Source organism: Adiantum capillus-veneris, chromosome 17, assembly GCF_014529385.1.
Source record: "Adiantum capillus-veneris isolate H3 chromosome 17, ASM1452938v2, whole genome shotgun sequence".
Lineage (NCBI taxonomy): Eukaryota > Viridiplantae > Streptophyta > Polypodiopsida > Polypodiales > Pteridaceae > Adiantum > Adiantum capillus-veneris.
The window spans coordinates 26350273-26494451 of record NC_140947.1 but is presented as its reverse complement, the minus strand read 5'-3'; the positions used below and the strand labels follow the sequence as shown (position 1 = coordinate 26494451).

Sequence of the window (144179 nt, the reverse complement as noted above, 5' to 3'; positions counted from 1 at the left end):
AATGGAAAGCAGAAAAAGGCAAAGAGAAAGCTGAAGACCATGGTGAGAAGAACAAGTCCTCAGTGAAGATTCAAGAAATAAATGTGACAAAAACTATTGCAGAGGATGACAGTCTAGTGTCAGGAGACATCTACTTCTTGAAGAATACAATGGACTCAGCTCTTCTTACAGCATCTGATGGAAATGCACTGAGTGACTGGATTATAGACTCAGGAGCATCACTTCATGTGTCTCCAAACAAGGAGTGGTTTACTTCTTATGTGACCACTAAAGATCATGTTCGGCTAGGCAATGGGCAGACATGTGAGATCTTAGGTGTTGGAGATGTTCAATTGAAGTTTCAGAATGGCTCTTCTTTCACGTTGAAGAATGTGAGACATGTTCCTGCAATTACAAAGAGCTTGATCAGCACAGGTTTACTTGATGATGCTGGCTACGTCACCACTTTTGGACAGAACATGTGGAAGATATCCAAGGGTTCTATGACAGTAGCACATGGAGTAAAGTCTGGAGGACTTTACATGATTTATGTATCAAATGTCTCTAAAAATGTAATCAATGTAACCGAGCAGCCGAACGTTTCTTTGTGGCATAGCCGGTTAGGACATAGGTCCAAGAAGGGAATGGAAATCTTGTCTCGTTCTGGTTATTTGCCTAGATTTTCATTTAATGATTTTGAATTCTGTGAACATTGTCTGTATGGTAAGCAAACACAGCTGCCACATAAGCATAGAAGCAGTAGAAGAGATACACAGTTGGCACTTGTTCATAGTGTGTTGAGCCAGCACTGGATCACACCCGCATTTTTGCTCACACCCATCATTTTGTAACCATTGATTGTAATAATTGTCTTTCCGACATTAATTTTGATTTGAGCCATTCATTAAGTAACGGGACTCAATTGAGTTTCCAGCTTGTAATCCCGACGTAATTTCACCTGCTGATGTAAATAATTAGAGATGTTCTCACCTCCAAGGCTGAGGTATATAAGCCAAAGTTTTGTAACCTAAGAAAGATTCAATTATTAATCAAAGTGAGTTTTTGAGCGCCGTGACTGTGTCTGAGAGAGAGAGAGTGAGAGAGAGTCTTATCTTCTTGCTACGCGAGCTACGGGGCCGCCATTGGAGAAGCGACACCACCATTGTGTTAGCAACGGTGAGAGCTACGCACAGATACCAAGAGTGCACGCTATCGGCTTCTATGTGTGGTAAGTTCCTACGAGCTTCGGTGTGAGTTTTCTTCCAACTCGTGTGTCGGAATAGAGTGTGCAGCATATCTATAGAACCACAACGAGTAGAGCTACACATTAGTACCATCGGGGTCAAGTTTCGGTCACCTGTATTTTTCGGCCTGTCTTCATACGCGTTTACCGCACTGAGTGGTTATAGGTTGATTTTGCAGTTCAAGTCTTTAGGGTGTTGTTCTTACCTAGTGTATAGACTTCCCCTTGAGTTTGAGATCGATTCGATGATTCTAGATCCTGTTTCGTATAGCATTCGTTCGTAGTACGGATTTCAGTCACTTGCGTATTTTAGAACTTAGATTTGATTTCCTTAGTAGTGATTGTCATTAGAAGGTCGAGTAGGTGATTTGACACCCACCTAGTTGTTTCCATGCGCCTGCGGGTCAAGCTCCGTCCTCGTCTGACAATTTCTGTTGTTGGTTGAGTTCTCGCTATTTAGCTTCCGCTAGCGGCGTAACCGCCTTAACATAGTGATTTGTGTGGACCTATGCCTAACCTATCTCTAGGGGGAGCTTCTTACTTTATGACATTTATAGATGATTACTCGAGGAAAGTATGGGTTTACTTTCTCAAGCACAAGGATGCAGCGTTTAGTGTTTTCAAAACGTTTGTGACACTTGTGGAGAATCAGAGTGGCAAGAAGCTTAAATGGTTACGCACTGACAATGGTGGAGAGTATGTTTCAAAGGCCTTTCAGGACTTTTGTGAGTCAAAAGGTATAAAACGTGAACTTATTGCTCCTTACAATCCGCCTCAAAATAGTGTTGCTGAGAGGATGAATAGGACCATACAAGAGAAGGTTAGAAGTATGTTGTCTAATGCACAGTTGCCAAATGGGTTTTGGGCTGAAGCTGTATCAACAGCTGTTCATCTTGTAAATAGATCTCCTAGCAAGGTTTTGCAGAAGGATTCAGTGCCAGAGATGGTATGGTCAAGCAAAATGCCCTCATACAAGCATCTCAGAGTCTTTGGCTGTGAGGCATATACTCACGTTCCAAAGGAATTTAGGAACAAATTTGAGCCAAAGAGTAGAAAGTGCATCTTTCTAGGCTATGGTAATTCTGGTGAGATGGGGTACAGACTTTGGGATCCCGAATCCAGAAAGGTTGTCCGCAGCAATGATGTTCACTTTAATGAATCCAAATATCATTCTAAACCAGAGAGGGTTGAGGAGATTAGAAGAGTTGTCTTCCAAGAAGATGGACCTGCACGTGCAAGACAAAATGTCAGGGCTCAAGAGGAGCAAGGACAGGATAGAGTGGAACCACAGGTTTTGGCTGAGCCTGAGCCACCTATTGTGCGTAGATCTGGACGTATCATGCGACCTAATGATAGGTTTAATCCATCTATGAACTATGTCATGTTGACTGATTGCAATGAGCCTTCATGTTACAAGGAAGCAGTGCAAATGAAGGACTCCGGGAATCGGCAATTGGCCATGCAGTCAGAGATGACAGCTCTGCATAAAAACGAGACATGGAAGCTAGTTAAATTACCACAGGGCAAAAAGGCTCTACCTTGTAAATGGGTTTACAGGTATAAGATCACCGCTCATGATAGTCAGCCAAAGTACAAAGCAAGGCTTGTTGCCAAGGGCTTTAAGCAAGAACAAGGCATTGACTTTGATGAAGTCTTCTCTCCGGTGGTCAAGATGACTACATTGAGATGATTTCTTGCATTGGTTGCCATATTAGATTTGGTGTTGCACCAAATGGATGTCAAGACAGCATTCTTGTATGATGATTTAGATGTGGAAATTTACATGCAGCAGCCAAAAGGGTTTGTTGAGAAAGGCAAGGAAGATTGGGTATGCCAGTTGTTAAAGAGTCTTTATGGCTTAAAACAATCACCGAGGGCATGGTACCATAAATTCCACAAGTTTATGCTTTCTCAAGGTTACAAACGTAGTGAGTTCGATCACTGTCTATATACAAAGAAGGCTAAGGATGGTAGTTGGCTGATCCTTATTTTGTATGTGGATGACATGTTGATTGCTGGCAAGCACTTGGAAGAAATTTCAGCTTTGAAGTCAAAGATGGCAAAATCGTTTGACATGAAAGACATGGGTGAGGCAAGTCATATACTTGGTATGCGCATTGAGAGAGACACATCAAAGAAGTTGATTTGGTTATCTCAAACAGAGTATATTGACAAGGTTTTGCAACGTTTCAATATGGAGAAGGGAAAGGCACTGAGTGTTCCATTGCCACCATATGTGAAACTTAGCAAACAAGATTGTCCTTTGTCTGAGGAAGAACAGGCTGAAATGGATAAGATTCCATATGCGTCTGCAGTGGGTAGTTTGATGTATGCAATGATTGCTACTCGCCCAGACATTGCATTTGCAGTGGGAGTAGTAAGTCGATACATGTCAAACCCAGGCAAGAAACATTGGGAGGCAGTGAAAGGAATATTGAGATACCTGAAAGCTACAAAGAGTATGCGTATATGCTATGGGAGTCAGGAGCTAAGTGTAAAGGGTTTTACAGACTCAGATTATGCAGGTGACTTAGACAACCGAAGGTCTACGTCAGGGTATGTCTTTACATTGGCTGGTGGAGCAGTATCATGGCGTTCTAGATTACACGATTGTGTTACTCAGTCTACTACAGAGGCTGAATATGTTGCAGCATCAGAGGCATGCAAAGAATCAATTTGGCTTAATCGACTAGTAACAGATATGGGAATCAAAGAAGAGATGCCTGTGTTATATTGTGATAGTCAAAGTGCTATACAATTGGCTCGCAATCCAGTTTATCACTCAAAGACAAAGCATGTGGATGTGAAGTATCATTTCATCAGGGAAATGCTCGAGGATAAGCAACTTCAGCTTGTCAAAGTTCACACCACAGAAAATCCTGCTGATCTACTTACAAAAGGACTTCCCTCAGAGAGCTTTGCGCATTTTCGCAAGCAGTTAGGTGTAGGGTAGTACATCACTTCTCTACATCTCTTGTATATTAGCTTGTATAGTAGCTTCTCTCACACTTAAAGTACCACATTGGACTTTAAGTGGGAGGTTGTTGGGGTATAAAGCCCAATGTGGTCTCCCAGGTAAGTGGGCAGGCCGCCAGGTATGTACACATATTCTTTTGTAAAAACCTAATAAGAACTCACTATGCTCTACACATTACAGTAGAGCGAGTTCACCATATCGACGTGCTCTTCTTCTCGCACTCTCTCTCGCGTCGCACTTCCGCTCGTACTCCTTCAAAGGTTTCGATGGAAAGCAAAGCTCAATCTTGGAAAACCTTGCCTTCATTTATAGGTGAACATGAGGCACAATCGGTGATAAGATTAGTTCCATCCCATATGAGAGCTATTCCACAAATGATTGACTCAAAAAGTCTTTAAGAGATGTTGTCGACACCTGTAACATGAACAATCACACTGTCAGAACTCTTGAGGGTCATACCACACTTATGGGAAGATATGGGGAAACATCTGGAGAACAAAGGAATAAAGATTCCTCTTCAGACAAACCCTACGGTAGAAGAAAACAAACGGGAAGGTCAACCCAAAGCCCAAGCTGTGCCCATAAACAAGGTCGAAGATTACTGTGAAGGTGAGGAAGGTAATACAACCTTACCTGTCGAATATCAAGATATAAAGACGATAGCTATCCTAGACAGTGGAGCGGGAGTTGCGATTGCTACAAAGCAAATCTGGGAGAAATAGGGACGTCCAGCTCTCAGAAAGATGAGAATGAAACTGCAACTGGCAGATGGGTATGTAGAGAGACCATTGGGAATCCTGGACCAAATAGTTGTAACTTCATTAACTATGACCACACCTTTGCCGTGGTAGATTTCGGAAAAATGAACAACTTTGACATTATTTTGGGGCGACCTTTTATGCGTCAACTCAAAATGATACAAGATTGGGGGTACGACCGAATTTACCTGAGGCATGAGGAGCTAATAACGAAAATCAACATGAAGGATCACAGCTATAGAGACGTTGCAAAAACACCAGTGCAAGAATTTGATTCAACCACAGTGAATGGAAAAGAAATACCTACATGGTTACAAACGAAAGCACATATCTAGATCTGTGGAGCATCTGATTGAGGAGACTTAATCAAAGAGGAATGTGTGTTGGAAATGTCCATAGAAGACGAGGCTTATCTTCCTGAATATTTATTTGAGCCATTTGGGTGGACTCAAATATTGTCAATCTTAGATGTATGTGTTAACGAATGCACGCCTACGAAATTTTGTAACGATGAAGGATACGACCTAGTAACGTTGCAAATGGCTAGCGTCATCCTTGAGTCAAGATAAGACAGTGAGGAACGAGAAGAACCACTACGTGAGACTGAGTGTAAAAGAAGAGTTGATGAGATATCTGTAGTAGACGATAGGAATCAAACAGAGGAGGAATTCACAGACTCACTAAGCGATGACCTTCCATCACTGGGTGATGAAGTTCAAATGATAGACGCTGATGACGAAAGATCAAGTGGATCGGAGACGAATAGGAAGTATATGTCGAGACCAGACAGGTTTTACGAGTTTCCTAACCAAAAACCTAGTCGACAAGAGTGGTATAGATCAAAGAGAACATGGAAATCAAGAGCGAATAAGCATAAACCCATGCCTCTTGTCAATGAAAAAACGGGATATCTAAGGCTTGTAAAAGCTAGTGATTGTGTCAAAGACAAGGTCACTCGCCGGTTTATCAAAACTAAACCATGGAAAAACAACAAGAAGAACAAGCGCGAAAAGCAAACGACTGAGACACATAAGGAGGGGGAAACAGGGTCTAGAATGACCAAAACAGAGAGAAAAACAGAGTACGATAAGCTCAAACGGACCCTCAAAGACATATGTACAACTGAAATGGAAACAGATGAGGACACGTATTCTGACAAGATGGATGTGCCGTCCCATTATAAGAAGTATACCATACAAGATAGAAAAATCATAATGCAACAACCGATGAGGGAATTGAAGGAACCTGGTACATCATACGACGGTCCTGAAAACGCCAAACGAATAGATCTAGCGGAGCAAGGAGAAGATCCAAAATCTGCATATATTGCCACGGATCTTACTGAAGAAGAGGAAAAGCTTTTGATAGCTACTCTGTTTTCATGGTCATACAAAGATCTTAAGGGGGTGGATCCAAGTATCTGTCAACACACAATACCCCTTAAGAATGACGCTAAACCAAACAGACAACGTCCTTATACTTACAATGAGACGTTTGCAAGGAAGATCAAGGAGGAGATAGATAAGTTGAAAGAGGCAGAGTTTATCTACGAAATTGAGCACACTGACTGGGTTTCACTGATTGTGGTGGTCCCGAAGAAAAATGGAAAGTTGAGAGTGTGCGTCAATCTCAAGAAAGTAAACGCTGCTACAATTCGGGACAACTATCCCCTACCCATTACTGATCAGGTAATAGAAAGAGTGGCAGGAAAAAAGCTTACAGTTTCTTAGATGGCTTTTCAGGCTACAACCAACTCGCAATAAAGCCAGAGGATCAGCACAAGACGGCTTTTGCAATTCAATGGGGCATTTTTGCATTCAGGGTAATGGCTTTTGGATTAACGAATGCACTAGCCACATTTCAGAGGCTGATGGGTCATGCTTTTAAAGAATATCTAAGACAGTTCTTAGAAATTTACATGGATGACTTGTGCGTTCACTCTCTCGTAAGATTGGAGCACGTAGAGCACTTGACCAAAGTGTTCAACAAATGTAGACTGTATCGGATTTGCCTAAATCCGGAGAAATGTGTCTTCATGGTAAGACAAAGCAAAATATTGGGACATATAGTGTCCAAAAATGGTATTTCGGCAGACATGGAGAAGATCAACGTAATTGTTGATCTACCACAACCAGTAAAGGTAAAGGAGGTACAGGCATTTATGGGCCATTGTGGATATTATCGCAGATTTATCTACTCTACGCTATAATTGCAAAACCACTTTACGCATTGATAACTAAATTTGAGTGGACAGATGAGTGCGAGAAAGATTTTCAAACTTTGAAGCAAAGATTGATATCCGCTCCAATTTTGAAGGCTCCGGATTGGAAAAAGATATTCCATGTCCACGTAGATGCATCAGCATATGCTATAGGATGCATACTTGCACAACCTGGAGAAAACAACATGGATTTTCCAATCAGTTACTCCAGTAGACAACTAAACATTGCAGAGAAGAATTACACAACAACTGAAAGGGAGGGTTTGGGTATGATCTATGCTGTGAAAAAGTTTAGACTTACCTACTTTCCAACAAATTTGTATTCTTCGTCGATCACCAAGCACTGCTATACTTGGTAAACAAACCTTGCAATACGGGGCGGATTGTACAATGGTTCATCATACTGCTTGAGTTTGACTTCACGGTTGTAGTCAAAAAAAGAACTACACACCAAAGAGCGGATCATTTATCTAGAATGATGCATGGAGAAAACCCTGTAGGAGTTGATGATGATTTGCCAGATGCATATCTCTTCAACATAGAAATGGTTCCAAGATGGAGCAAGGATGTAATTCCTTTGTTGACTATTGGGTCATTGAATTTAACAAGACAACCATCTACCATTGCAGCATCCAGATCATTGATAATGCTGGCTGGAAGGCTATACAAACAGGGATCGGATCAAATCCTTAGGCTTTGTGTTGAATCAAGTGAACAGGACTTGTATCTAAACCAGTCTCATGTACAAACAACAAGGATTCACAATGGGCATGCACAGACGTATCAAAGATTGATGAGGATGGGTGTATATTGGCCAAAAATGCAACAAAGTGTTCATATGCATATCAAATCATGTGTTATCCTCACTTTTCAAAAGCCGATAGAACACGCGACTCTGTTCAAATTATCTGTAGCACCCAGATGGAGTAACTACATTGTAGAATACCTCACCACCGGAATATTGCCTAAAGGGATGAGTAGATCATGTATCAAAACGATCACGAAAAAGGCAGAAAACTATGTATTGATTGAGGACAATCTTTACAAGAGGAGAAAAGACAATCAATTGAGAATGTGTGCGACGGAAGAGGAATACATTCCTATCTTAGAGCAAGCACATGGCGGACAAGCTGGAGGACATTTCTCAGCTGACAAAACGGCCAAAGCAATTCTTAATGCTGGCATATGGTGGCCTACACTATTCATGGACGCTGAAGAGTTTGTGAAACGATGTGACGATTGCTAGAGGACAAAGATTCCTAGAACACGAGATGACATGCCCTTGAGGCCAATGATGGGGGCAAGAGCGTTTGCAAAATGGGGAATAGATTTTGTAGGACCGATTGCGCCTCCTAGATATAAAACGCATGCTCAATACATTATCATGGCAACAGATTATGTAACAAAGTGGATTGAAGCGAAAGCAACAACCAAAAATGATGCAAAAACGATAGCACGGTTTTTGTATGAGTACATTTTCACCAGGTATGGCTTACCAATAGAGATAGTGAGCGATAGAGGGACTCATTTCGTCAATGAAGTGATCGAATTCCTATTGGATGAATTCATGGTAATTCACAGGAAGTCGGCTCCCTATCACCTACAAGCTAACGTCCAAGCAAAAAGTACAAACAAGATTTTGGTGACAATTCTCTCGAAAATTGTTAGTGAATAGAGAGCTGACTGGGATCAGAAGTTGCATTCAGCTTTATGGGCATATAGAGTAGCGTACAAAACCTCAATCAGAACAACTCCGTTCAACATGGTTTATGGAATTCAAGCAATGTTGCCACTTGAATTTCTTATCCCCACACTTCTGGTAGCTAAAGAATTAGAATGGACAGGCCATGAATTATCCGATCAAATAGATAACGTGGAAAAACTGGATGAAACTAGATTGAGAGCAATTGCATCAATCTACGCACAAAAATGAAACCTGAAATCATTCTTTGACCAACATGTTATCAGCAAGGAATTTGCTACGGGGGATTACGTCTTAATGTATACCCTGAAACAACATTCCCCAAAACTCAAAAGCGAGGCAATGGACCCTATGTGATTCATGACATATCATCTAGCGGTGCCATTAAGCTTGCGACATTAGAGGGAGAGGAGATGCCTAATTGGATTAGTGGCTGCAGATTATAGAAGTACAACCTACCACTAACCTCAGAGATGCTTGCAAAAATCCATGCTGCAAAGGAGCGCAAGAACAAAGCAAATGAGACAAAAGCTCAAGTACAGGAGGAGGCCAGAATCGGGATTTTAAAGCCGAAATAGAAGTTGCAACAACAAAGACTTCCTCAACCAGTAGATACGGCTCAAATTCCTCTTTCTATAATTCACACTGATGAGCAATGGGAAATAGGAATTGGTGTTCGCATCAATGTTAGACTTCCGAATGGCAGATATCAACGAGCATTGATCGACACAGGGGCAAGAGTCAATGTGGTCAACTTCTCCACTTACAAAGATGTTTACCGATGAACCCCTAGTGCAATCCACACGAGATTTACAAGCTGCAAACGGGGCAACAATGCCAACATTGGGGATAGTAAACTTACCAATCGATATTGATGGAAATAGTTGTCCTCATCAATTTTTCGTAATGAAAGACAGAGAAATCAGAGAATCACTATGTTTGGGAGTTCCATGGATGAGAACGTACAATGCAATTACCGAATGGTCAGAACATGCGCTGATGTACACACACAACTCTAACACGTACATGACTCCATTCGCCAAAACAGATCACTCGTGGCCGATTATCCCCATCGACACAAAGCAATCAGCTCATCGGCCAGAAACACAGAAAACGGCAGTTCGAAAAGTATGGATAAAGAAAACCATCATGCAGGACAAACAAAGACAGATATGGCTACCCAAGGCACAACTCCTGACGAAAGCAACACCATATCAAAGACCTTCAGGAGCTAATCCAGAATGGAAATGGCAACCAAAGCTAGAGACAACCAAAAATTCAGGGACAAAGATCGAACGGAGACCAAAAATTCAACACAGGAAGCCTGAACTAACAAAATGGCAATGGAAACCTAAGAAAATACAGGAACCTACATCAAAATCAGCAAATATGAAAAAAATTGAATACAAATGGGTTCCAAAAATAGTTTCCATCAAAAAACCAACAATCAAGGAGAGAGTAATTGAACTGCAAGCTCTTCTGTTCCATAAACAGCTAGCCTCGCCATCCAAAGCCACTGAAAATTACATTCAGCCCCCGCATCTTGCACAGCATCTTGTTTCCCAATGCATTTTCTCAAACATGAGGATAGAGCCACATTACACGGCCGTGCATAGACACAGATTTCAAAACCCATGCACATGCACACAACCTTCGTCCGGAACGACTCAGTTTAGGAAGGGGGGAGTAACTGCTGAATCTAGCAGCAGTCATGACCATTGAGGGGTACAACGTTTATATATGTACATAATGCGTGTGTTTGTTGTTTTTTCATTTTTTAGAGTTCAATTTCGAACAAATTTGATCAAAATCTGGCATTTTTACCGTTTTTATCATCCAATCAGCATAATAATGAGCTGTAATGACAAAATTTGGAGCATTGGGATGCTTCTAGTGAAAATATATGCTTAGGAGTGAGTATAATAATTTTTGGCTAATTTTCGCAGTTAATAAGTATTTTCAAATTATTTTGTTTGATTTTCGCTAATAATCTTCCAAAAATTAAACAATATCGCCCACAATGTCGGAATCAAGTTCTGGAAGCAAATGTCGAAGTATCATGATATGGTTATCAAGCATGGAAGATATGAAGCTAATCTGAAGATATCGATTTTCAGCCTTAATGATCATGACCACATTTCGCCAGAATCGCATCAAATGGTCATACGACGCTAGAATGACGAACGGTTCGACCCACAGATGGTATGCAGATTATATCAAAATCAAAGGTAAGGAAATTCAGCCCTATGTCACGAAAACCTCAGGGAGATATAGGTCAGGTAGGCCAAATTCTAGCTCATTGTTCATTTTCACATTTTGAGAGAGAAGAAGAGAGCTTCTTGACCTAGAGCGAGCTGCCACATTTCTACCCCGTATGAACGTCGGAGCCAGCATTTCATACCAGATTTCACAGGTATCTTCCTTATCAAGTAAAGATCAAGTCTATTACGCATGCAAGCGCGAAGCATTGCACAAATGGGCGAATGGATCAAATCAAAGTCGGATTGAGTCAAATAGCTCAAGGGCCCTTAGAGGCATCATGACAAAACTTTTTTCAAGCACAGAACACATCAATGTGCTCCCCACAATGTCAGGAACCAGGCCATGTGGTCAGATATCATTTTGGTGGTGGTACAACGATTGCGATCGGTGTATCCCACTGACCAAACTTGGCACAGAAATTGCAAAAGGCCTCCTCTCAGCTTCGCCAACAATCTGCAGGTGTCAAAAATGAATTTGGTAATTATGGAACGATCGCGATCGGTGCCCCCAGATGCAGGTTTTAGAAATTTTAACTTGACCCAGGCTTAGAACTCAGTGAGGGATACACTCTCTTGAATTTTCATGAAAAATGCACAAATTTCGCTCATAGAATGGGCCAAATTTGTCAAACACACCCGAATCGGGAAAATTTGACTTACAACTATCAAAATTCGACTGAAAATTATGACGGGTGGTTTGAAAGGCATACCTGTCCAACTAGGAGTCATCACAGTAGTAGAAAACCCTGAATGGAGCTCAGAATCTCCTACAAGGATTGAGGTGACCATTTCAGTCTCAAGTGATCACACAAGGGAAGAATTTGGTCGAACTAATGTCAAAGACTAAAAGGCGACTTAGAGATGCCCAATTATCTTATTGGTATCCAAAGAATGCCTGAAAAATGCACAAGTCTGGAAAATCTCCCAAGACGGGGTAAAAAGTGCCTAATCAAGTCAGAATCAGACAGGGGAGTAGGCTGATGATAGCAACACATCATGGAAGTAGTAAAAGCTCAAAAACTAACATCAACTAACTCCAGACTTCAACCAGAATTCATCAGGAAAACCCAATATGGTTAGACTTAGTAAAATAAGATCAAACAATGAAAAATTGCTCTAATTTGTTCATTTTAAGTCCAAACTTGGAAATAAGTCATCAGTGGGCAAGGCAGGCATAGGGGACCAAAGCCATCCAGTTTTCACCCAAAAAAGCCCAAGTACTACTGAAGGGGATCGGGGAGCACCACAGAGGAAGAGTGAGAGAGAGAGAGAGAGAGAGAAGGAGACACACACGATGTGGGTGGGGAGATTCAAAAGAGTGAGCAGCCCCCTATAGACTTATGCTATGTATAAGGTATACAAGTCAGTGGGCGCCCAGACTCTAGGCGGCCGGGCAAGGCACAGACGCCTATACCCCAACAACCTCCCACTTAAAGGCGACTGTGCCTTTAAGCAAGGGAACCTAGTCTAAAGACTACAAAAGGTGAGAGAAAACCGCTCTCAACCGATGCCCACTGGCTGGTTGTGATCGTGTGCATCCGGCTGTCCTGCTCCCGTGTAAGTCCATACACCACCAGACGTACCGCACACGTACTGCAAGTATGTACGCAATACCTGCATATCTCCCTCGTGCACTATGCCATCATCAGTCAACAAACGACTGACAACCCCAACTGCAAATGCTCCCACTACACCTGCGATATCCGGTCTCAAGATCAGCATCTCATACATGAGACCACCGAATGCCGATGCAATGCTAGCGGGCCTTGCTAGCTCTACGGAGCATGCATCAACATATATATCCCTGGCAATAGGCATCTCTGACTGACAAGGCGTGTCAGCCACATGCATCTCCTGACTGTCCACAAAAGACGCATCAACCTGTCGTGCAACCTCAGAGCACACCAGCTGCTCTAGGTGTCTGCTGGAAGACATATCCTGCACAACTATATCCCCATGCTCACTATCGAGCATAGAAAGGAATGACTGCATAATCGCTGACATCTCAGTCTCCTCTGCAATCATCCACTGCAAACATGACCACTCAATCTGCTGTGACTCACTAGAGCTCTCATGCTCTAACTCCATATGCATAGACTCTTGCACAACGTCCTCCTGTCGTGACTCACTAGAGCAAGACCGCTCTACCTATCTATCCTGCATAGAAGTATCTTGCACAACTGACTCTCTGCTTTGCTCAGTCACTAGCAAAGCATGCATGTCTGACTCTGTCACCTCTCTGTGTGACTGCTCAAGTCGTGCCCCAACTGTGTGCACAACGAGCTCACTACTCTGCACTCCATGCAAAGTACCCTGCAACCCATGAGCAAAAGAGACTCGCTTGCTCTCTCACTCTCTACCTGGCTGCGTGATCACAGAGACAACACCGTCTCTCACGTGATCCACATGCAATGGGTAACATGTACCACTGCTGGCACCTCTCGCAATCACTAGCGAACCCAAATGCATCACAAAATCTCGCTCTCATAGCAAAATCTGACATCCACAATCTCTAAGCTGACCAATCGAGATCAAACTCACTGTCAAATCTGGTACATAGCGCACATGTCGTAACAAGTAAGATGCACCACTTGGTTATGACAGTCTCACATCTCCCGCACCTGCTATCGCATGCACCGATCCATCAGTCAAACGTACACTGCCAAGCATCCCGCTAGAATAGCTACAAAACCATTCACGATGCGGTGTGACATGAAACATAGCATCTGCGTCTAGCAACCACTACGAAGGGCGTGCACTATCCATATGTATAGCATCTCGTGCATAGCTCGAGGTAAAAGTGACATCCCCGTCAGTAGTATACTTCGACACTACATATGCCTCAACTGTCAAAGCAATTGAGTCCATGGCATCACTACATACATCTCTGAGACAGCCATGTCTCCTACGATGTCGCATACGACAAAAACAGCGCCATCTAACGTGTCCAGAATGACCACAATACCAACATATCACCTGTCGGCGTACTCGTGAATGTACATGTCTCACACAAGTCCTTGATGACTCAGATCTATCATACATATCATGTAATCTGCGCCAAAGTGCTCTCGAAGTAGTCTCATACATAACAAGAGCATATACAGATTCCGCAAGGTGCAAAGAGAGCGTAGATAGTGTCATCTCCTCTAGCTCGTGCCACTGATCGTCAGACATGTTTGAAGGTCTACCTGCATCACCACTCAATGGTCGATGCAACCCTCGCTATGTCAATGCATCAAGCATACACTCTCTCCATGCTGCAAAGTCTGACCCATCAAACATGCACATTTCGGAGAGATCATAATCTGAGCGATCACCTATCTCTGCCATGAGCAGAATGTAGCAAACTAGAAAGCAAAACCACCTCACCAACAACACCTGGAAACTGTCTACAAATATGGCCAGAAACACAATGTAAAACCTGTGAGACACACTCCAAAATAGAGCTCCCACAATGTCAATACAAGCCTTGCCTGCTCTAGTATCACACTGCAATCTGTGAGCTAATCACCAAGCCCACACTATGCGGTATCGATGCATACACATGCACAAATCTCCCACCTGCAGAGAACACCGCACGCAAATGCTGAGTGCAACCTGCAATCTCTACCTAGATCGCATAAATGATACGCATAAAACTCCTGGGAAAATTTCGCCAGAGTTTCGACGCACAATGGCTGTCAACACAAAATAATCATTGTCCTGCAAGCTCAATACAATGAGCAATCAATGCGCATCAAACTACACTCAACATACATACATAAGCTCTGCAAAACTATGGCAAACAATGCTCGAGATCACAAGACTCTCCCACCTGAGAGCAAACCACTGTCTCAAGCAAAGAAAGATACACAACTCCTCACTCTTGCGAGAGTGGATACAAAAACACAAAACTGTGTCCAAACTGACAAAACCTGTCAAAGTGAGAGTAAACACTCGATCACAAACTATGGCGAGAATCTGGGAAAAATCCTACAGAATTTCCCCTGAAAACTGAGCAAAAAACTCAAGTACAATCTCTACCATAAACCATAACACTACTCAATGCCAATGAGTAGAAATGCCAAAATGGCTCCACATTTTCACATACAATGGCAATCCGCACTCAACGTACATCAACGGAGTGACCGCGCATAAGCAAGCGCCAAAAGATTTGCAATCCGAAAACTTGATCAATGCGAAAACAATGCTCTCAAGAGAGCTCACCGGCACTTGAAAGTGCTCGCCAAAATGCATATATAATGGGCATCAACCATGTGCCATAACCATATGCAAACCATCCGCAAAGACCATGAAACCAAGCACAAAATCACTGCCAAAGTATTTTGTAAAAACCAGTGAAAGAAGCTCCACCTGTGTGCTCCAAAAACCTGCGTCTCTCAAGAGACTGCTTCGGTGGTGTGTAAACGCCTCCGTACTTCGTTGCCCAAGTCTACCAAAAAACCCTCAAACCACAAGCTTAACACAAGCTGCAATTGCATCTTCAGCTCAGAATTTATGCACTCAACTTCAAGCATCTCTCGTGCTTCCAAAAGTGCATCAAACTCGCACACAATGCGACAACAGAAAATCTGGAATTTCTGTATACAGTCAGTCTGAGCTGAATATCAGCAAAACGGTGAGGAATTTGCAAAAAGTTTCTTCTGCAAAGTTGTAGACCACGTCGAAACGGATGGGCTATGCAAACAGAATTCTCAGATCTGCATTCTACAAGGAGAAAAACGAATCTGAAAACTGTGCTGCTGCACACACAGTTTTAGGGCAGCACCTTACACACAATCTTCCACACTCCTTTCTGAGCTTCCACAAGAGCATATATCACTCTCAACTGAGCTCACAAGCTCCCATTGCATTCTCACAAAGCTTCCAAGCTTTCTTAATCTCTCTACCGTCGAGAGCGAGCGAGCTATCGCCTCGAAGCTCTCAAAGCCGTCGTGCTCTCCGCGGTCACCATAGCTCTGATACCAATTGAAGGGGATCGGGGAGCACCACAGACGGAGAGTGAGAGAGAGAGAGAAGGAGACACACACGATGTGGGTGGGGAGACTCAAAAGAGTGAGCAGCCCCCTATACACTTATGCTATGTATAAGGTATACAACTCAGTGGGCGCCCAGACTCTGGGCGGCCGGGCAAGGCACAGGCGCCTATACCCCAACAACTACGATCGCGATCGGTGTACCTCAGCATCAGATTTTGACCAAAACCTAACAGATCCCTTGTACACATCTTGTTCAAGTCACCCATCAAGTTTCAAGCCAATTGGACATCAAAAACCCATGAAAAATCAAAGTCTAGTCCAAAACTCCCTTGTAACCCAAAATTGGGACTTATAAACTCAAAAGTGGTTCAAATAAATGACAGAGTGAACCAAAATGACCCTCTAGCTATCAGCAAACCACTGATGTGATCAGATTGTTAAGTATGGAGCCTGATTTACCCTTGTAATTTTCTGTGGTAAAAGTGTACATTTGTAAGGCCCCCATCATGACGAGAAGCCATCGTGCGTGAAGGAAAATCACTCACCGGAAACCAAAATTTTCACGGACAAGAATCAGGGGCAACTTTCAAGGCCTCGTGGGCGGAGGCCCCTGAGACTTTTTTTTTCGTCGGAATATTCTTTTTCGCCGGAATATTATGGCCGGCCGGCGGCCGGAAAGTGGTCGGAAAACAACCGGTCGGTTGGCCGGTGGTCGGAAGTCAATGGCCGGTGGCCGAATTCAATGGCCAGTGGCCGAATTCAAAAGCGGACTTGTCTTCTCAAGGGCGGCCACACATGGGCGGATTGGAGGGTCCGATTTGGACTTATTCGCACAAGGGCGGCTACACATGGCTGTCTCTCATGAGAGAGGGCAGCCCTTTTGGCCTATAAAAGGAGGCCATTTCTACACACATTTCATAGTGTGAAGTTGATGCAACAAGGTGAGTGTGAGGTGGTGAGAGTGAAGCAAGGCGGGAGCTCCATTAAGGGTATAATCCCTTTGTAAACTACTTTTTGTTTTGAAGTACTAAAGCCATTGAGTGGCTGCTTTCCCGTGGACGTAGCCCACATTGGGTGAACCACGTATATCGTGTGTACTCTCTCTCTCTCTCTCTACTCTATAATCTCGTGTATATAAATCTCTCTCTCTCCATTAAGTAATCTACTCAATTATCTATTTAGATACGTCTTATTTCCTAACACAGATCTCATTTTGACCTATGTACTACGATCGCGATCGATGTACCTCATGCCCAGATCTGGCTCAGATTTCAATCAGTCATAGCTCTAGTCTTCCTAGTCCCACTGGTGAAATATGGACAAGAATGGATGAGATTTGTTCAAGTTATGATCAGTTTTAACTTTTGAACTGCTTTTTACTAAAAGTCTAAATGCTACTGGTTGCGAAAGAAAAATCCTAACAGCTTGTGATTCTAATGACACAGAATGTCTTGCCAAAAGCAAGCAAGGTAGTGAACAGCAGCACCATATGAAGTGGATGAGCTCTCTACAAACGAAAAATCTCACATCTCGGATGAAATACTAGCTCAGATCCGTGCTCACATTTTCATCACGAAGTTTAGGGATGCTGATGGTGATATGGTAAAGACGACTATCATGCCTCGGGAAATATGGAATCTCCACCGAAGGCCGGAGGTCACAGAAGCCATGCGGGCTGTGCATTTGGAGTAGTTTTTCAGATTGCAGCCATGGGGAACAGACTACATGAGGGCCCACGATCTCATGAGCTCGATACAGTATGATGGGCAAGCAATGCTCACTAACAAGGATGGATCAAAGGTAAAAGTAAAGATCACAAAAGAAATCATCAACGAAGCTTTGCATTTCCTTCCAGGGCAACACGACTTGCTGGCAAGACCAAGTCACTGGATAATGAGAAGGCATTTATCAAAGCAAACGGAAACAAGTACAAATATAGTGACATGATATACGGTGAACTGGAATTACCGATGAGATTGATCTCTCAGCATTTCAGAGTACAAAAGCCTCCTCGCTACACCGAGTCGATCCTGCACATCGCAGTGGTCATGCCTCTAGCAACAGCTGAAAACAAAACCATCCGCTGCGATTATGGTTCTTACATCTTGGAGAACTTGGTCGAAGCAAATTTGAAAGGCTCGGCAAAGAACAAAAGCTACATGAGTGCAGGGCCAACGCTAACAAGAATAGCATACCAAGCTTTGGGAATGATTGAAGATCTGTCGGCGGCCAATTCTCAAATGGCCCTGGTTTAGAAAGCAAAGCTGGTTGCTCATTCAGTAAGGATGACCACTAGCGCAACATCATCGAGCTCGGCCAAGGCATCCAACAAAAGCTCGAGTGATGAAGAAGCGACGTAGACTAAAGACGAGGGAAACTCTCAAGGGTCTAAAGACAAAGGACCATCGGAATTTGAAGAAAGCGAGGAGGAAGACACCAGCACACCACTTGAGAAAAGAAAGATGGAAGGAAGTATAGTGCCGTAGTCCGACCTTCAAAAAGCATATGCAGAGGCCCAACAAAGAGTTGAGGAAAGATGGACCAAGTTGCAGGTTGACAGAAAAGCGAGAGCTGCTATAACACAACAAACAGAAAAACGAAGATTCTAAAGGGAAAGACAGGCGAGAATAGAAGAGGCAGCTCGAATACAGGCTGAAAAACAAAGGATAGCCGCGGAACAAAAGGCTGCAAAAGTGGAATAAAAGATTATGCATTTTTTATTTATTTTTTAATGAGGGTGGGTCTCTCTTGTCCTTTGAGTCACATGGATGTGGGCTCAAGGGAAGAGAATTATTGAGGATGATAGGAGAGAGGATTGAGTGAATAATTTGGGAGTGCCTACTCTAGTAGAGGGTGCATTTTACAATAAGGTTAGTGGTTAGTAGTTAGTAATTATCACTACAAAATATTTACAAAATCATTCACCAAATGGTGAGATATATGATGAGAAAAGTTAGAGAAGGGATGAGTTTGTAAAGAGAGGTTGAAGCTTTGGAGAAGTTGACATTCACCTCTTTACAGCACCGGAAGAAGAAGCAGTCAGCATGGCGAAGTAGCGCGTGTCGATGAAGCTATGTTATCTTCAAACCTTGGAAAATTCATGATGAAAGCCTTCATTTGCAGAGGTTATCCTTGGATTTTTGCTGATTTTTGAAGTTCTTTACAAAGCTTAAGAGAGTATGGTAATATGGACATATATGTAGAGAGAAAGGGGGACACATAGGGTGTGGAAATGGAGGATGAAGGCTATGGAGGTGTGAGAGATGTGGAAATGGTGAAGAGGGTGAATTAGGACATGGGAGTTGCAGGTTTGGGAGTGGGAAGGAGAGGGAGGAGTGTGTGTGAAAGAGGAAAATGATAAAGTGGAAGAGGGAGTGTGGCTGCATAGCATGGGCAAACTGGGGTCCACCAATAAAATCATAGCTCACAGCTCGTAGCTCAAAAAACTATGAAAAAATTTGAGGTGAAAGTTCAGCTCACGAGCTACAACTTTTGTTTGTATCACCTTTTCAAATTTGGGGAGCATGTGATCTTTAAAAATTCAGCAAAACCGACTGTTTTTTCCACTGCACAAGGTCCTTGTGAGGTCCTTCTTTGGATGATTCTTTTGAATACCTCCAAGAGTGAGCTCCCCATGGTGCATGCATGCATTCCACATACCCTTGACCTTATTTGGTAGCTCTATAATTGAAGATATTGTTGAGATCATGATATAAATGAATATACAACTAAGAAAATCAAATATTGAGGGGTCTAAAAAATATGTACATGTCAAATATAAATAATATAGGTGAAAAAAATATAAAGGGGTCAAAATAAATCTCTCTCATTATAAGTCTACCATAAAAAGATGAATATTTTTTGTGGTCTAATTATGAGAGTAATAGAGAATAGATGTAGGAAAGAAAAAATCACAATAGTGAAAAAATATACACATAAATAGAACTAGTTTTTTTGGATTTTTGTTGGGATGGAGTTACACCAAAAATAAGAGAATCTTGCATGAAATTATTTTTATATGGAATAAAGAGTATGCAAAATGGTAAGAAAAAATATGATAATGGTGAGTCAATGTACATAGCATAAATAACACACCATAGGTAGAAATATTTAAATAAATACCAAAATAATTATGAAAAATCCTTTTATTTAGGCCCTATATACAATGAAATATTTACACACAAATGGGCCATAATATAGTTATAATTTTTTTATTTTTTATTTTTTTGGCTCAACTAGCCCAGTGACTAGCTAATTGAGGGTTTTTTAGAAGATATGGGAAAAGTCCCCTAACTCACACACGCCTATGTACAGTGAAATGGTAGGGATAACCAAAATGTTTCAGTGATTTGATAGGGTGAGGTAGCTTACTATGGCAATTATGGAAAGCCAAAAAACGGCTATCAACGGCCTCTGACGTAGTCTCCACGGCGTTTCGACTTCCAGTGATTTTCCCCAGTTTTTGCTTTGGTGACCACACATAGTGCCACATACAACTTTGACGGCCCATTCTAGAGCAGGTTTTTCCCTCAAGCACACTTGGCTCTTGGCAAGTATTTTTGATCGACGTGTTTATCAATCGATGAGATAGTGTGTGCCAGTTTCCCAGCGGTTTTACTCACAGGTTGCACATTGCATTTCAGAGAGCTTTTGCCACGATCTTGTGCAGTTTCATGCTATGTATGCATTATGCGGATACATTTTGAGCTTGGTATAGCTCACAGGTAGCAGGTTTGCAAGTTTACAGGTGTTTTTGGATAGGTATACATCCATAGAGCCACTAAATCAAGAGTGAGCTGCTTTGCCAGGGTTTTGGCAGTGCTATGTATGCCATTTGTGGATTTTTCTACTGAGACACTGAGTGTCTCTTTTCATGCGTATTTGGTGAGATTTTTGAGTTTTTACTCAGTTTTCAGAAGAAACTCTACCGAATTCTTTTCCAGATTCTCGCCATGGTTCATGCTTATTTGTAGTTTACTCTCTGATGATTTAGTGGTCGAGTTGATTTCCACTCTGGGAGTTATCTCCAATTTTTTGGCTTGCGGTTTGCTTTGAGTTTTGAGTGGCTACAGACAAACAGTCACATGTTTCACAAGTTTGTTGTAGATTTTTGCAGGCAATTTCTCTTGTGGGATGCGTTTTGAGCTAGTTTGCTCTCTACTTGCATGTATGGTCATGCACTTTACACTTGGTTGAGCAGATTGTCCCAGTTTATGCTTGCAGATAGAAGATTGTGGAGTTGTTTTATGCATACGTGAGCATTGATTTGATGCTATTGGTCATGGTTTTTGATGATTGTTTAGTGGGCAAGTGATCTCCCACTTTGTTGCCATTTTTGGCCTTCACTTATGGCAGCAGACATGTGTGACAGTGAGAGAGGACGGTATCATTCTTGCCAATACCTACGATGTTGGCATTGTGGTCACACAAGGCACATTAGGCGCCGTTGTTTCAAGCGTATGAGATAGCAATGGAGATTTATGCATGGTGCACATGAGGTTTTGACACATGCTAGAGCAATGACTTCATATGCCAGTGAGACGGAGGTGTCACATTTGCCTTTAGCATTCCTCCTGATTACATGTCTTTGAGCAGTGACACTTCTCCACGTTGGTTGCTAGATGAAGATGAAATTTTCCATGTCACCGCATCGTGACTGGTCTAGCACCTTCTCTAGTGGGAGTTTTGGTTGTCTACACTTGGCCGGTGGTTCGGTGTTTGACAGAGAGGGTGCAAGAGATGTTAGTTTGTCTTTTCCTAGTGTCTACACTTGGCTAATGGTTTGGTGTTTGACATAGAGGGTGCAGGAGATGTTAGTTTGTCTATGCCTAGTGGTGCATCATACACGCTACGACATGTGCACTACGTTTCTCAGCTGAGATAGAGCTTGATCTCAGTGAGACAATTACCAAAATTTGGTTGTCAAATATTGCTTAGAGAGCAGTTTTTCTAGATGCATTGCGGTTCACTAGTAATTGCCAAAGGAGCCTGCAGCCTGGTATACCCTATGCATGTGTCTGAGATTAGAGACGGCATAGTATCGATTTTGTTGCTGGCATGCTTTGAGCAAGAGATGAGACGTGTCTCTTTTGCAGGTGATGCTCATGAGACAGAGCATTTAGTTGTGCAGGATGTGCCACTAGACTCTATAGAGACAGAGGTAGAGTGATTGTGCTCTAGTGAGACACATCAGGTGTTGTTAGACTTTGTGCAGGAAGAGGTAGAGCAATTTTGCTCCCTATAGACACATGCAGAGATGACAGACATGTAGTTCTTTGATATGCTCATGTTAGAGGCTACTGAGTTAGTGCCAGGACGCACAGTTTTGCCTTTGGGTGAAAGGGACATAGATTCCCAGTGTTGATGTTGACACATCCATACGCGATGGGTAGTCCTAATGATGCAGTGATTATAGATAACACAGGGGAGGCGAGTACAACCAAGTTTGCATAGATTTTGTCAACGTTTGGGTGTCTCATGCTCGACTTGTTAGTATCGAGGCCCGATCTAGCATCTGCAGTGGGAGCATTTGCAGCAAGGGTTGTTAGTTTTGCGATGGCTGACACTAGCATGATGCATAGTGGAGTTTTGCAGACCATATAGAGTAGTCTATGGGATTTACATGTAGGCTGTAGCGTAGATTTTCATGCTCGCCTACCACCAAAGCCAATACAACTGCATGTAGATCGACAGAGTGAGCCAGTGGGCATAGCTTGAGAGAGTCTCTCACCTAGTTTCTTGTACATACTAGTAGTTTTGCTAGTAGGTCTCACTTATTGGTGCATCACCTTTAAGTGGGAGTTTGTTGGGGTAAAGGCGCTACACCGTTGCTGAAGCTGGACATCCGATGTCCGGCCACCTGCCCACCATGTGTACACACTTCCTTATTCTCTCTATACATAAGAATAAGGAGCTCCTCACTCTTAGTTCCAGAGGTTGCTCCACCCACACCGTCTCGTGCTCCTTCCCTTCTCCACACGTACCGCACTGCACTACGCACGCACGCATCCGTGCACGCGTGCACTCGCAAAGAGGAGTCCCTGTGGTAAGAACCATGTCATGTGCCAACATCAGCCCTTGCACCATGGGTAGAAAATAGGGATTATCTTGTGATTCATGCAATCTTTGTACTAAATACTTTATTGCACATGTTCCTTGTGTTAAAGCTTGATCTTTCTTCAATTTTATTTCATGCCAATTAATTGCATTAGGTGGATTATTCTTCATGTTATCTTTAAGCACCTTATGCTTGTTTTCTTTCTTTTAATCAAATAGCTTAGGAGCTAATGAAAAGAGTATTGCTCCCAAACAATATATGCCAAGATCATTCTCTACCTTAAGAGAGAAAACTTTGTTTCTTTGATACCAATCAAACCTTGTTTAGGCTTAGCATGATTTAAGCATAAATTTATCTTAGCATAGATTACACTTTTGGGTGCATAAGAGCATCATTTCCATATACATATTACTAGCATTCTTATAACCAGAATTAAGGAAAATATAGTTAATATGAGACAACATAAGATTGAGGGCCGGATTTCATAAGGTCAACCCCCCCTCAAAAGACTTTTCATTTCACATGCTCTTAGAGCTCTTTACAACAAAGACATGCTTGAATATACATTGGACCGTGGATGCTAAGATCTACATGATCCAAGCAACTTAGTAGCTTCCTTGATCATCATATATTAATCTCCCTTTCTTGAGAGCATCAATAAATAGTCAACATAAGTACATTGCAAAGAAAAAGGGTGGAATTCACAGGGCTTTGGCTATGAGCTTGACAAGAAGAAGCTCCATAGCATAGTAGGATATAAAATACTAGTCAAGGTTCCTAATTTTTTTTACATTCTCTATTAATCGTATCATATGACCTCTGTAATCTCCAATCTAGCTTTTGAAATCTTCTACAAAGTTATAAAGGCTAACTTTTAATAATTAAAAGTTTTAAAATTCGACCCTTTTTGAGTGAGTTATGACCTATCTAACAAAGACCACTCTTCCCCATTCTCATGAATAATAACTTTGGATTTCTAAGAGGAGGTGGAAGAGTTTAAAGTATGGGAGTGTGAACGCAGAGATTTAGCATTTTTGGAATTTTTGAAGAGGAAAATGAACCTTATAAGCCCTCACTTTACATTACGATTCCACCCATCATAAGCCATATTTTGCCCTTTTAGATCAATAGGTAAAATCAAAGCTCCCTATGATGGTTGGGTGTGGGTGAGGTGTAAGATAAGAGGGTACAAATAATCTCTCAAAAATCCTCAAGGTAGAAATGTCCCTAGACACGACTCTTAAATAATACACATGCTTCTTGCATGGATCTCTCCACAAAAATTCTCTGTGCACCATCTTTAAGATTTTTTCTTCTAGTGGGGTTAAGAAATTCTTGGATATCCTTTTTCTAGTTGTTGGAGGCACATATGATTACATGGTGTGGTCTTTCTCATTTTCACTTAACCAAGTCTCCATTATGTATGGGTGATGTATGGTACAATCTTCCACTTTATTCATGGATGAGGATTCTAAAGGTACTTAAGGACTAAATTCTATTATATGAGTGCGATGTTGATACTGCTTCTTATGCAGGGGTGTATTGAGCTTGGCAGAGAAAATGGAGACTGAGAATTCAATGGTGAAGAAGCTCCATGGATATGTTGTACCGGCCTATCTCTTGAAGAGACATTGGAAGATTTCCGAGAAGATCACTTCAATAGCAAATCATTTTGCATGGTGGAACTCAACCATACGGGCCATAAACAATGGAGAGGAGCAATGACACTTTGCATACACAGTGAAATGCTTACTGTAAAGGTATTTAACTATCAAGTTTAATGGGTAAATGTGATTTATATTGTCTGTTTTGGTCAATGGAGTCAATATTAGATATTATAGATGATGGGTGAGTGCTCTTAAGAAAAGATTGCACAATCCGTACCCAAGTATCTAGTGATGCATGGGTAGAGTCAGAGAGAGAGAGAGAGAGAGAGAGAGAGAGAGAGAGAGAGAGAGAGAGAGAGAGAAGTGGGACCTATCCCAATGAGTGGATAAACATCTGCTAGTAGTGCTTCAGAAAGGGAAGACTACTACACAAAGAAGTTCAATGGCACGAATTTTACGGTTTGGAAGCAACGTATGCTTGATGTCTTGGTCAACAAGGGCCTGGAAACACCATTGAAAGAGCGTAGAGAGAATGCTTACATTGATGATCAGTGGGAAGAGTTGGATGCCCTTGCTATGGCCAGGATTAGATTATGTCATAAAATCTAATATCTAGCTTACCCCAATGATTTTCTCATATTAAACTGATCATTCAATGTGGGAGAATAAACTGGAACAAGAGTTAGAATTGAGACATGTGCTTCTAGATCTATCTCAGCAGGGGACCAAAAGGAGAGATAGTTGCATCTCAACACGGGTCCAAAAGGAGATGGTCTACCAAAGAGCAATGTGCAATAAGTGCTTCTAGACTTATCTCAGCAAGGGACCAAGAGGAGAGATGGTTACATCTCAATACGGGTCCAAAAGGAGGTAGTCTATCAAAGAGCAACATGCCACTAATGGAGCTTAAAAGACCTTAGGGTTAGCTTCATTAAATACCTCTAATGGTTAGTGTTAAAAGCCCTTTGACCTTAGGCAAGCTAGGGTTGAGCTTAAGGTAGGAACCCGACCTAAACTTACCTTTGACCTTGGGCAAGCTAGGGTTGAGCTTGAGGTGGGAACCCGACCTAAACTTGCCTTTGACCTTAGGCAAGCTAGGGTTGAGCTTGAGGTGGGAACTCCACTTAAGGTGTTTGTCATGTTTGATGACTAAGGTACTTGAGATACTTATCATACTTAATGAGGAAGTTGCTTGATAAGCTTCCTATGCATGGGGGTAAGGTGCTTGAGTCAAAAAGAAACCCTACAAACTTAATGAGGAAGTTTCTTAAGAAGCTTCCTATGCATGGGGAGTAAGGTGCTTGAGTAAAAAAGAGACCCTACAAACTTAATGAGGAAGTTGCTTGAGAATCTTCCTATGCATGGGGGTAAGGTGCTTGAGTCAAAAAGAGACCCTACAAACTTAATGAGGAAGTTGCTTGAGAAGCTTCCTATGCATGAAAGTCCCAAAGTTAGGAGAATCTTTGACCTAGCCTTCCACTTACCCAAAGGGCACCCCTTTTTTAAAAGGGCACATGAGACACATGTCAGACTCTCACTAAGCTTAACCACATGGTGTGCTTGAATGCTATTGGTTGGGCTAAAGAGGGGTCCAATGAGCTTCTAGTTCCATCCAACAAATATCTAGATATTTTCAAGCTCTCTCTCTCTCTCTCTCTCTCTCTCTCTCTCTCTCTCTCAGGGATAAGGAGGACACTTGTCAAAAGACTACCCATGTACTTGACTGCATGTTGTATGTGATTGGCTAGGGGGAGAGGGGTCCAATGAGCTTGCAGCATGTGGAAAAGTTGCAACTCGCCCCAAGCAAGCAAGGGGGGTGCTAGGGGGATATACACTACGCACACACTCATTTTGTGGATCCATTCTCACTTGGTGAAAGTTGAGGAACTCCACCTCCTTCTCCAAGCTTGTGAGAAGTGAGAGCCTGAACTAACACTCTTGGCTATGGAATGCAAATCCAACCAAGAGCCATGCTTCAATGCTTAAGCTTGCCATCTTCTCCATCTTCATTACTATGTTATTATGTATGCTAGCAAGAAGAGTGATGATAAGTGAGGAACTATTTCTTTCTCTTATGGAATGTTTCTTCTTCCTCTTCCCTACCCTCATTCCCTGCTAGCTCTCTCCACCTTCGAAGGTGTTTGAGGCCTTGGGACTGAGGCTTGGGATAGTTAATGCTTTCTACAAAGTTTATGTTATGTTTGTGATGCATGAAGCTTTCCATCTTCATTGCATCACCTAGGTCACAAGGAACACAAAGATTGTATTGTACCAAGTCTCTTTTGATGGGAGAAACTATAATACAAATGCCTATTGGAGGGGGGACCGGCTCTGTATGAATCCGGTCCTCAATTGTTGTCATGTTCTCTAAACTCTCTCTCTTGCAAAAGTATTGTTCATGCCAAGTTAACTAAGTACCATGTTTATGTTGCTACCATCAATTAAGTTCACCCGCTATGCTCACAAAGTAATCTCACAAAAGTGCTTCATCTAATTTCCTAATACCGCTACTCTCAAAGTTCATAGGCTATTTCCATTATAGATTACATCTTGGCAAGACCATATTCTTGACAATTATGGGCAAGACTACAGCACGAGAGCTTTGGGACTCTCTATGTTGTGCAGCTTGGGATGGAAAAATTGCTTCTAACAAAGTTTTCTTGATAAAGAAACTTATGAATTTGAATATGCAAGAAGGTAGCAGTGTTAATGCACACTTGAATGATTTCAATAGCACATTTTCTCAGCTGACATCAAAAGGGTTGATAATGAAATGAAGGCCATTTTCTTGTTATGCTCTTTGCCTTCTTCTTGGGATACATTCAATACTGTGATTAGCAACTCCGCACCAGGCGTTAAATTGAAGTTTAGTGATGTTATTAGTGCTCACTGAAGAGATTAGGAGATGCATCTATGGCAAGTGGCCATAATTGCCGTAGGCAAAGAGGTGGATATAGTTGAAGCCGTGGTCGTTCACAGGATCATAAGGATCGTCACAATCGTAGCAAGAGTCGGGGTCGTGACTTGAGAAATGTAGAATGCTATCATTGCGGTAAGAAATGCCATTCAAAGAAATATTGGCATCTTTTACAACGTGAAAAGGGCAAAGATATTGTGAAGTCTGATGCTCCAAAGAGCAATGTAAGGATAGAGGAGATCAATGTTGTTGAATCTCCACCTCTAGAGATTGTTCCTGACGTGCAATAGCCGTCAAACATATGTGCTTGTTTTCACTTTCGATTTGAGTCCAGATGTGTTATGGCTCTTTATGAGTGTTATGCACAAAATTGGATCATCAATTCAGGTGTCAACTTCCATGTTACTCCCCATAGGGAATGGTTCTCCAAATATACTGTGATGCATGGTTCAGTCAAGCTTAGAGATTCCTATCAACTTAACATATGCGGTATGCGAGATGTTAAGTTATGCATGATGAATGGCACTGAATTTATGCTTTGTGGAGTCAATAGTCAAGATGACTACACTACGTCTTGTGCTTGGTTTATTAGCCATTGAGGACATGGAATTGGTCCAAATAGATGCAAAGATGGCATTTCTTCACGTGGATCTTGAAGAAGATGTCTACATAAAGCAACCATAAGGTTTTGAGATAAAGCTTGAGAAGCCAACAAGGATAGAACTGGTGTGTAGACTCAAGAAATCTTTGTATGGACTAAAGCAAGGTTCAAGGAAATGGTACATCAAGTTTGATAAGTACATTCAATCCCAAGGTTATGTAAGGAGCCAAGAGGATCACTGCTTATACACAAGAAGGTTGAATGATGGTTCTCTCATCATTCTCATCTTGAATGTGGATGACATGCTTGTAGCTGGGAAGTCTAAAGATGAGATTACACTTCTAAAGGATGCCTTAAGCAAAGCAGTTTTCCATGAAAGATTTGGGTGATGCACATCATTTTCTTGGTATGCATATCAAGAGAGATCATAAGCGTGGAATACTTGAACTATCACATGAAGAGTATGTTCACAAGGTCTTGCAACATATTAACATGCAAGGTGGGAAGCATTAAGTACCCCAATGCCTGCATATGTAAAACTTAGCAAGAATGATAGCCCCAAATCGAATGCTGAAAAGGCAGAGATGGAAAAGGTGCCATATTCTTTGATAGTTGGCAGTCTCATGTTTGCCATGGTTAGCACGCGACTAGATATTGCATTTGCAGTGGGAGTGGTCAGCAGGTACATGGAAAATCCGGGCAAAAACCATTGAGAAGCAGTGAAACATATCTTGAGATACATCAAGGGTTCAACCAGCAAGTGCTTCCGCTTTGGGAATAGTGACGCATCCATAGTTGGATACACTTATTGCGGGTTGTGACACTAGGAGATCCACATCTAGCTACGTTTTCTTGTTTGATGGAGCGGCAATCTCTTGGAGATCATGTCTCCAAAATTGCACTTCGTCTTCCACCACCGAGGCTAAGTTTGTTGTAGATTCTAGTGCTAACAAGGAAGTTGTATCGTTATCTCATCTAGTGGGAGACCTTGGTACACACCAGACTCCAGTGTTACATTGTGACAGCCAAAGTGCAATTGCATTAGCAAATAACCCCGTGTTTCATTCCAAATCAAAACACATCGAGGTCAGGTCTCATGTGACATGGGATATTTTGGCTAGCAACTCATTGAGTTAGCCAAAGTTCACAAGGATGACAACCCTGCACATACTCTTACGAAGAGCTTAGCTACAGAACGGTTCACACATTGCATTGAGATGATGGGCGTAGGGTGAAGCCTCGTGATGCTTCACATTTGTACAGGTTTGTACTAACATAGACCACTTGGGCCACTATGGCCTTCAATTGGGAGATTGTAAGGGTTCATGCCATACTGGCCAGCAGGCGTTGGGCATCACCCATCATGTACACTAACCTTATTCTTTAATACATAAAGCGATAAGTACCAGTGGTGTATTATCCACTACAACTCCACCCACACCAAGCGTACTCTCCTGCACAACACACTCCTGCACTCACACTCGCACGCATCCGCTCGCCTCACGATACCTCTCACAATAAATAACCAATTTAATTTCCTCCTGTAGCCGATCTTATATAATGCAAAGGGTTAAAAAGCCCCACTTTGTGTGTGTGTGTGTGTGTGTGTAGTTGTTCTATTATAGATAATAAGACATAATTGAACTTATCAAAAGACAGCTGGCTTTAGAACAGAGGAGATGATAAGTACAAACAATTCAGTCTTAGAATTAAATTTGTACAATGATTGTAGGAATGAATCACCATTCCAATATACAGTTTAATGAAAGAACTTCCCAAGCAGTAGGTATGTGTAATCCAGTGTTGGATAGCTTGCTAGCCAAAAGAAACTTTCCAAGATAAGATAGAGTCCTTACCTGCATCCTCCAACCAAGACAACAAATATGTTAGCTTTGGATGTGTTTTACAGGTATCAACGGACTATACCGGTTGTTATCCATGTCCATCTTACAAACCTTTTTAAAATTACTTAAAAGCTAAGTCCATATTTATGAAAAAAATGTTTTCTCTTTTTTACAACAATCCCAAAGTTTTTAGTAAAGGAGTGTCATTTTGATTAGAAGGCCATCACCCCTTCTAATCTAAGTGTCTGAATCCCTCCCTTTTTTTAAAATTATTTTTATCAGTTTTATCAATTATGACATCTCCACCAAAATAAAAAAAGTTCCATTTATATTTCTTATAAAGTATCAAGCCTGTTTAAGTTTGTTTCTAGGTCCGATATCCATCATGGTAAATGGACTCCAAATTATCCCACAATCTGTATTCAATTACCATATACTTCTCTTAAGCAATCCAATTAGCAAGGAGCTTTGATATTAGCCAAGCCTGAAGCCGAATCCATGAAGTTCTTTTAAAAAAATATACCATGCTTAACATCAACATCCAACGCTACAAAAAGGAGTAACCTCCGCCCAAGAGAATGCAGAAACTGTAATGCATATCCTAATCCAATTAATAAAGTAAAGACCAAGTACTGCAATAGTGTGCAATCGGGCCCAACATGCCTAAGAACCCATTTATTTTCTTACATAATAGTGCGCAGTTAGACAAAAAAGCACCATCACATATGTATGTATCCACAGCCTACCAAAATCAGTGCGCAGTAGGACAGAAGAACACCATCACCCATGTATGTACCCATAGCCAAGCAATATATGAGGCTTATCAAGGCTTCTTATGATAGTGCTAAAAAACCTATGTAAAAGCGATAATATCAAGTATATCACAAGGTATTTTGATGCTCAGTAAGCCCCCAAAGTATGTCCGGTTACTGCCGATAGAGTTCTTGCCATGCTGTGTAAAGTGGCAACATAATCCCCCTAAAAAATTCAATGTTGACGTAGAGCAGTCCACCAAAAGAACCCATTTTTTCAGAGATTTTAAACGGCAATAGCTGGTACCTCATATCCGAAACCTACAGTAATTACACAGTTTAACAGCAACCCAAAAAAACCAGTGGAAGGTTAAAATAGCCATGCTCAAATACCATGACCATATATATTTTCCACCCAACCATGGACCTCAACCAGGTTATGTTTATATCAATCTGAAACCTCATAAAGAACCACATTAGCTATAACATCGTTATCAAAATGAAATTAAACCAGTAGATAGCACAAGAAAAGCCAGTGTGTATACAATCAGCAACAGCATGTTGTTGTCAATCATGGCTCTATTTGTTAAGCCATGTGGTAACACCGTAACCACTATGGTCAGATTAGTCAAGCGTAGAAATGTAAACTATTCATGCCCCCAAAAAAACATCATCTCATATACTCCTAGCCTAACCAGGGTTCCCAACCAGGAGTTGTTATGTAGAGAAAAAACAATATTTCGAACAACCATACCAAAATAGGCAGCAACGTAAAGAAACATAGTGCATTAATTAGCACCCCCCTTTAAAAAAAAAAAAATCATCATTCTGCAAAATCTATATGCAAAGGCGGAGAAGCCAACTTGAGTCACCTGTGTTGCAAGCTCCATTCTTCACAGTATCAGAACAACTCAATTTGTACTTAATGTAAGCAGAATAATCGACCAAAAGCTAAGTGAGGGGCAGAGATGCACCCTCACCTCTTTAAATAGAGAAAGGAGGATTATCGTCCGGTCGGTGTGATGAGTAGAGTGCATGAATGCAGAGATCCCCACAGCTATAGTGAGGCCGCCAATAGGTAGACTGAGAGAGCCATTCCAGGCGCCTTCACGACAAGTGATATCATAGGCAGTAAAACAGCCCTACTTTGTAAGAAAACCCCTTTTCCCAGAAGGGTTAATTCCCACGGTGGCCACCTAATGTGGTGAAGCTAAAGGTATCAAACTCGGCTAATGCTAAAATGTGTGTGTGTGTGTGTGTGTGTCACACACACACACACACACACACACACACACACACACACACACACACACAGCATTTTGAGGCATTAAACTAAAACCAAAGCCAATGCTCAAAACCACATTTTTAGGTGATTGTGGCGAGTCTAATGAGCAACATCATGCATATTACATACTTAATGCTAACTATGTACTCATACAATATCAAGTTTGTCCCATCCCTAACTGTTGCTACAATGCATCACTGTGCCACAGTATAAAATGCAAGATTTCCATGAAAGGTCACATGCATTTCTAAAAAGCATCTTGGGGTTGTAACCCTCCGTTCAAACTGGTCGTTGATTCTCTCAATAGTATATGAAACTTTTGTCTAAACTTCCTCCACATCTTTGCCTCTTCCCCACGCTGGATTAGTGATTTGTACCATGACCACCTTGCCTTGCCAATCCAAAGCAAGCAGCCACAAACTATTACCTTTAAAAACATCCATGTCATCAAGCCCAAGCATGTGCATACTACATTTAATCGTAGCATGTGCAGTATTTACAGTAAAAGTCAACCATACAGACAAAGAAACAAGTTTCAGTTATACACTAGATTGGTAACAAGACACTTTTATGTCCTCTTAACTCATCGACTTCCTAGAATTATTGCTTGAGATGCAAGGAGGTTCTAACGTGCTCTATATCCAGACAGCTGGCTTATGATCTGAAAAAAACTTGAATTTTTTTTGGGCTACTAATGCCACCTTAAGATTTGGGTTTGAATAATATTTTTAAACCTAACTCAAGCAAAAAACAAATGTGTATTGTTTTTTGCCAATTTTCATGAAATTGGCATTATATCACTCTAAAACATATCTTAGTGGCCTTTAAAGTGCTATCTAGCTAGCATAGGTAGTTCTAAAGGTGTTGTGATGTTTTTAAAAATTGGAAAGCCTATGTATTGGAAGTTATGGCCCATTTATGAAATCTTCTCTGTACTAATTTGCTAGTGAAATTCACATTTTGATGAATATTTTGGAAATGTCTTTGTAATCAAAAGGAAATTTTGAGTGTGTTTATGGAGTTATTGCCATGTAACTCTTCTTCCTTGAGTTTCAGAGCACCTAATACCCTAAATAGTAAAAACCTCAAAGGCAAGAGAAATTTTCCATTTTACCAGAATCATATTTATTTTGAGTTAATACTATGTTGTCTTCAAGTTGCTAAATTTCACTAAAAAAGACATGGTACATTTCAAGTTTAGGTCTAAATATAAACAAACAATTCCAATTTGCTACCAACTTGGTAGGTTTATATGCCATAGAAAAGGCCGCATTATGGAAGCCAGCTTTTTTACCCGTGTAGTTTTTGTCATGTTCTAAATTGTCTTAGGGAGATATATTTTGATGCTTTTGATGCTTTGTGTGCTTGAATGTGAAAGTCAAGAATCAAAGTGTGTAAGTTGGAAGTTCTTTTTATAAGTAATGATAGGTGTACGCATAGAAACATTAATGATGGATTAACAGAATTTGGAAAATGCACTTTTTTGAGCTTAATTCTATATTCAATTTTTTTTTTGGGCCTACAACAACCATAGAGTTTGGTCAAGATATCATTGATGTTTAAAGGGAAAATAGGCTTGTTGTGTGGAGATTTGTGTACCTTGTGTAAAATGGGGTTCACCTAGCAGATAGATTGTTTTTGGTCAACTTGAGCACTCCTTTGGCTTTGAGAGCTCCTCATGACCATACAATCAAGAATTGTGAGTGTTTCTTATTTTTCCCACATAAAGTATGGTGTTAGCTTTGAGATGAAGTAAGGACTTCTACAAATATGTACATATGATAGCAATATTTCATTTTTTCCGAACTTTTATGTCCTATTAGGTTATCAAACTAGCAGTAATATACTGGATATAAAACCTGTTCTTAAGAGTATGATGCTTCAATAATAAAATATCAACCATGAGAGGTATTGCTAAACCAATAGAGCTAGGAGCATATGTAAAATAAAATTTTTGAAGCGAAATAGGAAAGTGATCGACATTGCTAATGGAATGTGCAACCATCAAAAGGCATGAACTGAATTTGTAGAAGAAAAATTCTCTAATATGTTTTCACTTGCATAATCTCTAAGTTGTAGAAGAAAATTCTCAATTACTTTATGAAAATGTGAACTACTTTGAGCACCTCCTTTTATAGTGCTAATTGGTTGAGCGTTAGGGCCACCTCTATGCACTTAAAGCACACGTATGTTATTTGAAAATTAAAGCCAAGACACAGGTTCCAACAAAGTAAGCAATGTAAATGCCCCATAGCATCTCATCCTTGGCCTTTTATAAGACCCAAAACAACCTTGAGCGTAAACCTAGGCATTATGTATACTCAAACAATGACCAAAGTAAACACAGACAAAAAGTCAAAAAGTTGCTAAAGGTTTAAGGATGGATGGATCCTTAATTTTCCCTTGTTATCCAAGGGGGACCTTGTCCCAATTACATAGAATCAAACAACATGAACTTTGATTAGGCCAACAAGGGAAGGTTTGGGCTATTAAAATGTCAATGCTAGGCTATTAAGATTGATATTACAATCTCAACCAGGCAGAATCAACCAGCATGAACCTAATTAGGCCAATAGGAGATATAAGAGAATAAAAATATGTCATAACATGGGAAACAGATAAACCCAGGCAAAACAACAAGAGGAAGATATTGTTTTACAAAGGTGCAATACGATGAAGTGATGCCAATACTCCATGCATGTTTTTCACGTCGTACAACTTCAAAACAAAAGAATGTTCATCATCATCATTTAGGCTACATACCATGGACTCGATGAGGCATTGATAAGCATTGGAATCAAGCACAAGGCTTGTCAAACTATCAACGATTTAAGCATCTCTTGGGCAATCGATTATGGAGTCATAGGCAAAAATGCATGGCAAGTTGGCATGTATCAACACCCTCGTCTACCAAGAGAGTCTGTGTGCAACAATGATGACAATAAACCCGCTTTTGTGTAGCAAAACCAAACTCGCTTATGATGCTTTTGATGCTTACCTCTCAAGACACCCATTTGCATGATAGGTTGTGCGGGCACCATGGTTTTGACATATACCTCTCGTGGCCTAGATTGGCCATGCCCAAGCTGAGCAGCAGTCACATGTGCTTGTACTTTTGCTACATTTCCCATCTCTGGTAAATAGATCTTTGTGACTGCTCTCTCATTAGAGAGGCCAACATATGATTCTTGCATTTGCATCACAAATGACAGGACATGCGACTCACTGTATGATGGGATACGGCTTCGATCTGTGAATGCATTGGGTTAAAACTTGAGTTGAGAATGTGGCCTATGCACGTTTGCATTTGATGTGGAATCTACATCAATAAAAGTAGTGTCAAATTGTTTAAGATCATGCTCCATGACTAGATCTCGGACCATGTCAATGATGGGTAGAATATGTGGACGATGAGGAAAGAAGTATCTTAAAATGAGTCACATTCCATACAAACGCTTGCAGTTTTTTTCTACACAATACACCGACTGTATACTAACATGGTACCATGTTTAAGGGTATGACATGCTTAGGACCTTAAATAAGAGTGTAGCTTGGCTGGTCACTTGGACCGTCAAAGTGTCATTCGCATCTCTTGAAGAATCTCTTCACCCACCCCAGACAAGTTGTGTGGTCTACATCCTATCATTTCCATAAATGATGTGCTTTCCAGAGTCAACTACATAAGACATGCAATGGTTAGTTTGAAGATGTAACCCAAACAAAGACAGGTAAACCTAGACACTCACAACAAATAAACCCAGGCACGTTGGATTGATTAAAATGGTTGTACCTATCTCTTGCTTGTGCTTAAAGAACTCGATCGCAATGCAACCCATTCGTGTCTCAATGCTAGAGTCACCCACAAGCGCATGCAACATATCCAAGGCTGATCAACGTTTTGTCCGTTTAGCAGTGTGTATTTCACATATTTCCATAGTCTCTCTACTAGATTCGTAGTGTCTGTGTGCTTGGGTGGGAATCATTGATCACTTTTGGTGCTAGATGCATGTCTTTGCAGCCCAACTATTACTGATGTACCTTACGATGTTATGATGGCCTTCATACTCCATCAACAATTGGACATACCTAGCCTCAAACACATCCTTGATACCACAATACATTATAGTTTCCATTGATGTATACACGTAATTACACATTTTCTATGGAAGGAAGTAGCACCACCTGCACACAAAAAATTATGATTAGTCCATGCGCACATATGTTCTTAGTTGCGTAAAGAGCAAAGTTAGAAGGTATACAACGACAATCATTGTCATCGCTATGAACCTCCACCTGCAAGTTGCCTCATTAGTAACATGGTGGTAACCATATATATGATCATATAGGAAATAAGATGCTTCTCACCTAACAAGCACCCAAGGAAGCTTAATGGTCTTACCAAACAATGCTCCGCTACATAAAAAAGAATTTGTGCTATGACGGGATCTCATTTAAGAGCTAAATAGGGAAGAAGGAGTAGGGAAGCTATTGAGGAAAGTAAATTAACTTAAGTGAGAATCTCCAGGAGTAGAATAGGGTTCAAATCTATAGCTTTAGGGAGAGGTGTGAAGTGAGGTTCGTGGAGCAATGGAGAGCTTCAATAAGTGGTGGCTACCATTGAGGAGAATGTAGCAAGTTTGAGAGGGAAAAGAGGTTTCAAACCTCTTTTACAAGAACCTTTTGGGAGAGAGAAGTGACATTGAAGAGGGAGATGCAATTTGCAAGGTAAAGTGGAGAGAGGATAGCGATGGTAGGTACAACAGAGAGAGAGGAGGGAATGACCAGAATGGGACCCCCTTTTAGGAGAGAGGGGTGAGAAACTGGTAGCCACTAGAGAGATAAAAGATTGGTTTTTAACCCAAATTTTTTAAAAAGGCTCAATTTGCTTATTTTATATGAGACTTTCTCATTATATTACTAAAATTTTATTTTCCACCACCTCTAAACCTACAAGTTTGACCATTCACTTTTAGGCCCTACCATACCCACCATTTCAATCCACATGGCATCTACCCATTAGCCCAATCCATAATCCCGTTTTTAATCCCATGGAAAATAAAGAGGCGCTCCTAGACACCATTCCATTCCTAATGAATCTCTAGGTCCACAAACATTATCAACTTTTGTTTTTGCCCAAAGAAAATCCTTTATCGATATGCATGTGTTGTGCCTTTGTGCAACTTGCTATAGCTATTGGTAGCATGTTTCTCGGAGCCAAGGCTTGCATAAGAGCTAGCTAGCCCAAAAAAGAGCTTTCAGGTGATGGAATGATGTGGATTGTGAATTCTATGTCATGGTTTTTTTCACCCAAGGAGCTTTTGGTCAAAACATTATCAAGGAGTGGGTATGAAGTCTTGTACATAGTCAATGTGTTCATAATGTAAGCATTATTTTTCCTCTCATTAATTGTTTGCGTTTGTTTTTGCATTCACCTGTCTTTGTGTATGTTCCCTCACCTTAAATTGGTGATGCTTGCACTCATGGGTTCAGGGGATTTTGTCTTTGCCAACAAACTTCTTTGGATGACAATGTTTTGAATCAAAATTGTATTTGTATGACATTGAAAGAGAATTGCCTTTGGGGTGAAAGCTGCTTTAGTGTGATGGTGGACCTTGCCTCATGTACTTATCAGCCTTAACATAAAATGTTTTGACTTTCTCTTATTTACTTGGGTTTTCACTCCAAGTGTTTAGTTTTTCTAGGTTTATAGTTTGCATGGTATATGTGAGTTCTAACCCAACAAGTGTAATTATTGAAACAACCTGAACATGAATTTAAGTTGTGACTTTCAAGCCTGACACTGGAAAATAAAAATAAACAAAGAGGAGATACTTACCTCTCAAAATAAATAGCCAATTTAATTTGCCCTTCCAGTCAGTTTCATGTAATGCAAAGGGTTAAAAAGGCCCACTTTGTGTGTGTGTGTGTGTGTGTGTGTGAGAGAGAGAGAGAGAGAGAGAGAGAGAGAGAGAGAGAGAGAGAGAGAGAGAGAGAGAGAGAGCAGTTTTAAGCATTAAACTAAAACGAAATCCAATGCCCCAAACCGCATTTTCATGTGATCAAACTGATTCGTCCATTTAGAAGCGTGCATTTCACATATTGCCATAGTCTCTCTACTAGATTGGTAGTGTCCGTGTGGGAATCATTGATCATATTTCAACCACTTTTGATGCTAGATGCATGTCTTTGAAGCCCCCAACCATTATTGATGTACCTAACGATATTATGGTGGCCTTCATACTCCATCAACAATTGTACCACATTACATTATATTTTTGAATAATGTATACATAGAATAACACATTAGCTTAGGAATTTGCAAGAAAAGTGGCAAAACATATCATCTAACATGCATGGGAGATAGCGTGATTTACCCATCCAAACCCAGGAAGACATGGATAACCACCCATGCATACACAAATAAACCTAAGTACACCTACATACTTTATATTACAAACCTGTGGAAGCAAATGATCCACCCATGCCTTCTAGATACGGAACCAACATAGCACACCCACCCCCCAACAAGATTGGTCAATCTTGATAACTTCATTGATGGCCAATAGAGATGTCCAATCACCAATCCTCGAGGGTGAATGTTGTTCTTTATCTAGAACACTAGCCTCAATGTCACTTGCAAAGTAATGGTTTCTTGAGTCGTTTCAACATCATGTCTGCACAACATAAACCACAAAGGCAAACCAATCCCATTTCGATTTGGCAACAAGGCTGCATAAAGTGGTCTCTCAATATATTTGTTTTGAATGTAGAGTCTAATGCCCAAACATTGTTTCTTGAGAAATGCAAGCACATGTGGAGCATGAATCATGTTGAAGAATGTGTATCATCTAAGACGTCCGGCTTGTAGGGTTGACAATACAACAATTTGTTTTGCTCTTTCAATCTCAATGCTCTCAATGCCTCCTTGTATATTGAAGACAATCATCACTTCCTAATTTGCTTTAAAAAAAGCAATGATATCAAGAAAAATCTTAGAATTGAAACCAAATACAAGTGAAACCGATCATACTCACATGTAAGCTGACAAAGAGTTTGTAGTTGTGGATACTCAAATACAGAATGCAAGTGGAAGCAATTATGGTCACATGTAAACTAAGGCATCACTATGTATGGTGAGTCCACCAACTCACACAAGTGAAGTCATTTGACAAGTAAACCGGGACAAAAATTTGACTATCCCGAGAAGGATAATGTGTGAGAAGTTCAAGAGATTACCTTTGATTCGAAGCTAATATGCCATTATTTGAATTTCCTATAGTATCATTAAGAATCTATACTACACTTTCTCTATCAATGATGTCATATTGATGTAGAATAGCTCCTTGGAGACACTCATTGTGGCAACATGGTGACATGTTCCAACGTCAAACAAATCGTTCATGCATCATTTCCTTACAACAGGATGCACCAGTAGGTGATAAAGATCCTCACGTGATCCCAATACATGGCCTTTGTGCCCAACATGAACTCTTATTCTTGCACTTTCCATAACCGTATAGGGATGTTGAATGATGCCCATGTAGGGGCATCTACACTTCTTTGATGTGCACAATCTTGAACATCATCCATTCAAACCATGTGTTCCTCAACACCACCTTCATCCTTGCAGGGGCTCTTATGTCTATCTTGTAAACCCGGGCACTGTACTGTGAAAGGAGTAGAGGAGCGTTCATAGCCCTGAAACTCCCCCAACCCAGGCAATGATGTACAAACACACGTCCATTTTTTTTTAGCAAATGGGATTCCATGTTGCCTAATATTTGTGCACCACATAGATGCAAAGGCTGCCATGGTTGCTTGCAAGCTTAAATGCTCGTTCAAGTGGCATGCCAAAACCATGCTCTCCCAATCTTCTATGCATGCAAGCATCTTCAGATTCTCAAAAGCAAGAAACATGGAGCCATCATGATCAAACACTACATGTAGCGAATCTTTGATTCTTACCCATTTTTTGAAGTATAGCAAGCCTCACTTGTCTTGCGCTTTGAGAGCACCTATGATAATTGCTTGGCCACTTTGTATGGGAGCTCTACCTATCAAACGCGAAGTACTTAGTCAATGCAAAAGTGAATGCATCCAACCACACATTTTGATGCTCCACAAAAATATCTTCCACAAAAATATCCCATGGTTGTTGCACGAGTCTCCATTGGCCTCTGAAGTGTCATTCACATCCCCCTTTGACTCGTTGCAAGCACTCTCATCTTCACCAAAGTTATCATCGTCTTGGAATTGCAAAGGCCGCTTATTCAAATCCCATGCCCAAGCCCCTCCAACCCCTACCCCTCCAAAGGTGGAAGGGTCCATCTTCGTCCGCACACCAACCTTCTACCTTGCAGCAGTGCTTAGGTTTATCCTCCAGGGAAGCCTGTTTTCCTCACAAATGACAAGTCCTCCACACACAAGGAATCTTTGTCGCTCGCATTTTTCTCATGCATACAATTTTTTTCCCAATTCGAAATTTTGAAATGCATCATGAATCCCCTTGTCCTGCTCCAATTATCAAGAGCGCACACAAAATTTGATGATGTGGCATTGCAAGCACGTGTCCTTCCTGTCGACGTCCACGTCAGCCATTTACTGACTTCGCGTCGGCCTCCCAACCCCCTTGCTTCCCACCGGAGTTTACACAACATGTAAACCAGGGCAAGTTACCCGCCTTTGCCACATGGATGCCAAAGTGTGCTGCTGCGAGAGATCACTGACCTTTACCTTTCCGGTGGAATGGCTACCACACGAACCGTGCCGAGGTCAAGTTAAACGTTTCGGTGGGTTCTAACGCCTTACACCAAAGAGTCAGAATTGGCGGAAGTATGAAGGACGGACAATAACTTGGCTACAGAAACAATGAACACACACACCGCTGACGAGTGAGGCGACCCCAGTGACGGTACGCTCAATCTCCACATGAACGAAGCAGAAGAATACAGCGGAGTAACGCCCTACTATGATACCCGCTCGTCTTCACACTCCGAGCCCCCAACTTGCCTTCAGTGTGAGTTTGCTCTCGCTCAAGGTTCTTTTCTTCAGGGATTTTGCACTTTATACTCGCCCAAGCAACCCACACACACACACACACACACACACACACACACACACGAACGAGAGAGAGAGAGAGAGAGAGAGAGAGAGAGTTTCTGTCTACAAACCGTATGGCTCTTTGTTTCTCACTTGCTTGATCAGGAAAGTGGTCTAGTTAAGTCATGGCCGGTTGCTTGGATGCGTACAAGCTGGCCCAAGAGACATCTGAGGTTGGTTGTAAGAGGCTTGCATTCAGATTACAGTGGAGCAAATGAAGACATGCAGAAGTTGGCTCAGTCATTGTTCATGGATGAGGTATGCTTTTGGGCATTATACACATGTTTGCTCAACGATACATGTGGGTCCTAGAGTTTCATGTGAGGAGACATCTTGAGTCCGAATAAGAAGTTGCTCTTGGGAATCAGAAGGTTTTAGTTGTTAATACTGCCAGCTAGGAATACGTGACATAACATGTAATATACAAGAGTTATAACTGTCAGCCCTGGAGTTTCCGTGTTAGGAGACATCTTGATTGAACAAAGGGTTGGAATCAAATGTTTTAGTAGTTATATTGCAAATCGGGTAAACAAATATACAATGTGTAAGCACATCATTTGTCCGAATTAAAAGTTGCTCTTTGGAATCAAAAGGTTTGGGTTGTTAATACTGCAAGCTAGGAATACGTGACATAACATGCAATATACAAGAGTTATAACACATAGTCTGCCCAACGACCTGTCAGTCCTAGGGTTATTGTTTGAACCTCTGAACGACGTAGGCCGATGCCTGGGGAGCGTTTCATTGTATGCTAGAAAACCTCCGAACGATGCAGGTTGATGCCTGGGGAGCGTTTGGTTGTATGCTTGTAAAATAATTGTTGTTGTGACTCCTGGTCCGGACCTGGATGATTATGTGGGAGGAGTATTAACAAGTCTGAGCAGTGGTTACGCTCAACACCTCCAAACGACGCAGGTTGCGGTCTAGGGGGACGTTTGGTTGTAACATGCCTCTATATCTCCCGGCCCGGACCTTTTTAGGTTATGCGGGAGGAGTGATGAGGGAGTCGTTGAATATCTCCCTGCCAGACCTTGTTAGGTTATGCGGGAGGAGTGTTGATTGGCAACTTTATGTTTCTATGTCTTGTAACTGTTAAGTATGGAGCCTGATTTACCCTTGTAATTTTCTGTGGTAAAAGCGCACATTTGTAAGGCTCCCATTATGAGGAGAAGCCATCGTGCGTGAAGGAAAATCACTCACCGGAAACCAAAAATTTCACGGACAAGAATCAGGGGCAACTTTAAAGGCCTCCGCCCCTGAGATTTTTTTTTCGCCGGAATATTCTTTTTCGCCGGAATATTATGGCCGGACGGCGGCTGGAAAGTGATCGAAAAACAACCGGTCGGTTGGCCGGTGGCCGGTAGTCAATGGCCGATGGCTGGTGGTCGGAAGTCAATGGCCGGTGGCCGGTGGCCGAATTCAAAAGCGGACTTGTCTTCTCAAGGGCGGCCACACATGGGCGAATTGGAGGGTCCGATTTGGACTTATTCGCACAAGGGCGGTTACACATGGCTGTCTCTCATAAGAGAGGGCAACCCTTTTGGCCTATAAAAGGAGGCCATTTCTACACACATTTCATAGTGTGAAGTTGATGCAACAAGGTGAGTGTGAGGTGGTGAGAGTGAAGCAAGGCGGGAGCTCCATTAAGGGTATAATCCCTTTGTAAACTACTTCTTGTTTTGAAGTACTAAAGCCATTGAGTGGCTGCTTTCCCGTGGACGTAGCCCACATTGGGTGAACCACGTATATCGTGTGTACTCTCTCTCTCTCTACTCTATAATCTCGTGTATATAAATCTCTCTCTCTCCATTAAGTAATCTACTCAATTATCTATTTAGCTACGTCTTATTTCCTAACAACTGGTATCAGAGCAAGGTTTGCTCGTAGCTAAATTATCTCAAGGAAAGGATTCCTTGAATTGAGTGGGAGTTATGGCGGAGGAAGGGAAGCTCAAGATTGAGAAGTTCAACGGCAAAAACTACCAACATTGGAAGATGCAGATTGAAGACTATCTCTACCAAAAGGACCTCTATTTGCCACTAAACGGTCTTGCGAAGAAGCCCGCAACAATGGCAGATGAAGCATGGATTGTCCTTGATCGAAAGGCACTGGGAACAATCCGGTTAAGCTTGGCGTCAACGGTGGCCTTTAATGTTTCGGAGATGAAGACCACGGAGGACTTGATGAAGTCACTTGACGACTTCTACGAGAAACCATCGGCATCCAATAAGGTATTTCTTATGAAGCGCTCGTTCAATCTAAAGATGACAGAGAATGGTTCAGTTGCAGAACACCTAAATGACTTTAACACAAACATAAGTCAACTTCGATGAGTGAAAATCAATTTCGATGACGAAGTGCGAGCTCTCCTTATACTATCATCTCTACCGGATAGTTGGGACAGCCTTGTGATGGCTGTAAGTAATTCTATCTCTGGCACAAATACTCTTAAGTTTGATGATGTTGTGGGTGTTCTCCTAAGCGAGGAAATGCGAAGGAGAAGCACAAGAGAATCATCAAGTGCTGCACTATCAGCGGAAACAAGAGGAAGGCCTAAGGAGAGGTTCAAAAACCAAAAGGGTCGTGATCGCTCAAGACGGAGCAAGTCACGAACAAAGTCAGTTCTTGAATGTTGGAACTGCGGCAAGAAGGGCCACGTCAAGAAGGATTGCTGGTCCAAGAAGAAGAAGGAGACAAAGTCTCAAGACAACAAGCCAACATCGGAGGCCAATGTGGCAGGTAAAGTAGAGCAAAATGCTCTAATTCTCTCATTAGACAATGTGTCTAATTCCTGGATAGTAGATTCCGGGGCTTCATTCCATGCGACACCACACAAGCAACATTTCCAAGACTACACCAAAGGTAATTTTGGGTATGTATACTTGGGAGATGATGAAGCTTGTGAGATTGTCGGCAAAGGTACAGTTTCTGTCAAAACTGCTAACGGAAATGAATGGAAGCTTAAAGATGTTAGGCATGTTCCTTCTCTTCGCAAAAATTTGATCTCTACAGGACAATTGGACGATGAAGGTCACAACATTGCATTCGGAAACAAACGGTGGAAGATCTCAAAGGGATCTTTGGTGGTTGCCAAGGGTGAAAAAGTCGGTACACTTTACTTGTGTACTGTTAGCACGCAACCTTCAGCTTGTGCAGCAACTATAGAAGTTGACAGTGCGGTGTGGCACTACCGACTTGGGCATATGAGTGCCAAAGGAATGCAAATCCTTCAAACAAAGAAGCTTCTACCAGGTTTGAAAGAAGTGGACTTAGAGTTCTGTGAAGATTGTGTTTATGGTAAACAAAAGAGGGTAAAATTTCAAAAATCAGGAAATGAAAGAAAAAATAAAAAACTTGAGTTGGTTCATTCTGATGTTTGGGGTCCTGCAAGTACACCATCACTTGGTGGCTCATTGTACTATGTAATATTCATAGACGATGCGACTAGAAAAACATGGGTTTATATCATGAAGAATAAATCCGATGTATTTTTCATATTTCAAAGGTGGAAAGCCTTTGTGGAGAATGAAACAGGTACCAAGGTTAAATGCCTCAGATCCGACAATGGAGGCGAATATTGCAGCCAAGCTTTTGAAAGCTTTTGTGCTAGCAATGGCATTCGGAGGCAAAGGACAACCCCAAGGACACCTCAACAAAATGGGATTTCGGAAAGGATGAACAGGACAATCGTGGAACGAGTACGAAGCATGCGGCTACATGCAGGCCTATCGCTTGAGCTTTGGGCGGAAGCTGTAAGTACGTCTGTGTACTTAATCAATCGGTCACCCTCAACGGCTTTGGATGGAGGAGTTCCAGAAGAGGCATGGACAAGTAAACCGGTGAATTATGCATTTCTCAAAGTGTTTGGGTGTGAGGCTTTCATGCACATAGATAGAAGCCTAAGATCAAAGCTAGATGCAAAGTCCAAAAAGTGTTTCTTCATTGGCTATGGAGAAGGAGACTTTGGGTATCGCCTATGGAATCCTGAAGATTGTAAAATCTTAAGGAGTAGGGATGTAATTTTTAACGAACAAAATATGTACAAAGATTACTTGGAAAGAAAACAAACAAAAGAAACAGGTGATGAGTACATGGAACTTGAGGACGGTGAAGACTCAAGGACTGCAAACGGTGACAATGTGCAACAACGTCAACCAAATGAGGAGCCTCAACCTATTCCTCGAAGATCTACAAGAGCAAGTAGACCTCCAGAAAGGTTTGTTCCTTCCTTCAACCATCTCTTGATCTCAGATTCTGGAGAGCCGGAATCATACGAAGAAGCTATGCAACATAAATCCAAAGAAGAATGGACGAAGAGCATGCAAGTGGAGATGGACTCACTACATCGCAACCAAACATGGGAGTTGGTTGAGTTGCCTAAAGGTAAGCGGGCACTTCAAAACAAATGGGTGTACAAGCTAACGGAAGAAGAAGGTGGGAAGAAAAGGTACAAGTCTAGGCTTGTGGTAAAAGGTTTTTCTCAAAAGAAAGGTATTGACTTCAATGAAATATTTTCTCCTGTTGTAAAAATGAACTCAATTAGGCTTGTCTTAAGCTTTGTGGCTGCTCATGATCTAAATCTCGAGCAAATGGATGTAAATACGGCATTCCCTCACGGTGACTTAGAGGAGGAAATCTATATGCTTCAACCAAAGGGGTATGAAGTAAAAGGTAAGGAGAAAATGGTTTGCAGATTAAAGAAGAGCTTGTATGGTTTAAAGCAAGCATCAAGACAATGGTACTTGAAGTTTGATCGATGGATGTTGGATCATGGATTCACAAGATGCAACTCCGATCACTGCGTCTACACGAAGAATTTGGGAGATGGGAAATTCATCATCCTAATGTTGTATGTTGATGACATGTTGATTGCAAGTGCTAACATGCAGGACATCAAAGACCTAAAAGAGGAGCTGTCCAAATCTTTTTCAATGAAAGATTTAGGTGCTTGCAAAGAGGATACTTGGTATGAAAACATCAAGGGACAGGACGAAGAAGACAATAAAGCTATCTCAAGAAGATTACATCAAGAAAGTACTAGAAAGGTTTGCAATGCAAAATGCAAAACCAGTTTCTACACCTTTGGCTGGTCATTTTAAACTAACGAAGGATATGTGTCCAAAGACACAAGAGGAGATAGCCTATATGTCTAAAGTTCCATATGCTGCAGCGGCAGGTTCTCTAATGTATGCTATGGTCTGGACAAGGCCAGACATTGCACATGCAGTGGGAGTTGTGAGTAGGTTCATGGACAACCCAGGTAAAGAGCATTGGCAAGCTGTGAAGTGGATACTTAGGTATCTAAAAGGGACAACAACAAATGCTTTGTATTTTGGAGGAACTGATATTTTTCTAGAAGGGTATGCTAATGCAGATATGGCAGGTGACAAAGATACTCGAAGGAGCACTACTGGCTATGTGTTCACGGTTGGAGGCACAGCAGTAAGCTGGGCTTCAAAGCTGCAGAAAGTGGTTTCACTTTCTACCACGGAAGCAGAGCATGTAGCAATGACAGAGGCAAGCAAAGAAATTCTGTGGCTTCACAGATTCTTAGAAGAGCTTGGATTCAAACAAAACAATTGTGTCTTGTACAGTGATAGCCAAAGCGCTATCCATCTTGCGAAGAACTCAGCCTTTCATTCAAGGACAAAGCACATTGAGGTGAGATATCACTTCATACGCACTCTTTTGGAAGAGGGACAACTAAAGCTAGGAAAGGTGCATACAAGTGAAAATCCTGCAGACATGTTTACAAAGGTGGTCAACAAGGAGAAGTTGAGTTTTTGCTCATCTTCAATCGACATTCAAGGATAAGAAGCCAGAATGGAAAGCAGTCACAGGTTTGGTTTGGAGGTCAGTCTCCAAGTGGGAGATTGTTAAGTATGGAGCCTGATTTACCCTTGTAATTTTCTGTGGTAAAAGCGTACATTTGTAAGGCTCCCATTATGAGGAGAAGCCATCGTGCGTGAAGGAAAATCACTCATCGGAAACCAAAATTTTCACGGACAAGAATCAGGGGCAACTTTAAAGGCCTCCGCCCCTGAGATTTTTTTTTCGTCGGAATATTCTTTTTTCGCCGGAATATTATGGCCGGACGGTGGCCGGAAAGTGGTCGGAAAACAACCGGTCGGTTGGCCGGTGGCCGGTAGTCAATGGCCGATGGTCGGAAGTCAATGGCCGGTGGTCGGTAGCCGAATTCAAAAGCGGACTTGTCTTCTCAAGGGCGGCCACACATGGGCGAATTGGAGGGTCCGATTTGGACTTATTCGCACAAGGGCGGCTACACATGGCTGTCTCTCATAAGAGAGGGCAACCCTTTTGGCCTATAAAAGGAGGCCATTTCTACACACATTTCATAGTGTGAAGTTGATGCAACAAGGTGAGTGTGAGGTGGTGAGAGTGAAGCAAGGCGGGAGCTCCATTAAGGGTATAATCCCTTTGTAAACTACTTCTTGTTTTGAAGTACTAAAGCCATTGAGTGGCTGCTTTCCCGTGGACGTAGCCCACATTGGGTGAACCACGTATATCGTGTGTAGTCTCTCTCTCTCTACTCTATAATCTCGTGTATATAATACTGTCTCTCTCCATTAAGTAATCTACTCAATTATCTATTTATCTACGTCTTATTTCCTAACAACTGGTATCAGAGCAAGGTTTGCTCGTAGCTAAATTATCTCAAGGAAAGGATTCCTTGAATTGAGTGGGAGTTATGGCGGAGGAAGGGAAGCTCTAGATTGAGAAGTTCAACGGCAAAAACTACCAACATTGCAAGATGCAGATTGAAGACTATCTCTACCAAAAGGACCTCTATTTGCCACTAAACGGTCTTGCGAAGAAGCCCGCAACAATGGCAGATGAAGCATGGATTGTCCTTGATCGAAAGGCACTGGGAACAATCCGGTTAAGCTTGGCGTCAACGGTGGCCTTTAATGTTTCGGAGATGAAGACCACGGAGGACTTGATGAAGTCACTTGACGACTTCTACGAGAAACCATCGGCATCCAATAAGGTATTTCTTATGAAGCGCTCGTTCAATCTAAAGATGACAGAGAATGGTTCAGTTGCAGAACACCTAAATGACTTTAACACAAACATAAGTCAACTTCGATGAGTGAAAATCAATTTCGATGACGAAGTGCGAGCTCTCCTTATACTATCATCTCTACCGGATAGTTGGGACAGCCTTGTGATGGCTGTAAGTAATTCTATCTCTGGCACAAATACTCTTAAGTTTGATGATGTTGTGGGTGTTCTCCTAAGCGAGGAAATGCGAAGGAGAAGCACAAGAGAATCATCAAGTGCTGCACTATCAGCGGAAACAAGAGGAAGGCCTAAGGAGAGGTTCAAAAACCAAAAGGGTCGTGATCGCTCAAGACGGAGCAAGTCACGAACAAAGTCAGTTCTTGAATGTTGGAACTGCGGCAAGAAGGGCCACGTCAAGAAGGATTGCTGGTCCAAGAAGAAGAAGGAGACAAAGTCTCAAGACAACAAGCCAACATCGGAGGCCAATGTGGTAGGTAAAGTAGAGCAAAATGCTCTAATTCTCTCATTAGACAATGTGTCTAATTCCTGGATAGTAGATTCCGGGGCTTCATTCCATGCGACACCACACAAGCAACATTTCCAAGACTACACCAAAGGTAATTTTGGGTATGTATACTTGGGAGATGATGAAGCTTGTGAGATTGTCGGCAAAGGTACAGTTTCTGTCAAAACTGCTAACGGAAATGAATGGAAGCTTAAAGATGTTAGGCATGTTCCTTCTCTTCGCAAAAATTTGATCTCTACAGGACAATTGGACGATGAAGGTCACAACATTGCATTCGGAAACAAACGGTGGAAGATCTCAAAGGGATCTTTGGTGGTTGCCAAGGGTGAAAAAGTCGGTACACTTTACTTGTGTACTGTTAGCACGCAACCTTCAGCTTGTGCAGCAACTATAGAAGTTGACAGTGCGGTGTGGCACTACCGACTTGGGCATATGAGTGCCAAAGGAATGCAAATCCTTCAAACAAAGAAGCTTCTACCAGGTTTGAAAGAAGTGGACTTAGAGTTCTGTGAAGATTGTGTTTATGGTAAACAAAAGAGGGTAAAATTTCAAAAATCAGGAAATGAAAGAAAAAATAAAAAACTTGAGTTGGTTCATTCTGATGTTTGGGGTCCTGCAAGTACACCATCACTTGGTGGCTCATTGTACTATGTAATATTCATAGACGATGCGACTAGAAAAACATGGGTTTATATCATGAAGAATAAATCCGATGTATTTTTCATATTTCAAAGGTGGAAAGCCTTTGTGGAGAATGAAACAGGTACCAAGGTTAAATGCCTCAGATCCGACAATGGAGGCGAATATTGCAGCCAAGCTTTTGAAAGCTTTTGTGCTAGCAATGGCATTCGGAGGCAAAGGACAACCCCAAGGACACCTCAACAAAATGGGATTTCGGAAAGGATGAACAGGACAATCGTGGAACGAGTACGAAGCATGCGGCTACATGCAGGCCTATCGCTTGAGCTTTGGGCGGAAGCTGTAAGTACGTCTGTGTACTTAATCAATCGGTCACCCTCAACGGCTTTGGATGGAGGAGTTCCAGAAGAGGCATGGACAAGTAAACCGGTGAATTATGCATTTCTCAAAGTGTTTGGGTGTGAGGCTTTCATGCACATAGATAGAAGCCTAAGATCAAAGCTAGATGCAAAGTCCAAAAAGTGTTTCTTCATTGGCTATGGAGAAGGAGACTTTGGGTATCGCCTATGGAATCCTGAAGATTGTAAAATCTTAAGGAGTAGGGATGTAATTTTTAACGAACAAAATATGTACAAAGATTACTTGGAAAGAAAACAAACAAAAGAAACAGGTGATGAGTACATGGAACTTGAGGACGGTGAAGACTCAAGGACTGCAAACGGTGACAATGTGCAACAACGTCAACCAAATGAGGAGCCTCAACCTATTCCTCGAAGATCTACAAGAGCAAGTAGACCTCCAGAAAGGTTTGTTCCTTCCTTCAACCATCTCTTGATCTCAGATTCTGGAGAGCCGGAATCATACGAAGAAGCTATGCAACATAAATCCAAAGAAGAATGGACGAAGAGCATGCAAGTGGAGATGGACTCACTACATCGCAACCAAACATGGGAGTTGGTTGAGTTGCCTAAAGGTAAGCGGGCACTTCAAAACAAATGGGTGTACAAGCTAACGGAAGAAGAAGGTGGGAAGAAAAGGTACAAGTCTAGGCTTGTGGTAAAAGGTTTTTCTCAAAAGAAAGGTATTGACTTCAATGAAATATTTTCTCCTGTTGTAAAAATGAACTCAATTAGGCTTGTCTTAAGCTTTGTGGCTGCTCATGATCTAAATCTCGAGCAAATGGATGTAAATACGGCATTCCCTCACGGTGACTTAGAGGAGGAAATCTATATGCTTCAACCAAAGGGGTATGAAGTAAAAGGTAAGGAGAAAATGGTTTGCAGATTAAAGAAGAGCTTGTATGGTTTAAAGCAAGCATCAAGACAATGGTACTTGAAGTTTGATCGATGGATGTTGGATCATGGATTCACAAGATGCAACTCCGATCACTGCGTCTACACGAAGAATTTGGGAGATGGGAAATTCATCATCCTAATGTTGTATGTTGATGACATGTTGATTGCAAGTGCTAACATGCAGGACATCAAAGACCTAAAAGAGGAGCTGTCCAAATCTTTTTCAATGAAAGATTTAGGTGCTTGCAAAGAGGATACTTGGTATGAAAACATCAAGGGACAGGACGAAGAAGACAATAAAGCTATCTCAAGAAGATTACATCAAGAAAGTACTAGAAAGGTTTGCAATGCAAAATGCAAAACCAGTTTCTACACCTTTGGCTGGTCATTTTAAACTAACGAAGGATATGTGTCCAAAGACACAAGAGGAGATAGCCTATATGTCTAAAGTTCCATATGCTGCAGCGGCAGGTTCTCTAATGTATGCTATGGTCTGGACAAGGCCAGACATTGCACATGCAGTGGGAGTTGTGAGTAGGTTCATGGACAACCCAGGTAAAGAGCATTGGCAAGCTGTGAAGTGGATACTTAGGTATCTAAAAGGGACAACAACAAATGCTTTGTATTTTGGAGGAACTGATATTTTTCTAGAAGGGTATGCTAATGCAGATATGGCAGGTGACAAAGATACTCGAAGGAGCACTACTGGCTATGTGTTCACGGTTGGAGGCACAGCAGTAAGCTGGGCTTCAAAGCTGCAGAAAGTGGTTTCACTTTCTACCACGGAAGCAGAGCATGTAGCAATGACAGAGGCAAGCAAAGAAATTCTGTGGCTTCACAGATTCTTAGAAGAGCTTGGATTCAAACAAAACAATTGTGTCTTGTACAGTGATAGCCAAAGCGCTATCCATCTTGCGAAGAACTCAGCCTTTCATTCAAGGACAAAGCACATTGAGGTGAGATATCACTTCATACGCACTCTTTTGGAAGAGGGACAACTAAAGCTAGGAAAGGTGCATACAAGTGAAAATCCTGCAGACATGTTTACAAAGGTGGTCAACAAGGAGAAGTTGAGTTTTTGCTCATCTTCAATCGACATTCAAGGATAAGAAGCCAGAATGGAAAGCAGTCACAGGTTTGGTTTGGAGGTCAGTCTCCAAGTGGGAGATTGTTAAGTATGGAGCCTGATTTACCCTTGTAATTTTCTGTGGTAAAAGCGTACATTTGTAAGGCTCCCATTATGAGGAGAAGCCATCGTGCGTGAAGGAAAATCACTCATCGGAAACCAAAATTTTCACGGACAAGAATCAGGGGCAACTTTAAAGGTCTCCGCCCCTGAGATTTTTTTTTCGTCGGAATATTCTTTTTTCGCCGGAATATTATGGCCGGACGGTGGCCGGAAAGTGGTCGGAAAACAACCGGTCGGTTGGCCGGTGGCCGGTAGTCAATGGCCGATGGTCGGAAGTCAATGGCCGGTGGTCGGTAGCCGAATTCAAAAGCGGACTTGTCTTCTCAAGGGCGGCCACACATGGGCGAATTGGAGGGTCCGATTTGGACTTATTCGCACAAGGGCGGCTACACATGGCTGTCTCTCATAAGAGAGGGCAACCCTTTTGGCCTATAAAAGGAGGCCATTTCTACACACATTTCATAGTGTGAAGTTGATGCAACAAGGTGAGTGTGAGGTGGTGAGAGTGAAGCAAGGCGGGAGCTCCATTAAGGGTATAATCCCTTTGTAAACTACTTCTTGTTTTGAAGTACTAAAGCCATTGAGTGGCTGCTTTCCCGTGGACGTAGCCCACATTGGGTGAACCACGTATATCGTGTGTACTCTCTCTCTCTCTACTCTATAATCTCGTGTATATAAATCTCTCTCTCTCCATTAAGTAATCTACTCAATTATCTATTTAGCTACGTCTTATTTCCTAACAACTGGTATCAGAGCAAGGTTTGCTCGTAGCTAAATTATCTCAAGGAAAGGATTCCTTGAATTGAGTGGGAGTTATGGCGGAGGAAGGGAAGCTCAAGATTGAGAAGTTCAACGGCAAAAACTACCAACATTGGAAGATGCAGATTGAAGACTATCTCTACCAAAAGGACCTCTATTTGCCACTAAACGGTCTTGCGAAGAAGCCCGCAACAATGGCAGATGAAGCATGGATTGTCCTTGATCGAAAGGCACTGGGAACAATCCGGTTAAGCTTGGCGTCAACGGTGGCCTTTAATGTTTCGGAGATGAAGACCACGGAGGACTTGATGAAGTCACTTGACGACTTCTACGAGAAACCATCGGCATCCAATAAGGTATTTCTTATGAAGCGCTCGTTCAATCTAAAGATGACAGAGAATGGTTCAGTTGCAGAACACCTAAATGACTTTAACACAAACATAAGTCAACTTCGATGAGTGAAAATCAATTTCGATGACGAAGTGCGAGCTCTCCTTATACTATCATCTCTACCGGATAGTTGGGACAGCCTTGTGATGGCTGTAAGTAATTCTATCTCTGGCACAAATACTCTTAAGTTTGATGATGTTGTGGGTGTTCTCCTAAGCGAGGAAATGCGAAGGAGAAGCACAAGAGAATCATCAAGTGCTGCACTATCAGCGGAAACAAGAGGAAGGCCTAAGGAGAGGTTCAAAAACCAAAAGGGTCGTGATCGCTCAAGACGGAGCAAGTCACGAACAAAGTCAGTTCTTGAATGTTGGAACTGCGGCAAGAAGGGCCACGTCAAGAAGGATTGCTGGTCCAAGAAGAAGAAGGAGACAAAGTCTCAAGACAACAAGCCAACATCGGAGGCCAATGTGGTAGGTAAAGTAGAGCAAAATGCTCTAATTCTCTCATTAGACAATGTGTCTAATTCCTGGATAGTAGATTCCGGGGCTTCATTCCATGCGACACCACACAAGCAACATTTCCAAGACTACACCAAAGGTAATTTTGGGTATGTATACTTGGGAGATGATGAAGCTTGTGAGATTGTCGGCAAAGGTACAGTTTCTGTCAAAACTGCTAACGGAAATGAATGGAAGCTTAAAGATGTTAGGCATGTTCCTTCTCTTCGCAAAAATTTGATCTCTACAGGACAATTGGACGATGAAGGTCACAACATTGCATTCGGAAACAAACGGTGGAAGATCTCAAAGGGATCTTTGGTGGTTGCCAAGGGTGAAAAAGTCGGTACACTTTACTTGTGTACTGTTAGCACGCAACCTTCAGCTTGTGCAGCAACTATAGAAGTTGACAGTGCGGTGTGGCACTACCGACTTGGGCATATGAGTGCCAAAGGAATGCAAATCCTTCAAACAAAGAAGCTTCTACCAGGTTTGAAAGAAGTGGACTTAGAGTTCTGTGAAGATTGTGTTTATGGTAAACAAAAGAGGGTAAAATTTCAAAAATCAGGAAATGAAAGAAAAAATAAAAAACTTGAGTTGGTTCATTCTGATGTTTGGGGTCCTGCAAGTACACCATCACTTGGTGGCTCATTGTACTATGTAATATTCATAGACGATGCGACTAGAAAAACATGGGTTTATATCATGAAGAATAAATCCGATGTATTTTTCATATTTCAAAGGTGGAAAGCCTTTGTGGAGAATGAAACAGGTACCAAGGTTAAATGCCTCAGATCCGACAATGGAGGCGAATATTGCAGCCAAGCTTTTGAAAGCTTTTGTGCTAGCAATGGCATTCGGAGGCAAAGGACAACCCCAAGGACACCTCAACAAAATGGGATTTCGGAAAGGATGAACAGGACAATCGTGGAACGAGTACGAAGCATGCGGCTACATGCAGGCCTATCGCTTGAGCTTTGGGCGGAAGCTGTAAGTACGTCTGTGTACTTAATCAATCGGTCACCCTCAACGGCTTTGGATGGAGGAGTTCCAGAAGAGGCATGGACAAGTAAACCGGTGAATTATGCATTTCTCAAAGTGTTTGGGTGTGAGGCTTTCATGCACATAGATAGAAGCCTAAGATCAAAGCTAGATGCAAAGTCCAAAAAGTGTTTCTTCATTGGCTATGGAGAAGGAGACTTTGGGTATCGCCTATGGAATCCTGAAGATTGTAAAATCTTAAGGAGTAGGGATGTAATTTTTAACGAACAAAATATGTACAAAGATTACTTGGAAAGAAAACAAACAAAAGAAACAGGTGATGAGTACATGGAACTTGAGGACGGTGAAGACTCAAGGACTGCAAACGGTGACAATGTGCAACAACGTCAACCAAATGAGGAGCCTCAACCTATTCCTCGAAGATCTACAAGAGCAAGTAGACCTCCAGAAAGGTTTGTTCCTTCCTTCAACCATCTCTTGATCTCAGATTCTGGAGAGCCGGAATCATACGAAGAAGCTATGCAACATAAATCCAAAGAAGAATGGACGAAGAGCATGCAAGTGGAGATGGACTCACTACATCGCAACCAAACATGGGAGTTGGTTGAGTTGCCTAAAGGTAAGCGGGCACTTCAAAACAAATGGGTGTACAAGCTAACGGAAGAAGAAGGTGGGAAGAAAAGGTACAAGTCTAGGCTTGTGGTAAAAGGTTTTTCTCAAAAGAAAGGTATTGACTTCAATGAAATATTTTCTCCTGTTGTAAAAATGAACTCAATTAGGCTTGTCTTAAGCTTTGTGGCTGCTCATGATCTAAATCTCGAGCAAATGGATGTAAATACGGCATTCCCTCACGGTGACTTAGAGGAGGAAATCTATATGCTTCAACCAAAGGGGTATGAAGTAAAAGGTAAGGAGAAAATGGTTTGCAGATTAAAGAAGAGCTTGTATGGTTTAAAGCAAGCATCAAGACAATGGTACTTGAAGTTTGATCGATGGATGTTGGATCATGGATTCACAAGATGCAACTCCGATCACTGCGTCTACACGAAGAATTTGGGAGATGGGAAATTCATCATCCTAATGTTGTATGTTGATGACATGTTGATTGCAAGTGCTAACATGCAGGACATCAAAGACCTAAAAGAGGAGCTGTCCAAATCTTTTTCAATGAAAGATTTAGGTGCTTGCAAAGAGGATACTTGGTATGAAAACATCAAGGGACAGGACGAAGAAGACAATAAAGCTATCTCAAGAAGATTACATCAAGAAAGTACTAGAAAGGTTTGCAATGCAAAATGCAAAACCAGTTTCTACACCTTTGGCTGGTCATTTTAAACTAACGAAGGATATGTGTCCAAAGACACAAGAGGAGATAGCCTATATGTCTAAAGTTCCATATGCTGCAGCGGCAGGTTCTCTAATGTATGCTATGGTCTGGACAAGGCCAGACATTGCACATGCAGTGGGAGTTGTGAGTAGGTTCATGGACAACCCAGGTAAAGAGCATTGGCAAGCTGTGAAGTGGATACTTAGGTATCTAAAAGGGACAACAACAAATGCTTTGTATTTTGGAGGAACTGATATTTTTCTAGAAGGGTATGCTAATGCAGATATGGCAGGTGACAAAGATACTCGAAGGAGCACTACTGGCTATGTGTTCACGGTTGGAGGCACAGCAGTAAGCTGGGCTTCAAAGCTGCAGAAAGTGGTTTCACTTTCTACCACGGAAGCAGAGCATGTAGCAATGACAGAGGCAAGCAAAGAAATTCTGTGGCTTCACAGATTCTTAGAAGAGCTTGGATTCAAACAAAACAATTGTGTCTTGTACAGTGATAGCCAAAGCGCTATCCATCTTGCGAAGAACTCAGCCTTTCATTCAAGGACAAAGCACATTGAGGTGAGATATCACTTCATACGCACTCTTTTGGAAGAGGGACAACTAAAGCTAGGAAAGGTGCATACAAGTGAAAATCCTGCAGACATGTTTACAAAGGTGGTCAACAAGGAGAAGTTGAGTTTTTGCTCATCTTCAATCGACATTCAAGGATAAGAAGCCAGAATGGAAAGCAGTCACAGGTTTGGTTTGGAGGTCAGTCTCCAAGTGGGAGATTGTTAAGTATGGAGCCTGATTTACCCTTGTAATTTTCTGTGGTAAAAGCGTACATTTGTAAGGCTCCCATTATGAGGAGAAGCCATCGTGCGTGAAGGAAAATCACTCATCGGAAACCAAAATTTTCACGGACAAGAATCAGGGGCAACTTTAAAGGCCTCCGCCCCTGAGATTTTTTTTTCGTCGGAATATTCTTTTTTCGCCGGAATATTATGGCCGGACGGTGGCCGGAAAGTGGTCGGAAAACAACCGGTCGGTTGGCCGGTGGCCGGTAGTCAATGGCCGATGGTCGGAAGTCAATGGCCGGTGGTCGGTAGCCGAATTCAAAAGCGGACTTGTCTTCTCAAGGGCGGCCACACATGGGCGAATTGGAGGGTCCGATTTGGACTTATTCGCACAAGGGCGGCTACACATGGCTGTCTCTCATAAGAGAGGGCAACCCTTTTGGCCTATAAAAGGAGGCCATTTCTACACACATTTCATAGTGTGAAGTTGATGCAACAAGGTGAGTGTGAGGTGGTGAGAGTGAAGCAAGGCGGGAGCTCCATTAAGGGTATAATCCCTTTGTAAACTACTTCTTGTTTTGAAGTACTAAAGCCATTGAGTGGCTGCTTTCCCGTGGACGTAGCCCACATTGGGTGAACCACGTATATCGTGTGTACTCTCTCTCTCTCTCTACTCTATAATCTCGTGTATATAAATCTCTCTCTCTCCATTAAGTAATCTACTCAATTATCTATTTAGCTACGTCTTATTTCCTAACAGTAACATGCATATGTGAGCATTTGTGTTGCATTCTGATGTGCCAACCACTGAATTTTCCTAATTGAATGAGATTGCCTGGGTATGTAATATAGTGCATCAAGACAGTTGTGGAAGATCAGTGCGGTCTGGGTGTGATGGCTAATTTTACTACGCCGGAATATCAAGAGTTTTGATTTAGACGAAAGGAGAAGCCAACTCCTTAATCAAAAGAGCCGAAAGGAGAAGCCAACTCCTTGACCAAAAGAGCCGGAAGGAGAAGCTAACTCCTTAACAAATAGAGCAAACTAATTGTCACTCGGAAATTTTTGAGCTAACTTGAGTTGTTTTGCAGATATGCTGCAATCGAGGACGGTTACTTTCTTTCAAGAAGAGGGGATGTCACAAATTGCTGACGTGTCAAAGCCCTGAAGAATGGAGCCAACTAGTAGATCCTGGCCGAGGGGCCTAAACCCCAAGAAGAACAAGAAACAACAGAAAAAAAAGTCCTAGCAACTTATGGGGACCCCGTCCGATGGGGCCCAAGTAACATAAAGACATTAAAATAAAGCAGGACTCACAAAAAGACTTGCGTCAAAAACTGATAACGTGGTAGTTGTACGAGCAGTTTCCGGAAATTACGTTGACAGTGCTAATGTGGCAGGCTGTATGTATTTTCGCGTTTTGCGCTGATTGTTGAGGTGGCAGTTGTACGGATTTCTGTGATTTACGTTGGTAGTTTTTGGGCATTGCTTTTGGACTAGATGCTTTTGAGTTTGAAGGCTTCTCACGGTAAAATGCTTTTGAGGCCTAGGGCCTTTAAATATGAGGCCATGGGCTCATTCTCGAGCATGCTTCCTGGAGAAGGTGCAGAGTCTTGAGTACCGGCTTGTATCGTGTTGATGCAATATAAAGAAATACGGGAAGGGGCGCCAAGGTTTGGGGCCAATACTCTCTGGGGTGGAATTCCGCCACTCTGTGTCGCGTGTCGTCTCTCTCTCTCTCTCTTAGTTCAGTTGTTATTGGGGTGCTAAAAGTTTGTTCAGTCTGTTCTTTTCTATTGGCACGTGGTGCCCATCTTGTGACAATCACCCACCATGTCTGGCACTAAACCTACCGTGGGTTTGGGCTACTTGCCTTTCTTGTCCTCTTTGTCCTGTGAGTAAGCTGGCCTCTTTCTCTATGGACAGTCTGTAGCAAAATGACCAGGCTGCTCGCAAATAGAGCATTTGTTCTCAACCATTAAAGCCTTCTTCTCTTCGAACAACTTGCACACAAAAGGCTTCCTTTCTGTTTCTTCGCATGTCCTCCAGACGTCTCGGCTGAGTCCTCAGCTTCCTTTGCCTTTTCTGACACCTGGGACGCTCAGGATTCGATTTAATAAAGGGCTTCTTTGCTGAATTTTTCTTGGGCTGGCCCCCTTTCACATTGCCCTTGAACCTAATGTCTTCTCCCTTCAACAAGGCGTGACTAGTGTTGGCAACTTCCATAAATTGAGTAAGGATGGCCGCTCTGTTCTTTGTACAATAGTTTTTAAGCCCTTTAGGCAGCCCACAACAATACTTCTCAGTCTGCTCTATCAGTGGCACCAACCTGTACGAAGTTAGTGAGAGCAACGCTTTGTAGAACTTCTGATTGTACTCCCCTTAGTTTTTGCAAGAAGCCGCATTGAGCTGGTGCCAATCCATCATGACATCGGTTGCAGATACAAACGTTTTGTCATGGGGACGTGTCAACTGTTAACTATGTCACGAGGACGTGGCAACTGCTAACTTTAGTTGGTGGTTTCTTTCCAAGGGGTTTTGTTTTATTTTTGAGACTCTCTTCTTGAAGTAGCAAACAGTCGGACATTGCATGGCCAATGTGAACGGCAGTTTCACCCGCAGATGGGTAGTGGTCGGCACTGGAATTCGTATGGTAAGAGGATGTCTAGCTCAGAGCAAGATCATATAGGTCCCCCCGTCGCACTTAGCAAGTTGGTGGATACTAGGAAGCGAACTCAATAAAGGCCTAAAGTCAAGGTGTGACTACCAACTGAAAGTATCCGATAGTTGGGCCACATTGCATTTTTGGATGCGGTCCCAATGAGGATAGATGGTTAGACGACCAGTGGGAGCCCAACGGAAGCATCTCCTAAAATTTAGGGAACTGCTATTTTGGGCCGAGAAACGTGTTCGTGTCATTACTTGGGTATGACTAGGGGAACATTTTACAACTCTGCCCCGCGAAGTCAATTGGGCAACCGGTTAGGATATTTTTAAGTGGCGAACCCGAAACGGGAAAATGCTTGTAAATGCGCCAAGTGGCACATTTCTGTGCACTTGCCTCACAAGGGAAAAATGGGCGCTGATTTTTAAGCTGGGAGGAGGCCTCTTTTGCATTCTGTCACATGTTAAGAGCTATGGAGTGCTTCCTTTTCCTCTTATGTACAGTACGGTGCCATGAGTGATGCCCTGCACGCTACGCATTGCTCTCTCTCTCTCCCCTACGAGCAGTATGTTATGCCCCACTAGTGGGCTTTTCATTTGACCCATGTACAATTATGTGGGTTCATGCGCGATTGCCAAGGCAAGAGCCTTTTGCACAGGTACTGGATTAGCTAGCGGCTAATCCCCGTCAGGTACAGGTGAATTCGGAGAGGTTTCACGCCAGAAATCTCGTCCGATTCAAAGGGCAAGTAGCCCTACAGGTGCGGGAGCTCGAGGTCTTGCTACAGATGCGACCGGCACGCGAAACGGAGCCCAAAACAGGGAATTACAGCCTGCTGTGTATTTTTGCAGGTTTAGGGTTTCGGCCCTAAACGGACCATAATCCCCCCAGGAGGTTTGGGGACGCGAGGGGACCGCTGTACAAGTGAACTGGCGCATTTTCGGGGCAGAAAACAGAGAATTCAGCGTGCTGCAGATTCTCGCCAAGTTTTGCAAAGTGTCCGTATGCGTCGGGAAAGTCACCTATTGCTTGGGGATACTGACTGTGAAGCGTCCTAGTACATTTATGTTGCCGAAATCGGGCCAGAACAGGTGTTTCTTAGCCTAGATTGTGCGGGGCAGCTTGTAGGAGATCACAGGTTTTATTCCCTCTCTTAAAGAATAAAGAAATACCGAAAGGGGCGCCAATTTTGGGGCCTACAGGTTGTCGGTGTCTGCTCGGAGCATTCTAGCTTCCGAGCCGTGTGTGTACTTAGGTGTTAATCCTCGTTACAGGTTACCTTTGCAAAGTGCTCTGTGTGTGTGTCTAAAGTAAAGAATTTCGGTTGAAAGCCAACGTCTACCGCCCTACGGGCCGGTTTCATGGTTCCGTTGCCGGGACATCAATCACTTTTTCCTTAAAGAGTGAGCTTGGATTGTTTTGGGTAAAGACAGAGTGCAGGAACGCGGGGATTACACTCTAGCCGACAAGGGGAAGGGAATTATGGAAGAGGGTTCCTCTTCAAAGGACAGGCAGGAGATTCCTATGGTTTTCGAGATTGGCGAGAGCTCACGGCCACGTCAGTCTGTACCTCCTGTCAATGTAATTGTCCCTCCAGTAGTACAGGGCTTTATGACTGGGCAACTTGAGGATGATGTGTTCAAGACTCAGTTAGTTGCCGCAGTGAATGTCTTTTCGCAGCAGCTGGTGCAGAATCCAAGGTTTATGGAGTTCTTGCAAGCGCCACCAGTGCAACAACAAAATAGGCAACCTACGCCGCGTACGGAGCTTGTTGATGCTCAAGCGCAGGTACTTCATGTGGTGCAGGAGGAAAGGGAACACTCGCATGTTGCGGAGTCGGGGGCTCCAAAGCAGGTTCCTCCCGTGCTTGAATAGGTCGCTAGAACGCCTATTCCACAGGTTATGCCAATTCAGCCCGCCACCTTTCAGAGCCAACATGCTGACTTGAATGGACAGGGAGCTGGATACCAGGCAATGCACTCAGTTTTTCCACCACCCACGGTACATCCTCGGTATTTTGGGGGTGGATCAGTGTTCCAAAGTATGGCTGGTTATGCGTCTGGAAGTCAGCCGTACATGCCAGGAACAATGTTCGGGGGTATGCAAGGCATGATGCCAAACCCCATGTATGGTAGTATCGGCATGCAGCAAGGTTTCCACTGCAACTAGGGCCGGTTTGGGGTGCCACAGGGTCACTTTGACATGGCTGATTTTTCTGGACAGCAGCCGGATATCGCACCTCTAGCGCAAAATGTGAATGGCCAAGATGTGCCGATCATGCCTACTACAGTGCCCATGTTGCAGACCATTCCGTATGACAACTGGAGGGCACTAGAGAAGCCGAAGGCTTACAAAGAAGGTGGTGCAGCGGTAAAGTTTAGTACCTTCAGTGGTTTCGAGGATAAGACAAAGGCCCTCACTTTCCTCCAGCAGTTTGATAGAGCTTATGCGGGAGGTAATTTTACAGAGACCTCGAAGGTCAGGAAAGCTGCCACTTTGTTAAAGGACAATGCGCTTACATGGTGTACGACATTGTTAATGCAAGGACAGGCACCCGCCACTTGGGTTTACTTCAAGAAAATATTTGCATCTGCTTGGCTGTCAAATGAATTTGAAGCCGATGTCATGATAGATTGGCACCAGCTTACTTCAGCTTCGTGCAAGAGCTTGCTGGAGTACAATAGGAGGTTTTGTAAAGCGTTACTCTCAGTGACCTCCTACAGATTTGTGCCATTGACAGAGCAGATAGAGAAGTACTGTTGTGGGCTGCCTAAAGGGCTTCGCGATTACTGTACAAAGAACAGAGTGGCTACCCTTACTGAGCTTATGGAAGTTGCGAACACTGGTCTTGCCTTGTTGAAAGGAGAGGACAGTGGATTTCCGAGCAGTGACAAAGGAGGGCAGAAAAAGAAAAATTCAGCGAAGAAGCCCTTTGTGAAAACGGCTCCTGATGCGTCACAGGGGTTAGAAAAGGCCACCAAAGACAAGGATTCAGCCGGGACTTCTGGAGCGTAGACAAAGAAACAGAAAAGGAAGCCTTTTGTGTGCAAGTCGCTTGAGAAAAAGAAGGTCCTAATGGCTGAGAACAAATGCTTTATATGCGAGCAGCCTGGTCACTTTTCTATCAATTGTTCACAAAGGAAAAGACCAGCTGACTCAGAGGATAAAGAAGACCAGAAAGGCAAGAAGCCTAAACCCACGGCAGGTTTAGTGCCAGACATGGTGGGTGACAGGCCCAACACAGATGCCAGTGAGTTATGCAGGGCATGGGGTAAAGTTAGGGATCAGACGACACTCATCTTCTTTGATCTAGGTGCCAAAGCCAACTTTATCTCACCAGAGTTAGCTATGAAGCTGGGCATCAGAGCTGAAGAGATGGAATACACAGCAGAGGGTTGGCATGTCCTGGCAACTCAGAGTGTGTTACTCCCATCATTGGAAAACCGCGTCTGCATATTCAGTCGTATGTGGACACTGAAGAGTTTTACATCATGCCGTTGGAAGGTTGTGACACCTTGTTGGGGATCCCGTGGATGTTTCGAGTGCATGGAGTCTTGGATGCCTACAACAAAAAGATCACTGTACAGCATAGGGGCAAAACTCACATCTTGGATGTAAAGCTTAAGGGAGAGTCAGTCCCTATTGTATCTACTTCTGCTATCACTTCTGTAATAAAGAGTCATCTTTCTGTGTACTTGATTTTTGCACGTGATGTCTCAGATAGTGATCAGTCAAATTTATCTGTGTTAGATAAAGAAAGGTCAGCATTTTTGCAAAAGTTTAGTGACTGTTTTTCTGATTCATTACCGTCGCAATTGCCGCCAGAGAGACCTGAGGACCATCGGATAGATTTGGTGTCAGGGTGTAGCCTACCATTAGATTTGTATAAGGCCAGAGGATGTGCACAAGACTGCGTTTAGAACGACATTTGGTCTTTATGAGTTTCTAGTGATGTCGTTTGGGCTAACAAATGCTCCTGCCACGTTCAACAGAATGATGGACCGGATTTTCCGCTCGCATGAACAGTTTGTTGGAACGTTCTTCGATGACATGATAGTGTATTCGAAGAATGAAGAGGAGCATAGGCGTCACATGACCATTGTGTTCGAAGAGCTGCGTAGTCACAGGTTACTTGTCAATCCTAAGAAAAGTGAATTCTTCCTCGAAGAGATCCACTTTCTTGGCCACATAGTCTCAAAGGATGGTGTTAGAATGGATCCCGCAAAGGTCAAAGCTATCAAGACATGGCCAGACTTGAAGACTATGCACGTCAGAAGCTTCTTGGGATTGTGTTCCTACTATAGAAGGTTTATCAGAAATTTTGCAGAGATAGCATCGCCTCTTAACGCTTTGCAAAAGAAAGAGGTCACTTTCAGATGGACCCAAAAAGAGATTTCAGCTTTTAGTCTCTTAAAGAAAAAGTTGACTTCAGATCCAGTTATTGTTTTGCCAGATCTCAGGAAGTCATTTGTGGTCCAGTGTGACGCGTGTGACAGTAGCATCGGAGCAGTGCTAATGCAAGATGGACGGGTGGTAGCTTATGAAAGCCGAATTTTGCAAGGGCCAGAGAGGACTATGCAAGTCTATGAGAAAGAGCTCTTGGCCGTGATTCATGCGCTTTCTAGCTGGAAGCACTACCTCTTAGGTGCTGATTTTGTTGTCCAAACAGATCATGAGACCTTGCGATACTTCTTGACACAGTCAAAGTTATCCGAAAAGCATATGCGATGGGCAAACATTCTTCCCATGTTCCACTTCCAGATTATGCATGTGGAAGGCAAGAAGAATGTTGTGGCTGATGCATTATCAAGAAAGCCATAAATTTCAGCTGTGTCAATTCCTTATCATCATGAGTTAGATGACATGAAGGAATAGTATACTGCTGATGAAGATTTTGCAAGGATCTTTGAACAATTACAAGAGGGGCAACATCACGAGCACTACCTCCTCAGAGATGGTTTTATGATGATGCATGGCAGACTTTGTGTCACTAGGCCATTGCGACATAAGGTCATGGAAGAGAGTCATGTCCCACCGTATGCAGGGCATCGTGGCATTGATGCAACAGTTAAAAGCGGTAGAGACATTCTTCTATTGGCCTACCTTGAGGAGAGATGTGGATGCCTTTGTGCGAGCATGCATAGTTTGCCAAAAGGTCAAGTTTGACAGGCAAAAGGCACCAGGGTTGTTACAACCACTGCCGATTCCGGATAGGCCATGGGAAAGCATTGCTATGGACTTTATCTTTGATCTTCCAAGGACGCCAACAGGGAGTGATGGTATATGGACCATTATTTGCAGGTTCAGCAAGCAGGCCCATTTTATCCCTGTCAGGAAGAAGATAAAATCTGATTAGATGGCACGCTTGTTCATGTACAATGTGTTTAAGTACCATGGTATGCCACAATGGATTATTAGTGATCGTGATCCTCGCATGACCAGTTTGTTCTGGAGAGGATTTTTTGAGAACATGGGCACTACGCTCAAGTTCTCGTCTTCGTTTCATCCACAAACTGATGGACAGTCAGAAGAGGCAAAATTCTACTGTCTTAGATCTGCTGAAATGCTATGTGTCAGATAATAAGGGCAAGTGGGAACAGTATTTGCCTATGCTTGTGTATGCGTACAATAATACGGTGCATTCGTCTACTGGCAAAGCACCTTTTGAGATTCCTCCCATTTTGCATACAAAGGACAAGATCTTTGAGGCAGATCGATATGTTGAGAACCTGGATGAGATGTATAAGAAGATTAAAGTTGCCTTGGAGAAGACTCACGCAAAGCAGAAAAAGGCTGCTGATCGTCACCGTCGTGAATTGCTGTTATCACATGGTGATTGGGTTTTGTTAAGGTTCGAAAAGGCAAGGTTAAAGAAGATGAAGGGCAAGGAACGGCTGTTTCCTAAGGTAAGCATGCGTTACTATGGGCCTTTTCAAGTGCTTGACAAGATCAACGATGTGGCTTACAGGTTGAAATTGCCTGATGCGTGGAAGATTCATAATGCGTTTCACGTGAGTCTTCTAAGATCCTTCGTGGGTGATATGCCAGAAGATATGCCAGATGAGGATCAGCCAGAAGTTGAGGAACTTGATGAGATCTTGGTACCTGAGCAAGTTTTGGCACATAAGGACAGAAAAGTTAAAGGACAAGTTGCAAGACGCTATTTGGTGAAGTTCAAGAACTATCCGCCTATGGATGCAAAGTGGATGGAAGAGCATGAACTGTCAGAGTCACCAAATGTATTGCAGCTTTACCTTGAAGCCTTTGGGTTACAGCCTACTTATGCCCCAACCCAACGTGTGCAAAGGAGGGCTAATGATAGAGCTAGTACATCAAATGTACATATGAATTCAGTGTAATAGATGGAAATGACAAAAGTATGAAGGCCTCATTAAGTCATTTGTATCTATATGTTATGACCTTTCTTGCGGATACATGCGATGATAAAAGAGTGTTAATAGCACAAGATCATCAGTGGCGTGTATTTATGGTATGCAATCGAGGACGTTTGCGATTTCAAGAGGGGCGTATGTCACGGGGACGTGGCAACTGTTAACTATGTCACGAGGACATGGCAACTGCTAACTTTAGTTGTTGGTTTCTTTCCAAGGGGTTTTGTTTTATTTTTGAGACCCTCTTCTTGAAGTAGCAAACGGTCAGACATTGCATGGCCAATGTGAACGGCAGTTTCACCCGCAGATGGGTAGTGGTCGGCACTGGAATTCGTATGGTAAGAGGATGTCTAGGCTCAGAGCAAGATCATATAGGTCCCCCCGTCGCACTTAGCAAGTTGGTGGATACTAGGAAGCGAACTCAATAAACTAAAGTCAAGGTGTGACTACCAACTGAAAGTATCCGATAGTTGGGCCACATTGCATTTTTGGATGCGGTCCCGATGAGGATAGATGGTCAGAAGACCAGTGGGAGCTCAACAGAAGCATCTCCTAAAATTTAGGGAACTGCTATTTTGGGCCGAGAAATGTGTTCGCGTCATTACCTCCGGTATGTGTAACAGACTTGGACACTCCAAGTCAAGAATCAACCGCGACAGCACCAAATAACCACTTCAAAACAATTCACAGATCACAATAGATTTGCACTGGCCCGACGGAGTTCCGTGCCTAGAGATATTGGCCCCAAAGACTGGCGCCCCTTTCGGTATTTCTTTTTGTATTAATCAATAATCAAAGTACAAGAGAGTGGTTAGGGTTTCACTCTCAGACTCTGCGTCCAGATGCTCTAAGAAGTGAAGCCCTCACCACTTATTTAAAGATACAAGGGATGCCCAAAAGCAGAGCCCCAAAAGCTTTTAAAATAAAAAGCATCAGTTCTCTCTCTCTCTTAGAGAGTCTTTTCTCTTTTTTCTTAATAAAAAAAAGCAAAATTCGCGTCGCTCATCATTTCAAAAAAAAAAAAAAAAGCCTCCGCGATTTTTGGAAATTAGGGTTTTTGGCAGAATTTGGGTTTGCAGGAATTTTAGGGTTTCTGGCAGAAATTAGGGTTTCTGCTGTCCGCCACGTCATCACTTTGTGACATACCGCCCTCTTGAAAGCATTGTAATCGACCGCGATTATGACTGCAAAACCGACAAAAGCCATAAACGTCTTAGTAGACACTGACTGTTAGTACCTACGTACTAGGAACACACATCTAGCACATGTACAAAATCGACAGTCACATCACACGACATCACAGGACATCACCAGACATCACAGGACATCACATGACATTCAACATTCATTCGGATCTTAGACCATGATTTATCGGCAATGTAGCTAGCAATCACATCTAGGTCCAATCGGGACCTCATCGATGTCCGATTGACTAACCCCTATTGGAACCATGTCTATTCGAGATCAATCAAACCAAAATGCTGCAGTCATTTCGGCTATCAGTTCCTGCACTCAAAAGAAGTCAAGAACAAATCAGTATCATTATCAAGAATTCCATTTCATAAAGTCATCTAGCAGAACATTGTCAGCTATCAGTATCCCTGAAGCTCAAAGAGACATCAGTGACTTTAGTATCAAAATCGAGGCATCTGTTGACAAAGGAGCGGAGTGACTCCCCTCTTGTGCATCCCATTGCACCAGATCTCCGGCCAAGCTGAATTTTGGGTTCCGTTTGGAGTAGACTATGCTAAACCAAAACATCGAGGTAAAGTTTCACAATCCGAGGAGTATCTGCTAGGTCCTCCTCCTCCATCCACTTTGCATCAAATGCAGGAAAGTTCTTGAACTAAACCAAGAACCGCCTTCGGACTTTACCTTTCTTCGTATCATTATGTGCCAAAATCTGTTCAGGAACAAGGATCTCCTCGTTTTCTTCCACTGCGGGTTGCTCATCAGGCTCCCCATCATCAGGCACATCACCCTTAACAGGGTTCAAGAGACTCACATGCAATGCATTGTGAATCCTCCAAGTATCTGGTAGTTTCAATCGGAAGGAGACATCATTTATCTTTTCAGTAATCTGGAAAGGTCCGTAGTATCACATACTAAGCTTTGGAAAAAGCCTCTCCTCTCCTTTTTTCTTTCTTAGGCGTGCCTTCTCAAAAGTAAGAGCACCTAATCATCCTCCTTCAGTTTCAAGTCGCGACGATGGCGATCCGCTTCCTTTTTCTGTCGTTCTTGAGACTCCTGCAAAGTCTCGCGAACCTTGGCAATAGCCATATCCAAATCTCGCGAATATTCATCCGCTTCAAATATCTAATCTTTCGTGCTCAGGAAGGATGGAACCTTCGCAGCACTTTCAACAATCTCACATGGCGTCTTCCCCGTCGAAGAGTGTATCGTGTTATTGTAGGTAAATTCCACCAAAGGTAAGTTCTTTTCCCATTGAGTCTTCTGATTCGAGATACAAGACTTCAATAAATCTAAAATCACTGAATTGGCAATCTCAAATTGCTCGTCAGTCTGCAAGTGGAACGATGACAAGAACTGCAACTGCGTGCCAATGTTCTCCCAAATTGCCTTCCAAAACAAACTCATAAATTTGGGGTCTCTGTCGGAGACAATCGTCTCAGACGTGCCATGTAATCGGAAAATCATCGTGATCATTCTGTGTTCTCGGGAGATCAAAAATGAAATCCATTGCAATACTTTCCCAGGGGTGGGTGGGTATGGGTAAAGGCTGTAACAATCCCTGTGCCTTATGCCTGTCAAACTTAACCTTCTGGCATACCAAGCAACTGCGCACAAACTCTTCCACATCCTTTTTGAGTCTCGGCCCAAAGAAGTATCTCTCTACCCCTTTCATGGTGGTAGCAATGCCGCGGTGACCCGTAAAAGGTGAACAGTGGCATTCAGTCATAACCTTTTTCCTCAACGGCTGTGTAACGCACAACATAGTCTTTTTCATCAAGTAGCCTTCCTGAAGGGAGTATCCAGCTACTGTCTCCCCATCCCGTATCCGTGTGAAAATATCTGCCCTTTTCGAAGCTTTGTTTCTTGCTTTGCTTTTTACCTTTTCTGTCTTCTTCGCTCGAATCTGAAGAGCTAGAAGAACTGTCAGAAGAAGAAGAAGAAGAAGAAGAACTGGGTACTCCTTCAAATCGAACACGCTTCTTCTGTTTCTTTGCCTTGTCAAATGTCGACCGACGACCCAAATATCCCGGGAAGTCGGTGCCTTTCTTCTGCTTTTTGCCGTGGTTTTTGCCTTTCTTTTGCACGTCGAAAAGCTGAGCAATCCATGCATCAACCACGTTCTCCAGCTCCTTCTCCGTATATTTCTTGGAGGCAGAAGGTATCTTGAGAGCGGGTTTCGGGAGTGGTGTTGTGGTTCTTTGCCACTCCATCTGTACCTCTTCCAAAGAGGTCTGGTTCATATATTTTGCCATCTTCGGGTCCTTGGCAAAATTGAGCATCATCTTTGTTGCATCGCCGATCAACTGGTGACGCTCCATCTCTCGCCGCTCCGCCTGAGTAGGCCAAGGCGGGCCATACTCTCTACCGGAATCTTCGTTGTGATCCCTGCCTGCATCTCCAGATGCAGAGGGAGTTGACTGATCCTTGCGTGAAGCCATAGGTGCCGTGGAAAAAAAATTCGGGGATCGGATTTCCCGTAGAAGAGAACTCGGCCGTGCTCTGATACCACTGTAACAGACTTGGACACTCCAAGTCAAGAATCAACCGCGACAGCACCAAATAACCACTTCAAAACAATTCACAGATCACAATAGATTTGCACTGGCCCGGCGGAGTTCCGTGCCTAGAGATATTGGCCCCAAAGACTGGCGCCCCTTTCGGTATTTCTTTTTGTATTAATCAATCATCAAAGTACAAGAGAGTGGTTAGGGTTTCACTCTCAGACTTTGCGTCCAGATGCTCTAAGAAGTGAAGCCCTCACCACTTATTTAAAGATACAAGGGATGCCCAAAAGCAGAGCCCCAAAAGCTTTTAAAATAAAAAGCATCAGTTCTCTCTCTCTCTTAGAGAGTCTTTTCTCTTTTTTTTTTAATAAAAAAAAGCAAAATTCGCGTCGCTCATCATTTCAAAAAAAAAAAAAAAAAGCCTCCACGATTTCCGGAAATTAGGGTTTATGGCAGAAATTAGGGTTTGCAAGAATTTTGGGGTTTTTGGCAGAAATTAGGGTTTCTGCTGTCCGCCACGTCATCACTTTGTGACTGTATGACTAGGGGAACATTTTACAACTCTGCCGCGAAGTCAACTGGGCAACCTGTCAGGATATTTTGAAGCGGCGAACCCGAAACGGGAAAATGCTTGTAAATGCGCTAAGTGGCACATTTCTGTGCACTTGCCTCACAAGGGAAAAATGGGCACTGATTTTTAAGCTGGGAGGAGGCCTCTTTTGCATTCTGTCACATGTTAAGAGCTATGGAGTGCTTCCTTTTCCTCTTATGTATAGTACGGTGCCATGAGTGATGCCCTGCACGCTACGCATTGCTCTCTCTCTCCCCTACGAGCAGTATGTTATGGCCCACTAGTGGGCTTTTCATTTGACCAATGTACAATTATGTGGGTTCATGCTCGATTGCCGAGGCAAGAGCCTTTTGCACAGGTACTGGATTAGCTAGCGGCTAATCCCCCGCAGGTACAGGTGAATTCGGAGAGGTTTCACGCCAGAAATCTCGTCCGATTCAAAGGGCAAGTAGCCCTACAGGTGCGGGAGCTCGAGGTCTTGCTACAGATGCGACCGGCACGCGAAACGGAGCCCAAAACAGGGAATTACAGCCTGCTGTGTATTTTTGCAGGTTTAGGGTTTCGGCCCTAAATGGACCCTAATACCCCCAGGAGGTTCGGGGACGCGAGGGGACCGCTGTACAAGTGAACTGGCGCATTTTTCGGGGCAGGAAACAGAGAATTCAGCGTGCTGCAGATTCTCGCCAGGTTTTGCAAAGTGTCCGTATGTGTCGGGAAAGTCACCTATTGAGTGGGGATACTGACTGTGAAGCGTCCTAGTACAGTTATGCTACCAAAATTGGGTCAGAACAAGTGTTTCTTAGCCTAGATTGTGCGGGGCAGCTTGTAGGAGATCACAAGTTTTATTCCCTCTGTTAAAGAATAAAGAAATACCGAAAGGGGCGCCAATTTTGGGGCCTACAGGTTGTCGGTGTCTGCTCGGAGCATTCTAGCTTCCGAGCCGTGTGTGTACTTAGGTGTTAATCCTCGTTACAGGTTACCTTTGCAAAGTGCTCTGTGTGTGTGTCTAAAGTAAAGAATTTCGGTTGAAAGCCAACGTCTACCGCCCTACGGGCCGGTTTCACGTTTGCTTGAAGTAAATTCATGTGGCGGGTGCCTGCCCTTGCATCAACAGCGTCGTCCACCATGGACGCGCATTTCCTTTTAAGAAGGTGGTAACGAAAGCGGCCTCTGTAAAATCCCCCCTTAAGTCGTATCAAACTGCTGGAACAAAGTAAGAGCCTTCGTCTTATCCTCAAATCTACTGAAGGTATCAAACTTTAGAGCTGCACCACCTTCCTTGTACGGTTTTGCCTTTTCTAGCGCTCCCAAATTATTATAGGGAATTGTCTGCAACATGGGTACAGTGGTGAGAATCATGTGTGCCCCTTGGCCATTGACATTTTGGTTCCTTGATGCCATACGTGCCTGCTGGTTGGAAAAACCAGCCATACCAAAAGCGGCCTGCGGCACCCCAAACTGGCCCTGATTGCACTGAATCCCTTGTTGGAGGCCAATGTTACCGTACGTGGGGTTTTGCATCATGCCTTGCATATCGGCATGTATTGCTGGTTTCGAGGCGCATAACCAGCCATGTTTTGAAACACTGATCCACCCCATAAATAGCCAAGATGTATCGTGGTTGGTGGAAAAACCTGATGCATAGTGTGGAAATTAACTCCGTGTCCATTTAATCCAATATTTGGGCTTCAAAAGGTGGCTGGCTGAACTGGTAAAGCCTTTGGAACTGGCGTCCTAACCACGTGTTCGTGAACATAAGGAATTTGTCTTGGAGCCCCAATTGACTCCGCAACATGCAAATGCTCCCTACCCTGCTTAGACGCATAAGGGACCTGGGCTTGAACCTCAACGGGCTCTACTGGTTGTGTAAGTTGCCTTGCCTGTTGAACTGGTAAAGCCTTTGGAACTGGCGTCCTAACCACCTGTTCGTGGACAAAAGGAATTTGTCTTGGAGCCCCAATTGACTCCGCAACATGCAAATGCTGCTTGCCCTGCTTAGAAGCATAAGGGACCTGGGCTTGAGTCTCAACGGGCTCTATTGGCTGTGTGAGGTTGCCTTGCTTGCCGTGACATTGGTGAAGCTTGCAGAAACTCCATAAACCTGGGGTTCTGCACCAATCGAGTGAACACATTTATAGATCTCCTCTGTATAAACCGAGTCAGTCTCTGGTGTAAATGTATAACGGGTATGTGAATTTTCTCGTGATGTTTGGGCTGTTCTATACTGAAATGAAACGGACAATGTCAAAAGAGCATGATCCACTGCCAAGGTTGTTCTCGTCCGTCGGACGGAACGAGGTGTACGGTGGCGTCCCATCCAATAAAGGCGTCCGTTGCGTCCGGTGGTTTTTTAGTACGTTTGACCAGTTTTTTAGTCTGTTGACTGTGCTTTTTTTGGGGAGGTTTTTGGTTACCTTTTGGCATAGGATCCTAGCCTAGGATCCCCCTCCCCCCACCTCCCACATGCCCTGAGCCTCCTCTCTCTTTTTCTCTCTCTCTCTCACACACACACACACACACACATTGCTTTGGATTCCATTAGACTCCTCTCTCTCTTCCTCTCCCTCTCCCTTTCTCTCATTGCTTTGGTCCTTCACCTTGGATTCCATTAGGCTCCTCTCTCTCTCTCTCTCTCTCTCTCATCCATCCTCTTATCTAACTCTCTCTTGTTCAAGGGCAAGTATCTACACTCTAAATCTATATATGGATGCCCTCGTTCTGTTCTTCTCCATTATGTTCCAACTCAAGGCTCCAGCTCACGAGTCATTCTCAAGCTCTCTCATGAGTCATGAGAGATTGCTCAATGGCTCAATGAATCCAGGATAAGCCCAGATTCACCCTTAAAGGAAAGTGCAAGGTATAGACCCATGGTAGTCACCTAGAAGACAATATAACCATCAGCTCCATCATGCATAGTATTGACTAAATACAACGACATTCCCACTGTGATAATCAATTGTCTAATTGTCCCAAGTGTAAAATCTAGGGTTAAGAATTGCATGTTTTTATTTTTGAACGTACGTAACCATGCCGTACGACATAAAATTTTCTAGTTCGATGAGTACCGTACGTCTTCGTACGTGGACAAAATGTACGTGACCGTACGAGACCACCCTGTGGACCACTGTTACGTCCATTGGTCTGGCTCCCACTATGAAATCCTGAATACAAGGAATAAAGCTCGGCTGTGCCATAACATAGTCCTCTCTACTAGCCCCATGTCTGTGTGGAAAGCATGTGAAACCAGTTGCTCTAGGAAATCACTGTAAGCCATTAAGTATGGCTAACCCATGTGTGGTAGTCATCTTCGTGAGGTATCTCCCATACTCCGTTTGCTCTTTGTCATGTGAGCATCTGTCAAGCCCCAAGTCACCCACATCCAGCTCTCTAAGCATCTTATCTGAAGTGTCGTAGAAGACTGTCTGAGAGTTGCCCGTTCGGGCATTAAAGTCCCCTAGGAGGATAATATCACCATCCCTAGAAAACTCCCATATATGATCATCTAGTATAGAGAAAGGCGACTGTCCTCTGGGTGCAGCATATACTGACGTACTAGGGGGGAAGTAACATATGGCAATGTATTGAAATCGGCTTTTGTCAGCTCCTAGCCTCACCCACATGTATCTAGCATGATCATCTCTTCGTAATATGTAGTAGTGGCTCTAACTCCTTCCTAAATACCACTGTTGCTACTCCTGAACCTCTACTCCCATGCTCAGACCTCGCGACCGTCCTGTGGGCTGTCTCCCATTTGTATTCCACCAAATGTGGCATAAGCTGTCCAGGGGCCTGATGAGTCTTTGAGAAGAAAACAATGTCCCTGTCTTTGAAACTGTCCTCAAAGGCACCTATGTCCAACCTCATAGATCCATTACAATTCCAAGTAGCCATCTTCAGTGTGGTCCCATAGGTCTCACACCGTCATGTAGTGTGCCGCTCTACAATCACCACCCGACCATCTCTGTAAAAGGCCGTCTTTCCCTTTTCCCTTACTGCTGTAATCTCTGGCATTACCTCTCTCATATGCGCAAGCTGTGAGAGTGAGATCATCACCAAGGAAAATACCTGTCTTCTTGAGAGTAGGCCTCTTTTTTAGGAATTTCTTCCTCTCTTCCAAGGAGGGGAAGCGTAGTATGAGAGCTCCCTCTTTTGAAGATTCTCCCGGGCCGTCACTCTTCTTGCCCACTCTCCATGCCTTTGTGTGTGAAGGCTTGTCCACCCCCATCATTGATGTGAGGATTGTGACCTCTTTTTCCACATTGTTTATGTCCTTGAGGCCGGTTACCCTCACATGTAGAGCCCGCATCCTCCTCCTTTGTTCCTCTTCGAGGGTCATGGTAATAAGAGCGGGTGTACAAGGAGCTTCCTTACCTTTCCCTTTCTTGGTGACCTCAATCCATTTTTCGGCCGCCTCTACTTTCTTTTGTGTTGCGGAGATGACCGCGGCCCATGACTTCTTCTCCTCATCTTCCTTGATAACCCGTATTTCTTCTCTCATGGTATTCAATTCTTCTATCATGGATGGCTGAATTTCGCCGCCTTCGAGCTGCCCACTTTTTGATGCCATAAGTTCACCTTGGAGAGTTCGGATTTTGGCTTCTTGTGAAGCCGCTTGCTCTTCGACGCGAGAAATCCTTTCGCATAGATTCTTCTTCTCCTCTTTCCATTCCTCCATCTTTTGAAGAAAGGTTGCCTCCATCTCTTTTTCCCACTCCTTCACTTCAACTTCAAGTGTTGATATCCGCTTGGTGGTGATCGAGAACTTCATGTTGAGAGGGAGGCGGGCTATAGTCACTGGGGATGCCACGTGAAAGGGGGTCAATGAGTAGCCCAATGGAGGGAGACCATGAGAGAGAGAGAGAGAGAGAGAGAGAGAGAGAGAGAGAGAGAGAGAGAGAGAGAGACTAAAACAACCAAAAAAATACAAGAAACTCTAAAAAACAGTAAGAAACGCTTGTGAAACCCTAAAAAACAGATAAAATCAGCTTCGAAACTTCAAAAAACATATATATTTAAAACCCTTAAAAACAGCAAAAAACAGTTTCAAAACCCTAAAAAATGGCGAGAAACAGTTTCAAAACCCTAAAAAACTGTAAAAAATCAATGACAAAACCCTAAAAACAGCAGAAAGAGGTGACGAAACACTAAAAACAGAGAGAGATCCAAACCCATGGGGGGAAGAGAGAGAGAGAGAGAGAGAGATTTGAAAAAGGCTATCCTTGCTGATAACAAATTGCTAAAGCAAGTGAACCAAGGGTGGTCCGGCATAGAACTGCAGCATAGAACTGACATGCTTGGAAGGATAGACCCAAGGTACACACAATTGCTACTGCTACTGCCATTTGCTCATGCACACGAGACCACTGACTGGGTCCCCCCCATGGGCAATAGCTCCAATATTGATCCTCCACTTGGCATCAAGGAAGAAATGTTCTGACTCCGCAGTCGATGCCTACCAAATGGGCAATGGGCTGCCCCGAGGGAGAAACTCGAAGGAGATGCACTGCAGCCCATCAGCCTAGGTGAAGGGCCAAGTGCCGAGGATCTGTCCACATGCTGTCCAATACTGCCACAAAAACGCTGAGGTCAGCCCACCAAAAACGCTAGGAGAGGGGTTTGCAAGAACGCAGATCAGCCCCCTACATGACTGGCTGCTAGTTGCCTAGGGCTGCCCACAAACTGGACTGCATACAATACATTATACATCTGATAGGTGCCCTCCCTTGCCCCATATATCCTACCTAAGGTAGTCTGCTTAACTCACATGTCAACCCTCGGGACCTAGTAATTAGGCCACGCATGGGAAAAATATAGGAAAGGGGCCATAGGGGCATCTGAGAGCACCTGTAAAAAATGGGAAAAATCCCCTGTACCTAGAGGAACATACATGGCCATAGAGAGAGCCAAAACCCTGAGCTACACATGGCTGGAAAATCTCAACATGAGAAAATTACCTCGCTCTGGCGAGGCACAGCCACAAAACAGCCCTCACTCCCTACTACCTGTCTCCGAGACCGATTGAACGAATCGAGAGAGATGCCATAACTCGTTAAGGTGATGGTGCGGCATGGGACTGCTGTGGCGGTGTTCAAATACAGCAAAACTTTGTAGGGATGGGAGATGCATTTCTTTCTTCTAAAAATCTTTGTTGCAATCTAACACTGGCGCGATGGTCTAATGCCGTACCATATTTATAATTTTGCCATATATTGGCTTGGAGGTCTATGGAAAAAATATGGCCATGGTGCGGTACGGGACCATTGTGGAGGTGTTTGAATGCAATATAAATTTGAAAGGGCGGGGTTTGGTGTACTCCTCTCCCCTACAAAGTTTTGTGTGATTCTAGATTGTTGCAACGATCCCGTGCTGCACCATAGCCATATTTTACCATATATCTGCTTGTCTATGGGAAAAATATCTCCCCCCCCCCCCCCCCCCCCCCCCCCCTCCCCCTCCTAGCGGTTTGGTTTGGGTCTAGAAGGAAATTTCCAAGTGTGGCAGAATATGTAATTGAAACTAGCTCAATCTGCGCTGGTCTGCTGACTCTAGTGCTGAGGCACTCGCTAGGGGAGTTCCTCGTCCTACACGGGCCCCTTTGGTTAATTTTTGTCTGCCATTGTGCTCCCTGGATGCTGGAGATGCAGCACAAAGTGTTTTGTAAGTTTGTAACATAAGATGCTTGTATATGCGAATGCTTATTTGCAAAATGTCAAGATTAGGGATATGTAAGACCTTGAGAGGTTTAGTCAGTTTGTAAGCTAGGCTTGAGCTTCTGCATTGCTCTCTCTTGCTTCTGATTTTCTCTGTGTATTTGCGTTTTTTATTGAGCTTACGCCATGGTCAAAAGCACAGTAATTGTGACCAGAATCAGTGAGTTTCTAGAGAATCCTTGAAAGAAATAATTTTGAACAATTTTAGTTGTAACAAGTAGTGTGGTTAACCAGATGCTTATTTAAAAGTTATTGAAGAGGCTCATCATGTACGAGCATGAAGAAATTGCTTCATTGTGGATCCTTGCCATTTTCTTATTTTTATTGGTGCTACTTTGGAGGCCACGTTTCTTTCCTTAGACTATCTTGTTAACGAATTGTCGTTCTAGAGAGTTTTGAAGGGATCTACGTTCTTAGTTTTGCATTGAGTGTGTTTTCCTTAATTGGCTGCTAGGGGATTTGTTTGGTTTCTAAAGAATGTTTCAAGTATTTGTTAAATTTCATATCACAAAAAGGAGAACCTTGTGGGGTGTTGCTTCATGGTCTAGTTTTATTGATAGTCTCTATACTCATGGACGAACTGATTTAAAAGTTTCATGGGGAGGCCCTTAATTTTTGTTTCAGTTTTATTGTAGGGGCTGAGAGTTTATGTACTATGCTTGGTCTATAGGACATTGGTGCTGAACATGGTGAGGGCTTTGAAACTTTTAGGCCTCGTGGTCCGTTGAAGGTTGACGTGGTGAGTTTCCTGTATATATTTAAGGGATTCTACACCTTGGAATTGTTTCCAGTTGTGCTCAAGGCTCTCTTTTGTGTTTGGTAGGACTATTTAAATGATAGGATGCGAGAGAAAGGCTTGCAGAGGTTTCGCTATGCTATGAAACCTGATGAAGCATTTGGTCTGATTTATTCATGGGACAATGTTTTGGTGAGCTTTCTTTTTTCCTTTCACATGGATAGCAAATTGATTTATGGAACGCTTTCTATTAGTAAGCTTATCCATGAGGTGCGCATTTGATGTTATTAGCTGAGATGATATAAAAGATGTGCAGGCTGACACCAGGGCTTTGAAGCTTGATGCTTGGAGACAGCTTGCTCTTGAAGAAGGTACTTCCGTGTGCTTGCCAAGTTGTGAATGTTTTTACTTGGGATAATGTTATTGGCTGCAAGCTTTTGGCTCTCTCTATAATTGCTAGCCTCGTAAGCAGGACCGCTTCTCTCATTTTAAGAACTCCTTTTTTTGGTTCTTATTTCTGCCTCGAGAACTATGAGCTGGCTAAAAATATATTTTCTCAGTTTGCTAAGTGACCATGCCCCTGGTCATTGTGGTAAAAACGTAAACTAAGGCTCACTATCGAGTACCTATGGGTGCATTAGTGTCAAGTAGCTGAAATTACCTTGTTTCACGTCCCAACTCGTGCTTTTTGCAAGAAGCAGCTATAAAGAGTCTGAGAACTGAAGTTTCCAGGAAAATCATGTTTCTATGTGGGACCAAAAGCTTCGCTCTACCAACCAGCTCAGAACACGGTTATCTTTAGATGACCACTTTATTAATGCAGAATAAAACCTACAAATGGTGTTATTGAAAACCCCAATAGCCGCTTTTGCTACTTCAAAATCTTTATTTGATTGACAAGTCTATGTTGCATTTCAGGCAAAATACTGGGAGATGATAAAGAGGCACTTAAACATATTTTGAGTAGGGGAACTGAAAACGTCTTGAGAAAGGTGATTATTTAAAGCAAAGCATTATTTTGGTTAATTGCTCATTGAGCTTGAATTGAACGAGGTGGATCATCCTCATGCTTTTGTTTTAGCCACTGGTGTTCTATCATATAAAGCTTAGAATAATCCTGCAAGAACAGTTCTCTTTTTATTCAATACGGACAATTTTGAAAGTGTAAAGGAATGAAAGTACCAAGCTCTTTTCATGGAAACATTAATAATTTAGCTCTTCGAAGCTTGTAGATAGTTGCATGTGTACATGCTGTTTGATTTTGTATGCTTCATGCAGGTTCTTAGGTGGGCAGATGCAAACAGTTCAGTTGATCATTTCAAAGCTCGCTTAGCTAAGATCTATTATGAAAAATTGTCTAAGGTACTGATAAATCTTATAGAGCTTAACTAATGGTGTGGCAGGGTAAAATGCTTGTTCATATGTCTTGAAAGGTCTCTTCCAGGTAAGGGCTCCGAGAGAGGGACTCAAGGAATGGCTTGAAGCACTGGCAACAGCTGGAGTTCCCTGTGCTGTTGCATCATCATTGGACAGATTTAACCTGCTGGCAGCTCTTCAAAGGATGGGCCTTTACAAATACTTTCAGGTATTTGAGTACCCAAAGCTCCTGCCCACACTTCAATAAAGGCTCTCAACTTTAGTGCATTGTGTAGGCGGTTATCACTCAAGAAGATGGAATGGACTCCATGGCTCATAGATTTCTGTCTGCTGCAGTGAAGGTGACAATTTACTGACTAGTTGATAATGGTGGATCACTCAAGGCTTGTAGCAACTTTATATCACCTCTTCAAGATTCGTCACAATCGGATTTGACAAAAGTTTCCTTTGTTTAAGTCTTGATCACTAAGTGAACTTAACTTTTGGCACCTGATCAAGAAAACCATAGCCATGTATATGGGTTCTGTTTATAGCAGAGAGTTAAAAAGTTTAAATCTAGCATTTTTGAAGGTGAGCATTATTGGAGAGTCCCTATATAGGGACCCCCAGCGCCCTTGTAATTCATCATCAGTTATCAGCAGAGCTTGCTAGCGTCTGAGGTCAGACACTCTAGCATTCTCTCTCTCTCTCTCTCTCTCTCTCTCATGCATTTTGCTTGCAATCCCCCTCTCTTTGCTAGCACTAGCCATTTCCTCTGCACCACCCCCTTTTCTGCAGGTTACTTCGCAGGTTGTGCTTTGAATGCCGGAACAGAGGGTGGTAGGCATGAGGAGGACGTGCTCGAGGAGATCGGTCGCGGTAGATCCGTGAGCCAGTGGTTGCTCGGTCCCGAGAGGAGGTTTGCTCATGGTAGCAGACTTGATTATAACCCTAATCAATAAGAGAGCTGACTAGTTTTTGATACTTCGTAGCATCAGCTACATGTGAGGTGTTACATAGGGACTACTGGTGGTTGGGGTCCATATGAGCAGATACAAGAGATAGGCTTAGAGTTGGTCATTCCAAAAGCGTCCGACAATTCTTGAACAAAGCGCCGTTGAGAGAGGAAATACCCCCTTTTGTCTGCCAAATCTCCTTAAGTTGTAAATTTTGTTGCTCGAACCTGAAACTGAGAAACTGGGAGGGTGCTCCCCAGACATCACCTCTGTTGTTGAGAAAGGCTGATTTGAGCCCATATGATACATGGGCCACAAAGTTACCCAGAACGCGGAACGGGAACGGCCAAGGATCCCCGCGGAACGGGGGGATGGTAGCGGGCTCCGGAACGGAACGGCGCGGAACAATAGGCATTAAAAACACCCAAATAATACAATTTTTAGCTCTATGTGATTGAATAGAAGTAGTATTAGAGTCCTTTTGACTAATACTCACAAAAAACTCGCCTTGAAGACCATTCAACCTTCCTATGGCAAACGCGTGTCGTGTAGACTTGACAGCTTGAGAGGGAGAGAGAGGGAGGGGGAGAGAGAGAGAGCTTGAAGTTGAGAGAGACTCGAGAGAGAGGGAGAGAGGGAGAGAGCTTGAAAGGTGAGAGAGAGAGGGCTCTAGAGAGCTTGTGAGAGAGGGGGAGAGCTTTAGCCTTGTAGAGTCTAGACAAAGCTTGAGAGTTGAGAGGGTAGAGCTTGAGAGTTGAGAGGGTAGAGCTTGAGCCTTGGCCCTTGAAAGCTTGTGTGCATTGTGAAGGTAAGGGGTGGGGGAAGGGGTATTTAACAAGGGGGAGACTCACAAGATAAAAACACCCAAATATGAAAATCCGAGCATTTCCGAGCCATTTCGGGCCGTTCTAGAACTTCTTGGAACGCCGTTCTGGTGTTTCTTGCCCATGAAATGGCGTTCCCCAGTAACACTAACGGGCCATCCATGATGGGCTGCAAGAGCAAAAACTGTCCGTATAGTAGCCATACATGCGGTTGATGCAAAGACGTTGTCATAGTCCTCTCATGGTTGTTGAGAAAATCCCTTGGCTACCGAATGAGTCTCGTGCTTATCTATTAACCATTTGATTTGTACTTGGTCTTGTAGACCCATTCGACACCAATGACCTTGCGCTTCTTGTCAAAGGTGGCAGCGGAAGATGCAATGAAGACAAGAACTGGCTCGTGATTCGGTGGGTACCTCGACTTCGATTTAGAACACGTGCAATGCCAAACACATGAACAAGGCACATCTATGGAAAAGAGAGATCATTGAGGTAGAACGAGACAAGACATCTGTGAGAGAGAGAGAGAGAGAGAGAGAGAGAGAGAGAGAGAGAGAGAGAGAGAGATCTGGGAAAGGCTCTCATGCTGATAACAATCTGCTCATACAAGTGACCAAGGGTGGTCTGGCAAGGAAAAATACCGGCAGGTGTGGGAAAAATACTCCCACCCTGCAAGAGCCTAATGGCCATAAACTGAGCGAAAACCCAAGGCTAAACATGGCTAGGCACAACCCGACATGAGAAATCCACCTCACACTGGCCGGGCACAACCACAAAACAGCCCACACTCCCTAACACTTGTCCTGGGAGAAACTGTGGAAGGTGCAGCAGAATGAATGTTGTACTTTTCTCGAGATGAGTGCTCCATAATGTTCTCAAGGTTCCTTTTATTCTTAGGGAAGGGAGAGCCTTCCGTTCTTAATGAGAGAGTGCAATGATCACTAACAAAGTGAATGGACACTGTGCATGAGAGTGTGTGAGACTGAGAGATAGAGAGAGAAGAGAATACGACACCAGAGATGTTGTAAAACCCTCCTCCGAAGGCCCCACACTCGTTGGCAAGAGTGGTCTACTATTGATTGCACAAACCGGTACAAAGTGGATGCATGTGACTTGATGCAAGTCTAGGCTAGGTCGATGTCGACGATGGGGATGACGAGATCGATTCAATGGCTAAAAACGGGTGCATTTGTTCTGCTGTCCAAAAACGCCAGGGGCTGAAATCTGCTGCTGCTGAAAAACGCTGTTTTGCTGCCCACAAAAACACTGATTTGCAGCCGTGAAAATGCTCCAAAAAAACGCTGGTTTGATGGATCCGGAATGGCTGAATTCTTGCTGCTTTGATCGCTGATTTGCTGAAGCTCTTGCACTGCTGAAAATGCCCGGGAAAAGGCTATGCGGCTGATGTGGAAAAACGCTAGGGGTTCTGGAAAACTTGTGGCGATGAAGCCTGCTGAAAACGCTAATGGTGAGGATGCTGATGGCGATGATACCTTGCTGAAAAACGCTAGGTGCTGGGAGGTCTTGGCAATGAGGACCTGCTGATGAAAACGCTAGAGGATGCTTGCTTGGAGGAAAATCGCCCAAGGGTTGGTCTTGCTGAGAAAGGGGGGGGGAACCTGTTGCCGGGGCCTGTGTTCTCCTTGCTCTTCTGCCAAATAGTGCTAGCCTTGGTTTGCTTATATATTATCTTACCCAATTTGCCCTACTCAGTTCCCAACAAAAGTCACTTAAAATAATAATAAAAAATGTCAGAAATAGGAAAAATAGGTCAAATACACTGGAAAATTCCCCTGAAGGATTCTGATGGATTCTGATGGGAATGCTTTTGATCATGCTGTGTGCAACCAGAGGATATGCATCTACACTAAGTGCCTGGGTATGCACGGTCTGCGCACAGACTCACAAAAGTGCCAGAACACTTCTAATCTAGAGTGACTGGACTGATGGAACCCTTGTTATGAATTAGCTTGTCCACGGACACATTGGGTTGGATGTGTCACATGACATCCCCTCCTTTTTAAAGTGAGGTACTGGTACCGAGCTGCATGGCTTCCTTGTAGTCTGCCAACAACTCTGGATAATCCTTGAAAAACTCTTCGTCGACCCACACCGCTTCGTGGGTTCCTCGATTCTTGAACTTCAAGAAGTATTGTCTCACTTGCTTTTTCGAACCATGTCGAAACCGATGCAACCACACTTGCTCCGGCTCCATGACTTCAGCTTCATTGATGATCTCCGGTTCTTCTTCTTTCGAAATGTCTTTTGGAGGTGTTCCCTGAAACACTTTCAACCAAGAAACATGGAAAACGTTGTGCATTGACCATGAATTAGGCAACTGCAATTTCATTGAAACCTCATTTATCTTTTTAATGTCTGGAAATGGACCATACATACGAAAAGACAACTTTGAACACTTCTTTCCAACTTGCTTAAGACGTTACTTCATGATTCTTAAATACACCCAATCCCCTTCCTTGATCGAAACATCCTGACGATGCTTGTTAGCCTGCCGTGAATAAGATTCCTGAGCCTTGCTTAGCCGAAGCTTCACTCTCTCAGAAATCTAATCCAATGACTGACTTTCAGCATTGGCATCAGGCATTTGTTTGACCGAGCAATTCAAAAGTGACTGGAACGGATGGCCAAAAGCTCCCTCATACGGAGTTCGACCAATGGCAGAAGAAAAAGAGTCATTCAAATTAGCCTGGACCAATGGGAGATAAAGCTCCCACTGAGACTGCTGATCATGCACATATGACTTTAAAACATCAAAAGCCAATTGATTGTAAATCTTTGTTTGACCATCTGACTGTGGATGAAAAGCCGATGAAAAATTCAACTTAGTGCCAAAATTGTGCGTGCCAAAAATTGGACGTGAACTTAACATCCCTATCTGAAACAATTGATTTTGGCAAACCACAGAGGGGTAACCAATGCTTAATGAACAACCGTGCTACATCTTGTGCAGTAACTGTGGCTTTACAAGGAATCAACATGCAAAACTTGCTGAAATGATCGACAATTGTCAAACATTGAGTGTTACCTTGAATGCAAACTTGGTGGAAGGTTAGTCACAAAATCCATGGAAATATCTTGAAAAGGTCCATCGGGAATAGGCAGCGGAAGCAAGAGGCCTTGCTGCTTACCCCGAGGAGCCTTTACCTTTTGACATATAGTTCAGTGTGACATAACGAAACACATCCTTTCGCATTTTAGGCCAATAAAAGAATCTTTCTATTTTTTCCAAAGTGGTGTTCATTCCCCTGTGCCCACCCGTGAGAGAATCATGTGCATCATGCAATATGGTTGTCCTGAGAGAGGGAACACACATAAACATTGACGAAAATACAACAAACCATCACGAATGAGATAGTTGCTTGGCCCTTGGGAAGCAAGAGCCTGTAACCAATGCTTACCAAACTCGGAATCCGCATACTGATTCTTCATGTTGTCGAAAGACACACCTTGAATAGAAAAAGTGGATCTTGACTCAAGAGCCAAAATCTGTCCTTTGCGACTCAACGCATCTGTAATAGGGTTAGCTTTTCCAGGCACATACTCAATTAAACCTCTAAATTGCTCAAAAAATTGTGACCACCGTGCCTGGTGACTGGAGCCACTTGAGGGCTTGATGATCTGTGCGAACTGTAAACTCTCTACCATAAAGAAAATGCTTCCGATGCTTAAGAGAGTGAATGACAGATAAAAGTTTTCTATCATAAACTGAACAATTCTTTTCCGCACTATTGAGCTTCCGGCCAAGGAAAGCTACAGGATGACCATGCTGCTGAAGCACAGCGCCTATGGCGACATTGCTCGCATCCGTCCATACCTCAAAGGGATTATCCCAAGAGGCAAGGATAAGACACGGTGCTTCTGTCACCGCAACCTTGAGAGCTGCGAAAGCCTCAATGGCTGCTTCGGGCAAGTTTGCGCGTTGACGACGAGTCTTTACCCTTTCAAAACATCAGTCATAGGTGCAGCAATGCGTGCAACAATGTGTGTGAACTATATGCTTGACATAAACCAAGAAAAGAACGCACATCATATGCAGTTTTGGGCAAATCCCAATTACGAACCTGTTCCACCTTCGCGGGATCTAGCTTGACGCCGTTTGCAGAAATGATATAACCCAGATAAGTGACTTCAGTAAGAAAAAATTCAGACTTCTTAGCTGCAATGTACAACTGACACTCATCCAAACGAGTTAGTACCCTTTTAACATCTCTTTCATGTTTCTCCCACGATGTAGAAAAAATGAGAATATCATCTAAAAAGATGAACACATACAATATCGCCGAAACGACCTACCATGAGACGATTGAACGTACCCACGGCTCCTATCGATCCAAAAGGCATAACGATATACTCCCATTGCCCTCGCTCGGTGCGAAAGGTGGTCTTGAAGATGTCGCCTTCGAATACCCGTACCTGATGGTATCCACTCTTGAGATCGACCTTGCTGAAAACCTTTGCCCCATTGAGCCTATCAAGGATATACTCAATGCGAGGCATCGGAAACTTGTTCTTGACGGTCATCTTGTTCAATGCCCTGTAATCAACACACAAACGAGACGAACCATCCTTCTTGCGAACAAACAAAATAGGAGCAGCAAAAGGACTTACACTAGGACGTATGAATCCTCTAGCCGCCAACTCCGTGAGTTGTCGCTCTAACTCTTCCTCCTGTGTCTTGTTCAAACGGTAGGGAGCGTTATTGACAGGTTGTGCCCCATCCATAAGCTCGATGTGATGGTCCTCCGGCCGCTCGGGTGGGAGACGGGGTGGAAGAAATATAGATGAATGCCGCTTGTGCTCCTTGTTGTAATTCACGCTTTACTTGCACATGAGAGATGAGAGGCAAAGAATGCAAGCCCTCCTCAACACGAATGATGAGGGGGGAGTCAATTTTGGCATTTAATGTGAGAGTGTTAGCCTCCCAATCAATGAGAAGGTTATGCTCACGAAACCATCTTATGCCCAAAAGCATATCACATCCTGAGAGAGGAGACACAAGAAATTTCCTACGGGAAGCAGCTTGTTGAACGGTAAACCTCACATCAAGGCACTCTTTCGTGATGAGAGAGTCTATACCAAGAGCGAAGCCAAAAATCTCGAGAGGAGATTTTTGACTAACCTCTAGGCGGGCTCTCTCAACAAGAGAGGCACTAATCACATCATGCATACTGCCTGGATCAAACAATATGATAAAACGCTGACCCTTTACATGACCATAACACTTCATGAGAGACTCATCAATGTGTGTTTCAGAGACATGAGAAGATTCAGCTTGGTTCATTAAAGTGCTTGTGGTTGCTGTGGGTGTCTTTGGTTCCTTAGGTGGGACTGTCTTAGGACAAGCCTTCTTAATGTGACCCTTGACGTGACATTGATAACATCTACCTTCCTTAGCATGAATCATTCGTTCTTCAGCCGTGCTGTATCCTCCTATAATTCCTTGTGCAGCTTTTTCATCCGGGGTTAGCTTAGGTTTTGCAGGTGCTTTAGCTTTACCCTTAGATTCATTGTTAGAGTTCTTTTCCGAAGAATTAGAGGAAGATGGGCTAGAAGAGTTACCATTCTTACCATTCTTACCGTTCTTACCATTCTGCGTGGTCTGAGAATTCTGAGGGGTTCCTTGAGAAGTCTTGTTTTCCTTAGGCTTTCCCTTGTTGTGCTTTATCTCTTGTGCGAGAGCAATCGCTACCACCTCCACATCATACTTGATATACTCGTCCAATCCATAAAGGAATGCCTCCTTGCGCTCCGCATCCGACTTGCATAATTGAGTGCCGAGCTGCAAAACACGATTAGAAAGACATAACCGGCATACCATTTTGCTTGAGAGCGCGCCAATTGTCCTTCAATGGTGCTAGGTACTAAGGTGGCTTAAACCACGCTTTGAGCTTGTCTTGGAAATCAACCCAACTAAAGGAAAGGGGCGTGAATTCGTCGGTCTTCTCTAGGTGCGCGGCCAATTGTGCCTCTTGCCATGCGTGGTACCAATTTATGGCATCACCGGCAAAGTATATGGCTGTCGTCAAAACTTTGCTATTTCCTGTCTGTCGCAAAATAAGCATTAAATTGATGCAACCAAGAATGAATAACCGTAGCATCCATCTTACCATTATACTTACTGAAAGTCAACTTCTTTGTGACTGGGTTGTTGGTGTCATCATCCCGGCTTGTGCCACTTGAGGAACTACCAATATCTTTGGTTGGTTCAGACTTCGAGGCAAGAACTTGTCGAACCAATTCTTAAGTGCGTAGGTTCTTTGAACCTCACGATCGGTCTCCAAGGCCGCTCGTCTTGCTTCGGCTTCCTCCTTTCTTTGTGCTTTTCTTTCTTTTCGTGCATCGCGCTCGCGTTCCAAAGCAATGCGAGTTGCTTCTTGTTGTGCCAGCGCAACGCGATTCGCTTCTTGTTGTGCCAGCGCAACGCGAGTCGCTTCTTGTTGTTGTGCCAACGCAACTTGATTCGCTTCTTGTTGTTGTGCCATCGTGTCCAACATCGTCTTGACCATCGCCTCCATAGGATTTGGTACAACTCGTGGCGTAGATGGAGAAGGGGGAGGCTCGGAAAAACTTCCTGGTTTCGTCGCCTCTCTCATGCTCATCACCTGTATGCGAAGTATCCATTCCGCTTCAGGTGATGACCATGCACTATGATCTTTGGTTCTTAAGTTCACAAGGAACTTGGGTTCTTGCGGGTCTTGGGTTCTTGCGGGTCTTGGGTTCTTGGGTTCTTGAGGGTCTTGAGGTCTTGAGGTTCTTGAGGGTCTTCTTTTGCTTGCAATCTTTGTTACAGAAGGATCTTCTCTTCACTCGAGTTCTGCTCTTTTCCGCCGGCGCACCCCTTGGCGGCCTTGCGCTCACACCAAGGTTGCTTTTTCCCACCTCACGTAGATTGGCCGGCCGCAAAGTGCACGGTCCGCTCTCAACAAGTGAAAAGAGGCACAAGGGGAGGTTGAACAAGCCCTTCTTTCCTGGGATTCCTGTCACTCTTGAAAAACACGATTAGGAATTGACACGCCCAAGCGAACTTGGGTTCGTGCGACCTCAACAAGCAAAAAAATTCTTGTGATTCTTGTGGTTCTTTCCTTGAGTGATACAGAACACTGCCAAAGCTTTGTTACCAATGTAAGGTGCTGTGGAATGAATGTTGTACTTTCCTCAAGATGAGTGCTCCATAATGTGCTCAAGTTCCTTTTATTCTTAGGGAAGAGAGAGCCTTCCGTTCTTAATGAGAGAGTGCAATGATCACTAACAAAGTGAATGGACACTGTGCATGAGGATGTGTGAGATTGAGAGAGAGAGAGAAGAGAATACGACACCAGAGATGTCGTAAAACCCTCCTCCAAAGGCCCCACTCTCGTTGGCGAGAGTGGTCTACTATTGATTGCACAAAGTGGATGCATGTGACTGATGGAAGTCTAGGCTAGGTCGATGTCGAGGACGGGGATGACGAGACCGATTCATTGGCTGGAAACGGGTGCACTTGTTGTAACATACTTGGACACTCCAAGTCAAGAATCAATCACCACAACACCAAATAACCACTTCAAAACAATTCACAGATCACAATAGATTTGCTTTGGCCCGACGGAGTTCCGTGCCTATAGATATTGGCCCCAAAGACTGGCGCCCCTTTCGGTATTTCTTTATGTATTAAATCAATGTCAAAGTACAAGAGAGCGGTTAGGGTTTCACTCTCAGACTCTGCGTCCAGATGCTCTACAGAGTGAGCCCTAAAGCACTTATTTATTTGTTTACAAGGGATGCCCAAAAGCAGAGCTCCAAAAGCTTTCAAAAATAAAAGCAAAATTTCCCTCTCTCTCTCTCAAGAGAGTAAAAGTAAAGCAGTCTCTCTCTCTCTCTCTCTCTCTCTCTCTCTCTCTCTCTCTCTCCCAAATTGCGTCGCCCATAGGGTTGCTTTTCAATTCCGCAAAATCTGGAAATCCGTAGGCGGGCCACGTGGCAGTTTCAGCCGCCAATTTTAGGGTTTCAGCCAGCAGTTAGGGTTAGGGTTTCCATAAATTAGGGTTTTTGCGAATGAGGGTTTTTGGCAGAACTTAGGGTTTCTACGAATTACGGTTTTTGGCAGAAATTAGGGTTTGCAGGAATTAGGGTTTCTGCTCTCGGTAGCCACGTCATCACTTTGTGACATACCCCCCTCTTGAAAGCATTGTAATCGCCCGTGATTACGCCTGCAAAACCGACAGAAGCCATAAACCGTCTTAGCAGACACTGACTGTTAGTACCTACGTACTAGGAACACACATCTAGCACATGTACCAATCGACAGTCACATCACACGACATCACAGGACATCACTCGACATCACAGGACATCACATGACATTCAACATTCATTTGGATCTTAGACCATGATTTATCGGCTATGTAGCTAGCAATCGCATCTAGATTCAATCGGGACCTCATCGATGTCCGATTGACTAACCCCTCTTCAACCATGTCTATTCGAGATCAATCAGACCAAAATGCTGCAGTCATTTCGTCTATCAGTTCCTGCACTTAAAAGAAGTCAAGAACAAATCAGTATCATAATCAAGAATTCCATTTCATAAAGTCATACAACAGAATACTGTCAGCTGATACTCGAAGCTCAAAGAGACATCAATGACTCTAGTATCTAACTCAAGGCATCTGTTGACAAAGGAGCGGAGTGACTCCCCTCTTGTGCATCCCACTCCACCAGATCTCTGGCCAAGCTGAATTCTGGGTTTCTTTTGGAGTAGACTATGCTAAACCAAAAGCATCGAGGTAAAGTTTCACAATCTGAGGAGTATCTGCTAGGTCCTCCTCCTCCATCCACTTCGCATCCAATGCAGGATAGTTCTTGAACTTAACCAAGAACCGCCTTCGGACTTTACCTTTATTCTTTGTATCCTTATGTACCAAAATCTGTTCAGGAACAAGGATCTCCTCGTTTTCTTTCACTTCGGGTTGCTCATCAGGCTCCCCATCATCAGGCACATCGCCCTTAAAAGGTTTCAAGAGACTCACATGGAATGCATTGTGAATCCTCCACGTATCTGGCAGTTTCAATCGGAAGGAGACATCATTTATCTTTTCAGTTATCTGGAAAGGTCCGTAGTATCGCATACTGAGCTTTGGAAAAATCCTCTTCTTTCCCTTTTTCTTTCTTAGGCGTGCCTTCTCAAAACGTAAGAGCACCCAATCATAATCCTTCAATTTCAAGTCGCGACGATGGCGATCCACTGCCTTTTTCTCTCGTTCTTGAGACTTCTGCAAAGTCTTGCGAACCTTGGCAAAAGCCGTATCCAAATCTCGCGTATATTCATCCGCTTCAAAGATCTTATCTTTTGTGCTTAGGAAGGGTGGAACCTTCGCAGCACCTTCAACAATCTCAAATGGCGCCTTCCCCGTCGAAGAGTGTATCGTGTTATTGTAGGCAAATTCCACCAAAGTTAAGTACTTTTCCCATTGAGTCTTCTGATCTGAGACATAAGACTTCAATAAATCTAGAACCACTGAATTTGCAATCTCAGATTTCCCATCAGTCTGCGGGTGGAACGATGACGGGAATTGTAACCGCGTGCCAATGTTCTCCCAAATTGCCTTCCAAAACAAACTCGTAAATCTGGGGTCTCTGTCGGAGACAATCGTCTCAGGCATGCCATGTAATCTGAAGATCTGGGCCACAAACAGTCTTGCTAAGTGATCCGGCTTGACTGTTTTCTTCACTGGAATGAAATGAGCCTGTTCGCTAAATCTGTCAATAACAGTCCAGATACCATCGTGACCACTCTGTGTTCTCGGGAGATCAAAAATGAAATCCATTGCAATACTTTCCCAGGGGCGGGTGGTTATGGGTAAAGGCTGTAACGATCCCTGTGCCTTATGCCTGTCAAACTTGACCTTCTGGCATACTAAGCAACTGCGCACAAACTCTTCCACATCCTTTTTGAGTCTCGGCCAAAAGAAGTATCTCTCTACCCCTTTCATGGTGGTAGCAATGCCGCGGTGACCCGTAAAAGGTGGATAGTGGCATTCAGTCATAACCTTTTCCCTCAACGGCTGTGTAACGCACAATATGGTTTTTCTCATCAAGTAACCTTCCCGAATGGAGTATCCTGCTATTGTCTCCCCATCCCGTATCCGTGTGAAAATATCTGCAAAAGCTGTGCCTGTGGCATACTACTCAACCATATCCTCGAAGCTTCTATGATGTATCGCGGAAATAGCCAGAACCAACGACTTCCGAGACAAAGCATATGCCACCACATTCTTTTGTCCCTGAACGTGGACAATCTGAAAGTGAAACTGTGACAAGATGTTCGCCCATCGCATTTGATTTTCCGAAAGCTGCTTCTGTGACAAGAAGTAGCACAAACTCTGATGGTCTGTAAAGACAGTAAAATCCGCTTCGAGTAGGTAATGCCGCCACTGAGTAAGAGCATGGATAACCGCCAAAAGCTCTTTCTCATAAATCTGTGCTGTTATCTCCGGCCTAGAGAACAATCGGCTCTCGTAAGCAATGACATGGCCTTCTTGCATTAAGACCGCACCCAGACTACAACCACAAGCATCACAATATACTTCAAATGACTTCTGCAAGTCTGGCAAAGTGAAAACTGGTCATGTAGTCAATTTCTCTTTCAATGTCTGAAAGGCAGTCACCTATGTGGGTCCCCACGAGAAAGGGACTCCATTCTGTGTTAAGATATGCAAAGGGGAAGCAACCTCTGCAAATTATGAACCGCCTATAGTACGAACACAATCCAAAGAAGCTTCTAACTTCATGGACATTCTTCAAATCGGACCAATCACAGATAGTCTCTATCTTGGCTGGATCCATTTGCACTCCGGCTGTTGACACAATGTGTCCCAAAAAGTGCATCTCTAGTAAGAAAAATTCACTTTTCTTTGCATTAATCACTTAACTTGTGATCTCGTAATGCCTGAAAGACCTGAAGCAGATGATCTCTGTGTTCTGCCTCATTCTTGGAGAAAACAATGATGTCGTCAATGAAAGTGCCAACAAATAGCCTGAACTTTCGAAAAATCCTGTCTATCATCCGGTTAAATGTCACAGGAGCATTGGTTAAGCCAAAAGGCATCACCAAAAACTCAAATAACCCAAAAGTAGTTCGAAAGGCTGGCTTGTAGACGTCTCCCGGCGCGATTCGGATCTGATGATATCCACTCTTCAGGTTAATCCTGCTAAAGCACGAGGATCCGTGTAACCTGTCGAGTATATCATCGATCCTAGGAATTGGAAATCTGTTCTTGATGGTGATTTTGTTGAGAGCTCTATAATCGATTCACATTCTCCAAGATCCGTCTTTCTTCAAAACCAACAACACTGGGGAACAATACGGTGAAGTACTAGGCTGGACAAGACCCTTTTCCAAGAGGTCTTTCACTTGGTTCATAATCTCTTCATTCTGTGCTCGGCTCACACGGTAAGGTGGCCGGTTCGGTGGTGTGCTTCCAGGTATCAGATCAATCGTATGATCTTCAGGACGAGTAGGTGGTAACTGGCCTGGTAGGCCCTTTGAGAAGCAATCGGCGTGAGAGTGGAGAAAATCTTGGCGTTCTTTATCAAGTTTAGACATATTTGTCCTATCCTTATCGTTCAATTCTTTCATAAAGATCGTGTAAACAAACAGACTGGACTTCATTAATTTTGAAATGGTCGAAGCCGATACAATGGGGACAGACTCGCCCTTTAGTTTAATATCAAGGACAATGGTTCTGCCCTTCTGTGTAGTCAAAGTCGCTTTTCTCTCTCGATAATCGACCACGGCGTTGTTCTTGTGGTACCAGGGAATCCCTAAGAGAACATCACAACCCTCCAAAGGCATTATGAAGAAGTCCTCATGCCCCAAATACCCCTGACAATGCAACCGAAGTTTGCCAATGACAGATGTAATGGCTATGTCCCTGCCGGGTGCCGCTAGAACTGCCTCTGCAAGTGGTTCCATCCGATTGAGAGTGATCTCGAGCCGCGCCGCCAATTCCGGTGAAATGAAGTTGGCCTTGGCTCCTCCATCAAAGAAGATCAGGGCCTCTTGATCTTTCACTTTGCCCCAAGCTCCGAAAAGTTCTGTACTCTCGTCCATGGTGTCGGGATCGGTACCCAGACAATCTGGAACCAATCCTGTTTTCATCTTGCCTTTTCGTCCACCTTCCTCAATTGCTCTCGAACTCTCAGGCCTGTCGTCGTCCTTATCATTCTGTTCTTTCTGTGCCTTCTTAGGGCACTTCGCGGAGATATGTCCATGTTTCCCGTATCCAAAGCACTTCCCCTCTTTGATGAATCGAGCTCGCTCCTGAGGAGTAAGCTTGGGTCGTGCATCCTTTTTCTCTGGGTTGCTCTTTTTCTTTCTACTTTCATTCCCAGAAGTCTGTTCGGCTCGTTGTGTCATGGCCTCATTTGTGGGGTAGGTCAGACTGCCAGAGTGAATGGCAAAACCCCGCTTCGCATGGCTCATCAACTCCTGAATAGAAGCTGACTTCTGTTCCAAGCAGTGATCTCGGATCTGTGTAGGTAGACCCAAGGTAAACCGCTCAATATGTTCTCTGAACGAGATCTTCTTGAATGAAGAGGCGGGTAGAAAAGAGCTCCAGAATCTCTCACAGTAGGCATTTATTGTATCTTTCTCGGTCATCCGAAGATGGTTCCAAGCAGCTTGTACATCTCGTTCATACTCTTGCGTCAACCAAGAAGAAATAAAAAGCTTCTTAAATTTCAGCCATTTAACTTGCGCAGTCTTGTTTAAAAGAAGCGTGGACCACCAAGTGCGAGCATTCCCCTTAAAATAAGAGGCAGCTCTCCGAATCTTGGAGTGCTCTGAGTAGTGTCCTCCCGCGAAAGCGATGTCAAACTGCTGTATAAAAGACAAAGCCTTCGAAGCATCTGAGTATCCTGAAAAAGTGTCGAATTTGATCGATTGTCTTCCTTAAACTCTCGGACTTTCTTGCTTTTATCTTCCAGAAAGTCCTACTGGTTGGCTTTATAAAAATTCTTCTTGTTCGCATAAAAGTTTCCATCATCGGAGTCTGAACTGTCTGCAGACGAGTCCTCAGTAGAACTGTCAGTCTCTGGGCGAGATTTAGACTTCCTTGCCTTTTTCTTGCCCTTTCCGAAGCGTTGTTTTTTGCTTCGCTTTTTACCTTTTTTGTCTTCTTCGCTCGAATCTGAAGAGCTAGAAGAACTGTCAAAAGAAGAAGAAGAAGAAGAACTGGGTACTCCTTCAAAGTGAACACGCTTCTTCTGTTCCTTTGCTTTGTCAAATGTCGACTGATGACCCAAATAGCCCGGGAAGTCAATGCCCTTTTTTTGCTTTTTGCCGTGCTTTTTAGCTTTCTTTTGCGTGTCAAAAAGATGAGCAATTCGTGCATCAACCTCCTCTGCTAATTCCTTCTCTGAATATTTCTTGTGAGCAGAAGGTTTCTTGAGAGCGGGTTTCGGGGGTGGTGTTGTGGTTTTTTGCCACTGCTCGTGCACTTCCTGAAAAGAAGTCTTGTAAACAAATATAAATAAGTGATTCAGGGCTCACTCTGCAGAGCATCTGGACGCAGAGTCTGAGAGTGAAACCCTAACCGCTCTCTTGTACTTTGACATTGATTTAATACATAAAGAAATACCGAAAGGGGCGCCAGTCTTTGGGGCCAATATCTCTAGGCACGGAACTCCGCCAGGCGAGTGCAAATCTATTGTGATCTGTGAATTGTTTTGAAGTGGTTATTTGGTGCTGTGGTGATTGATTCTTGACTTGGAGCGTCCAAGTCTGTTACAGTGGTATCAGAGCACGGCCGATTTCTCTTCTACGGGAAATCCGATCCCCAATTTTTTTTTCACGGCACCTATGGCTTTACGCAAGGATCAATCGACTCTCTCTGCATCTGGAGATGAGGGCAGGGATCACAACGAAGATTCCGACAGAGAGTATGGCCCGCCTCGACCTACTTAGGCGGAGCGACGAGAGATGGAGCGTCGTCAATTGATCGACGATGCAACGAAGATGATGCTCAATTTTGCGAAGGACCCAAAATTTGCAAAATATAAGAGCGAGGGATGCCCAAAAGCAGAGCCCCAAAAGCTTTCAAAAATAAAAGCAAAATTTCCCTCTCTCAAGAGAGTAAAAATAAATCAGTCAATTCTTCTCTCTCTCTTGGCCAAATTGCATCGCCCATAGGGCTACTTTTCAGTTCCGCAAAATCCGGAAATCCGTACGTTGGCCACGTGGCAGTTTCAGCCGCCAATTTTAGGGTTTCAGCAACTTTAGTGTTTCAGCCAGCAGTTAGGGTTAGGATTTCCAGAAATTAGGGCTTTTGCGAATTAGGGTTTTTGGCAGAAATTAGGGTTTCTGCTCTCGGTAGCCACTTCATCACTTTGTGACACTTGTTCTGCTGTCCAAAAACGCAAGGGGCTGAAATCTGCTGCTGCTGAAAAACGCTGTTTTACTGCCCACAAAAAGGCTGATTTGCAGCCGTGAAAATGCTCCAAAACAACGTTGGTTTGACGGATCCGGAATGGCTGAATTCGTGCTGCTTTGATCGCTGATTTGCTGAAGCTCTTGCACTGCTGAAAATGCCCGGGAAATGGCTATGCGGCTGATGTGGAAAAACGCTAGGGGTTCTGGAAAACTTGTGGCGATGAAGGTTGCTGAAAACGCTAATGGTGAGGATGCTGATGGCGATGATACCTTGCTGAAAAACACTAGGTGCTGGGAGGTCTTGGAGATGAGGACCTGCTGATGAAAACCCTAGAGCATGCTTGCTTGGAGGAAAATCGCCCTAGGGTTGGTCTTGCTGAGAGAGCGGGGGAACCTGCTGCTGGGGGCCTGTGTTCTCCTTGCTCTTCTGCCAAATAGTGCTAGCCTTGGTTTGCTTATATATTATCTTACCCAATTTGCCCTACTCAATTCCCAACAAAAGTCACTTAAAATAATAAGTGAAAAATGTCAAAAATAGGGAAAATAGGTCAAATACACTGGAAAATTCTCCTGAAGGATTCTGATGGGAATGCTTATGATCATGTTGTGTGCAACCAGAGGATATGCACCTACACTAAGTGCCTGGGCATGCACGGTCTGCGAACAGACTCACAAAAGTGCCAGAACAATTCTAATCTAGATTGACTGGACTGACGGAACCCTTGTTATGAAGTAGCTTGTCCATTGACACATAGTGTTGGATGTGTCACGTGACAAACTGGGACCGACTGGACGAATCCGGAGAGATGCCCAAACTCTTAACACTTCTGTGGCCTTAAGAACAACTGCCACATATCACCCCTTGATGAAATCAAGCTCTGCTTGTATAGCCTCCTACCTGCTTTTGTCGTGAAAGGGCCTCCTCAATTGAAAGGTATCTTTCGTCTTTGGCAATTGAGGACATCAGGGCCTAGTTCACTTGTAAAAGAATTCCATTTGTCTCAATTTTTTGCGATCCTTAAGACCCCCTCATTGTACCTGGAGTATGCGAACTGGCGGAAAATTCCGAAACAATAGCATCTTGCAAAGTTTCCAACAACCACCGGGGTAATGTGACGGTTTATCCTTACCATCGGGAGCAACATGCATCTCTATGCGTGGACGACCTCCTCTCGAAACAGTCAGTAAGGTGAACTCATACGTACCGCGATAAATCTTTTCTGAATCAGCCCTGAAATAGTAGAAAACCCTCTGCTCGTGAAGATCTCCCTTTTAAGGAAACTATACCAGCCCAAGGAGATGATAGGCGACAAGCGTACAGCAGACTGCAGTCGCTCCTCCACATGTAGCGCAAGAGGAGATAGGGGGTGATAGAGAAAGAGAGAGATCGTTGGTGATGAGAGTGAGAGAGAGAGAGAGTATAACCGGCCTGTACAACGTAGAGGGCGGTACTATTTCCATTACCTGTTAACTTTACACAGAGCACTGAGAAGGGAAGAGAACACAGTTGCTTCCAGCGACTAGAATGTCACTGCGCACACGAGACCGACACCCTGTAGGCCCCAAAGACTAGCGCCCCTTTCGGTATTTCTTTATTCAAATTAAGGTAGACGATCCGACAAGCTTTCACAAAGCTGTCCAAACCTGGCGAGGGCTGAAAACGCAGGTTTTTGACCTGATTTTGGCAGCATAACGGCGCAAAAACCCCTGTAGGTCAAAAGCACCTGTCTAGGACGGATGCCCTCTATAACCGGCCCGTTCAACGTAGAGGGCGGTACTATTTCAATTACCTGCACTGAGAAGGGAAGAGAACACAGTTGCGTCCAGCGAGTAGAATGTCACTGCGCACACGAGACCGACACCCTGTAGGCCCCAAAGATTGGCGCCCCTTTCGGTATTTCTTTATTCAAATTAAGGTAGACGATCCGATAACTTAGCACAAGCTTTCACAAAGCTGTCCAAACCTGGCGAGGGCTGAAAACGCAGGTTTTTGACCGGATTTCGACAGCATAACGGCGCAAAAACCCTTGTAGGTCAAAAACACCTGTCTAGGACGGATTCCCTCGATATCTGGAAGCTTTCTGGTGAGCTGTCACAGAAATTCAGCGGGCTGTAATTCTCTGTTTTTCACTGCCGGGAGCCCAAAAGCTTGTACACGCATCCCAAGGCTCTCACGAGGCTCCCCCGATGTTCCCTTGCAGTTTAGGTGCTAAACCCTAAACCTGCAGAAAAACACAGCAGGCTGTAATTCCCTGTTTCGGATCATTTTTAGCGGAGCGAACACGCCTACGCGTGTCCCAAGGGCTCCCGCACGCAATGGGACAGTTCCCCTGTGAATTGGACGAGTTTTCACGCGAGAAAACTCTCCAAACTCGCAATCTTTCGTGATGGAACTGTGCGTACCTGTGGGGGATTAGCAATTAGCTAATCCGGTTCCTGTTCAGAAGGCTCTTGCCTTGGCAAACGCGCATAAACCCCCAGAACTGTACATAGGTCAAATGAGAAGCCCACTAGTGGGGCATAACATACTGTACGTAGGGGAGAAAGAGAGCAGTATGTAGCGTGCGGGGTATCACTCCCGTCACCATACTGTGCATAGAGGGCAAGGTAAGCATTCCATAGCTTGTGTACCTGCTACAATCCACCTGAGGCTGAAAATGGCGCCCCCTTTGTTGATATGCAGCTCGTTTTTGTCTCCCAGAGTGGCAGAATCGCTCACAGGCTGACACGTCGCCCAGTTTCTGAGTTTGGGCTTTCCCTGCTAAAAATATCTCAACTGGTGCGTCAGTTGACTTGGCAGCAGAGCAATAAAATGTTCCCCTTGTCATTCCAGAGCTAATGACGCGAACACATTTTCCGGTCAAAAATAGCAGTTCCCTAAATTTTAGGAGATGCTTTCATGGCGTCCCTATCGGTCTCCTGACCATCATTGAAGACTACCGTTTGACCAACATCTACAATGTGGGTTAATTGTTCCCTTTCAACTTATAAAGTTGCAGTGACTTGACGAGTGGCCCAAATTCCAGTTTGGCGCACACGAGCTTCCATACTCATCAGAATTCAGTGCTAAGTGGCCCGGGCAGTCCCTGTCTGACCGACCTAAATCCCCGATGTGAGAAACCCATTTGGCTGCAGCCGTTTCACACTGGCCATGCAATGTCCACTTGCACCTTTTCAAGGGTTTTGGGACAAACAAGTAAAAATAAAATAAATTTACGGAAGGCAACAGGAAAAATACACCTCCTGGTGACACACCCCACCCTTGAAATACTGCAAGCGACCTCGCTTGCATGCCAATAATACATGCAGATATCTCCTGATATCACATATATTCTATGATGGGAATCCGAGATATACATGCTTCCGGAAATGTAGCGTTGGACGATTAAACAATCCCACCAACCTGGCTACGACACATATATCAAGCATAGAAGTCTTCTAGTGTACTCTTGAGCACAAACTTCTCTAGCTAAATTCTGTATGGAAAGAGTAGATACAATTGCTTAACTACTCTCTTGAGCATCATGAACCATGCTGTTGCCTTGCTCCAAAAAGGCTGCAACAAGTCACTGTGGGTTCCATCTAAAAGGCTTCAAGTTAGAATTGCAATAGCTGAGGTGAATCAACCAATTCAGAGTCTTCCATCCATTTGGCATCTAACGATGGATAGTTTTTGAACTTCACCAAATAGCGTCTTGCAACTTTTCCTCTAACCTTTCTTTCTTTATGTGCCAATATCTGTTCAGGAACAAGGATTTCATCCAATTCTTCCACTTCGGGTTGTTCCTCATCAAGCATATTCTCTGGCACATCACCAACAAAGAGCCTTAGAAGGCTGACATGAAAAGCATTATGTATTTTCCAGCCTTCTGGTAGCTTTAACCTGTAAGCTACATCGCTGATCTTTTCTAAAATCTGAGAAGGACCATAATATCGCATACTGAGCTTAGGAAACAAGCGTTCCTCGCCTTTCCTTTTCCTTAATCTGGCCTTTTCAAAGCGCAAAAGTACCCAATCACCAAGTGAAGATACAAGTTCACGACGGTGACGATCAGCAGCTTTCTTTTGCTTAGCCCAAGTCTTCTCAAGAGCAATCTTTATCTTCCTGTATGTTTCATCCATATCTTGCACATACTTGTCTGCCTCAAATATCTTGTCCTTAGTCTGCAAAATGGGTGGGACTTTTTTTCCTCCTTCCACTATCTCAAATGGTTCCTTACCTGTTGATGTATGCATAGTGTTATTGTAAGCATATTCAACCAATGGGAGATGGTGTTCCCAAGTTGCCTTGTGCTCTGAGACATAACATTTGAGTAGGTCCAAGACAGTAGAATTTGCCTCTTCTGATTGTCCATCAGTTTGCGGATGAAACGAAGAAGAGAACTTGAGCGTAGTGCCCATGTTCCCAAACAATGCCTTCCAGAGAAGACTCGTCATACGTGGATCCCTGTCACTGACAATTGATTGAGGCATCCCATGATATTTAAAGATATTGCTCATGAATATCTTGACCATGTGTTGTGGCTTTATCTTCTTCCTAACAGGAATGAAATGGGCCTGCTTACTGAACCTACAAATGATAGTCCAAATCCCATCATTTCTTGTTTGCGTCCTTGGAAGATCAAAGATAAAGTCCATTGCTATACTTTCCCATGGCCTATCAGGGATTGGCAATGGCTGCAACAATCCCGGTTGCTTTTGTCTTTCAAATTTGACTTTTTGGCATACTAAACATGATCTTACAAATGTGTCAACATCTTGACGCAAAGCTAGCCAACAGAAGAATGCCTCAACCCCTTTCACTGTCGCATCAATTCCACGATGCCCAGCATAAGGTGGAGCATGACTTTCCATCAAAATCTTTGGCCGTAACTGTTTAGTAACGCATAACTTTCCATGCATCATGAGAAAGTCATTCTTAAGCATATAGTGCTCATGATGTTGCCCATCAACAAGCTGGTCAGAGATCCTTGCAAAATCTGAATCTTCAGCATATTGTGTCTTCATTTCGTCTAGTTCACAATGGTAGGGAATTGGCACTGCTGAAATTTGGGGCTTTCGTGACAACGCATCAGCCACCACGTTCTTTTTCCCTTGCACATGCACAATCTGAAAATGGAACATTGACAAGATGTTTGCCCATCGCATGTGCTTCTCAGACAACTTCGTCTGTGTGAGAAAATATCTCAAGGTTTGATGATCCGTTTGGACAACAAAATCAGCCCCTAGCAGATAGTGTTTCCAACTAGTGAGAGCATGAATTACTCGGCCATTCTGCATTAGAACTGCAGCAAGACTATGGCCACACGCATCACACTGAACCACAAAAGGTTTCGAAAGATCTGGCAAAATGATTACCGGATCTGAAATCAACTTCTCTTTCAAGTGTTTGAACGCTAAAATTTCCTTGGCTGTCCACTTGAAAGTAACTCCTTTTCCTTGCAGTGCATGGAGTGGAGAAGCAATCTCAGCAAAATTTTGGATGAACCTCCTGTAGTAGGAACATAAGCCTAGAAAGCTTCGAATGTGATGTACGGACTTCAAGTCTGGCCATGACCTAATTGCTTCCACTTTAGCGAGATCCATGCGTACCCCATCCTTGGAAACAATGTGCCCAAGGAAGTGAATCTCTTGCAAAAAGAATTCACTCTTCTTCGCATTAATGAGTAGCCTGTTCTTACGTAACTCATTGAAAAGTGCAGTCAAGTGATCCCTATGCTCCCTCTTCAGACTTCGAATAGACAATCATGTCATCAAAGAAGGTACCCAGGAAGTTTCTATGTGGTCTAAAAATTCTGTCCATCATTCTATTAAACATGGCAGGAGCATTTGTGAGACCAAATGGCATGACAAGAAACTCATAGAGACCAAATGTTGTCCTGAACGCAGTCTTATGGACATCTTCTGGCCTAATGCGTATCTGATGGTAGCCACTCTTTAGGTCTATCCTTGTAAACAATGACACTCCCTCAAACCGATCAAGAATGTCATCTATCCTTGGTATGGGGAACCTGTTCTTGATGGTATTTTTATTCAAGGCGCGATAGTCAATGCACATGCGCCATGAACCATCCTTCTTCTGCACTAAGAGTACATGCGAACAAAAAGGGGATGAACTGGGGTGAATCAGCCCCTTCTCTAAAAGCTCGTTGACCTGACTCATAATCTCTTTCTGTTGGGCTGCACTAACCCTGTATGTTGGTCTATTCGGTGGACTAGAACTCGACACAAGATCTATAGTATGATCCTCAGGTCTCTCAGGAGGTAACTCCCCTAGCAAAGAGTTCGAAAAACAATCACTGAAACCACTCAAAAAAGTGACCTGTCTTTATCTAAGGTAGACAAATTAGATACAACTTGAGGTACTTCTTTTGCAAAGATCAAGTACGCAGAAAGATGATTCTTTATTACGATGAAATAGCAGAAGCAGAAACAACTGGAACAGACTCGCCTTTAAGCTTTACATCAAGGACATGAGTCTTTCCTCTATGTTCAAGGGTAATCTTTTTGTTGTAAGTATCCACCATAGCATGCAACCTGTAACACCATGGGATACCCAATAACACATCGCAACCCTCAAGTGGCATAATATGAAATTCTTCTGCATCCACATAGCTCTGAATGTGCAGACGAAGCTTCCCCAAAATGGGAGTAATAGGCTCTGAATGACTTCGGCATGCCAAACCTGCTTCCCCTGTCATACCCATATCCTCTGCACGAATGCCCAACTTTGATGCCAATTCTGGTGATATGAAATTTGCACGGGCTCCTGGATCAAAGAAAACCAGCACTGTCTGGTCTCTAACTTTGCCGCAAGCTCTGCACAGCTCCGTGGCATCTGTGTTTGGCGGATCTCCAACCAAATCTGGAACAAGTCTTGCACTCGTCTTTGGCTTCTTCCCTTCATGGTCTGACTTGTCATCCTTATCCTGTGACTACTTCTGTGGGCACTCATTTGCAAAGTGTCCTTCCTGTTCACAAATGTAGCATTTCTTGGCCTCCCTAAGAGCTTTCCTTTCTTGAAAAGTTTTGCTAGAAAAATGCCTCTTTTGTCCTTGTCCTCGTCCCGAAGAAGACTTAGACTGCTTCTTGGACGTATCACCTTCTTTAGTGGAGGGCTTCTTTGTGGGAGGCTCAGAAGGCTTTGCTGCAACATTGCCCTTGGCTGAAAACTGTTTGCCCTGGGCCCCTTTCTTGTGGCTATTAAATCCATCGGAATCTCCCTTCGACAGATTGCTGGCCACTCTTGCATTCTCTATCAATTGAAACATATTCATGACAGTAGTCTTTGTGCAGTAGTCCGTGATTTTCTTGGGCAATCCGCAACAGTACTTCTCAATTTGTTTTGACAAAGGCACAAACCTGTAAGAGGTGACTAGCAACAGTGCGGCCCAAAACTGTTTATTGTACTCTTCCAAATTCGCACACTGTTTAGCATTCAACTCGTGCCATTCAGTCATGACATCCACTTCAAAATTGTTTGTCAACCATGCAGGCGCAAAAAGCTGTTTGAATTGGACCCACGTTGTTGGGGCTTGACCCTGGTTCAACAATGCGGTCCACCATTGAAGCGTATTCCCTTTCAAGAAAGTGGAAGCCTTGCGTATCTTTGAAGATTCCGTGAAGTTTCCTCCAGCATAAGCTTCATCGAATTGCTGTATGAAGGTCAAAGCCTTCAATTGGTCCTCAGTTCCTCTGAAAGTTTCAAACTTCACTCCCTATCCACCTTCCTTGTAATCCTTAGGCTGACTCAAAGGAGCCACATTATCATTAACAGGTGCCTGTAACAGTGGTGCTCCATGAGTGTTCATTCCAACACTCGCATCAACTGTTTTCCCTGTCATATCTGCATTTTGTACGTATGGCTGCGAAAAACCAGCCATACCAAATTGTGTTCCAGGCACTCGAAACTGGCCATAGGCACCCTGAAAACCTGGTTGGACACCCATGTTTGCATACATAGGGTTACCCATGCCTGTTTGCATTGTCCCGAAGACATTCCCTAGCATATAACCTGTGGAAGGTCCAGGCATAGCTTGAAACACTGAACTACCTCCAAAATAACCAGGATAAGTATTATGTAATGGAAGGGTCTGACGCACAGCGTGTTCATTACTCCCTTGACCATTCACAAACGGTTCCTGTCCAGCTAAAGCATGTTTCTTTGGATCATTGGACACCGCTAGTTGCTCAACCACATGGGCTTTCCCTCGAGCATCATGAGTCCTCTGCGCATTGGAAATCTCCTTTTCTTGCAACGGCTCAGTCATGCCCTGTGTAGGAGGCTGAAAACCTTGTGTCGGAGCCTGTAAGAATTCGTGCATCCTTGGGTTGTTAGCCAACTGCTGAAACATGTCCATGCAACAACGCAGTTGAGTTCTAAACAACCTGTCCTCTTCTTGAAGAGTTGAAGGAATTTTTTCTGTGCCATGTGAGGAAGATCCCTCTTCAGGTACTTGGTCTCTCTTCTTTGCCATATCGACAAGCTCTGTGTTGCTTTCACCCACAACAATCCACGCTGCACTTTTTGAAGAAAAAGTGACTATCCCGTCGATGGAACCATATAACCGGCCCGTATAACGTAGAGGGCGGTACTATTTCAATTACCTGTTAACTTTACACAGAGCACTGAGAAGGGAAGAGAACACAGTTGCGTCCAGCGAGTAGAATGTCACTACGCACATGAGACCGACACCCTGTAGGCCCCAAAGACTCGCGCCCCTTTCGGTATTTCTTTATTCAAATTAAGGTAGACGATCCGACCACTTAGCACAAGCTTTCACAAAGCTGTCCGAACCTGGCGAGGGCTGAAAACGCAGGTTTTCGACTGGATTTCGACAGCATAACGGCGCAAAAACCCCTGTAGGTCAAAAACACCTGTCTAGGACGGATTCCCTCGATATCTGGAAGCTTTCTGGTGAGCTGTCACAGAAATTCAGCGGGTTGTAATTCTCTATTTTTCATTGCCAGGACCCCAAAAGCTTGTACACGCATCCCAAGGCTCTCACGAGGCTCCCCCGATGTTCCCTTGCAGTTTAGGTGCGAAACCCTAAACCTGCAGAAAAACACAGCAGGCAGTAATTCCCTGTTTCGCATCGTTTTTAGCGGAGCGAACACGCCCACGCGTGTCCCAAGGGCTCCCGCACGCAATGGGACAGTTCCCCTGTGAATTGGACGAGTTTTCACGCGAGAAAACTCTCCAAACTCGCAATCTTTCGTGATGGAACTGTGCATACTTGTGGGGGATTAGCAATTAGCTAATCCGGTTCCTGTTTAGAAGGCTCTTGCCTTGGCAAACGCGCATAAACCCCTAGAACTGTACATAGGTCAAATGAGAAGCCTACTAGTGGGGCATAACATACTGTACGTAGGGGAGAAAGAGAGCAGTATGTAGGGTGCGGGGCATCACTCCCGTCACCATACTGTGCATAGAGGGTAAGGTAAGCATTCCATAGCTTCTGTACCTGCTACAATCCACTTGAGGCTGAAAATGGCGCTCCCTTTGTTGATATGCAGCTCGTTTTTGCCTCCCAAAGTGGTAGAATCGCTCACAGGCCGACACGTCGCCCAGTTTTTGAGTCTGGGCTTTCCCTACTAAAAATATCTCAACTGGTGCGTCAGTTGACTTGGCAGCAGAGCAATAAAATGTTCCCCTTGTCATTCCAGAGCTAATGACGCGAACACATTTTCCGGTCAAAAATAGCAGTTCCCTAAATTTTAGGAGATGCTTCCATGGCGTCCCTATCGGTCTCCTGACCATCATTGAAGACTACCATTCGACCAATATCTACAATGTGGGTTAATTTACTGGCCCCTTTCAACTTATAAAGTTGGAGTGACTTGACGAGTGGCCCAAATTCCAGTTTGGCGCACAGGAGCTTCCATACCGATCAGAATTCAGTGCTGACTTGCCCGGGCAGTCCCTGTCTGACAGACCTAAATGCCCGATGTGAGAAACCCATTTGGCTACAGCCGTTTCACATTGGCCATGCAATGTCCACTTGCACCTTTTCAAGGGTTTTGGGACAAACAAGTAAAAATAAAATAAATATATCTAATACTTATTTACGGAAGGCAACAGGAAAAATACACCTCCTGGTGACACCCTCGCTATTTGGAAGCTTTCTGGTGAGGTGTCACAGAAATTCAGCAGGCTGTAATTCTCTGTTTTTCATTGTCGGGTGCCCAAAAGCTTGTACACGTATCCCAAGGCTCTCACGAGGCTCCCCCGGGGTTCCCTTGCAGTTTAGGTGCGAAACCCTAAACCTGCAGAAAAACACAGCAGGCTGTAATTCACTGTTTCGGATCGTTTTTAGCGGAGCGAACACGCCTACGCGTGTCCCAAGGGCTTCCGCACACAACGGGACAGTTCCCCTGTGAATTGGACGAGTTTTCACGCAAGAAAACTCTCCGAACTCGCAATCTTTCGCGATGGAACTGTGCGTACCTGTGGGGGATTAGCAATTAGCTGATCCGGTTCCTGTTCAGAAGGCTCTTGCCTTGGCAAACGCGTATAAACCCCCAGATTTGTATATGTTTATCTGAGTAGCCCAACTAGTGGGGCATTACCATATGTGCCAAAGGGGGGAGAGAGATGCACGAGAGCAAATCATCGCGCTACATGAGATAGAGGAGAAGGCAAGCTTTCCATTAAAGCTGTAGACCGGCACCCACTACTCACACACACACACTGTAGCTTGCTTATGAGTCAAATCAGCCTCCTCTCTCAAATTGGGCACCCCTCTTGCTGATGGAAGTGGCAAAACTGCCTGGAGCCGCCATGTGTCGAGTCTGCCCCTTTTGAATTAATTCTCTAGTTCCCACTGACTTATAAAGTTATAAGTGACTTTCCGAGTGGCCCAGACATCATTTGGCGCACAGAGGCTTCCATACTCATCAGAATTCAGTGCTAACTGGCACGACCAATCCGAAACTCACCGACCAAGACTCCCGTTGTGAGAAACCTATTCGGCCGCAGCCGTTTCACATTGGCCATGCAATGTCCACTTACACCTTTTCAAGGGTTCCGAGGAAAACAAGTAAAAATAAAAATAAATAAAAATATCTAGTACTTATTTACGAAAGGCAACAGGAAAAATACATCTCTTGGTGACACACCCCACCCTTGAAATATTGCAAGCGACCTCGCTTGCATGCCAATAATACATGCGGTATCTCTTGATATCACATATATTCTATGATGGGAATCCAAGATATACATGCTTCCGGAAATGTAGCGTTGGACGATTAAACAATCCCACCAACCTGGCTACGACACATATATCAAGCATGGAAGTCTTCTAGTGTACTCTCAAGCACAAACTTCTCTAGCTAAATTCTGTATGGAAAGAGTAGATGCAATTGCTTAACTACTCTCTTGAGCATCATGAACCATGCTCTTGCCTTGCTCCAGAAAAGGCTACATCAAGTCCTTGTGGGTTCCATCTGAAAGGCTTCAAGATACAATTGCAATAGCTGAGGTGAATCAACCAATTCAGACTCTTCCATCCATTTGGCATCCAACGATGGATAGTTCTTGAACTTCACCAAATAGCGTCTTGCAACCTTTCCTCTAACCTTTCTTTCTTTATGTGCCAATATCTGTTCAGGAACAAGGATTTCATCCAATTCTTCCACTTCGGGTTGTTCCTCATCAAGCATATTCTCTGGCACATTACCAACGAAGGGTCTTAGAAGGCTGACATGAAACGCATTATGTATTTTCCAGCCTTGTGGTAGCTTTAACCTGTGAGCTACATCGTTCATCTTTTCTGAAATCTGAAAAGGACCATAATATCGCATACTGAGCTTAGGAAACAAGCGTTCCTTGCCTTTCCTTTTCCTTAACCTGTCCTTTTCAAAGCGCAAAAGCACCCAATCACCAAGTGAAAATACAAGTTCACGATGGTGACGATCAGCAGCTTTCTTTTGCTTAGCGTGAGTCTTCTCAAGAGCAATCTTTATCTTCCTGCATGTTTCATCCATATCTTGCACATACTTGTCTGCCTCAAAAATCTTGTCCTTAGTCTGCAAAATGGGCGGGACTTTCTTCCCTCCTTCCACTATATCAAACGGTGCCTTACCTGTTGACATATGCACAGTGTTATTGTAAGCATATTCAACCAATGGAAGATGGTGTTCCCAAGTTACCTTGTGCTCTGGCACATAACATTTGAGCAGGTCCAGAACAGTAGAATTTGCCTCTTCTGACTGTCCATTAGTTTGCGGATGAAACGAAGAAGAGAACTTTAGCCTAGTGCCCATGTTCTCAAACAATGCCTTCCAGAGAAGACTCGTCATACGTGGATCCTTGTCACTGACAATTGACTGAGGCATTCCGTGGTATTTAAAGATATTGCTCATAAATATCTTGACCATGTGTTCTGGCTTTATCTTCTTCCTCACAGGAATGAAATGGGCCTGCTTACTGAACCTACAAATGATAGTCCAAATCCCATCATTGCCTGTTTGCGTCCTTGGAAGATCAAAGATAAAGTCCATTGCTATGCTTTCCCATGGCCTATCTGGGATCGGCAATGGCTCCAACAATCCCGGTTGCTTTTGTCTGTCAAATTTGACTTTTTGGCATACTAAGCATGATCTTACAAATGTGACAACATCTTGACGCAAAGCTGGCCAATAGAAGAATGCCTCAACCCCTTTCACTGTCGCATCAATTCCACGATGCCCAGCATAAGGTGGAGCGTGACTTTCCATCAAAATCTTTGGCCGTAACTGTTTAGTAACGCATAACTTTCCATGCATCATGAGAAAGTCATTCTTAAGCATATAGTGCTCATGATGTTGCCCATCAACAAGCTGGTCATAGATCCTTGCAAAATCTGAATCTTGAGCATATTGTGTCTTCCTTTCGTCTAGTTCACAATGGTACGGAATTGACACTGCTGAAATTTGGGGCTTTCGTGACAACGCATCAGCCACCACGTTCTTTTTCCCTTGCACATGTACAATCTGAAAATGGAACATTGACAAGATGTTTGCCCATCGCATGTGCTTCTCAGACAACTTCGTCTGTGTGAGAAAATATCTCAAGGTTTGATGATCCGTTTGGACAACAAAATCAGCCCCTAGCAGATAGTGTTTCCAACTAGTGAGAGCATGAATTACTGACAGCAATTCTTTCTCATAGACTTGCAAGTTTCTTTCAGTCTTCAAAAGAATTCTACTCTCATATGCGACTACTTGGCCATTCTGCATTAGAACTGCAGCAAGACTATGGCCACACGCATCACACTGAACCACAAAAGGTTTCGAAAGATCTGGCAAAATGATTACCGGATCTGAAATCAGCTTCTCTTTCAAGTGTTTGAACGCTAAAATTTCCTTGGCTGTCCACTTGAAAGTAACTCCTTTTCCTTGCAGTGCATGGAGTGGAGAAGCAATCTCAGCAAAATTTCGGATGAACCTCCTGTAGTAGGAACATAAGCCTAGAAAGCTTCGAATGTGATGTACGGACTTCAAGTCTGGCCATGACCTAATTGCTTCCACTTTAGCGAGATCCATGCGTACCCCATCCTTTGAAACAATGTGCCCAAGGAAGTGAATCTCTTGCAAAAAGAATTCACTCTTCTTCGTATTAATGAGTAGCCTGTTCTTACGTAACTCATTGAAAAGTGCAGTCAAGTGATCCCTATGCTCCTCTTCAGACTTCGAATAGACAATCATGTCATCAAAGAAGGTACCCAGGAAGTTTCTATGTGGTCTAAAAATTCTGTCCATCATTCTATTAAACATGGCAGGAGCATTTGTGAGACCAAATGGCATGACAAGAAACTCATAGAGACCAAATGTTGTCCTGAACGCAGTCTTATGGACATCTTCTGGCCTAATGCGTATCTGATGGTAGCCACTCTTTAGGTCTATCCTTGTAAACAATGACGCTCCCTCAAGCCGATCAAGAATGTCATCTATCCTTGGTATGGGGAACCTGTTCTTGATGGTATTTTTATTCAAGGCGCGATAGTCAATGCACATGTGCCATGAACCATCCTTCTTCTGCACTAAGAGTACATGCGAACAAAAAGGGGATGAACTGGGCTGAATCAGCCCCTTCTCTAAAAGCTCGTTGACCTAACTCATAATCTCTTTCTGTTGGGCTGCACTAACCCTGTATGTTGGTCTATTCGGTGGACTAGAACTCGACACAAGATCTATAGTATGATCCTCAGGTCTCTCAGGAGGTAACTCCCCTAGCAAAGAGTCCGAAAAACAATCACTGAAACCACTCAAAAAAGTTGATCTGTCTTTATCTAAGGTAGACAAATTAGATACAACTTGAGGTACTTCTTTTGCAAAGATCAAGTACACAGAAAGATGATTCTTTATTACGATGAAATAGCAGAAGCAGAAACAACTGGAACAGACTCGCCTTTAAGCTTTACATCAAGGACATGAGTCTTTCCTCTATGTTCAAGGGTAATCTTTTTGTTGTAAGTATCCACCATAGCATGCAACCTGTAACACCATGGGATACCGAGTAACATATCACAACCCTCAAGTGGCATAATATGAAATTCTTCTGCATCCACATAGCTCTGAATGTGCAGACGAAGCTTCCCCAAAATGGGAGTAATAGGCTCTGAATGACTTGGGCATGCCAAACCTGCTTCCCCTGTCATACCCATCTCCTCTGCACGAATGCCCAACTTTGATGCCAATTCTGGTGATATGAAATTTGCACGGGCTCCTGGATCAAAGAAAACCAGCAATGTCTGGTCTCTTACTTTGCCCCAAGCTCTGCACAGATCCGTGGCATCTGTGTTTGGCCGGTCTCCAACCAAATCTGGAACAAGTCCTGCACTTGGCTTTGGCTTCTTCCCTCTATGGTCTGCCTTGTCATCCTTATCCTGTGACTTCTTCTGTGGGCATTCATTTGCAAAATATCCTTCCTGTTCACAAATGTAGCATTTCTTGGCCTCCCTAAGAGCTTTCCGTTCTTTAAAAGTTTTGCCAGAAAAATGCCTCTTTTGTCCTTGTCCTCGTCTCGAAGAAGACTTAGACTGCTTCTTGGACGTATCACCTTCTTCAGTGGAGGGCTTCTTTGTGGGAGGCTAAGAAGGCTTTGCTACAACGTTGCCCTTGGCTGAAAACTGTTTGCTCTGGGACCCTTTCTTGTGGCTATTAAATCCATCGGAATCTTCTTTCGACAGATTCCTGGCCACTCTTGCATTCTCTATCAATTGAAACATATTCATGACAGTAGTCTTTGTGTAGTAGTCCGTGATTTTCTTGGGCAATCCGCAACAGTACTTCTCAATCTGTTCTGACAATGGCACAAACTTGTAAGAGGTGATTGGCAACAGTGCGGCCCAAAACTGTTTATTGTACTCTTCCAGATTCGCACACTGTTTAGCATTCAACTCGTGCCATTCTGTCATCACATCTACTTCAAAAGCGTTTGTCAACCATGCAGGCGCAAAAAGCTGTTTGTATTGGACCCACGTTGTTGGGGCTTGACCCTGGTTCAACAATGCGGTCCACCATTGAAGCGCATTTCCTTTCAAGAAAGTGGAAGCCTTGCGTATCTTTGAAGATTCCGTGAAGTTTCCTCCAGCATAAGCTGCATCGAACTGTTGTATGAAGGTCAAAGCCTTCAATTGATCCTCAGTTCCTCTGAAAGTTTCAAACTTCACTTCCTACCCACCTTCCTTGTAATCCTTAAGCTTTCTCAAAGGAGCCACATTATCATAAACAGGTGCCTGTAACAGTGGTGCTCCATGATTGTTCATTCCAGCACTGGCATCAACTGTTTTACCTGTCATATCTGCATTTTGTACGTATGGCTGCGAAAAACCAGCCATACCAAATTGTGTTCCAGGCACTCGAAACTGGCCATAGGCACCATGAAAACTTGGTTGGACACACATGTTCGCGTACATAGGGTTACCCATGCCTGTTTGCATTGTCCCGAACACATTCCCTGGCATATAACTTGTGGAAGGTCCAGCCATAGCTTGAAACACTGAACCACCTCCAAAATAACCAGGATAATTATTAGGTAATGGAAGGGTCTGATGCATAGCGTGTTCATTACTCCCTTGACCATTCAGAAACGGTTCCTGTCCAGCTAAAGCAAGTTGCTTTGGATCATTGGACACTGCTAGTTGCTCAACCACATGGGCTTTCCCTCGAGCATCATGAGTCCTCTGCGCATTGGAAATCTCCTTTTCCTGCAACGGCTCAGTCATGCCCTGTGTAGGAGGCTGAAAACCTTGTGTCGGAGCCTGTAAGAACTCCTGCATCCTTGGGTTGTTAGCCAATTGCTGAAACATGTCCATGCAGCAACGCAGTTGAGTTCTAAACAATCTGTCCTCTTCTTGAAGAGTTGAAGGAACTTTCTCTGTGCCATGTGAGGAAGATCCCTCTTCAGGTACTTTGTCTCGAATTCTGATGATCATGCTGTGTGCAACCGGAGGATATGCATCTATGCTAAGCGACTGGGCATCCACGGTCTACGAATAGACTCACAAAAGTGCCAGATCACTGCTAATCTAAAGTTGACTGAACCCTGCTGTGGTGTAGCTTGTCCACGGACACATAGGTTTGGGATGTGTCATGTGACATCCCCTCCTTTTCAAAGTGAGGTATTGGTACCGAACTGTATGGCGTCGAGGGAGATCGCCAACAGCATCCGGAATCCCTGAAGGGACTCTTCGCCGGCCCACTCTGCGGTGTGGGTCGAGTGGTACTTGAACTTCAGAAAAGTTTGCAACGCTTGCTTCTTTGGGCCGCGCCGAAAGCGACTCAAAGTCTTCTGTGGCTCCTTCGATGCTTCAACTTCGGATAGAGTCGTGCTTCTTCTATCTTCAAGAATCTCCATCGTTGAAAATTCTTGAAACCATCTCCAACACAAAACCATGAACATACCCATTCCATGTAAAGTGAAGGAAAAAAATCCTTGTCTTCTCTAAAGACCATGTATGCAATGTAGATGAACAACTAGATGGAGTTACAACCCGTTCATCAAACACATGCAAACAATAAGATCGAATCTTTTCTGTCTGATCAAAATCAATCAACTGTGGCAAACCACAATGGAAATGTCCATGCTTGGTGCTCATACTTCCATGTGCTCTTTCGGAAACTGTGTCATGCCAAGGAAGAGACACGGAATGTGACTTCGTGACATACAAACTTTTCAACTTTTTATGAAAATTCCGCATTCATTCGTGCTCATTCATGAGAGAAACATGCTCAACGTGCAATATGTCATGGCTAGGAAAAGGGATCACATAACGATGCTGACTAAAATACAGGAAACCTTCACGAATGAAACACTCGAACAATGCGTGTGTATCAATCATGCGAACACATAATACTTCCTGTGATGGTTCCTTGGACCAAGGCTTGAGAGCCAAGATCGGCTCGTCCTGAATGATCGAATTGTTCTGTGGGGGTTCTTTGGACCTCGACTCCAATGTCAAGATCAGATCTTCGTGACTGCTCGAATCTATAACGAGGTTAACTTCGCTATAAAAAAGCATCCACTAACACATCATCCTTGTGAACAATCACATCTTCTTCATGCAAATCATCATGCTTATCTTTTTCATCCAAATCATCATGCAAATCATTATCCTTCAAATCATCATGCTTCTCATAATCATGCAAATCCTGTGTGTCATGCTGTGGTGAAAAAGAGATTGAGAGAATCTCCTTATTCCGAATCCTTTCAATCTTGTCCTGCATATTAGCAATGAGAGATGGAGAAGGAACAATATTCTCTCCACGAATGACAATGGGAGAATCACTTTTGGCATTGAGAGTGAAAGTGTTAGCCTCCCAATCAACGAGAGGGTTCAGTTCACGAAACCATTTCATGCCTAAAATCATATCACATCTTGAGAGCGGAGAAACAATAAATCTTCTAGTAAAGGCAGTCTGTTGAATTGCAAACAACACATCAAGGCACTCCTCCGTGATGAGAGCGTCCACACCGGGACGAAAGCCAGAGACCTCGATAGGAGATCTCGGACTAACTTCGAGGCGGGCTCTCTCAACAAGAGAGGGAGTGATCACATCATGCATACTACCTGGGTCAAACAATATGACAAAACGGTGCCCCGGCGTATGACCATAACATTTAATGAGAGAATCATCAATGGGAGGATCCTGAGAAACTTCGGGCACACCCGTGTTATCATTCATTGCATTGACAGATGTAGTGGGTGCTGTGGGTTCTTTAGATTCATTCGATTCAAGCTTAGGACATGTTCTTTTTATTTGACCCTTAATGTGACAATGAAAACAACGACCTTCCTTAGAATAAGTGCTTTGTTCTTCCGAAGTGATGTATCCTCCTACAATTCCTTGTGCTACTTTTTCATCTGGAGTAAGCTTAGGTTTAGCAGTTGTGTTGGCCTTACCCTTAGATTCGTTGGAAGAATTCTTTGATGAGAGACTGTTGGAAGATTGGTTAGAAGAGTTATCATTCTTACCATTCTTACCGTTCTGAGGGTTCTGAGAAGTCTGCGAGGTACTTGTGGAAGACTTGTTCTCCTTAGGCTTTCCCTTGTTGTGCTTCATTTCCTGTGCGAGAGCAATCGCTACCGCCTTGTTGAGATCGATTGGATCGAATACCTCGACATTGTACTTGATATACTCGTCCAATCCAAAGAGAAAAGCCTCTTTGCGCTCATCATCCGACTTGCGTAATTGAGTGCCTAGCTGCAAAACACAGTTAGAAAAAGACATGATTGGCATACCATGTTGCTTGAGATTACGCCAATCCTCTTTCAATCGTGCGAGGTACTGAGGTGGCATCAACCGCGCCTTGAGCTTGTCTTGGAAATCAGCCCAACTAAAAGAGAGGGGCGTGAAATTGTCGGTTGCCTCTAGGTGCGCCGCTAGCTGTGCCTCTTGCCATGCGTGGTACCAATTGACTGCATCACCGGCAAGGTACATAGCTGCCGTCAAAACTTTGCTGTTTCCTGTTTTCTTAGTTGTTGCAAAATAAGCATTAAATTGATACAACCAAGAATGAATCACCGTAGCATCCATCTTACCATCATACTTATTGAAAGTCAACTTTCAGTGACTGGGTTGTTGGAATCCGCATCGTGGCTTGCACCACTAGAGGAACTCCCACGATCTTTGGGTGGTTCGGTCTTCGAGGCTAGCATGTGGGAAATAAATTCTTGATGGCGAATCTCCCTTTGAGCTTCTCATTCATCGCGCTCGCGTTCGAAAGCAAGTTGATTTTCTTCTTGTTTTGCGGCAAGAGCAAGGCGCTCACGTTCCTAAGCAAGGCGATTTTCTTCTTGTTTTGCGGCAAGAGCAAGGCGCTCACGTTCCTGAGCAAGGCGATTTGCTTCTTGTCTATCTATCATGGCCATCATCTGCGTGACCACTGCCTCCATAGGGTTTGGTGCACTTGGTGGCGTAGATGGCGAAGGGGGAGGGTTGAAGAAATCATCTCCGGGTGGGGACGAGTCTTCGTTCGGCTCTCTCATGCTCATCACTTGCATGCGAAGTATCCATTCCGCTTCGGGTGACGACCATGCACTATAATCTTGGGGTCTTAAGCTCCCGAGGAACTTTGAGGGTCTTGAGGTTCTTGAGGTCCTTGATTCGTGAGAATCTTGGGTTCTTGAGGATCTTGAGGTTCTTGAGGTGTTCTTTTGCTTGCAAATCGCGATGGAGAAGGATCTTCTCTTCACCCGAGTTCTACCCTTTTCTGCGGGCGCACCCCTTGGCCGCCTTGCGCTCACACCAAGGTTGCTTTTTCCCACCTCACGTCGATTGGCCGGCCGATAAGTGCATGGTCCGCTCTCAATGAGTGAAAAGAGACACAAGGGGAGCTTGGACAAGCCCTTCTTTCTTGGGATTCCTATCACTCTTCAACAAAACACGATTAGGAATCGACACGCCCAAGTAAACTTGGGTTCGTGCGATCGCAACAAGCAAAAAAATTCTTGTGGTTCTTTCCTTGAGTAATGCAGAACACTTCCAAAGCTCTGATATCAATGTAAGGTGCAACGGAATGAATGTTGTATTTTCTCAAGATTAGTGATCTTTATTGCTCAAGGTTCCTTTTAGTTTTTAAGGAAGGAGAGAGCCTTCCGTCTTGTGGAGAGTGCTATGATTACGAACAAAGTGAGTGTATATTGTGCGTGCAAGTGAATGAGACTGAGAGAAGGAGAGAGAAGAGATACGACACCCGAGAGGTTGTAAAACCCTCCTCCGAAGGCCCCACTCTCGTCGGCGAGAGTGGTCTACTTTGATTGCACAAAGGTGTACAATGCGTATGCAATGGATTGATGCAATGGGACAATGCCGATGACGACGACGGTGATGTGGCTGAAATCTGAGGTCTTCTATGTGCTGATTTTCGGGACTGTTTCGGTGGCTGAAAATGACTGTTTTGGCTGCGTTTTTATGGCTGAAAATGGGGGAACATCTGCAAGCGACTGGGGGCTGATCTGCTACTGTGTCATGGGCTGAAACCGCTGTGGTTCTGATGCAGATTAGGGCTGAAAACAAAACGCTGAGATCTGCAAGCTGGCTGGCGTTTTTGCAAGGAAAACGCTGGCTGGTTATGTAGCGTTTTTGCAAGCAAAAACGCTGGGCTCTCTACTGCTAGCATGGGGAGGAATCTGCAATGCTGGGGGATCTAGGAGATGAAGGCGATATCTGCAAAGCTGAAAAGGCCCAAGGTTGAGGGAGGTGTTGATGAAGATGAAAAACGCTAGGGGTACTGCTGGGGTTCTGCTCAGAAGGTGCCTGTTGAGCATGTGCTCCTGCTGCCTCTTTTGCCAAAAAGTGCTAACTTGGGTTTGCTTATATATTAACTTAGCAAAATTGCCCTACCTACTTTTGTTGGAAAGTCGCTTAAAAATAATAAGTGAAAATAACCAAAAATGGGGAAAATAGGCTAAATGCACTTGAAAATTCCCCTAACTGATGCTAATGGATTCTGATGGGAATTCTGATGATCATGCTGTGTGCAACCGGAGGATATGCATCTATGCTAAGTGACTAGGCATGCACGGTCTACGAATAGAGTCACAAAAGTGCCAGATCATTTCTAATCTAAACTTGACTGAATTGATTGAACCCTACTGTGGTGTAGCTTGTCCACGGACACATAGGGTTGGGATGTGTCACGTGACATTCATGGTGGTAGCAATGCCGCGGTGACCCGTAAAAGGCGGACAGTGGCATTCAGTCATAACCTTTTCCCTCAACGGCTGTGTAACGCACAACATGGTTTTCCTCATCAAGTAACCATCCCGAATGAAATATCCCGCTACTGTCTCCCCATCCCGTATCCTTGTGAAAACGTTTGCAAAATCTGGATCTGTGGCATACAGGTCGAATATATCATCGAAGCTCCTACGATGTATCGCGGAATAGCCAGAATCAACGTCTTGAGAGACAAAGCATCTGCCACCAAATTCTTCTGTCTCTGAACATGGACAATGTGGAAGTGAAACTGTGACAAGATGTTCGCCCACCGCATCTGCTTTTCAGATAGCTACTTCTATGACCAGAAGTAGCGTAAACTTTGATGGTCTGTAAAGAAAGTAAAATCCCCTCCGAGTAGGTAGTGCCGCCACTGAGTAAGAGCATGGATAACCGCCAAAAGCTCTTTCTCATAAATCTGTGCTGTCAATTTCGGCCTTGAGAACATTCGGCTCTCGTAAGCAATGACATGCCCTTCTTGCATTAAGACCGCACCGAGACTACGACCACAAGCATCACAATATACTTCAAATGACTTCTGCAAGTCCGACAAAGTCAAAATTGGTCCCGTAGTCAACTTCTCTTTCAAGGTCTGAAAGGCAGTCACCTGTGTGGGTCCCCACGAGAAAGGGACTTCTTTCTATGTCAAGATATGCAAAGGGGAAGCAACCTCTGTAAACTTTCGAATGAACTGCCTGTAGTACGGACACAATCCAAAGAAGCTTCTAACTTCATGGACATTCTTCAAATCGGACCAATCACTGATAGTCTCTATCTTGGCCGGATCCATTTGCACTCTTGCCTGCTGACTCAATGTGTCCCAAAAAGTGTATCTCTAGTAACAAAAATTCACTTTTCTTTGCATTAATCACTTAACTTGTGATCTCGTAATGCCTGAAAGAGCTGAAGCAAATGATCTCTATGTTCTGTCTCATTCTTGGAGAAAACAATGATATCGTCAAAGAAAATGCCAACAAATAGCCTGTACTCTCGAAAAATCCTGTCCATGATCCGATTAAATGTCACAGGAGCATTGGTTAAGCCAAAAGGCATCACCAAAAACTCAAATAACCCAAAAGTCGTCCAAAAAGCTGTCTTATAGACGTCTCCTGGCACGATTCGGATTTGATGATATCCTCTCTTCAAATCAATCTTGCTAAAGCACGAGGATCCTTGTAATCTGTTGAGTATATCATCGATCCTAGGAATCGGAAATCTGTTCTTGATGGTGATTTTGTTGAGAGCTCTATAATCGATGCACATTCTCCAAGATCCGTCTTTCTTCAAAACCAACAACACTGGAGAGCAATCGTCACGTGACACATCTAGCCCTATGTGTCCGTGGACAAGCTACAACATGACCAGGGTTTAGTTCAGTTAAGTCAGTTTAGAATAGGAAGTGATCTGGCACTTTTGTGAATCTGTTCGCAGACCGTGCATGTCCAGACACTTAGAGTAGATGCATATCCTCTGGTTGCACTCAACATGATCATCATATTTCCATCAAAACCCATCAGGAGCATTTTTACAGTGCATAGACCTATTTTCCCTATTTTGGACAGTATTTTTAAGTGACTTTTGTTGGGAACTAGGTAGGGCAATTTTGCTAAGATAATATAAAAGCAAACCAGAGTTAGCACTTTCTGGCAGAAGAGGCAGCAGGAGCACTCGCTCAACAGGCAACTTCTTAGCAGAACCCCCAGATGCCCTAGCTTTTTTGCATCACAACAGAAGGCTAGCGTTTTTGGACCAGATCAGCTAGCGTTTTTGCTCTTGTAGATCCCTGGCGACAGCAAGAAGCAACAGACTCCCTATCGTTTTTGCATCTGCAAGACACTTCAACGTTTTTGCAGATCTTCGCGACGGAATCCCCACAAGCATCAGCGTTTTCAGTTTTTAGCAATCAGACTCCGCAAAAGAACCCCCAAACCTCGCTGATCTCACCTTCCCAGAGCAGATCCTCGCCGCACGGTCGGATCCATCGAAGTTTACAGTTTCAGCCTGGAAAATGCAAATTTCAGCATCTGCGTTTTCAGTGCGTCGTCGTTGCATCGTCGTCATTGCCGTCGTCAACGACATAGAGTCAGAATTCAACAGATAAAGATTTGCAGATTTCAGCCCGTCTTGTCGTCGCACTCGTCATCGTCGACATCGTCGGCAAGTCCAAGCATTGTAGAGATTTGTGCAATCAATAGTAGACCACTTTTGCCATAGAGAGTGGGGCCTTTGGAGGAGGTTTGACAACATTTTGGTGTCGTATTCTCTTCTCTCTCTATCTCTCAGTCTCAGCACCTTCATTCACAGTGTTCACTTTGTTTATGTCCATTGCACTCTCTCACTAAAGGAACGGAAGGCTCTCCCTTCTGTAAGTAAAAGGAACCTTGAGCACATTTCGGAGCACTCATCTTGAGCAAAGTTCAACATTCACTTCCATTGCACCTTACATTGGTATCAAAGCTTTGGTATTGTTCTGTATCACTCAAGGAATGGACCATAAGAATCACATAATTTTTTTTTGCTTGTTGCGGTCGCACGTAACCCAAGACCTCTTGGGCGTGTCGATTCCTAATCGTGTTTTTGAAGAGTGACAGGAAACCCAAGAAAGAAGGGCTTGTCCAGCCTACCCTTGTGCCTCTTTTCACTCATTGAGAGCGGACCGTGCACTTAGCGGCCAGCCAATCGACGTGAGGTGGGAAAAAGCAACCTTGGTGTGAGCGCAAGGCCGCCAAGGGGTGCACCCGTAGAAAAGAGAAGAACTTGGGTGAAGAGAAGATCCTTCTCTAACACAGATTGCAAGCGAAAGAAGAACCGCAGGAACCTCAAGACCCTCAAGAACCCCAAGACCCCAGACCCCGAAGAACCCAAGTTTCTCGTGAACTTAAGAAACCAAGACCACAAGAACCCACAAGAACCCACGACTTCAGTGGATGGTCATCACCCGAAGCGGAATGGATACTTCTCATGGAGATGGTGAGCATGGGAGTGGGAAAGAAGAGTTTTCCCCACCAGGAGATTTTTTTGACCCTCCCCCTTCCCCATCTACGCTATTGCACTAACTCCTATGGAGGCTTTTGACAAGATGATGATGGACATGAAGTTAGAACGTGAAGCAAGAAGAGTAGAAAAAAAACAGAAATGGATCGTGAACACAAAGAAAGAATGGCAGCCATAGAGCGTGAGCGCGAAGAAAGCCGGTTAGCCTTTGAGCGTGAGCGTGAGCAAGCACGCTTGGCGGTCGAACAGAGAGCCCAACACTGGCAAGAGTTGTTCCAACTCTTTTCTAGTGTGCAGGAGCAGATTGACAAGAATCAAGAGAAGGAGACTCTCTCAGTCTTTTCTTCTCCAAAGCAAGACACATATGATTTGGATGATAATGACAAGCATGATGAATTGCATGATAATGACAAGCATGATGAATTGCATGATCAAGATGTGATTATTCATGAGCATGATGAATTGCATGATCAGGATAAGTAAAATGTTTTGCATGATAATGATGTGATTGTGCACAAGGATGATGGTTTAGTTGATACTTTGTCTAGTGAAGCTAATCTCATTGTAGATTCGACCAATCACGAAGACCCGATCTTGGCTCTCGAGTCGAGGTCCAAAGAACCCCTCAGGAAGAACCGATCTTGGCTCTCGAGCCTAGGTCCAAAGAACCCTCACAAGAAGTACTATGTATTCGCATGATTAGTCAGCACGCATTGTTCGAGTGTTTCATTCGTGATCGTTTCTTGTATTTTAGTCAGCGTCTTTATGTGATCCCTTTCCAAACGCATGACATATTGCACGTTGAACACGTTTCACTCATGAATGAGCACGGATGTATGTGGATCGTTCATGAAATGATGAAATGTTTGCATTCAAGGAATTCACATTCCATGTCTCTTCCTTGGCATGATACAATATCCGAAAGAGTACAGAACGATTGAGCGTTAAGCATCGGTATCTCCATTGTGATTTGCCACAGTTCATTGACTTAAATCAGAAAGTCAAGACTCGACCTCATTCTTTGCATGTGTTTGATGAACGGTTTGGCACTCTGTCTATATGTTCATCTAGATTGCATGCACAATTTTTTCGAAGGAATAGTATTTTTCAAGTCAGTTTACATGGAATGGGTATGTTCCTGTTTTTGTGTTGGAAGTGGTTTCAGGAATTTTCAGCCTCGGAGATTCTTGAAGAAGGTTGACACATGACTAAAGACGAAGTTGAAGCATCGAAGGAGCTACATATGACTTTGTGTCGCTTTCGGCGCGGCCCAAAGAAGCAAGCGTTGCAGACCTTTAATGAAGTTCAAGTATCGCACGACCCTCACATCAGAGTGGGTTGACAAAGAGTCCTTCCGAGGATTCATCCAGACATTGTTGGCGATCTCCCTCGACGCCATACAGTTCGGTACCAGTACCTCACTTTGAAAAGGAGGGGATGTCACGTGACACATCCAACCCTATGTGTCCGTGGACAAGCTACAACATGACCAGGGTTCAGTTCAGTTAAGTCAGTTTAGAATAGGAAGTGATCTGGCACTTTTGTGAGTCTATTCGCAGATCGTGCATGTCTAGACACTTAGAGTAGATGCATATCCTCTGGTTGCACACAGCATGATTATCAGATTTCCATCAAAACCCATCAGGAGCATTTTTACAGTACATAGACCTATTTTCCCTATTTTTGACATTTTTCACTTATTATTTTTAAGTGACTTCTGTTGGGAACTAGGTAGGGCAATTTTGCTAAGATAATATATAAGCAAACCAGAGTTAGCACTCTCTGGCAGAAGAGCCAGCAAGAGCACTCGCTCAACAGGCAACTTCTTAGCAGAACCCCAGATGCCCTAGCATTTTTGCATCACAGCAGAAGGCTAGCGTTTTTGGACCAGATCAGCCAGCGTTTTTGCTCTTGCAGATCCCTGGCGACAGCAAGAAGTAGCAGGCTCCCCAGCGTTAGCAGATTCTCCACAGCAAGACCATTTTCAGCCCTAGCGTTTTTGCATCTGCAAGACACTTTAGCGTTTTTGCAGATCTTCGCGACGGAATCCCCACAAGCATCAGCGTTATTTTCAGCAGTCAGATTCTGCAGAAGAACCCCCAAACCTCGCAGATCTCACCTTCTCGCAACAGATCCTGACCGCACGGTCGGATCCATCGAAGTTTACAGTTTCAGCCTGGAAAACGCAGATTTCAGCATCTGCGTTTTCAGCGCGTCGTCGTTGCATCGTCGTCATCGCCGTCGTCACCGACATAGAGTCAGAATTCAGCAGATAAAGATTTGCAGATTTCAGCCATTAGCATTTTCAGATTTCAGCCCGTCTCGTCGTCGCACTCATCGTCGTCAACATCGTCGGCAAGTCCAAGCATTGTAGAGATTTGTGCAATCAATAGTAGACCACTTTCGCCATAGAGGGTGGGGCCTTCGGAGGAGGGTTTGACAACATTCTGGTGTCATATTCTCTTCTCTCTCTATCTCTCAGTCTCAGCACCTTCATTCACAGTGTTCACCACTTTGTTTATGTCCATTGCACTCTCTCACTAAAGGAACGGAAGGCTCTCCCTGCTGTAAGTAAAAGGAACCTTGAGCACAGTTCGGAGCACTTATCTTGAGTAAAGTTCAACATTCATTCCGCGGAAACCTTACAGCAATACGGTGAAGTACTAGGCTGGACAAGACCCTTTTCCAAGAGGTCTTTCACTTGGTTCAGAATCTCTTCGTTCTGTGCTCGGCTCACATGGTAAGGTGGCCGGTTCGGTGGCGGGCTTCCAAGTATCAGATCGATGGTATGATCTTCAGAACGAGCAAGTGGTAACTCGCCTGGCAGGCCCTCTGAGAAGCAATCGGCATGAGAGTGGAGAAAATCTTGGCGTTCTTTATCAAGTTCAGACGTAATTGTCCTATCCTCATCACTCAACTCTTTCATAAAGATCGAGTGAACAAATGGAATGGATTTTATTAACTTTGAAATGGCCGAAGCCGATACAATAGGGACAGACTTGTCCTTAGGTTTAATATCAAGTACAATGATTCTGCCCTTCTTTGTGGTCAATGTCGCTTTCTTCGCTCGATAGTCGACCACGGTGTTGTTCTTGTGGTACCAAGGAATTCCCAAGAGGACACCACAACCTTCCAAAGGCATTATGTAAAAGTCCTCATGCCCCAAATACCCGTGACAATGCAACCGAAGTTTGCCAATGACAGGTGTAATGGCTATGTCCCTGCCGGGTGCCGCTAGAATAGCCTCCGCAAGTGGTCCCATCCGATCGGGAGTGATCTCGAGCCGCGCCGCCAATTGCGGTGAAATGAAGTTGGCCTTGGCTCTTGCATCAAAGAAGATAAGGGCTTCTTGATCTTTCACTTTGCCCCAAGCTCGACAAAGTTATGTACTCTCGTACACCGTGCTGGGATCGGTATCCACGCAGTCTGGAACCAGTCCTGTTTTCATCTTGCCTTTTCTTCCACGTTCCTCAGCTGCTCTCGAACTCTCAGGCCTCTCGTCGTCCTTGTTGTTCTGTTCTTTTTGTGCCTTTTTAGGGCACTTCGCGGAGATATGTCTAGTTTCCTCGCATCCAAAGCACTTCCTTCCTTGATGAAGCGAGCTCTCGCTTGAGGAGTAAGCTTGTGTCACCAGGAGGTGTATTTTTCCTGTTGCCTTCCGTAAATAAGTATTAGATATATTTATTTTATTTTTACTTGTTTGTCCCAAAACCCTTGAAAAGGTGCAAGTGGACATTGCATGGCCAGTGTGAAACGGCTGCAGCCAAATGGGTTTCTCACATCGGGGATTTAGGTCGGTCGGACAGGGACTGCCCGGGCTAGTTAGCTTTGAATTCTGATGAGTATGGAAGCTCGTGTGCGCCAAACTGGAATTTGGGCCACTCGTCAAGTCAATGCAACTTTATAAGTTGAAAGGGGCCAGTAAATTAACCCACATTGTAGATATTGGTCGAATGGTAGTCTTCAATGATGGTCAGGAGACCGATAGGGACGCCATGGAAGCATCTCCTATAATTTAGGGAACTGCTATTTTTGACCGGAAAATGTGTTCGCGTCATTAGCTCTGGAATGACAAGGGGAACATTTTATTGCTCTGCTGCCAAGTCAATTGACGCACCAGTTGAGATATTTTTAGCAGGGAAAGCCCAAACTCAGAAACTGGGCGACGTGTCAGCGTGTGAGCGATTCTGCCACTCTGGGAGGCAAAAACGAGCTGCATATCAACAAAGGGAGCGCCATTTTCAGCCTCAGGTGGATTGTAGCAGGTACAGAAGCTATGGAATGCTTACCTTACCCTCTATGCACAGTATGGTGACGGGAGTGATGCCCCGCACCCTACATACTGCTCTCTTTCTCCCCTACGTACAATATGTTATGCCCCACTAGTGGGCTTCTCATTTGACCTATGTACAGTTCTGGGGGTGTATGCGCGTTTGCCAAGGCAAGAGCCTTCTAAACAGGAACCGGATTAGCTAATTGCTAATCCCCCACAGGTACGCACAGTTCCACCACGAAAGATTGCGAGTTTGGAGAGTTTTCTCGCGTGAAAACTCGTCCAATTCACAGGGGAACTGTCCCATTGCATGCGGGAGCCCTTGGGACACGCGTAGGCGCGTTCGCTCCGCTAAAAACGATCCGAAACAGGGAATTACAGCCTGCTGTGTTTTTTTGCAGGTTTAGGGTTTAGCACCTAAACTGCAAGGGAACATTGGGGGAGCCTCGTGAGAGCCTTGGGATGCGTGTACAGGCTTTTGGGCTCCCGGCAGTGAAAAACAGAGAATTACAGCCCGCTGAATTTCTGTGACAGCTCAGCAGAAAGCTTCTAGATATCAAGGGAATCCGTCCTAGACAGGTGTTTTTGACCTACAGGGGTTTTTGCGTCGTTATGCTATCGAAATCCGATCGAAAACCTGCGTTTTCAGCCCTCTCCAGGTTTGGACAGCTTTGTGAAAGCTTGTGCTAAGTGGTCGGATCGTCTACCTTAATTTGAATAAAGAAATACTGAAAGGGGCACCAGTCTTTGGGGCCTACAGGGTGTCGGTCTCGTGTGCGCAGTGACATTCTAGTCGCTGGACGCAACTGTGTTCTCTTCCCTTCTCAGTGCTCTGTGTAAAGTTAACATGTAATTGAAATAGTACCGCCCTCTACGTTGTATAGGCCGGTTATAGCTTGGGTCGTGCATCTTTCTTTCTGGGTTGCTCTTTCTCTTTCTACTTTCATTTGTCGAAGTCTGTTCGGCTCTGTGTGTCATGATCTCATCGGTAGGGTAGGTCAAACTGCCAGAGTGAATGGCAAAACCCCGTTTCGCATGACTCATCAACTTCTGAATGGAACTTGACTTCTATTCTGAGCAGTGATCTTGGATCTCTGTAGGTAGACCCAAGGTAAACTGCTCAATCTGTTCCTTGAACGAGATCTTCTTAAATGAAGTGGCGGGTAGAAAAGAGCTCCAGAATCTCTCGCAATAAGCGTCCATTGTATCCTTCTTGGTCATCCGAAGATGGTTCCAAGCAGTTCGTATATCACGTTCATACTCTCGAGTCAGCCAAGAAGAAATAAAAAGCCTCTTGAATTTCAGCCATTTAATTGGCGCAGTCTTGCTTAATAGAAGCGTGGACCACCAAGTTCGAGCATTCCCCTTAAAGTAAGAGGCAGCCCTCCGAATCTTAGAGTGCTCTGAGTAACGCCCTCCCGCGAAAGCGATGTCAAACTGCTGTACAAAAGACAAAGCCTTCGAAGCATCTCTATAACCAGAAAATGTGTTAAATTTAATTGACTGTCCACTTTCCTTAAATTCTCGGACTTTCTTGCTTTTGTCTTCCAGAAAGTCATATTGGTTGGCTTTGTAAAAATTCTTCTTTTTTGCATTAATAGGTGCGGCAGAAAAAAATTGGGATGGGTTTCCCATAGAAGAGAAGTTGGCCGTGCTCTGATACCACTGTAACAGACTTGGACACTCCAAGTCAAGAATCTACCGCGACAACACCAAATAACCACTTCAAAACAATTCACAATTCACAATTTATTCGACATTGGCCCAACGGAGTTCTGTGCCTAGAGTTATTGGCCCCAAAGACTGGTGCCCCTTTCGGTATTTCTTTTTGTATTAATCTGAGTTCAAAGTACAAGAGTGCGGGCAGGCGCTCACACTCAGACTCTGCGTCCAGATGCTCTGAGTTGTGAGAGGCGTGCTCACATATTACAAGGGGTGCTAAAAGCAGAGCCCAAAAGCTGAAAATCAAAAGTTTTCAATAATAAAGCAAGCCTCTCTCTCTCTCTCTCTCTCTCTCTCTCTCTCTCTCTCTCCACTGCTGCTGCTCCTGCGCGCGCCACTGCTGCTGCCCCCTGTGCGTGCCACTGCTGCTGCTATTTCACCCCCTGCGCGCGCCACTGCTGTTTCACCCCCTGCGCGCGCCACTGCTGCTGCCCCCTGTGCGCGCCACTGCTGTTGCTGTTTCACCCCCTGCGCGCGCCACTGCTGCTGCTGCTGAACCCGTTGTAGCTGACCTGTTGCGACTGCACGTTGCCAAGGCTGTAGCACTTGCCGCTGCCTCACTGTGGCAGCATTACCAAGTGCACCAGGCCCGCTGCCCCCAATCTCTCACACACGGATACATACCCACACACATACTACACACATACACGCATACACACAAGTACTCCCTCTCTTCCCCTTCTCCCCTCTTCTTCACAATATGAAGAGAGGGTAGTTACGAAGACAGCCATGTCTTCCCCCATCATCAAGACGCCGGCATCGACAATGAAGACAACGTTCATGCTCACGAACAAGAGGCTTGCACAATTGGAGAAGGACATCAAAGAATGGCGGATGGAGAGAGAGATATGGGAGGAGGAGAAAGCCACCCTCATCAAGCTATGGAACGAAGAGAAGGAGGACATGAGAGCGGAAATCCAAAATCTCAAAGAGGAGAAGGAGAGAAGGGAACGGGAGAACGGGAAGGAGAGGGAGAGATGGAGGAAAGAGCAAGAAGAGATGAAGGCACAAATCGATCTCCTTCATGCTTCCATCACATCCCTCACCCCCGAAGAAGGAGAGATTAAAGAGGAGGCTAAGGAAGCCCTCAAGGAGGAGATCACCAAAGCCCTCACCGCAAGCATTGAGGACAAATTAGAGGCCACCAAAGAAGGATGGGTCGAAGTGGTCAAAAAGAACATCAAGAAGGTTGCAAGAGAGGAAGCCCAAAAAGATGAGGTACTCATCGTACACACAACCATCGAGGAGGAGAAGATGCGACAAGCTCGCCGTCTCAATGTGCGAGTGACCGGCATCAAAGAAGAAGAAGGGTCTACACCCGAGAGCGATGGGAAAGCTTTATGCAAGAAAGTGGGATACAAGGAAGAAGAGATCCCTTTCTCCAAAGTTTGGAGAGCCGGCAAAGATCCAAAGAAGAGAGCTCTCATCCTCCAATTCGCCTCCGAGGAGTCTCGAACTTCTTTCCTCCGAAAGAGGGTCATCTTGAGAGGGCTAGAAGGCCCCCCGATTTATCTTGATGATGACCTCACAAAGATGCAACAAGATCACCGTCGCGCGTGCATGCCTAGAGTCCACCAAGCCCGCAAAGAAGGGAAGAAGGCAGTATATCGAGATGGTAGGGTTATCATTGATGGCAAGACCATCGCATAGGGACTCGCGGCCTGTGGGACACACGAGGAGATTCATGTCACGGTTTGGAATTGCAATGGAGACCTATGGACACACCCAGAGAGACTTGAGGAGGTGATTAGAGGTCGAGACATCATTCTACTTACAGAGACACATGAGAGCCCAGAGAGAGGGCTACCACGGATACATGGATTCCAGTGGGAGTCTCTACATCGGGGGTGTATGTGCCAGCACACCACTTGTGGCTCAGGAGGAGTGGCCATACTCTTTAGACAGGGGCTTCACAGTAGACTACAGATTGTTGCCCGGGACCCACAGGCCCGCTACATGTGGATTCGCCCCGAGCTCTCACGAGACAGGATCGTCTACATTGCCCTTTGCTACTTTGCTCCCACAGGCTCCAGATTCGCCCCTATTGAGCAGGAGTCACCGTACGCATGCCTCACGGAGGAGATTATGGAGTACTCCACACTGGGTGAAGTCTTCCTGATGGGAGACTTCAATGCTCGTACGCGCAGTGAGCAGTGTGAGGCATATGACCACGAGGACCCAGAGGCACTACACACTCTAGATGAGGAGGCTACTATGAGAGATACAGCAGACAGAGCTCCAGTCACAGCCTACGGACGACATCTACTTCGACTTGGCTCCCAGCACCGTCTCGTTATTTATAACGGGATGGTCCAGTGGCCCACCTCAGGGGGCCTGACTTGTATGCCACATGGAGTTGCAGAGGGAGGGGGGAGTACAGTCGACTATATTCTGGGACCCAGGGAGGCTACACACCTTATCACATCCTTCACCATTCCACCCATACCCATCGGAGCCGACCACACATACCTCTCTTTCTCCATCACCGGAGATACCATCCCACACAGCTCCACAGCACACACTCCACACACCACCATCCATTTCACACATGAGCTAGCCTCTCTTTACTCGGCCGAGGTCGAGCATGGCCTATGCCTCCTCCACCCATCCACACCACTCTCAGTTCTCACATCACATATCTCTTCCGTTCTCCACACTTCAGCTATTAGCTCCTTTCCACACACCACTCACACAGGACGCACTCCCCCCCCCGGGACTATGCCTCAGAACCGCTGGTATGATGATGAGTGCAAAGAGCTATACCGACGCCTCTGCGCACAGCGAGCCTTAGGAGAGATCACAGAGAGAGAGGCCAGACGGCATATGAAGACGCTGACACGCCAAAAGCGGCGAGCATTCGAAGAGGCACAGGAGCTTGAGCTATACCGCCTATTCATGAGCATGGATAGCGCGACAGCATGGCGCACCCTGCGCGAGCCACGTCCGACTACAGCTATTGAGGATCCACAGATATGGCATGATTATGCAGAGCGACTTTACGAGGTGCCAGGACAGCCTCCTATCCCACAGCCACACGAGCCACGCCCCACGTGCTCCTCCTTCTTTACAGCACAGATGGTAGAGAGGGCCATACGCCGCATGCAGCACAGACGATCAGCTGACCATACTGGATTACAGAGTGAGCACATCATTTATGCGGCCTCCACTATAGCCCCGTTGATTGCACATGTCTTCAACCGGGCTATAGGGGAGGGCTTCCCAGAGGAGTGGACACAGCACACCATAGTGCCTATCCACAAATCTGGCGACACCCTGGATCGAGGGAACTACAGGACTATCATGATTGGCCACACGATGGCCAAGCTATATGGAGCAGTACTTGAGGCACAGCTCAGCTGCTACGCAGAGATCGAGGGTTTACGAGCTCCAGGCCAGTCAGGTTTCAGACGAGCTTTCTCCACCACTGATCACATCTTCGTTCTGCGCTGCCTCATTGATGGGGCAAAGGCGCGGAAGAAGAGGCTTTACTGTTGCTTTGTGGATTTCTGCAAGGCCTTTGACACAGTCCCACGCGAGAGACTCTTCCAGCGCCTTCACAGCATTGGGGTACCAACAGAGATGATTTGGGCCATATATGCTCTCTACGAGAAGGTGACGGGTCGAGTTCGTTGCCCAGGCGGTTTTTCAGAGACCATTGCTAGCACCATTGGTGTTAAGCAAGGATGCCCACTCTCCCCGACACTCTTTGGGCTCTACATCGACGAGATCTCCGACTACATACTGCGAGCAGGGGGAGAGGGGAGCGACTTGGCAGGTACTCCGGTCCACATCATGTTATATGCTGATGATATTGTGTTGATTTCAGAGTCACCCGAGGGCTTGCAACGCCATCTTGAGGCCTTGGACGAGTTCAGCACACACAGGGGGTTGACTGTGAACCTTGGCAAAACCAAGGTTATGATCTTTCACACATCCAGTGCAGTGAGGAGCGCTGCCACCTTCACAGCAGCAGGAGGAAAGGTTGATGTAGTCACCTCCTATGTCTACCTTGGCATCACATTCACCAGCCTACCAGGACCCTTCACTATGAGGCAGGCTGCTGCTGACAGGCTCACCCGAGGATATGCAGCTCTGGCCATGCTAGAGCGGAGATGCCACCAGGCACACTTTCAAGAACCCCGCACGAAGGGGTGGCTTTTCGACACCTTAGTCACCCCGGCCTTGATGTACTCGGCGGCAGTATGGGCACCAGGATTGACAGCTGACCAGTGGACACAGCTTGAGAGGCCACAGGTATGTATGATCTCACGCTTGCTCCGCAGCAAGAAGACAGTGCCACATGACATTATTAGAGCCGAGCTCGCCACACCACCCATGGTGGTAGAGGCACTATTCCAGACAGCCTGCTTCATCCAGAGGATGAGAGAGCTACCTCTTGACAGACTTACTCGTAGAGCATTTGAGGCAGCTATACAGCTATCAGAGAGTGGGCATGAGAGAGCATGGTACTCACAGGTCAGAGCATGGTTTGAGGGACACGGTCTTGACATGGAGAGCCTACCACCATTCCAGTACGACCCCCACTCACCATATGTTCACCTCTCTCGCAGTGAGAGGAACTTGGTACTGAGACAGGATCTGTGGCAGCTATACACTAGGAGAGTCTGGGAGTCACCTGGCTTGGGGACGAGGATGTCAGATTACAGAGACCAGTTTCTCACCATATTGTCCGGGGGGTTCATACAGAGACCACGCTACATGGACACATATATGCCACATAGCTCACGGGTGGCGATTGGTCAGCTGAGAGTGGCTTCACACAGGTTAGAGATTGAGATCGGGAGACATACTGGTGTTCCCAGGGAGGAGCGCGTCTGCAGAGCCTGCACAGAGGAGGTGGAGAGTGAGGAGCACTTTGTATGTAGATGCAGAGCATACACTGAGATCAGAGGCAGGTATGAGGCCCTATTCAGAGGACAGCCCACTCTCGAGAGATCATGGACTCTCGAGATCAGAGACAGCTCGGACGGTTCTTACTAGAGATACAGAGCCATCGGGACACACTACTACAGCCACACACAGATACACAGACAGAGGGGAGACAGTCGCAGCTCACAGACTTCTTTCAGAGGATTACCACCCCTCCCCCACCAGACACTCAGAGGGGAGTGACACTCCCACAAGCGGAGGTGAGCCGAGCTAGACGACGACCACGAGTCACAGGCTACAGGGGCGCGAGCTCCCACCACCGACAGATCGAGGAGATCCGAGCCCGGGAGCGCCGTGCCACTGAGGAGCAAGTGGCCCGGATGAGGGCCGACCCGACAGCTTTCATCCGGGCAGCCTTGGCACCAGACCCGCCCATGTACCACATCTTACATCCCCCCATTAGTACAGGATGGAGCTAGATAGCTTGATGCATTCTCATGATTGTACTACCTTGAGCATATAGACATGCATATACCCCTAGAGATAGAGCTCCATCCCTCCTCAGATACCCCACTACCTACACTCAGTTCAGTTTTGTATCAGTTTTTGTTTCATTTGTCTTTCCGATAGACGGATGACATACACACCATGTACATTTGATTTGTCTCATAGGCCGATTTCGGCTTGACATAGACGTTAAAAATCTTTCTTTCTTTCTTTCTTTCTTTTCTCTCTCTCTCTCTCTCTCTCTCTCTCTCTCTCTCTCTCTCTCTCTCACAAGCCCTCTTTCTTAAATAAAGCAGAGCTTTTAGCTCTCTCTCTCTCTCTCTCTCTCTCTCTCTCTCTCTCTCTCTCTCTCTCTCTCTCTCTCTCTCTCTCTCTCTCTCTCTCCAATTGCGTAGGAAAAAGCAAAAACAGCCAGCCATAAAACCCGCTACCATTCACGGGATGCCAAGTGAGCAGTACAGCTTTTGCGGATTTTGTGCCGCATTTTGCGGGGCCTGCCACATGTCACATGCTGGTTCTCATGCATCCAGCCAGCTACGTCATCATTGGCCAACAGAGAGTGTGTATATGTGTGTGATGGTTTGGCAAGTCACCAATTTGTGACACGAAGTGTTTTAAACATTCCAGAAGGTTCAGATGCCCCCTCTTGATACAGTTCAGAGGAAAGATCAGGGTTTTTGGAGGTTTTTAGTCGATATATGAAATAATTCTTATTTAAATTGTCTATGGGATGTCACCAGGCGATGTGGGTCACACTGTGTGAGTGGCTTGTAGCTGATGGGGATAAGGGGGTTGGCAATTGACTGGTCTTTTACCTTGTACACATAGGTTGCAGTCATTGCTAGTGGAGTCTCAGCCCCATTGCCTTTGGGACTGCCCATAGGCACAATAGATCTGGTTTAAGCTTTACACCAGGCCAAGGCCGCTTCGACAGGATGCAGTAGTGTCGACAGGCCTTCATCAGTTTGTGGTGAGCAGGACTGCTCTTCACAATAAAGCACAGCTCTGTTTTCTGGCATTACAGGCCACTTCTTTAGCTCTTCCCTCCTCCCATTGCATGCCATGGCCCCTTGAGAGGAAGATTTTTTCATTGGAAAAGGTCCGCCATTGTAATCTGCCCTCTGATGACGCGATTGCAAAATGTTTTGAAGTTTTTTGAACATTCCAGAAGTTTCAAACGGCCCCCCCTTGAAACAGTTCAGAGAACTCAAAGACCAGGTTTTTTGGAGGTTTTTAGTCGATACATGAAAGAATGCTATCATCTATGTAGACCTGTAAAAAGTTGAAGGAAGCAAGTGGTCGACGGTTCAAGAAACAAGTTTCGAAAATGTTTTTTTTTGTGAAAAGTGTCAAGTCATCCTTGAAATGTCTTTCAGTGCAACTATGCCCTATTAGTAGGGTCAGTGTACCCATATGGGAAATTCTTTTCCTTAATAGAAGGATTCTCTTTGCGGAAGAAACAGTTGCATGATTGTATGTGAGCTTAAAGTAGTATGCCTCCCCTCTCTAGCACGTGCTTTATGCAGATCATTGTCTTTGCTTTTCAATTTTCCTGTGCATTACCTTACTGGCTTTGCTTGATTTTTTTAATAAAAATAGTTTGCCTTCAGTGGCTTCATCTCAATTTTCTAGCTTAGGAACACAACATAGAGATGAGGTGTCTACGGTGCAGGTGCACACCCATGCAGATTGTTGTAGTCAATTGATGTGGCTGACTGTGGCGGCTTAGGGCCATCAACTCACCTCATGTCACATCCTCTTCTTTCTGTTTCAGTTCTTTTTGTTCCAGCTGCAATTTGGTACAAAGTTTGTGTTCGTTTATCCATCTTATGCAGCCCTTGTTAAGAGGCTGGTAATACTATGATCTCAAATTTTCCTCACTGCTGTAGAAGCTTACTGATTGCATATGTCTAAGTTTTACTTAACAACGTTGATTTACATTAAATATGGTCAAATGAAGTTGCGAACCACTTCTCTTGCTGAAGCCATGAGGTAGTTATAATAGTTATAAATGATATTTCTGTTTGTTGTAGCTTGATCGTCCGCCCTCGAAGTGCGTTGTTTTTGAAGATGATCCTCGCGGCATTGCTGCTGCTCACAACTGCTCCATGAAAGCTGTTGCCTTGATCGGATCTCACCCTGCGTACGTTTCTGAAAATAGCTGTTACAATTGAAAGGGAGCATTCTGCCAGCATAAGATGTGAAGTGCTTGTGTTTTCAGGTATGAGTTGACTCAAGCTGACCTAGCAGTGAGTAGCTTTAGTGAGCTGTCTGTGATCAATCTACGGCGCTTGTTTGCAAATAAGGGGGCGGAGTTTATGGACTTGCAGAAGCAACCTGCAGAGAAAAAGCCTCCAAAGAGACGAACAGCAACTGATACTTTTTTTTAGAGACTTATGACTTGTCTTTGGCATATGAGATCCAGAAGGTGCAAGTGTTCTCTACATGATTAGCAAAGCACTTGGATCGAAGTGTGAATGTTGTATATTTTGAGACTGGTCATACATTGTACAAAATAATGATTGCATGGTAGAGAATCTATTTTTTGTAAACGATTCAAGAAATCTAATGGAGTATCAGGAAGGTCCTTGTGCTCGCAGTATATTGGCAGACATAAAAGCAATGATTGCATGGTAGAGAATGTTTTTTTTTGTAAACGATTGCTACATGAAATCTAATAAAATATCAGGAAGGACCTTGTGCTTGCAGTATTGGCTGACATTTGTTTTTTATGAAGGAAGACTGATTGCTCAAGCAATTTTAGTTTCAGTAGGCAAACATCCCATGCATGGATGCAGTTTCCACTCTTCATAGGATGGCCTTGTCCATGTTATCTCAGGTGGGTGTGAATACAGAATCAAACAACTATGTACAAAGGCTAGAAGACCATTATTTGACACGAAAATGAAAAGCCCATAGCCAAGATGGAAAAGCAGTCACACACGAGAGTCCAGCAATGAATGTCCCTGCCAAGGCGCCATCCTTCCATAGAAATGACCTTGACAATGGTGAGTGAAGATACACTCCTAATCGAAATGCCTTTGAAAATGCAATACATGTGTCTGACACCACTTCTGGTGGTCTAACCATGCGAGAAACCCCAGTAATGAAAAGCATCCGAAATGTTAAGCACGACATGCCTGAAGACGCTTTTTAAAAACCCAAGCTGCGAGGAAAAAAGATTCGACGGCAATGTAAGACCAGATGGAGGAAACAGAGGCCGATATCTTCTCGACAGGGGGACGATTACTAGACCGATGTCTTTTGTCTTCTCTGCAAGTTGTGCAAAAGAAACGCATGGTATGGAAAAGATGATGGCACAGACTCAACCCCACCCACCATAGCCCGCAGCTTCAAAATAATAAAACTCACCATGAACTAGCCAATTTTTTGACCGCCGCAGGTTGATATCCTGCTCTCTTTGTCTTTGGCTGCTGGAGATGCCATAAAATGAGCACCCAAAATAGCAAAAGAGGTATGCCACAAACAAGAATTAGATGAGGGGAAAGGTTTGTTTGAAGGACTACTTTACCTTTATTCTTGCTATCTCATAGCATAACCACTTTTTCCCTTGTCATCAATCCGCAATATAGTAGAAGGTTGCATAAGTGACATGAACGAGGTGTGCTCTATGTATTGCCACAATGGTGAGAGATCCGGGTCATTTGAAAACATTTGAACAGGATCTATGGATGTGATGAAAAGTGAAAGCGAACAAACATATGGGTTGAACCCACAGCTGCAAGTACACCTCCGATGTGTGCATCAGACGGGGAGAATAGACCCATGGAGCATCGCATCACATCAACCCTCGATGGTGCATGAGACAGAACCAAGCTATAACAAAATTGCTAGTATCATAAACCACAAGCACCTATACAAGGATTGTGCATCATACAGAAAAACATCAGGTATAAATGAGATTGCCATGACTGTAACCGATCACACCAAGTTGTAGTCAATCCACAATAAGACCCTAACTACCTGTACATCAAAGCCCATTGTGCAAGCAAAAAATTACACTCAAAACACATCAGTGATAGACACACCATCCTCCTTCAAATCAGTCCTGATTTGGGTGTTTTGCCACACCGATGCAATAGGCTTGCTGGCCAAACCAACTTCTAAGATTTCTTAGACAGAAATAAATAATTTTCAGCCAAAATTAAGGCCTGCTCGATATAGCCAGATCAAGCTTCAAATTAGCTTCACTACACGCTCAAATTGTGCAACTTTTAAGTTTACACTCAAACATTTCACCCCCAAGACATATGGCAGTTCTTCACCTGCATAAAAGTCTAAAATCTTAGCAATTGCACTTCAACGTTCAGCCAACAAGTCTGGCAACTTGCCTTAGGCATCACTCACTTCATTCGAGTAACAATGGCCTCCAAACATGCATCTCAGGCACAAGAAAAATGAGTGCAAGTTTTTCGCCTAAAATAACTTGATCTATGTTGGGTTTTCCACACATAGTTGATAAGCTCATAGATGTCATCTACTTCACGCTCACCTCAACATTATATCACACGGGGTCTTGAATGAAGTCTGAGAGGTGGGATCGACGATGTTGAACTCGGGCGCGTTCTTCGCGAGAACGTGCTTTTGTTGGATGGCATGCAACTTTACTTTTGCATGCGCCTATTCACTTTATCATGTTGCGAAGTGGAGTGTTGGACAACCAAACCCATGCGGGCACGTGGTTAGTGCACCAGCCTGCCAATGCAGGGTCACATGTTCGAGACCGAGCAAGGGGATGGAGAAGTCAACGTTGTTGACCTTTTGCGGGCCATCCATCCCCGTGTGATATAGTGTTGTAACTTGTGGTAATGCCCATGGTTATTTTAAAAAATGATAGGATCTTCTTCATCATGACAGGTATGTAAACTTATGTTGTTAGTAATTCCTTTCTCCTCTATTGTTTGGATCTCGCATTCCGATTGCCAGTTCTTATGTACGCGATGTGGATAATGCAATACTTGCTTGAAATTGTGGAAACCAAAAGGTTCAAATCTTGTATCCAAAATCTTTCTCGAGTCAACAAGATGAAATCCACTAAGTTCCGTTCTAAATATAGCATTAAGTCCATGATAACATGACCATCTTACATTTCAACTAATATTTGTTGGAAAGATGTGTAACCAAGCTCCATAATATCTTCTAAAGATATCTGGTATGTGGAAGCTTGATTGGCTTGCTTTAAAGTCACAAGCAATACCAAAATCCATTGTAATACAATACAAGTCAACTCTTTTAGCACATAAATGGCTCCTGCATGCCCACATGCTACTCTTAAGTCTTTGCTTGCACAAAGCTTTAATCATACATAAACAAAGCATAAGATATATCTAAATAAACAAGTTTAAACTCATGATCACATCCTATTAAAATTTGATACCCGTCTCGATTGATCTTTTCTCCACTTTGTGCGTGTCGTCTTTCAAAAGTCTATTCAACCATGTCCGTTTTGTCAACTTGTTTGTTTTCGCCTCTTTCTTTGTATCACTAACTCACTTTTCCAAATATTGCATGTTGTTCATCACATATCGGTTTATTTGTTTACGCTCATCATGTGTTAGCGTTACCACCTTGGTATTCCACATAAGACATCATTGGATTTTCTTATGTGATTCAACATATTTGTGTGTGTGTGTGTGTGTGTGTGTGTGTGTGTGTGTGTGTGTGTGTGTGTGTGTGTGAGAGAGAGAGAGAGAGAGAGAGAGAGAGACTCCTGAACCAATCAACCTTGGCAATGAATAACTGAATGTGTAATACATATATTTCACCCTCTGTAAATTGGCCTACCCAGACTTTGACAAATAAGTAAAATAAATACCTAAAAGCCAAAATAAGTAATGGGGACAGTTCACTTGAGATGCCTAAACTTTAACACCCTCTTTGTAGCTCATAGTGGATAGAACTAGCAAGACCAAATCGAAGAAGAAGCTACCATGGACACCCGAGAACTAGCCACCAACTGGATATACCTCGGTTTCGCTACCCTCAACTTTGAACCCAAGAAAAATGCCATCTTGAGCATTTGTTGCCTTGTAAAAAATTTGAAATGTAGACCACACTGCATCCAAGAACCCCCATTCGTGAACTATGAACACATCACGTCCATAAAAGACTTCTAAGATAATGAACCATGGAACACAATATGTCCATGACCCGACCAACAACAATAGATTGGTGTACTCATCCATAGTGTTTTAGATACGTTCCCTGCTAGATACATGTGCATTGAGCTTCGACCAACAAGTTCAAACACCGATAACTTGAACTCCAACACAAGGGTCCAAAATAATTATAAGGAGCACTTCTTGCCCCTCTCTGCCACTTACAAGCCTCTGTCTGGTTGAAGTTGGTGGCGGCACTAGTCTCCATGTGACTAGAAAGCAGGAGTCCTTGCTAGTGTAGTCTCCACTACACCAGCATAGCCGCTTTGTTGTCCTTCCCTGAGTCACTAGCATTGCTTTTCTCATGATGCTTGGTTTTACCTGTGTCCTTTGTAGAATCTCTGTCTTTGCTTTTGAATCTACAATCCTTAGCCAAAGGACCACGCTTTCCACAATTTTAACAATGATTCGGAATTTGAGGTAGCAAGTGCTTCCACACCTGTCTCAAAAATCTGAATTTGGTCTTGAGTTATCAACATGGCTTCCTCCTCAATGAGAAAAGAGCTTAGATCATCAAATTCTAGCTTTTCCTTTGTCTTTTGTAGCCGAAGTGTTCTAGACATCGTTTCATACGCCGTCAGGAAACTTCATGAGAACCAACAACTAACTAAGTACTCGTCAATGTACTTTTCATAGCCGATAGTTGATCATGAATAACTTTAGTCTTCATAAGAAATGATTGCATGGAACTTGCTCGTGGAAAGTGGATGGCAAATAATTGTCCAAGAAGGGTGACTGTTCGCATCGTAGAATCCCAATCAAACATTCCAACAAGCTTGAACCACATATCGCTGGCAGTCTTCAAAGTCTGAATGGCTGGAGAAATTTCCTTTCTAAGAGATTTCGCAATGGTTGACATTGCCTTCGCATTAGCAACATTCAATTGACACACGATTTGATATTCGTCATCTTGAAGGCGGGTGAACCTATTGCTAGGATTTCTCGTAGCACAAGGCTCCGAGCCGTCAACAATATCCCATAAGCCTTTCCGTGAGAACCATAGTCGCATAATCAAGTTCCAATGGATGTAGTTATTACCATCAATTTATGATGTCGCATGAGCAAGGGGGGACCATGTTGAAGTTGCAAGATCCGAAAATATTATCGCACTCCAAGAGATGGCCACACTAACCAACCCGTACTATTTCCCAAGCCATTCCACTCGTCTGCTACTCCCAAGTGGCTCCGCAAAGTCCAACGTCCCTCTCTTGAGCTCCAATTTGCACACTTTTCTCTTCCAAGCCGCTCCACACCCTCTGCACGTAGAGCTCCACACGAAGTGGGCTCCGCTCTTTGAGTTCTCCCAAGATGCTCGACAAAAAGGTGCTTTTGACCGGCTTTAAAAACTTTGGCTTGCACTCTCTTTTGATTTCGACCCTTTCAACTAACAAATCCCCTGCAACACTGCTAGCTCACAACGTTTCAAACGATGGGTGGGAGTGTGATGGATGTTTGTCGTTGCCAAAGGAGGGGTTCTAGTCACCGTTTGTCAAGGAGCGCCACGAGTGGCAGTGCTTAAAATGTTGGGTGACAAGGGGAAGCTAGGTACTGTCGGTGTTGGCTTTCAAAACACACGTAGGGACACAACGCCAGTGTGTCGCCAAGGGGCTGTCGGTAGTGTGCTGAGACACTACAATGGGGAAAGGAATGGTGCTGGCCAAGGGACACCTGACGAGAAGCAGAGTTTTAAAACACATGTAGCAGGAGGGTGGGGAAGTTGATGCTGGCCACGAGGGGGCGGGGTGTCTTCGACGCCGTTGGTCAACATCGTTTTGAAACACCGAGAGGGGAAGTTACCGACAACAAGGGGGATCTCTTCTTCTCCACTATGCTACTCCTCCGCCAAAGCTCTTCAACAACATGGCTCTGATACGATGTCAAAGTCGACGATGCGAAAGCGGGCGGAGAGAGAGAGAGAGAGAGAGAGAGAGAGAGAGAGAGAGAGAGAGAGAGTTCTAATTATTTAACCTTGGCAATGAATACCTGAATGTGTAATACAATGGAGGCAAGGGGTTGCATATATACAAACCTTAGTAAATTTTTCTACCCAGACCTTGACAAATAAGTAAAATAAATGCCTAAAATCCAAAATAAGTAATGGGAACAAATTGTGCAGTTAACTTGAGATGCCTAAACTCTAACAATCTTAGCACTTGGAAACCCTCCAAGGTCACTGTCTAACTTCTCACAATAGCACAATTATCACATAATCTTAACAAATATAAATGACGTACAAATCATAGTTGTAATTGTGCTTGGATGTAATAAATTATATATATATATATATATATATATATATATATATATATATATATATATATATATATATATATAGAGAGAGAGAGAGAGAGAGAGAGAGAGAGAGATTTTCTTGAAGTAACCTTCAACCTTATTTGAAGACTTTGAAGTCCTTCCCTTGATGTGGCACAAGCCTCTAACGAAGCTAGTGGCAGCCTACCGTGTGACTGTTCTCTTGCGATAGAGCAATGTCATGTGGGAGTGCTCGCTTGTGTATAGGAGAGCACCAGTGTCCAATGAGAAAAGCCCCTTGGGTATATAGGGCACCAATGTCTTTGGTTTAAAAGAGACAAACTAGGCCCAATTACCAAGGGGCTGTGGCACATAGTGCACGGCCAAAAAGGGAGTGGCAATTGGGAAGCGACCCTGTTGAGCGCGCCTTGAGGATTGACTCAATTTAACGCAAGTCTTCAGATCTAGTGGAGCATCCTCCTCAAAAATTCAGCGAGATGAGCGCATGATAGCATCACCATACCAAGATTAGTCAATTGAGCTAACCAAGTGGCCACTCCTGGCCATGTTGTGGTGTGAGGCTAAAATAAGAGAATTTAAGATTTTGCATAGCAGAACCTCACACACATGCATGCATACACACACATCTCTATTTCAAACAAGGAGTAATGGGTAATTAATTAGTGTAATGAGCTCTGTTTTTAGGGGCTAAGGGATCAATCGAAAGCAACAAAGGCAATAGAAGACCTAAAATGAATCCAATCCTTGTTAATCAGCTATAACTACTATCAATTGTTGAAATTGCATGAGAAATCAGACCAAAGAAATCAATGTTTGTATGATTAGGTGATTTGGAAGCGGGCTTTATTGAAAATGACTTAATTGAAGGACTAAATACACACACCACTTAAGTGATTTTCTACCTAATCAAGTTTCCATTTACATGAAAATTAGAGGTTTAAGGGACTAAAATCCGAGAATATAACTCACACATGGTTAATCTCCAAATGATGAGTGAGACTGATTTACCAATGCTACTAATCCTAATGGAGTAGAAATCTAACCCTTCTGAGGCTCTAATACCACTTAATAGGTTCCACAGGGAGAAGCACTTGACCATTCTTGATTAGGAAAGCATAATGGTGGATCACAGTAATGGAAATGGAAACTAAACTTGATTATTGAACTACATAAAGAGAGCACAATTATTAAACTGCGTAAAGAGAGCACGAGAGGGCTCTCTTGTTGCCTTGAGCTAGGCATCTTATGGGTAATAGAAGTATATAGCACAACTGTAGTACACTTTTTATCATGTGAATGAACCTTCAAAAGTATCTTAGGCTGGGTTCACAACAGGTGGCGGAAGGCAAAACAGGCACGCGAAGAACCAATAAACATGCCCCATGTCACCTGCCCTGTTCACGTCGCACGAAGGAAGCGTTCAAAAAGACTGCTAGCTCACGGAAGACTTTGCAAGTTTTTCTTCCGACCCTCACCCCTCGCCTCGAAACACTTCCACCTCCACGTCTGCTGAGGAGGCTTTACTGACACCACTTTTTTCTTTTTTTATTATTTTAATAACCTTCAAAATTTTAAAAGAAGACCTTTTGAGTGTTACTTCCGCCGCCCTCCAGTGTTCACAACGGGCGGCGGATGAAATTTATCGAACTCGGTACTTTCACTCCTGTGTGAACCGATGGGCGGTGGAACAATGCATTCCAAAGCTCTTCCAACTAGAAATTCAGATTTTGGGGTGTGATTGCCGTCGTGTTAGTGTGAACCCAACGTTATAGGAAGAGTGGTCGACCTAAGAAGTTGAGGGCTGATTTTGGACACATATGCAATGCCTCATGTCGCCTCGTGTGCTCATGTGAACACATATGAAGAACTATCATCTCAAATTTCAAAAATTGCCAAGATACCCATGTAAGAAATTACGTAAGAAATTTCTGCTTGCTAGAGATTGGGAAGTGGAAAATCCCTCCGCAAAACCTCGAGAGCACTTCTGAGGGTTTGATTCCCAAGTCTGTGTATATAGGGTGTTCCAAGGTGGACATGCACCCTTACTTGGTTTCAATGGTTAGTTGATTGACCCTTTCACCCGCCTACCATGTGAATTGGATATCTCACAAGCTATGGCATAGACCTGCAACGCTGTCAGAGAGAGAGAGAGAGAGAGAGAGAGAGAGAGAGAGAGAGAGAGAGAGAGAGAGATGGAGAGCTCGGTTGTGGGCGTTGCAGAGACGTGATTTGCTCAATTGGCCCGCGTGCACTAATGAGCCTGCTCGCACAACGTTTCATGCAGGTCCAAGATAGAGATTGTGCGTGTGCAAGGGAGCTTGCCCATAGCTTCTCCTCAATCACGAATCCACGGTTGCATGTGCATGCATGCAAGGAGAGACTTCCACGCCCTCCCCCTGCCAAGAATAGCTCGGATACCACTCTAAGGCATGGATAGTGGAAACTGGCTCTCCACCCAGCCATATGCTGTTATATAGGCAACCCCCGAGTCCGGCTGCACACTAGCCCATGGCCTTACATTAGTTATCTTTCCCTTTAAATACACCAAATTTCTATAGAAGTCCCAATGGTCTAATTTATTGCCTTGAAAAAACAAGATTGGAAAGATGGTTTTTCCTTTAGTTTTGTCTCCAATCTATATATCTATATATTATATTAAAAACACAGTCCTATGTCTCCACGTGGTTGCATTTACATGCAGCTACAACCTCAAAGCTTTGAGATGGTGTATCATATGTACCAAAGTGTGCATTTGCTACCAACGTGTGCACCAATCAGAGTTCGTGTGCACCAATCAGAGTTCTTCTGACCCACGTGGTTGATGAGTCGTCCACAACTCACATGTCTAGTGTCCACCACTTGCTTTCCACCTCCCGCAACCCAGTACTTAAACCCACAGCCCGAGAGGATGGAGAAGTACATTGTTTGGGCCTGAAGGAGAGGCGTGAGAGGGAGGAGTAGGGTCTTCATCCAGTCCATTTGAGCACCACTGCCTCTAGCTTGCATGTTCGCAACTACACGCTCGCAAGCTTTGCTAGCAAAGATAGGCAACGATACTGGGTGCACAACACCATAGATCTAGGGTTTGAAGGTGAGGCAACATCAGGTGAACCAGATACAGACCTGGGGTTTGGAGGTGGGGCAACTTAGGGCAGCTTGGTCCAAGGTTCGATACACCCTATTTCACACCTCCACACTCTATCTATGGCCGTATCCTTCATTTCTCCTCGTCTCGAAACATCTTCACGTATGCCAGTGCAGAGATCAACGCAGATGTAGATACAAGAGCATTACTATATGAAACCCTTGTTCCAGCTTGCAAGTAGACTATGAGACCCCTCCTTTTCCCTTGGAGGAGGAGCCCCAAATTGGAGTGTTCACTACACGAACAATGTGTGTGTGTGTGTGTGTGTGTGTGTGTGTGAGAGAGAGAGAGAGAGAGAGAGAGAGAGAGAGAGAGAGAGAGAGAGAGAGAGAGAGGTTGCCTGATTAGTTCAACCCAACAGGCTATGATTTCGCATGGGCATCTGCTTGCAATTGTTGTGTCTAGCCACACACATTTCAAAGACCCTTTCTTTTTTATATTTCTGTCTCTGCCTCTTTGCTACTGGTTGAAGCTCACACCAAGATGTAGGTAAGCGTTTCAAGGCTATGAAGGCATAGAGCTTTTGCAATGCAAAGAATCGTCTAGCTCAAGATCCCCCCTCTACTGCGTTGTTGGAGATGAGAAGCCCATGGAAGAGAGAGAGAGAGAGAGAGAGAGAGAGAGGCTGGAGCGTGGAAGACAGGACGAGGGGAGAATGAATGAAATGTTATATTAAACGTCTTCAAAAGGCCAAGGCCCAAAATGACATATGAGACCAAACTCATACAATCTTGGTGGATCTAATATAATGCATCAATGTGCTGAAGAGCATCGTCAATCTCTGTTTCTGTAAATAGTCGCACAGGACGTCTCCCATGTCATGCAAGAATAGTCCTGAGCGCTCTGCAGTGAATTAGAGAGAGAGAGAGAGAGAGAGAGAGAGAAGGGATAGGTGCTGCTACCACAAAAGGAGTGAAGGGACACATGTCAACAAATGCGACCTCCACTCCTTTTTCAACTTTCGCTATCTTTTTTGATCCCAGCAGCTGTGTGTATTGTGCACTGTGCATTGCTCTCAATTACATGTCACAACCTCTTAGGCCTTGCTATTCAAGAAAAGGCTTGCTTTTTTTCACCTCCCCATCAGCAATGACCGAGGGCTTTCGAACCCCCCCCTGCTCTCTCTCTCTCTCTCTCTCTCTCTCTCTCTAGCAAGGCAAGGCGGCTACTGGTTGGCGTCCAAGTTGGGAGAGCCGGCCAAGTTTAGGCTGGGAAGCTAGGGTGCAAAGCTACTATGCCCTACAATACTGTTGTCTCAGGCGCACAAGATGGTGTTAATGACATGGAGTTTGGCGGCACGGATTGAGTCAGCCATATAGGTGTTGTTAAACCTCCATATAGGTGCATGCAAGCGTGTATGCCCTCGTCCACATAGCATTGGCGGCGGGGAATGCGGCACCATTGTACTAGTTAACTCTCCAAAGTCATAGCATCATAGTTACCCTAATTTCAGTCACATGTTCATCGTGTTCTTTGCCGAACCATTGTGTGGATTTCACCTTGTTTCTGTATGAGAAACTTGTGCTGTGGATTGAATACGCCTAGAGTTCATCATGTGCTCTATCTAGGCACCATATGAGATTCTTTTAAGTTTTGTAAATTCTTGAGGCATTGGAACTTGATGCTCACGGTTGTCTCAATGACGGAGATATGCTTCAAAATTCTGTACATGCTTCTTCTATGAAACTTTAAGTGGGCTTCACCAACTCCTAGCCTAAGGGTGAGAAAATGTGACATAAGCGAAGCAAAGGAAAGGGACTTTCATGGAGGGGTGACCTCACTCACACTCCTACGCATTGTCTACGGCGACGTGGAGTGCTGGCTTTCCTTGCTTTGAAAATGAGTCACGAGGAGGAAAATGACTTGCAACCTATAAAAGGAAGGAGGAAGGTGGGAATGAGGTTAGCTCTACGAATTAGAGCAAAGAGGGGGGCGGCC

The 144179-nt window shown here is 44.0% G+C and overlaps 1 protein-coding gene across 4 annotated transcripts; it reads left to right on the top strand.

Moving 5' to 3' along the window:
* Positions 1 to 40972: 40972 nt before the first annotated feature.
* On the top strand, positions 40973 to 133245 carry LOC147436955 (Haloacid dehalogenase-like hydrolase (HAD) superfamily protein). Of its 4 annotated transcripts, XM_086486348.1 has the most exons (12): positions 40973 to 41199; positions 41388 to 41540; positions 77424 to 77492; positions 77577 to 77681; positions 77806 to 77860; positions 78408 to 78481; positions 78768 to 78851; positions 78934 to 79074; positions 79142 to 79207; positions 132421 to 132498; positions 132680 to 132789; positions 132868 to 133245. In XM_086486348.1, exons 1-12 carry the CDS (start codon positions 41152 to 41154, stop codon positions 133034 to 133036), a joined length of 1152 nt encoding a protein of 383 aa, XP_086342474.1. In that variant the 5' UTR covers positions 40973 to 41151; the 3' UTR covers positions 133037 to 133245. The 4 variants fall into 4 exon arrangements, with proteins under 4 accessions (XP_086342474.1, XP_086342476.1, XP_086342475.1 ...); XM_086486349.1 differs by lacking the exon at positions 132421 to 132498 and having other exon boundaries at positions 40978 to 41199; XM_086486351.1 differs by lacking the exon at positions 40973 to 41199 and having other exon boundaries at positions 41402 to 41540; positions 77389 to 77492.
* Positions 133246 to 144179: the final 10934 nt, after the last annotated feature.

What these genes read in the sequence shown, in the direction of transcription:
- LOC147436955 (XM_086486348.1), top strand. Translation starts at nt 41,152, where the DNA reads ATGATACCCGCTCGTCTTCACACTCCGAGCCCCCAACTTGCCTTCAGT. An exon ending in ATTCATGGGACAATGTTTTG is followed by an intron (nt 77,682 to 77,805) that starts GTGAGCTTTCTT and finishes AAAGATGTGCAG; the next exon opens with GCTGACACCAGGGCTTTGAA. An exon ending in ACAGCTTGCTCTTGAAGAAG is followed by an intron (nt 77,861 to 78,407) that starts GTACTTCCGTGT and finishes GTTGCATTTCAG; the next exon opens with GCAAAATACTGGGAGATGAT.